Source organism: Chamaea fasciata, unplaced genomic scaffold (genome assembly GCF_029207755.1).
Source record: "Chamaea fasciata isolate MVZ Bird 193981 ecotype frontalis unplaced genomic scaffold, bChaFas1.0.hap1 SCAF_23, whole genome shotgun sequence".
NCBI lineage: Eukaryota > Metazoa > Chordata > Aves > Passeriformes > Sylviidae > Chamaea > Chamaea fasciata.
In genome coordinates this window covers 4,313,396-4,452,268 of record NW_027094108.1, presented here as the reverse complement: position 1 = coordinate 4,452,268, position 138,873 = coordinate 4,313,396, and the positions used below count along the sequence as shown (strand labels likewise).

At 50.4% G+C, this 138,873-nt stretch overlaps 2 protein-coding genes across 5 annotated transcripts; both read left to right on the top strand.

Annotated features, from left to right (window-relative positions):
* Positions 1-59,088: 59,088 nt before the first annotated feature.
* Positions 59,089-73,219, top strand: PDPN (podoplanin). Of its 2 annotated transcripts, none has more exons than XM_066203001.1 (6): positions 59,089-59,429; positions 70,102-70,187; positions 70,623-70,716; positions 70,946-70,981; positions 71,343-71,448; positions 72,019-73,219. In XM_066203001.1, the coding sequence occupies exons 1-6, from the start codon at positions 59,360-59,362 to the stop codon at positions 72,023-72,025; spliced, it is 399 nt and encodes a 132-aa protein (XP_066059098.1). In that variant the 5' UTR covers positions 59,089-59,359; the 3' UTR covers positions 72,026-73,219. The 2 variants fall into 2 exon arrangements, with proteins under 2 accessions (XP_066059098.1, XP_066059097.1); XM_066203000.1 differs by having other exon boundaries at positions 71,343-71,454.
* A 7,729-nt stretch (positions 73,220-80,948) lies between these two features.
* Positions 80,949-138,582, top strand: PRDM2 (PR/SET domain 2). 3 transcript variants are annotated; one of them, XM_066203260.1, is made up of 9 exons: positions 80,949-81,011; positions 85,650-85,723; positions 91,765-91,882; positions 92,136-92,239; positions 95,479-95,631; positions 100,797-100,923; positions 120,514-120,624; positions 121,493-125,861; positions 138,459-138,582. In XM_066203260.1, exons 2-9 carry the CDS (start codon positions 85,715-85,717, stop codon positions 138,565-138,567), a joined length of 5,100 nt encoding a protein of 1,699 aa, XP_066059357.1. In that variant the 5' UTR covers positions 80,949-81,011; positions 85,650-85,714; the 3' UTR covers positions 138,568-138,582. The 3 variants fall into 3 exon arrangements, with proteins under 3 accessions (XP_066059357.1, XP_066059355.1, XP_066059356.1); XM_066203258.1 differs by lacking the exon at positions 138,459-138,582 and adding an exon at positions 132,364-132,440; XM_066203259.1 differs by lacking the exon at positions 138,459-138,582 and adding an exon at positions 127,828-129,668.
* Positions 138,583-138,873: the final 291 nt, after the last annotated feature.

Sequence of the window (138,873 nt, the reverse complement as noted above, 5' to 3'; positions counted from 1 at the left end):
CCGTACGTGTCCCTGGGGGTGCCCGGGAGGTCCCCTTGGTGTCCCTGGGGGTGCACAGGGTGTCCCTGGGGTTCCCTGGCTGTCCCCTAGGTGTCCCTGGGGAGGCCCTGGCTGTCCCCTACGTGTCCCTGGGGGTGCCCTGGCTGTCCCTCTGGTGCCCTGGCTGTCCCCTCGGTGTCGTTGGGGGTGCCCTGCCTGTCCCTTAGGTGTCCTTGGGGGTGCCCTGGCTGTCCCTATGGTGCCCTGGCTGTCCCGTACGTGTCCCTGGGGGTGCCCTGCCTGTCCCCTAGGTGTCCCTGGGAGTGCCCTGGCTGTCCCTGGGGGTACCCAGGCTGTCCCCTAGGTGTCCCTGGGGGTGCCCTGGGTGTCCCTGGGGTGCCCTGACTGTCCCCTAGGTGTCCCTGGGGTGCCCTGGCTGTCTCGTCAGTGTCCCTGGGGGTGCCCTGGCTGTCCCCTAGGTGTCCCTGGGGGTGCCCTGGCTGTCCCTGGGGTGCTCAGGATGTCCCCTTGGTGTCCCTGGGGGTGCCCTTGCTATCCCCTAGGTGTCCCTGGGGGTGCCCTGGCTGTCCCTAGGGTGCCCTGGCTGTCACCTAGGTGTCCCTGGGGGTGCGCTGGTGTCCCTCGGGGTGCCCTGGCTGTCCCCTAGGTTTCCCTGGGGGTGCCCTGGCTGTCCCTGGAGTGCCCTGGCTGTCCCCTAGGTGTCCCTGGGGGTGCTCCGGCAGTCCCCTAGGTGTCCCTGGGGGTGCCCTGGCTGTTCCTGGGGGTGCCCCGGCTGTCCCCTGGCTGTCCCTGGGTGGGCCCTGGCTGTCCCTAGGGTGCCCTGGCTGTCCCCTAGGTGTCCCTGGGGTTGCCCTGGGTGTCCCTGGGGGTGCCCTGGGTGTCCCTGGGGGTGCCCAGGGTGTCCCTGGGGTTCCCTGGCTGTCCCGTACGTGTCCCTGGGGGTGCCCTGGAGGTCCCCTAGGTGTCCCTGGGGGTGCCATGGGTGTCGCTGGGGTGCCCTGGCTGTCCCCTAGGTGTCCCTGGGGTGGCCCTGACTGTCCCCTAGGTGTCCCTGGGCGTGCCCTGGGTGTCCCTGGGGGTGCACAGGGTGTCCCTGGGGTGCCCTGGCTGTCCCCTAGGTGTCCCTGGGGGGCCCTGGCTGTCTCCTAGGTGTCCCTGGAAGTGCCCTGGCTGCTCCTGTGGGTGCACTGGCTGTCCCCTAGGTGTCCCTGGGGTGCCCTGCCTGACCTCTAGGTGTCCCTGGGGGTGCCCTGGCTGTCCCCTAAGAGTCCCTGGGGGAGCCCTGGCTGTATCCTAGGTGTCCCTGGGGGTGCCCTGGCTGTCCCTGTGGGTACCCTGGCTGTCCCCTACGTGTCCCTGGGGTGCCCTGGGTGTCCCTGGGGTGCCCTAGAGGTGCCCTGCCTGTCCCCTACGTGTCCCTGGGAGTGCCCTCGCTGTCCCTGGGGTGCCCTGGCTGTCCCCTAGGTGTCCCTGGGGGCGCCCTGGCTGTCCTCTAGGTATCCCTGGGGGTGCCCTGCCTGTCCCCTACGTGTCCCTGGGGGTGCCCTGGGTGTCCTTGGGGTGCTCTGGCTGTCCACTTGGTGTCCCTGGGGGTGCCCTGGCTGTCCCTAGGGTGCCCTGGCTGTCCCCTAGGTGTCCCTGAGGGTGCCCTAGGTGTCCCTGAGGGTGCCCTGGCTGTCCCCTCGGTGTCCCTGGGGGTGCCCTGGCTGTCCCTAGGGTGCCCTGGCTGTCCCTTAGGTGTCACTGGGTGTGCCCTGGGTGTCCCTGGGGGTGCACAGGGTGTCCCTGGGGTTCCCTGGCTGTCCCCTAGGTGTCCCTGGGGGGGCCCTGGCTATCCCCTAGGTGTCCCTGGGGGTGCCCTGGCTGTCCCTGGGGGTGCACAGGGTGTCCCTGGGGTTTCCTGGCTGTCCCGTACGTGTCCCTGGGGGTGCCCTGGAGGTCCCCTAGGTGTCCCTGGGGGTGCCCTGGCTGTCCCTGGGGTGCTCTGGATGTCCCCTTGGTGTCCCTGGGGGTGCCCTTGCGATCCCCTAGGTGTCCCTGGGGGTGCCCTGGCTGTCCCTGGGGTGCTCTGGATGTCCCCTTGGTGTCCCTGGGGGTGCCCTGGCTGTCCCCTTGGTGTCGCTGAGGGTGCCCTGGCTGTCCCTAGGGTGCCCTGGCTGTCACCTAGGTGTCCCTGGGGGTGCGCTGGTGTCCCTCGGGGTGCCCTGGCTGTCCCCTAGGTTTCCCTGGGGGTGCCCTGGCTGTCCCTGGAGTGCCCTGGCTGTCCCCTAGGTGTCCCTGGGGGTGCCCTGGCTGTGCCCTCGCTGTCTCTGGGGGTGCCCTCGGTTTCCCTGGGGGTGCACAGGGTGTCCCTGGGGTTCCCTGGCTGTCCCCTAGGTGTCCCTGGGGGGGCCCTGGCTGTCCCCTAGGTGTCCCTGGGGGTGCCCTGGCTGTCCCTGGGGTTCCCTGGCTGTCCCCTAGGTGTCCCTGGGGTTCCCTGGCTGTCCCGTACGTGTCCCTGGGGGTGCCCTGGAGGTCCCCTAGGTGTCCCTGGGGGTGCCCTGGGTGTCGCTGGGGTGCCCTGGCTTTCCCCTAGGTGTCCCTGGGGGGGCCCTGGCTGTTTCCTAGGTATCCCTGGGGGTGCCCTGGGCGTCCCTGGGGTGCCCTGGGGTGCCCTGGCTGTCCCCTAGGTGTCCCTGGGGGAGCCCAGGGTGTCCTCTAGGTGTCCATGGAGGTGCCCTTCCTTTCCCCTACGTGTCCCTGGGGGTGCCCTGGCTGTCTCTGGGGTGCCCTGGCTGTCCCCTACGTGTCCCTGGGGGTGCCCTGGCTGTCCCTGGAGTGCCCTGGCTGTCCCCTACGTGTCCCTGGGGGTGCCCCGGCTGTCCCCTAGGTGTCCCTGGGGGTGCCCTGGGTGTCCCTTGAAGTGCCCTGGCTGCTCTTGTGGGTGCCCTGGCTGTCCCCTAGGTGTCCATGGGGTGCCCTGGCTGTCTCGACAGTGTCCCTGGGGGTGCCCTGGCTGTCCCTGGGAGTGCCCTGGCTGTCCTCTAGGTGTCCCTGGGGGTGCCCTGGCTGTCCCTAGGGTGCCCTGGCTTTGCCCTACGTGTCCCTGGGTGTGCCCTGGCTGTCCCCTACGTGTCCCTGTGGGTGCCCTCGCTGTCCCTGGGGTGCCCTGGCTGTCCTCTAGGTGTCCCTGGGGGTGCCCTGCCTTTCCCCTACGTGTCCCTGGGGGTGCACAGGGTGTCCCTGGGGTTCCCTGGCTGTCCCCTACGTGTCCCTGGGGGTGCCCTGGCTGTCCCTATGGTGCCCTGGCTGTCCCCTCGGTGTCGCTGGGGGTGCCCTGCCTGTCCCTTAGGTGTCCTTGGGGGTGCCCTGGCTGTCCCTATGGTGCCCTGGCTGTCCCGTACGTGTCCCTGGGGGTGCCCTGCCTGTCCCCTAGGTGTCCTTGGGGGTGCCCTGGCTGTCCCTGGGGGTACCCAGGCTGTCCCCTAGGTGTCCCTGGGGGTGCCCTGGGTGTCCCTGGGGTGCCCTGACTGTCCCCTAGGTGTCCCTGGGGTGCCCTGGCTGTCTCGTCAGTGTCCCTGGGGGTGCCCTGGCTGTCCCCTAGGTGTCCCTGGGGGTGCCCTGGCTGTCCCTGGGGTGCTCTGGATGTCCCCTTGGTGTCCCTGGGGGTGCCCTTGCGATCCCCTAGGTGTCCCTGGGGGTGCCCTGGCTGTCCCTGGGGTGCTCTGGATGTCCCCTTGGTGTCCCTGGGGGTGCCCTGGCTGTCCCCTTGGTGTCGCTGAGGGTGCCCTGGCTGTCACCTAGGTGTCCCTGGGGGTGCGCTGGTGTCCCTCGGGGTGCCCTGGCTGTCCCCTAGGTTTCCCTGGGGGTGGCCTGGCTGTCCCTGGAGTGCCCTGGCTGTCCCCTAGGTGTCCCTGGGGGTGCCCTGGCTGTCCCCTAGGTGTCCCTGGGGGTGCCCTGGCTGTGCCCTCGCTGTCTCTGGGGGTGCCCTGGGTGTCCCTGGGGGTGCACAGGGTGTCCCTGGGGTTCCCTGGCTGTCCCCTAGGTGTCCCTGGGGGGGCCCTGGCTGTCCCCTAGGTGTCCCTGGGGGTGCCCTGGCTGTCCCTGGGGTTCCCTGGCTGTCCCCTAGGTGTCCCTGGGGTTCCCTGGCTGTCCCCTAGGTGTCCCTGGGGTTCCCTGGCTGTCCCGTACGTGTCCCTGGGGGTGCCCTGGAGGTCCCCTAGGTGTCCCTGGGGGTGCCCTGGGTGTCGCTGGGGTGCCCTGGCTGTCCCCTAGGTGTCCCTGGGGGGGCCCTGGCTGTCTCCTAGGTGTCCCTGGGGGTGCCCTGGGTGTCCCTGGGGTGCCCTGGGGTGCCCTGGTTGTCCCCTAGGTGTCCCTGGGGGAGCCCAGGGTGTCCTCTAGGTGTCCATGGAGGTGCCCTGCCTTTCCCCTAGGTGTCCCTGGGGGTGCCCTGGCTGTCTCTGGGGTGCCCTGGCTGTCCCCTACGTGTCCCTGGGGGTGCCCTGGCTGTCCCTGGAGTGCCCTGGCTGTCCCCTACGTGTCCCTGGGGGTGCCCCGGCTGTCCCCTAGGTGTCCCTGGGGGTGCCCTGGGTGTCCCTGGAAGTGCCCTGGCTGCTCTTGTGGGTGCCCTGGCTGTCCCCTAGGTGTCCATGGGGTGCCCTGGCTGTCTCGACAGTGTCCCTGGGGGTGCCCTGGCTGTCCCTGGGAGTGCCCTGGCTGTCCTCTAGGTGTCCCTGGGGGTGCCCTGGCTGTCCCTAGGGTGCCCTGGCTTTGCCCTACGTGTCCCTGGGTGTGCCCTGGCTGTCCCCTAGGTGTCCCTGGGGGTGCCCTGGCTGTCCCTGGGGGTGCCCCGGCTGTCCCCTAGGTGTCCCTGGGGGGGCCCTGGCTGTCCCTAGGGTGCCCTGGCTGTCCCCTAGGTGTCCCTGGGGGTGCCCTGGGTGTCCCTGGGGGTGCCCTGGGTGTCCCTGGGGTTGCACAGGGTGTCCCTGGGGTTCCCTGGCTGTCCCGTACGTGTCCCTGGGGGTGCCCTGGAGGTCCCCTAGGTGTCCCTGGGGGTGCCATGGGTGTCGCTGGGGTGCCCTGGCTGTCCCCTAGGTGTCCCTGGGGTTCCCTGGCTGTCCCCTAGGTGTCCCTGGGGGGCCCTGGCTGTCCCCTAAGTGTCCCTGGGGGAGCCCTGGCTGTATCCTAGGTGTCCCTGGGGGTGCCCTGGCTGTCCCTGTGGGTACCCTGGCTGTCCCCTACGTGTCCCTGGGGTGCCCTGGGTGTCCCTGGGGTGCCCTGGAGGTGCCCTGCCTGTCCCCTACGTGTCCCTGGGAGTGCCCTCGCTGTCCCTGGGGTGCCCTGGCTGTCCCCTAGGTGTCCCTGGGGGCGCCCTGGCTGTCCTCTAGGTATCCCTGGGGGTGCCCTGCCTGTCCCCTACGTGTCCCTCGGGGTGCCCTGGCTGTCCTTGGGGTGCTCTGGCTGTCCACTTGGTGTCCCTGGGGGTGACCTGGCTGTCCCTAGGGTGCCCTGGCTGTCCCCTAGGTGTCCCTGAGGGTGCCCTGGCTGTCCCTATGGTGCCCTGGCTGTCCCCTCGGTGTCCCTGGGGGTGCCCTGGCTGTCCCTTAGGTGTCACTGGGTGTGCCCTGGGTGTCCCTGGGGGTGCACAGGGTGTCCCTGGGGTTCCCTGGCTGTCCCGTACGTGTCCCTGGGGGTGCCCTGGAGGTCCCCTAGGTGTCCCTGGGGGTGCCCTGGCTGTCCCCCAGGTATCCCTGGGGCGGCCCTGGCTGTCTCCTAGGTGTCCCTGGGGTGCCCTGGGTGTCCCTGGGGTGCCCTGGGGTGCCCTGGCTGTCCCCTAGGTGTCCCTGCGGGAGCCCAGGGTGTCCTCTCGGTGTCCCTGGGGTGCCCTGGCTGTCCCCTAGGTGTCCCTGGGGGCGCCTTGGCTGTCCTCTAGGTGTCCATGGGGATGCCCTGCCTGTCCCCTACGTGTCCCTTGGGTGCCCTGGCTGCCCCCTAGGTGTCCCTGGGAGTGCCTCGTCTGTCCCCTAGGTGTCCCTGGGGGTGCCCTGGGTATCCCTGGGGGTGCCCTGGCTGTCCCCTAGGTGTCCCTGGGGGTGCCCTGGCTGTCCATAGGGTGCCCTGGCTGTCCCCAAGGTGTCCCTTGGCTGCCCTGGCTGTCTTCTAGGGGTCCCTGGGGGTGCCCTGCCTGTCCCCTAAGTGTCCTAGGGGGTGCCCTGGCTGTCTCTAGGGTGCCCTGGCTGTGTCCTCGGTGTCTCTGGGAATGCCCTGGCTGTCCCTAGGGTGCCCTGGCTCTCCCTTAGGTGTCCCTGGGTGTGCTCTGGGTGTCTCTGAGGAGCCCTGGCTGTCCCCTAGGTGTCCCTGGGGGGGCCCTGGCTGTCCCCTACGTGTCCCTGGGGGTGCCCTGGCTGTCCCTGGAGTGCCCTGGCTGTCCCCTACGTGTCCCTGGGGGTGCCCCGGCTATCCCCTAGGTGTCCCTGGGGGTGCCCTGGGTGTCCCTGGGGGTGCCCTGACTGTCCCCTAGGTGACCCTGGGGGGGCCCTGGCTGTCTCCTAGGTGTCCCTGTAAGTGCCGAGGCTGCTCCTGAGGGTGCCCTGGCTGTCCCCTAGGTGTCCCTGGGGTGCCCTGGCTGTCTCGTCAGTGTCCGTGGGGGTGCCCTGGCTGTCCCTGGGGGTGCCCTGGCTGTCCCCTAGGTGTCCCTGGGGTGCCCTGCCTGTCCTCTAGGTGTCCCTGGGGGTGCCCCGGCTGTCCCCTCGGTGTCCCTGGGTGTGCCCTGCCTGTCCCCTAAGTGTCCTAGGGGGTGCCCTGGCTGTGCCCTCGTTGTCTCTGGGGGTTCCCTGGCTGTCCCTAGGGTGCCCTGGCTGTCCCTTAGGTGTCACTGGGTGTGCCCTGGGTGTCTCAGGCGTGCCCTGGCTGTCCCCTAGGTGTCCCTGGGGGTGCCCTGGGCGTCCCTGGGGGTGCACAGGGTGTCCCTGGGGTTCCCTGGCTATCCCCTAGGTGTCCCTGGGGGTGCCCTGGCTGTCCCTGGGGGTGCACAGGGTGTCCCTGGGGTTCCCTGGCTGTCCCGTACGTGTCCCTGGGGGTGCCCTGGAGGTTCCCTAGGTGTCCCTGGGGGTGCCCTGGCTGTCCCCTAGGTGTCCCTGGGGGGGCCCTGGCTGTCTCCTAGGTGTCCCTGGGGGTGCCCTGGCTGTCCCTGGGGGTGCACAGGGTGTCCCTGGGGTTCCCTGGCTGTCCCGTACGTGTCCCTGGGGGTGCCCTGGAGGTCCCCTTGGTGTCCCTGGGGGTGCACAGGGTGTCCCTGGGGTTCCCTGGCTGTCCCATAGGTGTCCTTGGGGGTGCCCTGGCTGTCCCTGGGGGTGCACAGGGTGTCCCTGGGGTTCCCTGGCTGTCCCGAACGTGTCCCTGGGGGTGCCCTGGAGGTCCCCTTGGTGTCCCTGGGGGTGCCAAGGGTGTCCCTGGGGTGCCCTGGCTGTCCCTATGGTGCCCTGGCTGTCCCCTCGGTGTCGCTGGGGGTGCCCTGGCTGTCCCTTAGGTGTCCTTGGGGGTGCCCTGGCTGTCCCCTAGGTGTCCCTGAGGGTGCCCTGGCTGTCCCTATGGTGCCCTGGCTGTCCCCTCGGTGTCGCTGGGGGTGTCCTGCCTGTCCCTTAGGTGTAGTTGGGGGTGCCCTGGCTGTCCCTATGGTGCCCTGGCTGTCCCGTACGTGTCCCTGGGGGTGCCCTGCCTGTCCCCTAGGTGTCCCTGGGGGTGCCCTGGCTGTCCCTGGGGGTACCCAGGCTGTCCCCTAGGTGTCCCTGGGGGTGCCCTGGGTGTCCCTGGGGTGCCCTGACTGTCCCCTAGGTGTCCCTGGGGTGCCCTGGCTGTCTCGTCAGTGTCCCTGGGGGTGCCCTGGCTGTCCCCTAGGTGTCCCTGGGGGTGCCCTGGCTGTCCCTGGGGTGCTCTGGATGTCCCCTTGGTGTCCCTGGGGGTGCCCTTGCTATCCCCTAGGTGTCCCTGGGGGTGCCCTGGCTGTCCCTAGGGTGCCCTGGCTGTCACCTAGGTGTCCCTGGGGGTGCGCTGGTGTCCCTCGGGGTGCCCTGTCTGTCCCCTAGGTTTCCCTGAGGGTGCCCTGGCTGTCCCTGGAGTGCCCTGGCTGTCCCCTAGGTGTCCCTGGGGGTGCTCCGGCAGTCCCCTAGGTGTCCCTGGGGGTGCCCTGGCTGTCCCTGGGGGTGCCCCGGCTGTCCCCTGGCTGTCCCTGGGTGGGCCCTGGCTGTCCCTAGGGTGCCCTGGCTGTTCCCTAGGTGTCCCTGGGCGTGCCCTGGGTGTCCCTGGGGGTGCCCTGGGTGTCCCTGGGGGTGCACAGGGTGTCCCTGGGGTTCCCTGGCTGTCCCGTACGTGTCCCTGGGGGTGCCCTGGAGGTCCCCTAGGTGTCCCTGGGGGTGCCATGGGTGTCGCTGGGGTGCCCTGGCTGTCCCCTAGGTGTCCCTGGGGGGGCCCTGACTGTCCCCTAGGTGTCCCTGGGCGTGCCCTGGGTGTCCCTGGGGGTGCACAGGGTGTCCCTGGGGTGCCCTGGCTGTCCCCTAGGTGTCCCTGGAAGTGCCCTGGCTGCTCCTGTGGGTGCACTGGCTGTCCCCTTGGTGTCCCTGGGGTGCCCTGCCTGACCTCTAGGTGTCCCTGGGGGTGCCCTGGCTGTCCCCTAAGTGTCCCTGGGGGAGCCCTGGCTGTATCCTAGGCTGTCCCTGTTGGTACCCTGGCTGTCCCCTACGTGTCCCTGGGGTGCCCTGGGTGTCCCTGGGGTGCCCTGGAGGTGCCCTGCCTGTCCCCTACGTGTCCCTGGGAGTGCCCTCGCTGTCCCTGGGGTGCCCTGGCTGTCCCCTAGGACTCCCTGGGGGCGCCCTGGCTGTCCTCTAGGTATCCCTGGGGGTGCCCTGCCTGTCCCCTACGTGTCCCTGGGGGTGCCCTGGGTGTCCTTGGGGTGCTCTGGCTGTCCACTTGGTGTCCCTGGGGGTGCCCTGGCTGTCCCTAGGGTGCCCTGGCTGTCCCCTAGGTGTCCCTGAGGGTGCCCTGGCTGTCCCTATGGTGCCCTGGCTGTCCCCTCGGTGTCCCTGGGGGTGCCCTGGCTGTCCCTAGGGTGCCCTGGCTGTCCCCTAGGTGTCCCTGGGGGGGCCCTGGCTATCCCCTAGGTGTCCCTGGGGGTGCCCTGGCTATCCCTGGGGGTGCACAGGGTGTCCCTGGGGTTTCCTGGCTGTCCCGTACGTGTCCCTGGGGGTGCCCTGGAGGTCCCCTAGGTGTCCCTGGGGGTGCCCTGGCTGTCCCCATGGTGTCCCTGGGGCGGCCCTGGCTGTCTCCTAGGTGTCCCTGGGGTGCCCTGGGTGTCCCTGGGGTGCCCTGGGGTGCCCTGGCTGTCCCCTAGGTGTCCCTGCGGGAGCCCAGGGTGTCCTCTCGGTGTCCCTGGGGTGCCCTGGCTGTCCCCTAGGTGTCCCTGGGGGCGCCTTGGCTGTCCTCTAGGTGTCCATGGGGATGCCCTGCCTGTCCCCTACGTGTCCCTTGGGTGCCCTGGCTGTCCCCTAGGTGTCCCTGGGGGTGCCCCGTCTGTCCCCTAGGTGTCCCTGGGGGTGCCCTGGGTATCCCTGGGGGCGCCCTGGCTGTCCCCTTGGTGTCCCTGGGGGTGCCCTGGCTGTCCATAGGGTGCCCTGGCTGTCCCCAAGGTGTGCCTTGGCTGCCCTGGATGTCCTCTAGGGGTCCCTGGGGGTGCCCTGCCTGTCCCCTAAGTGTCCTAGGGGGTGCCCTGGCTGTCCCTAGGGTGCCCTGGCTGTGCCCTCGGTATCTCTGGGAATGCCCTGGCTGTCCCTAGGGTGCCCTGGCTGTCCCTTAGGTGTCCCTGGGTGTGCCCTGGGTGTCTCTGAGGAGCCCTGGCTGTCCCCTAGGTGTCCCTGGGGGGGCCCTGGCTGTCCCCTACGTGTCCCTGGGGGTACCCTGGCTGTCCCTGGAGTGCCCTGGCTGTCCCCTACGTGTCCCTGGGGGTGCCCCGGCTGTCCCCTAGGTGTCCCTGGGGGTGCCCTGGGTGTCCCTGGGGGTGCCCTGACTGTCCCCTAGGTGACCCTGGGGGGGCCCTGGCTGTCTCCTAGGTGTCCCTGTAAGTGCCGAGGCTGCTCCTGTGGGTGCCCTGGCTGTCCCCTAGGTGTCCCTGGGGTGCCCTGGCTGTCTCGTCAGTGTCCGTGGGGGTGCCCTGGCTGTCCCTGGGGGTGCCCTGGCTGTCCCCTAGGTGTCCCTGGGGTGCCCTGCCTGTCCCCTACGTGTCCCTGGGGGTACCCTGGCTGTCCCTAGGGTGCCCTGGCTGTCCCCTAGGTGTCCCTGCGGGGGCCCTGGGTGTCCCTGGGGGTGCACAGGGTGTCCCTGGGGTTCCCTGGCTGTCCCGTACGTGTCCCTGGGGGTGCCCTGGAGGTCCCCTTGGTGTCCCTGGGCGTGCACAGGGTGTCCCTGGGGTTCCCTGGCTGTCCCCTAGGTTTCCCTGGGGGTGCCAAGGGTGTCCCTGGGGTGCCCTGGGGTGCCCTGGCTTTCCCCTAGGTGTCCCTGGGGGAGCCCAGGGTGTCCTCTAGGTGTCGCTGGCGGTGCCCTGCCTGTCCTTTACGTGTCCCTGTGGGTGCCCTCGCTGTCCCTGGGGTGCCCTGGCTGTCCTCTAGGTGTCCCTGGGGGTGCCCTGCCTTTCCCCTACGTGTCCCTGGGGGTGCACAGGGTGTCCCTGGGGTTCCCTGGCTGTCCCCTACGTGTCCCTGGGGGTGCCCTGGCTGTCCTTGGGGTGCTCTGGCTGTCCCCTAGGTGTCCCTGAGGGTGCCCTGGCTGTCCCTATGGTGCCCTGGCTGTCCCCTCGGTGTCGCTGGGGGTGCCCTGCCTGTCCCTTAGGTGTCCTTGGGGGTGCCCTGGCTGTCCCTATGGTGCCCTGGCTGTCCCGTTCGTGTCCCTGGGGGTGCCCTGCCTGTCCCCTAGGTGTCCTTGGGGGTGCCCTGGCTGTCCCTGTGGGTACCCAGGCTGTCCCCTAGGTGTCCCTGGGGGTGCCCTGGGTGTCCCTGGGGTGCCCTGACTGTCCCCTAGGTGTCCCTGGGGTGCCCTAGCTGTCTCGTCAGTGTCCCTGGGGGTGCCCTGGCTGTCCCCTAGGTGTCCCTGGGGGTGCCCTGGCTGTCCCTGGGGTGCTCTGGATGTCCCCTTGGTGTCCCTGGGGGTGCCCTTGCGATCCCCTAGGTGTCCCTGGGGGTGCCCTGGCTGTCCCTGGGGTGCTCTGGATGTCCCCTTGGTGTCGCTGGGGGTGCCCTGGCTGTCCCCTTGGTGTCGCTGAGGGTGCCCTGGCTGTCCCTAGGGTGCCCTGGCTGTCACCTAGGTGTCCCTGGGGGTGCGCTGGTTTCCCTCGGGGTGCCCTGGCTGTCCCCGAGGTTTTCCTGGGGGTGCCCTGGCTGTCCCTGGAGTGCCCTGGCTGTCCCCTAGGTGTCCCTGGGGGTGCCCTGGCTGTGCCCTCGCTGTCTCTGGGGGTGCCCTGGGTGTCCCTGGGGGTGCACAGGGTGTCCCTGGGGTTCCCTGGCTGTCCCCTAGGTGTCCCTGGGGGGGCCCTGGCTGTCCCCTAGGTGTCCCTGGGGGTGCCCTGGCTGTCCCTGGGGTTCCCTGGCTGTCCCCTAGGTGTCCCTGGGGTTCCCTGGCTGTCCCCTAGGTGTCCCTGGGGTTCCCTGGCTATCCCGTACGTGTCCCTGGGGGTGCCCTGGAGGTCCCCTAGGTGTCCCTGGGGGTGCCCTGGGTGTCGCTGGGGTGCCCTGGCTGTCCCCTAGGTGTCCCTGGGGGGGCCCTGGCTGTTTCCTAGGTGTCCCTGGGGGTGCCCTGGGTGTCCCTGGCGTGCCCTGGGGTGCCCTGGCTGTCCCCTAGGTGTCCCTGGGGGAGCCCAGGGTGTCCTCTAGGTGTCCATGGAGGTGCCCTGCCTTTCCCCTACGTGTCCCTGGGGGTGCCCTGGCTGTCTCTGGGGTGCCCTGGCTGTCCCCTTCGTATCCATGGGGGTGCCCTGGCTGTCCCTGGAGTGCCCTGGCTGTCCCCTACGTGTCCCTGGGGGTGCCCCGGCTGTCCCCTAGGTGTCCCTGGGGGTGCCCTGGGTGTCCCTTGAAGTGCCCTGGCTGCTCTTGTGGGTGCCCTGGCTGTCCCCTAGGTGTCCATGGGGTGCCCTGGCTGTCTCGACAGTGTCCCTGGGGGTGCCCTGGCTGTCCCTGGGAGTGCCCTGGCTGTCCTCTAGGTGTCCCTGGGGGTGCCCTGGCTGTCCCTAGGGTGCCCTGGCTTTGCCCTACGTGTCCCTGGGTGTGCCCTGGCTGTCCCCTACGTGTCCCTGTGGGTGCCCTCGCTGTCCCTGGGGTGCCCTGGCTGTCCTCTAGGTGTCCCTGGGGGTGCCCTGCCTTTCCCCTACGTGTCCCTGGGGGTGCACAGGGTGTCCCTGGGGTTCCCTGGCTGTCCCCTACGTGTCCCTGGGGGTGCCCTGGCTGTCCTTGGGGTGCTCTGGCTGTCCCCTAGGTGTCCCTGAGGGTGCCCTGGCTGTCCCTATGGTGCCCTGGCTGTCCCCTCGGTGTCGCTGGGGGTGCCCTGCCTGTCCCTTAGGTGTCCTTGGGGGTGCCCTGGCTGTCCCTATGGTGCCCTGGCTGTCCCGTACGTGTCCCTGGGGGTGCCCTGCCTGTCCCCTAGGTGTCCTTGGGGGTGCCCTGGCTGTCCCTGGGGGTACCCAGGCTGTCCCCTAGGTGTCCCTGGGGGTGCCCTGGGTGTCCCTGGGGTGCCCTGACTGTCCCCTAGGTGTCCCTGGGGTGCCCTGGCTGTCTCGTCAGTGTCCCTGGGGGTGCCCTGGCTGTCCCCTAGGTGTCCCTGGGGGTGCCCTGACTGTCCCTGGGGTGCTCTGGATGTCCCCTTGGTGTCCCTGGGGGTGCCCTTGCGATCCCCTAGGTGTCCCTGGGGGTGCCCTGGCTGTCCCTGGGGTGCTCTGGATGTCCCCTTGGTGTCCCTGGGGGTGCCCTGGCTGTCCCCTTGGTGTCGCTGAGGGTGCCCTGGCTGTCACCTAGGTGTCCCTGGGGGTGCGCTGGTGTCCCTCGGGGTGCCCTGGCTGTCCCCTAGGTTTCCCTGGGCGTGGCCTGGCTGTCCCTGGAGTGCCCTGGCTGTCCCCTAGGTGTCCCTGGGGGTGCCCTGGCTGTCCCCTAGGTGTCCCTGGGGGTGCCCTGGCTGTGCCCTCGCTGTCTCTGGGGGTGCCCTGGGTGTCCCTGGGGGTGCACAGGGTGTCCCTGGGGTTCCCTGGCTGTCCCCTAGGTGTCCCTGGGGGGGCCCTGGCTGTCCCCTAGGTGTCCCTGGGGGTGCCCTGGCTGTCCCTGGGGTTCCCTGGCTGTCCCCTAGGTGTCCCTGGGGTTCCCTGGCTGTCCCCTAGGTGTCCCTGGGGTTCCCTGGCTGTCCCGTACGTGTCCCTGGGGGTGCCCTGGGTGTCGCTGGGGTGCCCTGGCTGTCCCCTAGGTGTCCCTGGGGGGGCCCTTGCTGTCTCCTAGGTGTCCCTGGGGGTGCCGTGGGTGTCCCTGGGGTGCCCTGGGGTGCCCTGGCTGTCCCCTAGGTGTCCCTGGGGGAGCCCAGGGTGTCCTCTAGGTGTCCATGGAGGTGCGCTGCCTTTCCCCTACGTGTCCCTGGGGGTGCCCTGGCTGTCTCTGGGGTGCCCTGGCTGTCCCCTACTTGTCCCTGGGGGTGCCCCGGCTGTCCCCTAGGTGTCCCTGGGGGTGCCCTGGGTGTCCCTGGAAGTGCCCTGGCTGCTCTTGTGGGTGCCCTGGCTGTCCCCTAGGTGTCCCTGGGGGGGCCCTGGCTGTCCCCTACGTGTCCATGGAGGTGCCCTGGCTGTCCCTGGAGTGCCCTGACTGTCCCCTACGTGTCCCTGGGGGTGCCCCGGCTGTCCCCTAGGTGTCCCTGGGGGTGCCCTGGGTGTCCCTGGGGGTGCCCTGACTGTCCCCTAGGTGACCCTGGGGGGGCCCTGGCTGTCTCCTAGGTGTCCCTGTAAGTGCCGAGGCTGCTCCGTGGGTGCCCTGGCTGTCCCCTAGGTGTCCCTGGGGTGCCCTGGCTGTCTCGTCAGTGTCCGTGGGGGTGCCCTGGCTGTCCCTGGGGGTGCCCTGGCTGTCCCCTAGGTGTCCCTGGGGTGCCCTGCCTGTCCCCTATGTGTCCCTGGGGGTACCCTGGCTGTCCCCAGGGTGCCCTGGCTGTCCCCTAGGTGTCCCTGCGGGGGCCCTGGGTGTCCCTGGGGGTGCACAGGGTGTCCCTGGGGTTCCCTGGCTGTCCCGTACGTGTCCCTGGGGGTGCCCTGGAGGTCCCCTTGGTGTCCCTGGGGGTGCACAGGGTGTCCCTGGGGTTCCCTGGCTGTCCCCTAGGTGTCCTTGGGGGTGCCCTGGCTGTCCCTGGGGGTGCACAGGGTGTCCCTGGGGTTCCCTGGCTGTCCCGAACGTGTCCCTGGGGGTGCCCTGGAGGTCCCCTAGGTGTCCCTGGGGGTGCCAAGGGTGTCCCTGGGGTGCCCTGGGGTGCCCTGGCTTTCCCCTAGGTGTCCCTGGGGGAGCCCAGGGTGTCCTCTAGGTGTCGCTGGCGGTGCCCTGCCTGTCCTTTACGTGTCCCTGTGGGTGCCCTCGCTGTCCCTGGGGTGCCCTGGCTGTCCTCTAGGTGTCCCTGGGGCTGCCCTGCCTTTCCCCTACGTGTCCCTGGGGGTGCACAGGGTGTCCCTGGGGTTCCCTGGCTGTCCCCTACGTGTCCCTGGGGGTGCCCTGGCTGTCCTTGGGGTGCTCTGGCTGTCCCCTAGGTGTCCCTGAGGGTGCCCTGGCTGTCCCTGTGGTGCCCTGGCTGTCCCCTCGGTGTCGCTGGGGGTGCCCTGCCTGTCCCTTAGGCGTCCTTGGGGGTGCCCTGGCTGTCCCTATGGTGCCCTGGCTGTCCCGTACGTGTCCCTGGGGGTGCCCTGTCTGTCCCCTAGGTGTCCTTGGGGGTGCCCTGGCTGTCCCTGGGGGTACCCAGGCTGTCCCCTAGGTGTCCCTGGGGGTGCCCTGGGTGTCCCTGGGGTGCCCTGACTGTCCCCTCGGTGTCGCTGGGGGTGCCCTGCCTGTCCCTTAGGCGTCCTTGGGGGTGCCCTGGCTGTCCCTATGGTGCCCTGGCTGTCCCGTACGTGTCCCTGGGGGTGCCCTGTCTGTCCCCTAGGTGTCCTTGGGGGTGCCCTGGCTGTCCCTGGGGGTACCCAGGCTGTCCCCTAGGTGTCCCTGGGGGTGCCCTGGGTGTCCCTGGGGTGCCCTGGCTGTCTCGTCAGTGTCCCTGGGGGTGCCCTGGCTGTCCCCTAGGTGTCCCTGGGGGTGCCCTGGCTGTCCCTGGGGTGCTCTGGATGTCCCCTTGGTGTCCCTGGGGATGCCCTGGCTGTCCCATTGGTGTCGCTGAGGGTGCCCTGGCTGTCCCTAGGGTGCCCTGGCTGTCCCCTAGGTTTCCCTGGGGGTGCCCTGGCTGTCCCTGGAGTGCCCTGGCTGTCCCCTAGGTGTCCCTGGGGGTGCCCTGGCTGTGCCCTCGCTGTCTCTGGGGGTGCCCTGGGTGTCCCTGGGGGTGCACAGGGTGTCCCTGGGGTTCCCTGGCTGTCACCTAGGTGTCCCTGGGGGGGCCCTGGCTGTCCCCTAGGTGTCCCTGGGGGTGCCCTGGCTGTCCCTGGGGTTCCCTGGCTGTCCCCTAGGTGTCCCTGGGGTTCCCTTGCTGTCCCCTAGGTGTCCCTGGGGTTCCCTGGCTGTCCCGTACGTGTCCCTGGGGGTGCCCTGGAGGTCCCCTAGGTGTCCCTGGGGGTGCCCTGGGTGTCGCTGGGGTGCCCTGGCTGTCCCCTAGGTGTCCCTGGGGGGGCCCTGGCTGTTTCCTAGGTGTCCCTGGGGGTGCCCTGGGTGTCCCTGGGGTGCCCTGGGGTGCCCTGGCTGTCCCCTGGGTGTCCCTGGGGGAGCCCAGGGTGTCCTCTAGGTGTCCATGGAGGTGCCCTGCCTTTCCCCTACGTGTCCCTGGGGGTGCCCTGGCTGTCTCTGGGGTGCCCTGGCTGTCCCCTACGTGTCCCTGGGGGTGCCCTGGCTGTCCCTGGAGTGCCCTGGCTGTCCCCTACGTGTCCCTGGGGGTGCCCCGGCTGTCCCCTAGGTGTCCCTGGGGGTGCCCTGGGTGTCCCTTGAAGTGCCCTGGCTGCTCTTGTGGGTGCCCTGGCTGTCCCCTAGGTGTCCATGGGGTGCCCTGGCTGTCTCGACAGTGTCCCTGGGGGTGCCCTGGCTGTCCCTGGGAGTGCCCTGGCTGTCCTCTAGGTGTCCCTGGGGGTGCCCTGGCTGTCCCTAGGGTGCCCTGGCTTTGCCCTACGTGTCCCTGGGTGTGCCCTGGCTGTCCCCTACGTGTCCCTGTGGGTGCCCTCGCTGTCCCTGGGGTGCCCTGGCTGTCCTCTAGGTGTCCCTGGGGGTGCCCTGCCTTTCCCCTACGTGTCCCTGGGGGTGCACAGGGTGTCCCTGGGGTTCCCTGGCTGTCCCCTACGTGTCCCTGGGGGTGCCCTGGCTGTCCTTGGGGTGCTCTGGCTGTCCCCTAGGTGTCCCTGAGGCTGCCCTGGCTGTCCCTATGGTGCCCTGGCTGTCCCCTCGGTGTCGCTGGGGGTGCCCTGCCTGTCCCCTAGGTGTCCTTGGGGGTGCCCTGGCTGTCCCTTAGGTGTCCTTGGGGGTGCCCTGGCTGTCCCTATGGTGCCCTGGCTGTCCCGTACGTGTCCCTGGGGGTGCCCTGCCTGTCCCCTAGGTGTCCTTGGGGGTGCCCTGGCTGTCCCTGGGGGTACCCAGGCTGTCCCCTAGGTGTCCCTGGGGGTGCCCTGGGTGTCCCTGGGGTGCCCTGACTGTCCCCTAGGTGTCCCTGGGGTGCCCTGGCTGTCTCGTCAGTGTCCCTGGGGGTGCCCTGGCTGTCCCCTAGGTGTCCCTGGGGGTGCCCTGGCTGTCCCTGGGGTGCTCTGGATGTCCCCTTGGTGTCCCTGGGGGTGCCCTTGCGATCCCCTAGGTGTCCCTGGGGGTGCCCTGGCTGTCCCTGGGGTGCTCTGGATGTCCCCTTGGTGTCCCTGGGGGTGCCCTGGCTGTCCCCTTGGTGTCGCTGAGGGTGCCCTGGCTGTCACCTAGGTGTCCCTGGGGGTGCGCTGGTGTCCCTCGGGGTGCCCTGGCTGTCCCCTAGGTGTCCCTGTGGGTGCCCTGGCTGTCCCCTAGGTGTCCCTGCGGGTGCCCTGGCTGTGCCCTCGCTGTCTCTGGGGGTGCCCTGGGTGTCCCTGGGGGTGCACAGGGTGTCCCTGGGGTTCCCTGGCTCTCCCCTAGGTGTCCCTGGGGGGGCCCTGGCTGTCCCCTAGGTGTCCCTGGGGGTGCCCTGGCTGTCCCTGGGGTTCCCTGGCTGTCCCCTAGGTGTCCCTGGGGTTCCCTGGCTGTTTCCTAGGTGTCCCTGGGGTTCCCTGGCTGTCCCGTACGTGTCCCTGGGGGGGCCCTGGCTGTCTCCTAGGTGTCCTGGGCGTGCCCTGGGTGTCCCTGGGGGTGCACAGGGTGTCCCTGGGGTTCCCTGGCTGTCCCCTAGGTGTCCCTGGGGGGCCCTGGCTGTCCCCTAAGTGTCCCTGGGGGAGCCCTGGCTGTATCCTAGGTGTCCCTGGGGGTGCCCTGGCTGTCCCTGTGGGTACCCTGGCTGTCCCCTACGTGTCCCTGGGGTGCCCTGGGTGTCCCTGGGGTGCCCTGGAGGTGCCCTGCCTGTCCCCTACGTGTCCCTGGGAGTGCCCTCGCTGTCCCTGGGGTGCCCTGGCTGTCCACTTGGTGTCCCTGGGGGCGCCCTGGCTGTCCTCTAGGTATCCCTGGGGGTGCCCTGCCTGTCCCCTACGTGTCCCTGGGGGTGCCCTGGCAGTCCTTGGGGTGCTCTGGCTGTCCACTTGGTGTCCCTGGGGGTGACCTGGCTGTCCCTAGGGTGCCCTGGCTGTCCCCTAGGTGTCCCTGAGGGTGTCCTGGCTGTCCCTATGGTGCCCTGGCTGTCCCCTCGGTGTCCCTGGGGGTGCCCTGGCTGTCCCTAGGGTGCCCTGGCTGTCCCTTAGGTGTCACTGGGTGTGCCCTGGGTGTCCCTGGGGGTGCACAGGGTGTCCCTGGGGTTCCCTGGCTGTCCCGTACGTGTCCCTGGGGGTGCCCTGGAGGTCCCCTAGGTGTCCCTGGGGGTGCCCTGGCTGTCCCCCAGGTGTCCCTGTGGCGGCCCTGGCTGTCTCCTAGGTGTCCCTGGGGTGCCCTGGGTGTCCCTGGGGTGCCCTGGGGTGCCCTGGCTGTCCCGTAGGTGTCCCTGCGGGAGCCCAGGGTGTCCTCTCGGTGTCCCTGGGGTGCCCTGGCTGTCCCCTAGGTGTCCCTGGGGGCGCCTTGGCTGTCCTCTAGGTGTCCATGGGGATGCCCTGCCTGTCCCCTACGTGTCCCTTGGGTGCCCTGGCTGTCCCCTAGGTGTCCCTGGGGGTGCCCCGTCTGTCCCCTAGGTGTCCCTGGCGGTGCCCTGGGTATCCCTGGGGGTGCCCCGTCTGTCCCCTAGGTGTCCCTGGGGGTGCCCTGGCTGTCCATAGGGTGCCCTGGCTGTCCCCAAGGTGTCCCTTGGCTGCCCTGGCTGTCCTCTAGGGGTCCCTGGGGGTGCCCTGCCTGTCCCCTAAGTGTCCTAGGGGGTGCCCTGGCTGTCTCTAGGGTGCCCTGGCTGTGCCCTCGGTGTCTCTGGGAATGCCCTGGCTGTCCCTAGGGTGCCCTGGCTCTCCCTTAGGTGTCCCTGGGTGTGCCCTGGGTGTCTCTGAGGAGCCCTGGCTGTCCCCTACGTGTCCCTGGGGGTGCCCCGGCTATCCCCTAGGTGTCCCTGGGGGTGCCCTGGGTGTCCCTGGGGGTGCCCTGACTGTCCCCTAGGTGACCCTGGGGGGGCCCTGGCTGTCTCCTAGGTGTCCCTGTAAGTGCCGAGGCTACTCCTGTGGGTGCCCTGGCTGTCCCCTAGGTGTCCCTGGGGTGCCCTGGCTGTCTCGTCAGTGTCCGTGGGGGTGCCCTGCCTGTCCTCTAGGTGTCCCTGGGGGTGCCCCGGCTGTCCCCTCGGTGTCCCTGGGTGTGCCCTGCCTGTCCCCTAAGTGTCCTAGGGGGTGCCCTGGCTGTGCCCTCGTTGTCTCTGGGGGTGCCCTGGCTGTCCCTAGGGTGCCCTGGCTGTCCCTTAGGTGTCACTGGGTGTGCCCTGGGTGTCTCAGGCGTGCCCTGGCTGTCCCCTAGGTGTCCCTGGGGGTGCCCTGGGCGTCCCTGGGGGTGCACAGGGTGTCCCTGGGGTTCCCTGGCTGTCCCCTAGGTGTCCCTGGGGGTGCCCTGGCTGTCCCCTAGGTGTCCCTGGGGGGGCCCTGGCTGTCTCCTAGGTGTCCCTGGGGGGGCCCTGGGTGTCCCTGGGGGTGCACAGGGTGTCCCTGGGGTTCCCTGGCTGTCCCGTACGTGTCCCTGGGGGTGCCCTGGAGGTCCCCTTGGTGTCCCTGGGGGTGCACAGGGTGTCCCTGGGGTTCCCTGGCTGTCCCGAACGTGTCCCTGGGGGTGCCCTGGAGGTCCCCTAGGTGTCCCTGGGGGTGCCAACGGTGTCCCTGGGGTGCCCTGGGGTGCCCTGGCTTTCCCCTAGGTGTCCCTGGGGGAGCCCAGGGTGTCCTCTAGGTGTCGCTGGCGGTGCCCTGCCTGTCCTTTACGTGTCCCTGTGGGTGCCCTCGCTGTCCCTGGGGTGCCCTGGCTGTCCTCTAGGTGTCCCTGGGGGTGCCCTGCCTTTCCCCTACGTGTCCCTGGGGGTGCACAGGGTGTCCCTGGGGTTCCCTGGCTGTCCCCTACGTGTCCCTGGGGGTGCCCTGGCTGTCCTTGGGGTGCTCTGGCTGTCCCCTAGGTGTCCCTGAGGGTGCCCTGGCTGTCCCTATGGTGCCCTGGCTGTCCCCTCGGTGTCGCTGGGGGTGCCCTGCCTGTCCCTTAGGTGTCCTTGGGGGTGCCCTGGCTGTCCCTATGGTGCCCTGGCTGTCCCGTACGTGTCCCTGGGTGTGCCCTGCCTGTCCCCTAGGTGTCCTTGGGGGTGCCCTGGCTGTCCCTGGGGGTACCCAGGCTGTCCCCTAGGTGTCCCTGGGGGTGCCCTGGGTGTCCCTGGGGTGCCCTGACTGTCCCCTAGGTGTCCCTGGGGTGCCCTGGCTGTCTCGTCAGTGTCCCTGGGGGTGCCCTGGCTGTCCCCTAGGTGTCCCTGGGGGTGCCCTGGCTGTCCCTGGGGTGCTCTGGATGTCCCCTTGGTGTCCCTGGGGGTGCCCTTGCGATCCCCTAGGTGTCCCTGGGGGTGCCCTGGCTGTCCCTGGGTTGCTCTGGATGTCCCCTTGGTGTCCCTGGGGGTGCCCTGGCTGTCCCCTTGGTGTCGCTGAGGGTGCCCTGGCTGTCCCTAGGGTGCCCTGGCTGTCACCTAGGTGTCCCTGGGGGTGCGCTGGTGTCCCTCGGGGTGCCCTGGCTGTCCCCTAGGTTTCCCTGGGGGTGCCCTGGCTGTCCCTGGAGTGCCCTGGCTGTCCCCTAGGTGTCCCTGGGGGTGCCCTGGCTGTGCCCTCGCTGTCTCTGGGGGTGCCCTGGGTGTCCCTGGGGGTGCACAGGGTGTCCCTGGGGTTCCCTGGCTGTCCCCTAGGTGTCCCTGGGGGGGGCCTGGCTGTCCCCTAGGTGTCCCTGGGGGTGCCCTGGCTGTCCCTGGGGTTCCCTGGCTGTCCCCTAGGTGTCCCTGGGGTTCCCTGGCTGTCCCCTAGGTGTCCCTGGGGTTCCCTGGCTGTCCCGTACGTGTCCCTGGGGGTGCCCTGGAGGTCCCCTAGGTGTCCCTGGGTGTGCCCTGGGTGTCGCTGGGGTGCCCTGGCTGTCGCCTAGGTGTCTCTGGGGGGGCCCTGGCTGTTTCCTAGGTGTCCCTGGGGGTGCCCTGAATGTCCCTGGGGTGCCCTGGGGTGCCCTGGCTGTCCCCTAGGTGTCCCTGGGGGAGCCCAGGGTGTCCTCTAGGTGTCCATGGAGGTGCCCTGCCTTTCCCCTACGTGTCCCTGGGGGTGCCCTGGCTGTCTCTGGGGTGCCCTGGCTGTCCCCTACGTGTCCCTGGGGGTGCCCTGGCTGTCCCTGGAGTGCCCTGGCTGTCCCCTACGTGTCCCTGGGGGTGCCCCGGCTGTCCCCTAGGTGTCCCTGGGGGTGCCCTGGGTGTCCCTTGAAGTGCCCTGGCTGCTCTTGTGGGTGCCCTGGCTGTCCCCTAGGTGTCCATGGGGTGCCCTGGCTGTCTCGACAGTGTCCCTGGGGGTGCCCTGGCTGTCCCTGGGAGTGCCCTGGCTTTGCCCTACGTGTCCCTGGGTGTGCCCTGCCTGTCCCCTACGTGTCCCTGTGGGTGCCCTCGCTGTCCCTGGGGTGCCCTGGCTGTCCTCTAGGTGTCCCTGGGGGTGCCCTGCCTTTCCCCTACGTGTCCCTGGGGGTGCACAGGGTGTCCCTGGGTTTCCCTGGCTGTCCCCTACGTGTCCCTGGGGGTGCCCTGGCTGTCCTTGGGGTGCTCTGGCTGTCCCCTAGGTGTCCCTGAGGGTGCCCTGGCTGTCCCTATGGTGCCCTGGCTGTCCCCTCGGTGTCGCTGGGGGTGCCCTGCCTGTCCCTTAGGTGTCCTTGGGGGTGCCCTGGCTGTCCCTATGGTGCCCTGGCTGTCCCGTACGTGTCCCTGGGGGTGCCCTGCCTGTCCCCTAGGTGTCCTTGGGGGTGCCCTGGCTGTCCCTGGGGGTACCCAGGCTGTCCCCTAGGTGTCCCTGGGGGTGCCCTGGGTGTCCCTGGGGTGCCCTGACTGTCCCCTAGGTGTCCCTGGGGTGCCCTGGCTGTCTCGTCAGTGTCCCTGGGGGTGCCCTGGCTGTCCCCTAGGTGTCCCTGGGGGTGCCCTGGCTGTCCCTGGGGTGCTCTGTATGTCCCCTTGGTGTCCCTGGGGGTGCCCTTGCGATCCCCTAGGTGTCCCTGGGGGTGCCCTGGCTGTCCCTGGGGTACACTGAATGTCCCCTTGGTGTCCCTGGGGGTGCCCTGGCTGTCCCCTTGGTGTCGCTGAGGGTGCCCTGGCTGTAACCTAGGTGTCCCTGGGGGTGCGCTGGTGTCCCTCGGGGTGCCCTGGCTGTCCCCTAGGTTTCCCTGGGGGTGGCCTGGCTGTCCCTGGAGTGCCCTGGCTGTCCCCTAGGTGTCCCTGGGGGTGCCCTGGCTGTCCCCTAGGTGTCCCTGGGGGTGCCCTGGGTGTCCCTGGGGTGCCCTGGGGGTGCCCTCGCTGTCCCTGGGGGTGGCCTGACTGTCCCTGGAGTGCTCTGGCTGTCGCCTAGGTGTCCCTGGGGGTGCTCCGGCAGTCCCCTAGGTGTCCCTGGGGGTGCCCTGGCTGTCCCTGGGGGTGCCCCGGCTGTCCCCTAGGTGTCCCTGGGGGGGCCCTGGCTGTCCCTAGGGTGCCCTGGCTGTCCCCTAGGTGTCCCTGGGGGTGCCCTGGGTGTCCCTGGGGGTGCCCTGGGTGTCCCTGGGGGTGCACAGGGTGTCCCTGGGGTTCCCTGGCTGTCCCGTACGTGTCCCTGGGGGTGCCCTGGAGGTCCCCTAGGTGTCCCTGGGGGGGCCCTGGCTGTCTCCTAGGTGTCTTGGGCGTGCCCTGGGTGTCCCTGGGGGTGCACAGGGTGTCCCTGGGGTTCCCTGGCTGTCCCCTAGGTGTCCCTGGGGTGCCCTGGCTGTCCCCTAGGTGTCCCTGGGGGCGCCCTTGCTGTCCTCTAGGTATCCCTGGGGGTGCCCTGCCTGTCCCCTACGTGTCCCTGGGGGTGCCCTGGCTGTCCTTGGGGTGCTCTGGCTGTCCCCTAGGTGTCCCTGGGGTGCCCTGGCTGTCTCGTCAGTGTCCGTGGGGGTGCCCTGGCTGTCCCTGGGGGTGCCCTGGCTGTCCCCTAGGTGTCCCTGGGGTGCCCTGCCTGTCCTCTAGGTGTCCCTGGGGGTGCCCCGGCTGTCCCCTCGGTGTCCCTGGGTGTGCCCTGCCTGTCCCCTAAGTGTCCTAGGGGGTGCCCTGGCTGTGCCCTCGTTGTCTCTGCGGGTGCCCTGGCTGTCCCTAGGGTGCCCTGGCTGTCCCTTAGGTGTCACTGGGTGTGCCCTGGGTGTCTCAGGCGTGCCCTGGCTGTCCCCTAGGTGTCCCTGGGGGTGCCCTGGGCGTCCCTGGGGGTGCACAGGGTGTCCCTGGGGTTCCCTGGCTGTCCCCTAGGTGTCCCTGGGGGGGCCCTGGCTATCCCCTAGGTGTCCCTGGGGTTCCCTGGCTGTCCCGTACGTGTCCCTGGGGGTGCCCTGGAGGTTCCCTAGGTGTCCCTGGGGGTGCCCTGGCTGTCCCCTAGGTGTCCCTGGGGGGGCCCTGGCTGTCTCCTAGGTGTCCCTGGGGGTGCCCTGGCTGTCCCCTAGGTGTCCCTGCGGGAGCCCAGGGTGTCCTCTCGGTGTCCCTGGGGTACCCTGGCTGTCCCCAAGATGTCCCTGGGGGCGCCTTGGCTGTCCTCAAGGTGTCCATGGGGATGCCCTGCCTGTCCCCTACGTGTCCCTGGGGTGCCCTGGCTGTCCCCTAGGTGTCCCTGGGGGTGCCCTGGCTGTCCCCTAGGTGTCCCTGGGGGTGCTCCGGCTGTCCCCTACGTGTCCCTGGGGTGCCCTAGGTGTCCCTGGGGTGCCCTGGGGTGCCCTGGCTGTCCCCTAGGTGTCCCTGGGGACGCCCTGTCTGTCCTCTAGGTGTCCCTGGGGGTGCCCTGCCTGTCCCCTAGGTGTCCCTGGGGGTGACCTGGGTGTCCCTGAGGGAGCACAGTGTGTCCCTGGGGTTCCTTGGCTGTCCCATACGTGTCCCTGGGGGTGCCCTGGAGGTCCCCCAAGTGTCCCTGGGGGTGCTCTGGATGTCCCTGTGGCTGCCCCGGCTGTCCCCTAGGTGTCCCTGGGGGTGCCCTGGGTGTCCCTGGGGGTGCCCCTGGCTGTCCCCTAGGTGTCCCTGGGAGTGCCCTGGCTGTCCATAGGGTGCCCTGGCTGTCCCCTGGGTGTCCCTGGGGTGCCCTGGCTATCCTCTAGGTGTCCCTGGGTGTACCCTGGGTGTCTCTGGGGAGCCCTGGCTGTCCCCTAGGTGTCCCTGGGGGTGCCCTGGGTGTCCCTGGGGGTGCACAGGGTGTCCCTGGGGGTGCCCTGGGTGTCCCTGGGGGTGCACAGGGTGTCCCTGGGGTTCCCTGGCTGTCCCGTACGTGTCCCTGGGGGTGCCCTGGAGGTCCCCTAGGCGTCCCTAGGGGTGCCCTGGGTGTCCTTGGGGGTGCCCTGGCTGTCCCTAGGGTGCCCTGGCTGTGCCCTAGGTGTCGCTGGGTGTGCCCTGGGTGTCCCTGGGGGTGCACAGGGTGTCCCTGGGGTGCCCTGGCTGTCCCCTAGGTGTCCCTGGGGGTGCTCCGGCTGTCCCCTAGGTGTCCCTGGGGGTGCCCTGAGTGTCCCTGGGGGTGCCCTGGCTGTCCCCTAAGTGTCCTAGGGGGTACCCTGGCATTCCCTAGGGTGCCCTGGCTGTCCATTAGGTGTCCCTGGGTGTGCCCTGGGTGTCTCTGGGGAGCCCTGGCTGTCCCCTAGGTGTCCCTGGGGGGGCCCTTGCTGTCCCTGGGGGAGCCATGGCTGTCCCTGGGGGTGTCCTTCCTGTCCCCTAGGTGTCCCTGGGAGGGTCCTGGCTGTCTCTGGGGTTCCCTGGCTGTCCCCTAGGTGTCCCTGGGGGTGCCCTGGCTGTCTCTGGGGTGCTGTGGGGGTGCCCTGGGTGTCCCTGGAGGTGCACAGGGTGTTCCTGGGGTGCCCTGGAGGTCCCCTAGGTGTCCCTGGGGGTGCCCTGGGTGTCCCTGGGGTGCCCTGGCTGTCCCCTAGGTGTCCCTGGGGGTGCCCCGGTTGTCCCCTAGGTGTCCCTGGGGGTGCCCTGGCTGTCCCTGGGGGTGCCCAGGCTGTCCCCTAGGTGTCCCTGGGATGCCCTGGCTGTCCCGTAGGTGTCCCTGGGGGTGCCCTGGAGGTCCCCTCGGTGTCCCTGGGGCTACCCTGGGTGTCCCTGGGTGTGCCCTGGCTGTCCCCTAGGTGTCCCTGGGGGGGGCCCCTGTCTGTCCTCTACGTATCCCTGGGGGTGCCCTGGCTGTCCCCTAGGTTTCTCTGGCGGTGCCCTGGCTGTCCCTGGGGTACCCTGGCTGTCCCCTTGGTGTCCGTGGGTGTGCCCTGGCTGTCCCTAGAGTGCCCTCTCTGTCCCTGGGGCTGGCCTGGCAGTCCCTAGCGTGCCCTGGCTGTGCTCTCGGTGTCCCTAGGGTGCCCTGGCTGTCCCCTAGGTGTCCCTGGGTGTGCCCTGGGTGTCCCTGGGGGTGCACAGGGTGTCCCTGGGGTTCCCTGGCTGTCCCCTAGGTGTCCCTGGTGGTGCCCAGGGTGTTCCTGAAGGTGCCCTGGCTGTCTTGTCGGTGTCCCTGGGGGTGTCCATGCTGTCCCTGGGGTGCCCTGCCTGTCCCATACGTGTTCCTGGGGGTGCCTAGGGTGTCCCTGGGGTGCCCTGGGGGTGCCCTGGCTGTCCCTGGGGTGTCCTGGCTGTCCCCTTGGTGTCCCTGGGGGTGCCCAGGGTGTTCCTGGGAGTGCCCTGCTTGTCGCCTAGGTGTCCCTGGGGGGCCCTGGAGGTCCCCTAGATGTCCCTGGGGGTGCCCAGGGTATCCCTTGGGTACCCTGGCTGTCCCCTAGGTGTCGCTGGGGGTGCCCTGACTTTCCCTAGGGTGCCCTGGCTGTGCCCTAGGTGTCCCTGGGGTACCCTGGCTGTCCCTTAGGTGTCCCTGGGGGTGCCCTGGCTCTCCTTGGGTTGCCCTGGCTGTCCCCTAGGTGTCCCTGGGGGCGCCCTGGCCGTCCCTGGGGTGTCCTGGCTGTCCCCTAGGTGTCCCTGGGGGTGCCCATGATGTCCCTGGGGGTGCCCTGGCTGTCCCCTAGGTGTCCCTGGGGGTGCTCTGGCTGTCCCTGGGGCAGCCATGGCTGTCCCCTTCGTGTCCCTGGGGGTGCCCAGGCTGTCCCCTAGGTGTCCCTGGGGGTGCCCTGGGTGTCCCTGGGGGTGCCCTGGCTGTCCCTAGGGTGCCCTGGCTGTCCCCTCGGTGTCCCTGGGGGTGTCCTGCCTGTCCCCTAGGTGTCCTTGGGGGTGCCCTGACTGTCCCTAGGGTGCCCTGGCTGTGCCTTAGGTGTCGCTGGGTGTGCCCTGGGTGTCCCTGGGGGTGCACAGGGTGTCCCTGGGGTGCCCTGGCTGTCCCCTAGGTGTCCCTTGGGGTGCCCCGGCTGTCCCCTAGGTGTCCCTGGGGGTGCCCTGAGTGTCCCTGGGGATGCCCTGGCTGTCCCCTAACTGTCCTAGGGGGTACCCTGGCTGTCCCTAGGGTGCCCTGGCTGTCCATTAGGTGTCCCTGGGTGTGCCCTGGGTGTCTCTGGGGAGCCCTGGCTGTCCCCTAGGTGTCCCTGTGGGGGCCCTTGCTGTCCCTGGGGGAGCCATGGCTGTCCCTGGGGGTGCCCTGCCTGTCCCCTAGGTGTCCCTGGGTGTGCCCTGGGTGTCTCTGGGGAGCCCTGGCTGTCCCCTAGGTGTCCCTGTGGGGGCCCTTGCTGTCCCTGGGGGAGCCATGGCTGTCCCTGGGGGTGCCCTGCCTGTCCCCTAGGTGTCCCTGGGGGTGCCCTGGCTGTCTCTGGGGTGCCGTGGGGGTGCCCTGGGTGTCCCTGGGGTTCCCTGGCTGTCCACTAGGTGTTCCTGGGGGGGCCCTGGCTGTCCCCTAGGTGTCCCTGGGGGTGCCCTGGGTGTCCCTGGGGGTGCCCAGGGTGACCCTGGGGTTCCCTGTCTGTCCCCAAGGTGTCCCTGGGGGTGCGCTGGGTGTCCCTGGGGTTCCCTGGCTGTCCCCTAGGTGTCCCTGGGGTTCCCTGGCTGTCCCGTACGTGTCCCTGGGGTGCCCTGGCTGTCCCCTACGTGTCCCTGGGGGTGCCCCGGCTGTCCCCTAGGTGTCCCTGGGTGTGCCCTGGGTGTCCCTGGGTGTGCACAGGGTGTCCCTGGGGTTCCCTGGAGGTCCCCTAGGCGTCCCTGGGGGTGCCCTGGGTGTCCCTGGGGTGCCCTGGCTGTCCCCTAGCTGTCCCTGGGGGGGCCCTTGCTGTCCCCTACGTGTCCCTGGGGTGCCCTGGGTGTCCCTGGGGTGCCCTGGGGCGCCCTGGCTGTCCCCTAGGTGTCCATGGGGGGGGCCCTGGCTGTCCCCTAGGTGTCCCTGGGGGTGCTCTGGCTGTCCCTGGGTCAGTCATGGCTGTCCCCTTGGTGTCCCTGGGGGTGCCCAGGCTGTCCCCTAGGTGTCCCTGGGGGTGCCCTGGGTGTCCCTGGGGGTGCCCTGGCTGTCCCTAGGGTGCCCTGGCTGTCCCCTCGGTGTCCCTGGGAGTGTCCTGCCTGTCCCCTAGGTGTCCTTGGGGGTGCCCTGGCTGTCCCTAGGGTGCCCTGGCTGTGCCCTAGGTGTCGCTGGGTGTGCCCTGGGTGTCCCTGGGGGTGCACAGGGTGTCCCTGGGGTGCCCTGGCTGTCCCCTAGGTGTCCCTGGGGGTGCCCCGGCTGTCCCCTAGGTGTCCCTGTGGGTGCCCTGAGTGTCCCTGGGGGTGCCCTGGCTGTCCCCTAAGTGTCCTAGGGGGTACCCTGGCATTCCCTAGGGTGCCCTGGCTGTCCATTAGGTGTCCCTGGGTGTGCCCTGGGTGTCTCTGGGGAGCCCTGGCTGTCCCCTGGGTGTCCCTGGGGAGGCCCTTGCTGTCCCTGGGGGAGCCATGGCTGTCCCTGGGGGTGCCCTGCCTGTCCCCTAGGTGTCCCTGGGAGGGTCCTGGCTGTCTCTGGGGTTCCCTGGCTGTCCCCTAGGTGTCCCTGAGGGTGCCCTGGCTGTCTCTGGGGTGCCGTGGGGGTGCCCTGGGTGTCCCTGGGGTGCCCTGGCTGTCTCCTAGGTGTCCCTGGGGGGGCCCTGGCTGTCCCTTGGGGAGCCATGGCTGTCCCTGGGGGTGCCCTGCCTGTCCCCTAGCTGTACCTGGGGGGGTCATGGCTGTCTCTGGGGTTCCCTGACTGTCCCCTAGGTGTCCCTGAGGGGGCCCTGGCTGTCCCCTAGGTGTCCCTGGGGTGTCCCTGGGGTTCCCTGGCTGTCCCCTAGGTGTCCCTGGGGGGGCCCTGGCTGTCCCCTAGGTGTCCCTGGGGGTGCCCTGGGTGTCCCTGGGGGTGCCCAGGGTGACCCTGGGCTTCCCTGTCTGTCCCCAAGGTGTCCCTGGGGGTGCCCTGGGTGTCCCTGGGGTTCCCTGGCTGTCCCCTAGGTGTCCCTGGGGTTCCCTGGCTGTCCCGTACGTGTCCCTGGGGTGCCCTGGCTGTCCCCTACGTGTCCCTGGGGGTGCCCCGGCTGTCCCCTAGGTGTCCCTGGGTGTGCCCTGGGTGTCCCTGGGTGTGCACAGGGTGTCCCTGGGGTTCCCTGGCTGTCCCGTACGTGTCCCTGGGGGGGCCCTGGGTGTCCCTGGGGTGCCCTGCCTGTCCCCTAGCTGTCCCTGGGGGGGCCCTTGCTGTCTCCTAGGTGTCCCTGGGGGTGCCCTGGCTGTCCCTGTGGGTGCCCTGGCTGTCCCCTACGTGTCCCTGGGGTGCCCTGGGTGTCCCTGGGGTGCCCTGGGGCGCCCTGGCTGTCCCCTAGGTGTCCATGGGGGGGCCCTGGCTGTCCCCTAGGTGTCCCTGGGGGTGCTCTGGCTGTCCCTGGGGCAGCCATGGCTGTCCCCTTGGTGTCCCTGGGGGTGCCCAGGCTGTCCCCTAGGTGTCCCTGGGGGTGCCCTGGGTGTCCCTGGGGGTGCCCTGGCTGTCCCTAGGGTGCCCTGGCTGTCCCCTCGGTGTCCCTGGGGGTGTCCTGCCTGTCCCCTAGGTGTCCTTGGGGGTGCCCTGACTGTCCCTAGGGTGCCCTGGCTGTGCCCTAGGTGTCGCTGGGTGTGCCCTGGGTGTCCCTGGGGGTGCACAGGGTGTCCCTGGGGTGCCCTGGCTGTCCCCTAGGTGTCCCTGGGGGTGCCCCGGCTGTCCCCTAGGTGTCCCTGGGGGTGCCCTGAGTGTCCCTGGGGGTGCCCTGGCTGTCCCCTAAGTGTCCTAGGGGGTACCCTGGCTGTCCCTAGGGTGCCCTGGCTGTCCATTAGGTGTCCCTGGGTGTGCCCTGGGTGTCTCTGGGGAGCCCTGGCTGTCCCCTAGGTGTCCCTGTGGGGGCCCTTGCTGTCCCTGGGGGAGCCATGGCTGTCCCTGGGGGTGCCCTGCCTGTCCCCTAGGTGTCCCTGGGGGTGCCCTGGCTGTCTCTGGGGTGCCGTGGGGGTGCCCTGGGTGTCCCTGGAGGTGCACAGGGTGTTCCTGGGGTGCCCTGGAGGTCCCCTAGGTGTCCCTGGGGGTGCCCTGGGTGTCCCTGGGGTGCCCTGGCTGTCCTCTAGGTGTCCCTGGGGGTGCCCTGCCTGTCCCCTAAGTGTCCTAGGGGGTGCCCTGGCTGTCCCTAGGGTGCCCTGGCTGTGCCCTCGCTGTCCCTGGGGGTGGCCTGGCTGTCCCTGGAGTGCCCTGGCTGTCCCCTAGCTGTCCCTGGGGGTGCCCTGGCTGTCCCCTAGGTGTCCCTGGGGGTGCCCTGGAGGTCCCCTCGGTGTCCCTGGGGCTACCCTGGGTGTCCCTGGGCGTGCCCTGGCTGTCCCCTAGGTGTCCCTAGGGTGCCCTGGCTCTCCCCTACGTGTCCCTGGGAGTGCCCTGTCTGTCCCCTAGGTGTCCCTGGGGGTGCCCTGGCTGTCCCCTAGGTGTCCCTGGGGGTGTCCTGGCTGTCCTGTAGGTGTCCCTTGGGGTGCCGTGGGTGTCCCTGTGGGTGCCCTGGCTGTCCCCTCTGTGTCCCTGGGGGTGCCCTGGGTGTCCCTGGGGTGCCCTGGCTGTCCCCAGGGCGTCCCTGGGTGTGCTCTGGAGGTCCCCTTGGTGTCCCTGGGGGTGTCCTAGGTGTCCTTGGGGTGCCCTGGCTATCCTCTAGCTGTCCGTTGGGGTGCCCTAGGTGTCCCCGGGGATGCCCTGGCTCCCCCTGGGGGTGCCCAGGGGATCCCTGGGGTTCCCTGGCTGTCCCCTAGGTGTCCCTGGAGTGCCCTAGCTGTCCGCTTGGTGTCCCTGGGGTACCCTGGCTGTCCTTTAGGTGTCCCTGGGGGTGTCCAGGGTGTCCCTGGGAGTTCCCTGCCTGTCCCCTAGATGTCCCTGGAGGTGCTCAGGGTGTCCCTGGGGTTCCCTGGCTGTCCCCTAGGTGTCCCTGGAGGTGCCCTGGAGTTACCCTAGGTGTCCCTGGGGGTGCCCTGCCTGTCTCCTTGGTGTCCCTGGGGGTGCCCTGGCTGTCCCTGGAGTGCCCTGGCCGTCCCCTAGTTGTCAATGGGGGTGCCCTGCCTGTCCCCTAGGTGACCCTGGGTGTGCCCTGCCTGTCCATGGGGTTCCCTGGCTGTCCCCTAGGTGTTCCTGGGGTGCCCTGGCTGTCCCCTAGGTGTCCCTTGGGGTACACTGCTGTCCCCTTGGTGTCTCTGTGGGTACCCTGGGTGTCCCTGGGGGTGCCCTGCCTGTCCCCTAGGTGTCTCTGGGGGAGCCCTGGCTGTCCCTAGGATGCCCTGGCTGTCCCCTCGGTGTCCCTGGGAGTGCCGTGGCTGTCCCCTAGGTGTCCCTGGGGTTGCCCGGGCTGTCCCCTAGGTGTCCCTGGGGGTGTCCTGGCTGTCCCTGGGGTGCTCTGGCTGTCCGATTGGTGTCTCTGGGAGTGACCAGGGTGTCCCTGGGGGGGCCCTGGAGGTCCCCTAGGTGTCCCTGGGGGTGCCCAGGGTGTCCCTGAGAGTGCCCTGGCTGTCCCTTAGGTGTCCCTGGAGATGCTCAGAGTGTTTCTGGGGTTACCTGGCTGTCCCCTACGTGTCCTTGGGGGGCCCTGGAGGTCCCCTATGTGTCCCAGGGGGTGCCCTGAGTGTCCCTGGGGTGCCCTGGCTCTCCCCTAGGTGTCCCTGGGGTGCCCAGGCTGTCCCCTTGGTGTCCCTGGGGGTGCCCTGGCTGTCCCTGGGGTACCCTGGCTGTCACCTAAGTGTCCCTGGGGGTGCCCTGGCTATCCCTGGGGGTGCCCTGGCTGTCTCTGGGGAGCCCTGGCTGTCCCCTAGGTGTCCCTGGGGTTGCCCTGACTGTCCCTGGGGTGCCCTGGCTGTCCTTGGGGTACTCTGACTGTCGCCTAGCTGTCCCTGGGGGTGCCCTGGCTGTCCCCTAGGTATCCCTGGGGGTGCCCTGGTTGTCTCTGGGTGTGCCCTGGCTCTCCTTATGGTGCCCTGGCTGTCGCCTAGGTGTCCCTGGGGGTGCCCTTGCTGTCCCTTAGGTGTCCCTGGGTGTGCCCTGGTGTCCCTGAGGTGCCTTCCTGTCCCCTTGGTGTCCCTGGGAATGCCCTGGCTCTCCTTGGGGTGCTCTGGCTGTCCCGTAGGTGTCCCTAGGGGTGCCCTGCCTGTCCTCTAGGTGTCTCTGGGGGTGCCCTGGCTGTCCCCTAGGTGTCCCTTTGATGCCCTGCCTGTCCTCTAGTTGTCCCTGAAGGTGCCCTTGAGGTCACTTAGGTGTCTCTGGGGGTGCCCGGGGTGTCCCTGGGTTGCCGTGGCTGTCCCCTAGGTGGCCCTCGGGGTGCCCTGGCTGTCCCTGGGGGTGCCCTGGGTTTCCCTGGGGGTACCCTAGCTTTCCCTTAGGTGTCCCTGGGGGTGCCCTGGGTCTCCTTGGGGTACCCTGGCTGTCCCCGAGGAGTCCCTGGGGGTGCCCTGGCTGTCCTTAGTGGTGCCCTGGCTGTCCCCTACGTGTCCCTCGGGGTGCCCTGGGTGTCCCTGGAGTGCCTTGGGGGTTCCCTGGCGTTCCCTGGAGTGCCCTGGCTGTCCCCTAGGTGTCCCTGGGCGTGCCCTGGCTGTCCCCTAGGTGTCCCTGGGCGTGCCCTGGCCGTCCTGTAGGTGTCCCTGGGGGTGCCCTGGCTGTCCCTGGAGTGCCCTGGCTGTCCCTGGGGGTACACTAGCTGTCCCTTAGGTGTCCCTGGGGGTGCCCTGGGTCTCCTTGGGGTACCCTGGCTTTCCCCTAGGTGTCCGTGGGGGTACCCTGGCTGTCTTCTAGGTGTCCCTGGGGGTGCCCTGGCTGTCTCTGGAGTGCCCTGGCTGTCTCCTAGGTGTCCCTGGGGGCGCCCTGGCTGTCCCCTAGGTGTCCCTGGGCGTGCTCTGGCTGTCCCCTAGGTGTCCCTGGGGGTGCCCTGGCTGTCCCTGGAGTGCCCTGGCTGTCCCTGGGGGTATCCTTGGGTTCCCTTAGGTGTCCCTGGGGGTGCCCTGGGTCTCCTTGTGGTACCCTGGCTGTCCCCTAGGTGTCCCTGGGGGTGCCCTGGCTGTCCCTGGGGGTGCCCTGGCTGTCCCCTTCGTGTCCCTGGGGGTACCCTGGGTGTTCCTGGAGTGCCCTGGGGGTTCCCTGGCTTTCCCTGGAGTGCCCTGGCTGTCCCGAACGTGTCCCTGGGGGTGCCCTGGCTGTCCCCTAGGTGTCCCTGGGGGTGCCCAGGGTGTCCCTGGGGTGCCATGGCTGTCCCTGGGGGTGCCCTGCCTGTCCCCTAGGAGTCCCTGGGTGTGCCCTGGGTGTCCCTGAGGTGCCTTCCTGTCCTCTTGGTGTCTCTGGGAATGCCCTGGCTCTCCTTGGGGTTCTCTGGCTGTCCCCTAGGTGTCCCTGGGGGTGCCCTGGTGTCCCTGAGGTGCCTTCCTTTTTTCTTTGGTGTCCCTGGGGGTGCCCTGGCTCTCCTTGGGGTGCTCTGGCTGTCCCCTAGGTGTCCCTGGGAATGCCCTGGCTGTCCTCTAGGTGTCTCTGGGGATGCCCTGGCTGTTCCCTAGGTGTCCCTGTGATGCCCTGCCTGCCCCCTAGGTGTCCCTGAAGGTGCCCTTGAGGTCCCCTAGGTGTCTCTGGGGGTGCCCTGGGTGTCCCTGGGTTGCCCTGGCTGTCCCCTAGGTGTCCCTGGGGGTGCCCTGGCTGTCCCCTAGGTGTCCTTGGGGTGCCCTGGCTGTCTCCTAGGTGTCCCTGGCGGTGCCCTGGTTGTCCCTTAGGTGTCCCTGGGGGTGCCATGGCTGTCCCTGAGGTGCCTTCCTGTCCCCTTGGTGTCCCTGGGCGTGCCCTGGCGGTCCCCTAGGTGTCCCGGGGCGTACCCTGCCTGTCCCCTAGGTGTCCCTGGGGGTGCCCTGGCTGTCCCTGAGGTGCCTTCCTGTCCCCTTGGTTTCCCTGGGAGTGCCCTGGCTGTCCCTAGGTGTCCCTGGGGGTGTCCTGGCTGTCCCCTAGCTGTCCCAGGGGGTGCCCTGGCTGTCCCCTAGGTGTCCTTGGGTAGGCCTTGGCTGTCCCCTAGGTGTCCCTTGGGGTGCCCCGCCTGGCCCCTAAGTGTCTTTGGGGGTGCCCTGGGTGTCCCTGGGGTGCCCTGGCTGTCCCCTAGGTGTCCCTCTGGGTGCCCTGGCTGTCCCTGGGGGTGCCCTGGGTTTCCCTGGGAGTGCCCTGGCTGTCCCCTAGGTGTCCGTGGGGGTGCCCTGGCTGTCCTCTAGGTGTCCCTGGGGGTGCCCTGGCTGTCCCTGGAGTGCCATGGCTGTCCCCTAGGTGTCCCTGGGGGGGCCCTGGCTGTCCCCTAGGTGTCCCTGGGCGTGCCCTGGCTGTCCCCTAGGTGTCCCTGGGGGTGCCCTGGCTGTCCCTGGGGTGCCCTGGCTTTCCCCTAGGTGGCCCTGGGTGGGCCCTAGGTGTCCCTGGGGGTGCCCTGGCTGTCTCTAGGGTGCCCTGGCTGTCCCCTAGGTGTCCCTGGGTGTGCCCTGGCTGACCCCTAGGTGTCCCTGGGGGTGCCCTGGCTGTCCCCTAGGCGTCCCTGTGGGTGCCTTGGCTCTCTATAGGGTGCCCTGGCTGTCCCCTACGTGTCCCTGGGGTTGCCTTGGCTGTCCCCTAGGTGTCCCTGGGGGTGCCCTTGGTGTCTCTGGGGGTGCCCTGGCATTCCCCTAGGTGTCCCTGGGGGTGCCCTGGCTGTCCCTGGAGTGCCCTGGCTGTCTCCTAGGTGTCCCTGGGGGGGCCCTGGCTGTCCCCTAGGTGTCCCTGGGCGTGCACTGGCTGTCCCCTAGGTGTCCCTGGGGGTGCCCTGGCTGTCCCTGGAGTGCCCTGGCTGTCCCTGCGGGTGCCCTAGCTGTCCCTTAGGTGTCCCTGGGGGTGCCCTGGGTCTTCTTGGGGTACCCTAGCTGTCCCCTAGGTTTCCCTGGGGGTGCCCTAGCTGTCCCCTAGGTGTCCCTGGGGGTGCCCTGGCTGTCCCTGGAGTGCCCTGGCTGTCCCTGGGTGTAACCTAGCGTTCCCTTAGGTGTCCCTGGGGGTTCCCTGGGTCTCCTTGGGGTACCCTGGCTGTCCCCTAGGTGTCCCTGGGGGTGCCCTGGCTGTCCCTGGGGGTGCCCTGGCTGTCCCCTACGTGTCCCTGGGGGTGCCCAGGGTGTCCCTGGGGTGCCATGGCTGTCCCTGGGGGTGCCCTGCCTGTCCCCTAGGAGTCCCTGGGGGTGCCCTAAGTGTCCCTGAGGTGCCTTCCTATTCCCTTGGTGTCCCTGGGGGTGCCCTGGCTCTCCTTGGGGTGCTCTGGCTGTCCTCTAAGTGTCCCTGGGAATGCCCTGGCTGTCCTCTAGGTGTCTCTGGGGATGCCCTGGCTGTCCCCTAGGTGTCCCTGGGGGTGCCCTTGGTGTCCCTGGGGTGCCCTGGCTGTCCCCTAGGTGTCCCTGTGGGTGCCCTGGGTGTCCTTGGGGTGCCCTGGCTGTCCCCTAGGTGTCCCTTGGGGTGCCCTTGGTGTCCCTGGGGTGCCCTGGCTGTCCCCTAGGTGTCCCTGGGGGTGCCCTGGGTGTCCTTGGGGTGCCCTGGCTGTCCCCTAGGTGTCCCTTGGGGTGCCCTTGGTGTCCCTGGGGTGCCCTGGCTGTCCCTTAGGTGTCCTTGTGGGTGCCCTGGCTCTCCTTGGGGTGCCCTGGCTGTCCCTTATGTGTCCCTGGGGGTTCCCAGGCTGTCCCTGGAAGTGCCCTGGCTGTCCCCTAGGTGTCCCTGCGGGTGCCCTGGAGGTCCCCTAGGTGTCCCTGGGGTTGACGTGGCTGTCCCCTAGGTGTCCCTGGGGGTGCCCTGGCTGTCCTTGGGGTGCCCTGGCTGTCCCCTAGGTGTCCCTGTGGGTGCCCTGGCTGTCCCTGGAGTGCCCTGGCTGTCCCCTAGGTGTCCCTGGGGGTGCCCTTGCGGTCTCCTAGGTGTCCCTGAGGGTTCCCTGGCTGTCCCTGGGGGTGCCCTGGCTGTCTCCTACGTGTCCCTGGGGGTGCCCTGGCTTTCCCTAGGGTGCCCTGGCTGTCCCCTCGGTGTCCCTGGGGGTTCCCATGCTGTCCCTGGGGTGTCCTGGCTGTCCTCTAGGTGTCCCAGGGGGTGCCCTGGAGGTCCCCTAGGTGTCCCTGGGTGCCCTGCCTGTCCCATAGGTGTTCGTGGGGGTGCCCTGGCTGTCCCTGGGGTGCCCTGCCTGTCCCCTACATGTTCCTGGGGGTGCCCTGCCTGTCCCCTAGGTGTCCCTGGGGGTGCCCTGGCTGTCCCTGGAGTGCCCTGGCTGTCCCTGGGTGTAACCTAGCGTTCCCTTAGGTGTCCCTGGGGGTGCCCTGGCTGTCCCTAGGGTGCCCTGGCTGTGCCCTCGGTGTCCCTGGGGTGCTCTGGCTGTCCTCTAGGTGTCCTAGGGGGTGCCCTGGCTGTCCCTGGAGTGCCCTGGCTGTCCCCTAGCTGTCCCTGGGGGTGCCCCGGCTGTCCCCTAGGTGTCCCTGGGGGTGCCCTGGAGGTCCCCTCGGTGTCCCTGGGGCTACCCTGGGTGTCCCTGGGCGTGCCCTGGCTGTCCCCTAGGTGTCCCTAGGGTGCCCTGGCTCTCCCCTACGTGTCCCTGGGAGTGCCCTGTCTGTCCCCTAGGTGTCCCTGGGGGTTTCCTGGCTGTCCTGTAGGTGTCCCTTGGGGTGCCGTGGGTGTCCCTGTGGGTGCCCTGGCTGTCCCCTCTGTGTCCCTGGGGGTGCCCTGGGTGTCCCTGGGGTGCCCTGGCTGTCCCCAGGGCGTCCCTGGGTGTGCTCTGGAGGTCCCCTTGGTGTCCCTGGGGGTGTCCTGGGTGTCCTTGGGGTGCCCTGGCTATCCTCTAGCTGTCCGTTGGGGTGCCCTAGGTGTCCCCGGGGATGCCCTGGCTCCCCCGTGGCGGTGCCCAGCGGATCCCTGGGGTTCCCTGGCTGTCCCCTAGGTGTCCCTGGAGTGCCCTAGCTGTCCGCTTGGTGTCCCTGGGGTACCCTGGCTGTCCTTTAGGTGTCCCTGGGGGTGTCCAGGGTGTCCCTGGGAGTTCCCTGCCTGTCCCCTAGATGTCCCTGGAGGTGCTCAGGGTGTCCCTGGGGTTCCCTGGCTGTCCCCTAGGTGTCCCTGGAGGTGCCCTGGAGTTACCCTAGGTGTCCCTGGGGGTGCCCTGCCTGTCTCCTTGGTGTCCCTGGGGGTGCCCTGCCTGTCCCTGGAGTGCCCTGGCCGTCCCCTAGTTGTCAATGGGGGTGCCCTGCCTGTCCCCTAGGTGACCCTGGGCGTGCCCTGCCTGTCCATGGGGTTCCCTGGCTGTCCCCTAGGTGTTCCTGGGGTGCCCTGGCTGTCCCCTAGGTGTCCCTTGGGGTACACTGCTGTCCCCTTGGTGTCTCTGTGGGTACCCTGGGTGTCCCTGGGGGTGCCCTGCCTGTCCCCTAGGTGTCTCTGGGGGAGCCCTGGCTGTCCCTAGGATGCCCTGGCTGTCCCCTCGGTGTCCCTGGGAGTGCCGTGGCTGTCCCCTAGGTGTCCCTGGGGGTGCCCGGGCTGTCCCCTAGGTGTCCCTGGGGGTGTCCTGGCTGTCCCTGGGGTGCTCTGGCTGTCCGATTGGTGTCTCTGGGAGTGACCAGGGTGTCCCTGGGGGGGCCCTGGAGGTCCCCTAGGTGTCCCTGGGGGTGCCCAGGGTGTCCCTGAGAGTGCCCTGGCTGTCCCTTAGGTGTCCCTGGAGATGCTCAGAGTGTTTCTGGGGTTACCTGGCTGTCCCCTACGTGTCCTTGGGGGGCCCTGGAGGTCCCCTATGTGTCCCAGGGAGTGCCCTGAGTGTCCCTGGGGTGCCCTGGCTCTCCCCTAGGTGTCCCTGGGGTGCCCAGGCTGTCCCCTTGGTGTCCCTGGGGGTGCCCTGGCTGTCCCTGGGGTACCCTGGCTGTCACCTAAGTGTCCCTGGGGGTGCCCTGGCTGTCCCTGGGGGTGCCCTGGCTGTCTCTGGGGAGCCCTGGCTGTCCCCTAGGTGTCCCTGGGGTTGCCCTGACTGTCCCTGGGGTGCCCTGGCTGTCCTTGGGGTACTCTGACTGTCGCCTAGCTGTCCCTGGGGGTGCCCTGGCTGTCCCCTAGGTATCCCTGGGGGTGCCCTGGTTGTCTCTGGGTGTGCCCTGGCTCTCCTTATGGTGCCCTGGCTGTCGCCTAGGTGTCCCTGGGGGTGCCCTTGCTGTCCCTTAGGTGTCCCTGGGTGTGCCCTGGTGTCCCTGAGGTGCCTTCCTGTCCCCTTGGTGTCCCTGGGAATGCCCTGGCTCTCCTTGGGGTGCTCTGGCTGTCCCCTAGGTGTCCCTAGGGGTGCCCTGCCTGTCCTCTAGGTGTCTCTGGGGGTGCCCTGGCTGTCCCCTAGGTGTCCCTTTGATGCCCTGCCTGTCCTCTAGTTGTCCCTGAAGGTGCCCTTGAGGTCACTTAGGTGTCTCTGGGGGTGCCCGGGGTGTCCCTGGGTTGCCGTGGCTGTCCCCTAGGTGTCCCTCGGGGTGCCCTGGCTGTCCCTGGGGGTGCCCTGGGTTTCCCTGGGGGTACCCTAGCTTTCCCTTAGGTGTCCCTGGGGGTGCCCTGGGTCTCCTTGGGGTACCCTGGCTGTCCCCGAGGAGTCCCTGGGGGTGCCCTGGCTGTCCTTAGTGGTGCCCTGGCTGTCCCCTACGTGTCCCTCGGGGTGCCCTGGGTGTCCCTGGAGTGCCTTGGGGGTTCCCTGGCGTTCCCTGGAGTGCCCTGGCTGTCCCCTAGGTGTCCCTGGGCGTGCCCTGGCTGTCCCCTAGGTGTCCCTGGGCGTGCCCTGGCCGTCCTGTAGGTGTCCCTGGGGGTGCCCTGGCTGTCCCTGGAGTGCCCTGGCTGTCCCTGGGGGTACACTAGCTGTCCCTTAGGTGTCCCTGGGGGTGCCCTGGGTCTCCTTGGGGTACCCTGGCTTTCCCCTAGGTGTCCGTGGGGGTACCCTGGCTGTCTTCTAGGTGTCCCTGGGGGTGCCCTGGCTGTCTCTGGATTGCCCTGGCTGTCTCCTAGGTGTCCCTGGGGGCGCCCTGGCTGTCCCCTAGGTGTCCCTGGGCGTGCTCTGGCTGTCCCCTAGGTGTCCCTGGGGGTGCCCTGGCTGTCCCTGGGGGTATCCTAGGGTTCCCTTAGGTGTCCCTGGGGGTGCCCTGGGTCTCCTTGTGGTACCCTGGCTGTCCCCTAGGTGTCCCTGGGGGTGCCCTGGCTGTCCCTGGGGGTGCCCTGGCTGTCCCCTTCGTGTCCCTGGGGGTACCCTGGGTGTTCCTGGAGTGCCCTGGGGGTTCCCTGGCTTTCCCTGGAGTGCCCTGGCTGTCCCGAACGTGTCCCTGGGGGTGCCCTGGCTGTCCCCTAGGTGTCCCTGGGGGTGCCCAGGGTGTCCCTGGGGTGCCATGGCTGTCCCTGGGGGTGCCCTGCCTGTCCCCTAGGAGTCCCTGGGTGTGCCCTGGGTGTCCCTGAGGTGCCTTCCTGTCCTCTTGGTGTCCCTGGGAATGCCCTGGCTCTCCTTGGGGTTCTCTGGCTGTCCCCTAGGTGTCCCTGGGGGTGCCCTGGTGTCCCTGAGGTGCCTTCCTTTTTTCTTTGGTGTCCCTGGGGGTGCCCTGGCTCTCCTTGGGGTGCTCTGGCTGTCCCCTAGGTGTCCCTGGGAATGCCCTGGCTGTCCTCTAGGTGTCTCTGGGGATGCCCTGGCTGTTCCCTAGGTGTCCCTGTGATGCCCTGCCTGCCCCCTAGGTGTCCCTGAAGGTGCCCTTGAGGTCCCCTAGGTGTCTCTGGGGGTGCCCTGGGTGTCCCTGGGTTGCCCTGGCTGTCCCCTAGGTGTCCCTGGGGGTGCCCTGGCTGTCCCCTAGGTGTCCTTGGGGTGCCCTGGCTGTCTCCTAGGTGTCCCTGGCGGTGCCCTGGTTGTCCCTTAGGTGTCCCTGGGGGTGCCATGGCTGTCCCTGAGGTGCCTTCCTGTCCCCTTGGTGTCCCTGGGCGTGCCCTGGCGGTCCCCTAGGTGTCCCGGGGCGTACCCTGCCTGTCCCCTAGGTGTCCCTGGGGGTGCCCTGGCTGTCCCTGAGGTGCCTTCCTGTCCCCTTGGTTTCCCTGGGAGTGCCCTGGCTGTCCCTAGGTGTCCCTGGGGGTGTCCTGGCTGTCCCCTAGCTGTCCCAGGGGGTGCCCTGGCTGTCCCCTAGGTGTCCTTGGGTAGGCCTTGGCTGTCCCCTAGGTGTCCCTTGGGGTGCCCCGCCTGGCCCCTAAGTGTCTTTGGGGGTGCCCTGGGTGTCCCTGGGGTGCCCTGGCTGTCCCCTAGGTGTCCCTCTGGGTGCCCTGGCTGTCCCTGGGGGTGCCCTGGGTTTCCCTGGGAGTGCCCTGGCTGTCCCCTAGGTGTCCGTGGGGGTGCCCTGGCTGTCCTCTAGGTGTCCCTGGGGGTGCCCTGGCTGTCCCTGGAGTGCCATGGCTGTCCCCTAGGTGTCCCTGGGGGGGCCCTGGCTGTCCCCTAGGTGTCCCTGGGCGTGCCCTGGCTGTCCCCTAGGTGTCCCTGGGGGTGCCCTGGCTGTCCCTGGGGTGCCCTGGCTTTCCCCTAGGTGGCCCTGGGTGGGCCCTAGGTGTCCCTGGGGGTGCCCTGGCTGTCTCTAGGGTGCCCTGGCTGTCCCCTAGGTGTCCCTGGGTGTGCCCTGGCTGACCCCTAGGTGTCCCTGGGGGTGCCCTGGCTGTCCCCTAGGCGTCCCTGTGGGTGCCTTGGCTCTCTATAGGGTGCCCTGGCTGTCCCCTACGTGTCCCTGGGGTTGCCTTGGCTGTCCCCTAGGTGTCCCTGGGGGTGCCCTTGGTGTCTCTGGGGGTGCCCTGGCATTCCCCTAGGTGTCCCTGGGGGTGCCCTGGCTGTCCCTGGAGTGCCCTGGCTGTCTCCTAGGTGTCCCTGGGGGGGCCCTGGCTGTCCCCTAGGTGTCCCTGGGCGTGCACTGGCTGTCCCCTAGGTGTCCCTGGGGGTGCCCTGGCTGTCCCTGCGGGTGCCCTAGCTGTCCCTTAGGTGTCCCTGGGGGTGCCCTGGGTCTTCTTGGGGTACCCTAGCTGTCCCCTAGGTTTCCCTGGGGGTGCCCTGTCTGTCTCCTAGGTGTCCCTGGGGGTGTCCTGGCTGTCCCCTAGGTGTCCCTTGGGGTGCCCTGGGTGTCCCTGTGGGTGCCCTGGCTGTCCCCTAGCTGTCCCTGGTGGTGCCTTTGGTGTCCCTGGGGTGCCCTGGCTGGCCCCTAGGTGTCCCTGGGGGTGCCCTGGGTGTCCTTGGGGTGCCCTGGCTGTCCTCTTTGTGTCCCTGGGGTACCCTGGCTGTCCCTTAGGTGTCCCTGGGGGTGCCCTGGCTCTCCTTGGGGTGCCCTGGCTGTCCCTTATGTGTCCCTGGGGGTGCCCAGGGTGTCCCTGGAAGTGCCCTGGCTGTCCCCTAGGTGTCCCTGGGGGTGCTCAGGGTGTCCCTGGGGTTCCCTGGCTGTCCCCTAGGTGTCCCTGGGGGTGCCCTGGAGGTCCCCTAGGTGTCCCTGGGGGTGCCGTGGGTGTCCCTGGGGTGCCCTGGCTGTCCCCTAAATGTGCTTGGGGGGGCACTGCCTGTCGCCTAGGTGGCCCTGGGCGTGCCCTGGCTGTCCCTGGGGTGCTCTGGCTGTCCCCTAGGTGTTCCTGGCCTGCCCTGGCTGTCCCCTAGATGTCCCTGGGGGTGCCCTGCCTGTCCCCTAGGTGTCCCTCGGGGTGCCCTGGCTGTCCTCTAGGTGTCCCTGGGGGTGCCCTGGCTGTCCCTGGAGTGCCCTGGCTGTCCCCTAGGTGTCCCTGGGGGTGCCCTGGCTGTCCCCTAGGTGTCCCTGGGCGTGCCCTGGCTGTCCCCTAGGTGTCCCTGGGGGTGCCCTGGCTGTCTCTGGAGTGCCCTAGCTGTCCCCTAGGTGTCCCTGGGGGTGCCCTGGCTGTCCCTGGAGTGCCCTGGCTGTCCCTGGGTGTAACCTAGCGTTCCCTTAGGTGTCCCTGGGGGTTCCCTGGGTCTCCTTGTGGTACCCTGGCTGTCCCCTAGGTGTCCCTGGGGGTGCCCTGGCTGTCCCTGGGGGTGCCCTGGCTGTCCCCTACGTGTCCCTGGGGGTGCCCAGGGTGTCCCTGGGGTGCCATGGCTGTCCCCTAGGTGTCCCTGGGGTTGACGTGGCTGTCCCCTAGGTGTCCCTGGGGGTGCCCTGGCTGTCCTTGGGGTGCCCTGGCTGTCCCCTAGGTGTCCCTGTGGGTGCCCTGGCTGTCCCTGGAGTGCCCTGGCTGTCCCCTAGGTGTCCCTGGGGGTGCCCTTGCGGTCTCCTAGGTGTCCCTGAGGGTTCCCTGGCTGTCCCTGGGGGTGCCCTGGCTGTCTCCTACGTGTCCCTGGGGGTGCCCTGGCTTTCCCTAGGGTGCCCTGGCTGTCCCCTCGGTGTCCCTGGGGGTTCCCATGCTGTCCCTGGGGTGTCCTGGCTGTCCTCTAGGTGTCCCAGGGGGTGCCCTGGAGGTCCCCTAGGTGTCCCTGGGTGCCCTGCCTGTCCCATAGGTGTTCGTGGGGGTGCCCTGGCTGTCCCTGGGGTGCCCTGCCTGTCCCCTATATGTTCCTGGGGGTGCCCTGCCTGTCCCCTAGGTGTCCCTGGGGGTGCCCTGGCTGTCCCTAGGGTGCCCTGGCTGTGCCCTCGGTGTCCCTGGGGTGCTCTGGCTGTCCTCTAGGTGTCCCTGGGGGTGCCCTGGGTGTCCCTGGGGGCGCCCTGGCTGTCCCGTAGGTGTCCCTGGGGGTGCCCTGGAGGTCCCCTAGGTGTCCCTGGGGGTGCCCTGGCTGTCCCTGGGGTGCCCTGGCTGTCCCCTAGGTGTCCCTGGGGGGGCCATGGCTGTCCTCTAGGTGTCCCTGGGTGTGCCCTGGCTGACCCCTAGGTGTCCCTGGGGGTGCCCTGGCTGTCCCCTAGGCGTCCCTGTGGGTGCCTTGGCTCTCTATAGGGTGCCCTGGCTGTCCCCTACGTGTCCCTGGGGTTGCCTTGGCTGTCCCCTAGGTGTCCCTGGGGGTGCCCTTGGTGTCTCTGGGGGTGCCCTGGCATTCCCCTAGGTGTCCCTGGGGGTGCCCTGGCTGTCCCTGGAGTGCCCTGGCTGTCTCCTAGGTGTCCCTGGGGGGGCCCTGGCTGTCCCCTAGGTGTCCCTGGGCGTGCACTGGCTGTCCCCTAGGTGTCCCTGGGGGTGCCCTGGCTGTCCCTGCGGGTGCCCTAGCTGTCCCTTAGGTGTCCCTGGGGGTGCCCTGGGTCTTCTTGGGGTACCCTAGCTGTCCCCTAGGTTTCCCTGGGGGTGCCCTGTCTGTCTCCTAGGTGTCCCTGGGGGTGTCCTGGCTGTCCCCTAGGTGTCCCTTGGGGTGCCCTGGGTGTCCCTGTGGGTGCCCTGGCTGTCCCCTAGCTGTCCCTGGTGGTGCCTTTGGTGTCCCTGGGGTGCCCTGGCTGGCCCCTAGGTGTCCCTGGGGGTGCCCTGGGTGTCCTTGGGGTGCCCTGGCTGTCCTCTTTGTGTCCCTGGGGTACCCTGGCTGTCCCTTAGGTGTCCCTGGGGGTGCCCTGGCTCTCCTTGGGGTGCCCTGGCTGTCCCTTATGTGTCCCTGGGGGTGCCCAGGGTGTCCCTGGAAGTGCCCTGGCTGTCCCCTAGGTGTCCCTGGGGGTGCTCAGGGTGTCCCTGGGGTTCCCTGGCTGTCCCCTAGGTGTCCCTGGGGGTGCCCTGGAGGTCCCCTAGGTGTCCCTGGGGGTGCCGTGGGTGTCCCTGGGGTGCCCTGGCTGTCCCCTAAATGTGCTTGGGGGGGCACTGCCTGTCGCCTAGGTGGCCCTGGGCGTGCCCTGGCTGTCCCTGGGGTGCTCTGGCTGTCCCCTAGGTGTTCCTGGCCTGCCCTGGCTGTCCCCTAGATGTCCCTGGGGGTGCCCTGCCTGTCCCCTAGGTGTCCCTCGGGGTGCCCTGGCTGTCCTCTAGGTGTCCCTGGGGGTGCCCTGGCTGTCCCTGGAGTGCCCTGGCTGTCCCCTAGGTGTCCCTGGGGGTGCCCTGGCTGTCCCCTAGGTGTCCCTGGGCGTGCCCTGGCTGTCCCCTAGGTGTCCCTGGGGGTGCCCTGGCTGTCTCTGGAGTGCCCTAGCTGTCCCCTAGGTGTCCCTGGGGGTGCCCTGGCTGTCCCTGGAGTGCCCTGGCTGTCCCTGGGTGTAACCTAGCGTTCCCTTAGGTGTCCCTGGGGGTTCCCTGGGTCTCCTTGTGGTACCCTGGCTGTCCCCTAGGTGTCCCTGGGGGTGCCCTGGCTGTCCCTGGGGGTGCCCTGGCTGTCCCCTACGTGTCCCTGGGGGTGCCCAGGGTGTCCCTGGGGTGCCATGGCTGTCCCCTAGGTGTCCCTGGGGTTGACGTGGCTGTCCCCTAGGTGTCCCTGGGGGTGCCCTGGCTGTCCTTGGGGTGCCCTGGCTGTCCCCTAGGTGTCCCTGTGGGTGCCCTGGCTGTCCCTGGAGTGCCCTGGCTGTCCCCTAGGTGTCCCTGGGGGTGCCCTTGCGGTCTCCTAGGTGTCCCTGAGGGTTCCCTGGCTGTCCCTGGGGGTGCCCTGGCTGTCTCCTACGTGTCCCTGGGGGTGCCCTGGCTTTCCCTAGGGTGCCCTGGCTGTCCCCTCGGTGTCCCTGGGGGTTCCCATGCTGTCCCTGGGGTGTCCTGGCTGTCCTCTAGGTGTCCCAGGGGGTGCCCTGGAGGTCCCCTAGGTGTCCCTGGGTGCCCTGCCTGTCCCATAGGTGTTCGTGGGGGTGCCCTGGCTGTCCCTGGGGTGCCCTGCCTGTCCCCTACATGTTCCTGGGGGTGCCCTGCCTGTCCCCTAGGTGTCCCTGGGGGTGCCCTGGCTGTCCCTAGGGTGCCCTGGCTGTGCCCTCGGTGTCCCTGGGGTGCTCTGGCTGTCCTCTAGGTGTCCCTGGGGGTGCCCTGGGTGTCCCTGGGGGCGCCCTGGCTGTCCCGTAGGTGTCCCTGGGGGTGCCCTGGAGGTCCCCTAGGTGTCCCTGGGGGTGCCCTGGCTGTCCCTGGGGTGCCCTGGCTGTCCCCTAGGTGTCCCTGGGGGGGCCATGGCTGTCCTCTAGGTGTCCCTGGGTGTGCCTTGCCTGTCCCCTAGGTGTCCCTGGGGGTGCCCTGGCTGTCCCTAGGGTGCCCTGGCTGTGCCCTCGGTGTCCCTGGGGTGCCCTGGCTGTGCCCTAGGTTCCCATGGGGTTGCCCTTGCTGTCCCCCAGGTGTCCCTGAGGGTGCCCTGGCTGTCCCAGGGGTTCCCTGTCTGTCCCCTTGGTGTCCCTGCCGGTGCCCTGGCTGTCCCCTAGGTGTCCCTGGGGTTGCCTTGGCTGTCCCCTTGGTGTCCCTGGGGGTGCCCTGGCTGTCCCCTAGGTGTCCCTGGGGGTGCCCTGTCTGTCCCCTAGGTGTCCCTGGAAGTTCCCTGGTTGTCCCCTAGGTGTCCCTGGGGGTGTCCTGGCTGTCCCCTAGGTGTCCCTGGAAGTTCCCTGGTTGTCCCCTAGGTGTCCCTGGGGGTGCCCTGGCTGTCCCCTAGGTGTCCCTGGAAGTTCCCTGGTTGTCCCCTAGGTGTCCCTGGGGGTGCCCTGGCTGTCCCCTAGGTGTCCCTGGAAGTTCCCTGGTTGTCCCCTAGGTGTCCCTGGGGTTTCCCTGATTGTCCCTGAGGTGTCCCTGGGGATCTCCCATCTGTCCGTGGGGTGCTCTGGCTGTCCCTGGTGTGTCCCTGGGGGTGCCCTGGCTGTCCCATAGGTGTCCCTGGGTGCACTCTGGCTGTGCCTGGGGGTCCCAGGCAGTTTCCTAGGTGTGCCTAGGGGTGCCCTGGCTGTTCCCTAGGTGTCTCTTGGGTGCCCTGCCAGTCCCTGGGGGTGCTCTGGCTGTCCCCTATGTGTCCTCTCGGCGTCCCCCAGGTGTTCCTGGGGGTGTCATGGCTGTCCCTGGGGGGGCCCTGGCTGTCCCCTAGGTGTCCCTTGAGGTCCCCTGTCTCTCCATGGGGGTGCCCTGGCTGTCCCCTAGGTGTCCCTGGGGGTGCCCTGGCTGGCCCCTACGTGTCTCTTGGCAGCATTTCTTCCAGACGAAAGCTGCCAGAAGCTGGAAGCCTGGCTTCCCTTTGAAGGCCAAACGCCTCCTAGAAACTGACATCAGGCACCTGGGCAGGTGACTTTACTTACCCCTGGAAACAGGCCATCCTTTGTGCCCAGCTTCCTGTGCCGGGCACCTGGCATCTGCCACCTACAATCCCGAACGAGTCAGGATTTCTTCCAGATGCCAGCTGCCACAAGCTGGAAGGCTGGCTTCACTTTTGAGGGCCAATGGCCTGCTACAAACTGACATCAGGCACCTGGGCAGGTGATTTCAGTTTCCCTTTCTAAGGGCCATTCCTTTGTGCCCAACTCCCTGTGCCGGACACCTGGCCTCTGCCACCTACAATTCTGAACGAATCTGATCTGACATCTAAGAAGGACTGAAAAAGCAAAAGTCTTAAAATTTATGAGACGATAGGAACTGTGAGCTGAAGCTTTGTGTTACACCTTGCCCAGTCCTCCACTACTACTGCTGCTGCTGCTGTGCCACTGGTTGGGAAAATGCATCAAAATTCATGAACAGCAGCAGCAATGATTGAATTTGAAAACTTTAGACACTGCAGTTCAGCAGCCAAATGAGACCAGCCGAAACCCATTAAAAGTCTTCCATCATCTGCCCCAGACAGCGTGGCTCACACAGACGTGGTCACTCCCTTGTTGCAAAGCATTTAGCTTCACTTAATGCAGTCACAAGGGATTGAAGAGTGTGGATTATATTTGCTTTCCCCTTCAGGAATGGGTTTGTATCCAGCTTCTGCAGTGTAGTCTGCTTGCCCTCTACACATTTATGCCCTGTTTCAGAATTCCCAGAGCTTTAAGCAAATTAACTAAAAGTCCTCCTAAGATACTGACAGAGACGTGCTCCTGTTTATCCACTGCTACTGATGTGTGCAATGAAAGGAGGGGTGGTATCAGGCCTCCTCTCAAATCACAGAATCATCTCAGCTGGAAAAGACCTTTGAGATTATATTTCTTTGGTCAGATTTACCAATGGATCTGCTAAGGTCTGAAAATCCTCACGGAGATCAGAGATCCAGGGTTTTCTAAGAGCTCAAAAGCTTCTATAATAAAAATTATGTAAGAAATCCAACACAGGATTTCTTGAGGAAGATTTGTGAAAGTCAGAAACTTTAAAGCTGAAGCTGAACACAATGTTCATATTCGAAACTTGCTCCAACCTGCACCTTTTTCAAGCAGTGAAGCTGAAGAGAGAAGGAAGCTTGAACAAATTCTCAATGCCTCGAGGTACCAACTTAATCCAGCTCTGATATAAAGTTTAATAGACTGGATTTTTTAACCCATGATCACCATTATAAACATGATCTATTTGCTTCAAAAGACAGGAAACTATTAACCCTTGAGAACTGCTTTCTTTATGATCCTTATCTCCAACCCTGCTGGAGGGAACAACTGCTGAACACCCACCAGAGCATCACCAAGGAAAACGTTCCAGTGGAAAGGAGGCGAGTTCTGCTTTGCCGCAAGGAAGGAAAAACAGAAATTACCTTGAAATATCTGCAAGCCAAGTTTGTGTTCTCTCAGGAGGAAGTGTAGAGGTTTAATTTGTCCTCTGTTTCCCCTAGAAAACCTTTTGGGGAGTTTGCTCTCTTCTAAGGAACAGCAAATGGATTTACAGCAACTAAAGCTGTTGACTGATGTTTATTAAAATGCCACATGAAAATTGTCTGAGTATAAAGCCCCTCCAGATCATGAGGTCTGCATGGTACACCAGAGACTGCAAAACAACACAAAACCCCAAAAAAACACAAACAATCCCCTCAATTACTAAAAGAGCCCCAAAACAAACCAAAAAAGAAATCAAATCAATTTTTTTGATTAACACTGTAACATTGATGGGCTGCATTTCTGACCAAAAAAAGGATTTTATGCAAATTAACACCAAACATCCACCCAGCAAGAAAAGTTCCATTCACAAAGGTGCGGATTTAATTGGAGGTCAAGGTCTTTTGGTGACTCCTCAGTCTGCTTTGACAAGGGAATTTCACAAAGACATTCTGTGAAGTCTCTTCTGCGGCTGTGTTTATTTAAGTTATATGTGGTACAAGCTATTCACAACAGGAGTTATAAAACAGGCTGTATCTTCTAAATCTTTTCTGTAATCCAGAGAAAACAACCCCAAGACAGTCATTAGTACTTCCTTCCCTTCTCCTTTATTGATTGTTGCTTCTTGCACTCCGTGGATTTAAATATGCAGAAACCATGTTTGTGTCAGTGGGAATTCAAGCATCACCCTAGAGGTAGAAATAATGGAAATAATTATTACACCCCTCTCTGTTGCCCTTTACCATAAAAATTCTTCATGAAAAATATAATTAAGTTGTTAAAAGATCAGACTACTTTCAAACTAGGACTTGAAAACTGCCCTTCAATGTGCGTCTCACACTCATTAAATTACGTGCGCCATTCCCAGACGTGCACAATTCCATGTTTCACAGGTTAATTCTGGACAAGCGGATTTCTGCAAAATAATTACTGCACAAAAATGCATCCATCTCTGCACTGGAGCCATGGAGCACTCCAGAACACAGAGAGACAAGCAACAGTAGATCAGGACTTGAGGCAAGATGAGGAACATGAGATTTTGCAGCCTGTTCAAATGGCAATAAAGTGACAGGATGAGGGTGTGCAAATGTGTGTTTGTGTGTGTGTGGCCATGGGCCCTTACACTTGAACTTCAGAGCTCTTTCTGTGCAGCAGATTTGTCATCCTTTTCAATCCCACATTAAATAAACCAATTTCCCACTCTAAAGTCAAGAATTCCCAGGTTCTTTTATGCTACATGAAGAACAAACCCAAACAAAGCGGTGACAGAGATGCCTGAACCGATGGGATGAAATCCTGTGGTGCAAAGGACATGTTTCTACCTTTGAAGTATAAAGCACACATTGAAAACACCCCCTGCACTTTACTGTATGCAAAAGAAAGTCTTCAAGATGACAAAAACCCGTTATAGCTTTTATAGTTTATATATAAACTTCTCTATATAAACTTCTATAGTTTATATATAACTGAGGTGTCCACAGTCCTGTCCATGGCCGACGATCCCCGTTGTTCGCTTATCTTCACTCCAAAGGCATCTTCCCATCCTCTTAAAAGTTTCTCTGGCTGTGCATAAGTTGAGTGTCCCTCGGGGAAGGCAGCAGGCTTTGACTTGATGCCTTCTGACATCTCCCTGGCTCTGTTAATAAGCTGGGTGAGATGTCAGGTGCAATCTCGTCAGCGGGAGCAGCGCTGCCCCAAGGAGGAGCCCCCGCTCTGCTGCCTCTGGAGCTGCTCCCCACAGACAGGCGGAGAACCAACGCTAATTATTGCAATGAGCAGCTCTCCTAATTGCCTCAGGAACCACTCACCTCGCTGGCAATGGGTGACGCCTTAAGTTTGAGCTTTTGTGTTTTTCAGATTCCGTGCTGCCCAGGGGTGTGGCTCTGAGTCTCTCATGAAGTGCTGGTGAGCTCCCTTCACAGAGCAGGGAGACAAAACAAATCCTTCTCCTGCTGAAGATGAAGGACAATTTTCAGGCCCAAAAGCACAAAAAAAGGTGGGCTGGAAGGAGGAACAAGAAGGATGGGACCTCACAGCCTCAAGCTGTAATTGGACAATTAAACCCCAATATGCAAATGGACCAAAACTTACAAAAATGTAAGACTTTGTGACCAGTCAGTCATTTTGTGACCATTCTTAGTCCACCTTTAGGTGTACCCTGGTCAGGCCCTGTCCTGCCCAAGGTGTATCCCAGAGGCCTTTCAATAAATCCCTGCTTTATTCCAGTCTCTGTTCCAGGTCAGTCTTCCCAAGGCATCAAGGGGACTCCTCTGGTACTCAGCGATATAAAAAAATGACCTTCTGAATTTTATTGCAGTCCCACCTGGAGTGGTGCAAGCTGCTCTGACACAGGATTTTTCAGCCTGTGTGGTGGCACTACAGTGGCATGAAGTAGCTGGAATACTGGAAGTTCAGCAGGAGCCTTGGTGTGGGGAGGTGGAGGTGCCTTAGCACCCAGGAGCTGTCCCACACTAACCTGGTGCTCCTGGGCACAGGGGTAACTCAGTACCTGTTTTATATTTGTAATTTATGTCTGGATAAATCCTTCCTACATCTGCTTATACTGCCTTCTACAATTCTGGGGTCTGCCTCATTTCAAGGTCACTAAAGCTGAGAAACAGCACCAAAAAAAAAAAGGTGAACTCCAGAATTTCCTCCCTGGGGAATGTCAGTGAAGTTAGAGGGCACCGTGCAGTGTTGTTCTCAGGCATCACAACCTGAGATGGTTCTACTTATTTTTTTTTTCTTTTTTTTTCTTTAGTAGCATCAAAAATAAATCCATCTCACAAGAAAGGAATAAGTGAAGTCTCTTAAATCTCAAATCTGAAGGGAACACAGAAGAGAAAGTAAGTTTGCTTCAGGCTCTTGTAAATTTTTCAGAAAGTTAATGGCACAAAAAAGGAATATGGTAAAAATATTGTCCACGTGGTAACATGTGGAATGCACTGTCCATTTTCTCAGGCAGTGCAACAAGCAAAAAGACATTTTTAGGGATTGTGGAATGGCTGCAGAGTAAAAATAGAGAAACAAAAAATGTCTAACAAAACATGTTCTATAAAAAAGTAAAATTGAAAATTACTTTTTGTTGCATTGTTATGCTCGGGTGCCTAAAGGTAGGACCTTTCCTTTCACCAAAATGACAAAAGAAGTCACATATTATCCAGAACAATCCAACTTTCCCCTGGCTACCATCCCAGTCAGGTATTAGATGCTATTCCATGGGATGGTCAGAGGAACAGAGTTAAAAATTGTACCAATAAGAAGTGCTTGATGTCCAGTTTTTTGAGTAAAATGAGTCACTTTTGCTGCTAAAAAAGATTCCAGCCAATAGAGGAATAGCCAATGCAAATATTCAAGAAAGCCCTAATGATTTTTAGTTTGTTTTTAGACTTGTCACTTTTCAGAAAATCCAGTTTACTGCGATATTGTCACCGATAAGGTGGCACCAGGTGTCACTCAGAGCAGAACCCTTATTGTTCCTTTCCAGATCCCTAGCTGCTGCTGTGACACATCATTGTCATCATCATCATCATCATCATTGTCATCATCATTCCCTGCCCTGACAGGGGCACTACGGAGCCAAGAATTCCTGGGGAGCTCTTGGGAAGATTTATGTGCACACAGCTTCATGCAACATAAACCTTCTATACAGTAATGGAGTACAAAGTCAAACTCCATAGATACACATTCTGAGGTAAAAAAATCCATCTCAAATCCAGAGTTTTACCTTCACTTACACTTAGAGTCTAATACCTTGGGGACTCAGTTTCCCCCTTTTTTAAAAGGGAAGGGGTAAAATTGCTCTCAGACTTATGGGCTATAATGCAAGATACTTAGATCTAAGTCACCCATTTTAGGAGTAATTTTGGTTTATATGAAAAATACTGAATTATCTGTGGTGCTTGCAGGCGATTAAAACTGCTAATATTCTTTGTACTTGGTGTACAGCTGTCTACGCCTACAAATCCATGAATCATGGTCCTCTAATTCAGTTTCCTGCAATGAAAGCAAGATATTATTAACATTGCAATGAAGAAATACCTTCTTAATTCACTTCTTGTATTTAATGAACTGATTTATAGAATAGGGACAGTATTGGCACTGGAGAGAGAATCTGCAATTCTTATTTCCACTCCTATCTACTGTATAACCTTGGGAAAGTCACTAGAGTGCTCAGCACCTCAGTTTCCCCACCATTTCATATGGAAATAACTCGAGGCAGCAACAGGAAGGAGCTTTAAAGTTAAATGATATTCACTGCAAAAGCTTTCAGCATTTCCATGTTAAAACGCTCTGGCTTTTAAATATTTATTTTTTAACAACACAATAGTGCCTTGATCTGGAGATGTGTGTAGATGGCTTGGGGCTATTAAAGTGCTGAGCAGGCCTCCAAGAGTGCAGCTATCTCCTTCTCCTTTGTGTCCCAGGATTAGTTTATGCAAGACAGGTCTTGCAAATACAGAGCAAAACATAAAACATTCATTCCCTAATTTAAAGCATGAATTAACTCACCCCTTAGATAGGAAAATCCTGCATTTAAACTGCCTTCCCTTGTCTCCCTGGACTGAGAAGCTGCCGTCACACAGAGTGATCCCAGGCAGTGGTTTGAGTAATGCAAAGATAAAGTCCATCTTTGTGAACTCCTTTTAATCCCATTCCTCGAGGTCCACCTTCCCCTCACAGAGTGGCACTACCCACTCTCAAGTCATCATTTCATTTTATCCAGGCATAAATGATTTATGGTGTAGTCCAGACAAATTTCAAACTCTGAATCTGATCATTGTTTCAACTATGATGAAGATTCACTAAATGTTTTGGTGTCCTCTGTTGCTCTTGTTCCCATTGCCATGATACTTATTCACTTTATTTTTCAGAACAACAGTGCAATATTATAAGCATTTGGCAGAAATGTTTGTAAAGCCGTGCTCTTGGTCTAGTATTTCTCCTAGACAAAGCATTTGCAGTGGCAGCTGAGACCTTTTGTTAAACTCACTGGTCTAGAATTTCATTTTAAGAGATTGCAGAGCATGATTCAGCGACACGTCAGTGCAATAATAAGTGAATGGATCCAGATTTTGCCAAACAGCTGAAACACCCATGATCTCTGCCCTGATTTCAATGCTTGGATTCATTTTCAGTCGAGGTGTGCTTTGCTCCTTAATAAAATTCTCTGGATTGTTTCTCCCTGTTGACGTGGTTGCCAGTCAGAGGGTGAGTTGGGGTCACCACGACTGTCACTCGAGACAACCCCTGGTTTCACTGCCTTATTTCTCTCACCAAACCATGAATTTCCATCCCCATCTGGACATGCAGCTGGGGTGGAAAACCATGCTGCTTCTTGAAGGTGTGGCAAAAAAAAAGAAAAAATTCAGCTCAAACCTTACTTGTCTGGAGTGTATTTCTAGGCTCAGATTCCGACTGGGATTAGGGAAGCGGGGGAATCCAGCCCTGCAGTGCGGGAATGTCATCCCAAGCAGGACCTGTGAATATCTCACTCCCTCTCGTGGCCGCAGGTACGGTGGAAATGGGCTCTTTGTGTTGATTCACTTACATCGTTTGCAGATAAACCCCAGTTACAGTCAGGAAGGGCAACTGGAAAACATCACTCTGCACTCACTCCTTCCCCACATTCCTGAGCCTTCATCCCTACACGGACCTGCTTTTCTCTCCCTCCCCATTTGAAACATGACTGTTCTTTCCACCAGCCTTTGCTCATTTGTGCTTTTCCTCCACGAAACTGCTCATTCTTGGGAATGTGCTTTGTGTGCAGAAAGACAAAGAAACCACATTATTTTATCTGTGATTCCTCCCTAAAATCCGAGTTGAAATGGGAGTTTTTTAATGGATCTTCATGGGAGTAGTATTTGTTATTTATTCATCCATGTGCATTTCATTTCTTCTCAAAGACTCAGGAGTTCATTCAGAGAGACAATTAGTCATTTAATGAGGAACTGGCTGTGCTCTTATCCAGTGTGTGGCTTGGTCCCTCTCCCAGTAAAGCCAGGCAAGTCCTGCTACACCTTGAAGGTGCCCAGACAGCTCCTGGCTGGCTGTTAGGACAAAGTTTGGCTTCAAATTGCCCAGGGACTGCCCCAGGTTCTGCTGAAATTCCCCGCGGGTGTGATCTCAGTCACCTTGTCAGGATTTCAATGTCTTCTCCCACTAAATTTCCAGCACACCACCACGATGTGTATTTACAAAAATTAGGGCATGTAAATTCCTCCTGACAGGTATTTGCTTTATCTATATAAGCTCACTCTCCAAGCAGTGAAAGCCTCTGAACGTACTAACAAACTCTTAGGACCACTCTGCAATAAATGAGACTGAGTACACAGGCTGTTTTCTCCTTCTGGCTCCATTGCTGTATTGCTTTCCTTATATAACTGTTCCAGTTAAAAAACACTCCTGACCTAAGAAAACCTACGTCAACCTTGTAATTTTTTGTTAAATACATGGTGGTCAGTGACAGGTTTAAAAGTAGTAAAGAGTGGGCATTCCATATTTAACTCTGAGTCACTCCATTGTGTGTCACGTAGAGACAGATGCTGGCAGACTTTGAGAAGACTTTTTCAGGATAAAGTCCTCACTGACAGAAATCCCAACTCCAGGGTGTCCTGAGGGGCACGTCCATTCCCTACGATCAGCTCTTAACCTGTTGAACTCCATCCAACTTATGTTTCCAGGACCGTGTCCCCTGAGAATTTCTCTGTCTCTGGAGAAAGCCTCGTTGAGGAAGCAGCTGAAAGCTCTGCTCCAGGGTCCTTAGAAACAATCAACACTCATATCCTCTTGAGAAAGGCGCTGCAGAGCATCTACCAAATGTTTCCTCCTCCCTTCACACGTGTTTTCCTTCAGGTGGGCAATGGTGTTATTTTACATAAAGAATAGAATTCAGGCTTTTGTGTTAAATGGCCTGAATTCATCTGCTTCTATTGAAAAACCTTAAAATATGAACAAAATCCAGTTTCAACTTTGAAACTTCAACATCAAATGACAGACTTTGAAATATCGTAGAGAAATCTTGCCATTTTACATAAACCAACTTGCTTTACACAAAACTACTCTTTACCCCTCTGTGCCCTTTCCCTCTCCCAGCATATCTTAATCAGCTCTTTTCAGAACTGAAATGCCATCATGGAGAACAGCAACTTGCACAAAGAACATCTGCCCATAAATCTCAAATGAAACTATTTAAAGTTTAGAGACTTGCTTCTTTCTCTCTAAATGTATTTATTTTGAGAGTCAGTTGAATACATCTAGATTTCCTGGCCAGGATGGCACCTGGCTGCCCCAGAATTTCTCTCTCCATCCACCTCCTGTACTGCCTGGAGGAACTGACTTAGTGCATGTCCATTTCTCAGATCCTAAAATATTTTTGGTTTCCTCTGTGTTCCATAGATTAGAGGGCTGGATTGTGAACACTGGTACATATGGATTTTGGTGAAACTGATTTATATCAGCTGAAAATGCAGCCCCATCTCTAAAACTGACTGGCAAATATCATTGTATTTTAAGCACTTCAACCTCAAGCATTGTTGCAGTTTTCTCATTCACAGTCTCACTTCTCCACATCTGACAGCTTGGGCTGCTCACTGCTCTGTGCATTTATTACACTGTCAGGAGCACAGATGGTCAAGGAACAGGCTTTGATTTATAGCTGCTTATCTTTAAAAAGCTGCATGATATGCATATTTGAGTTTGTCAATACTGAGACCAAGCTCTTCCTACAGGACACATTTCACTTTTTATTCTCTATTACCAAGTCTGACTTCACATCACAAGTGGGGTCAGGAAAGGCTGCCTGAAACACAGAGAGGGTGAAAGCAGTACCTTCCATTCTCCCATCCCCTGACACCTGCCCGGTGAAAAACTCCAGGATTGTCATTTGAGCAGCCAGACGCTCCCTGGTGTTCTCATCTCCTGCATTCCAAAAATCAGAAACTAAACCCACCGTGACTCAAACCCAACCTTTAAGAGTCTTTAAAGCAAATCAGTGACAAGATGTGATGGATTTGAACTCCAACAGTTTGGGAATAAGGGAAGGTGAAAGCCATTCCTGAAAGCAAGGATCTGTAGTTCTGCAAAAGCCGTCTGCAATCCCACACAGCTTAATCTGCTGGCAGATCACCTCACTGTAAAACAAAATTCCCTCACGGAAAGCAGATAACAAAAATTGGAGCTGTCACCTGGGGGACTCCTCCTCTTCCAAGTAATTGAACTTTTTTTCAGACTGGATCAGTATTTCTGTATTTCAGTACCAAAAAGGGGCGGGTTTGGCTGCAAAGGGAAAACAGGAAATGGCTTGAAAATTAATAAAGCTTGCAGAAAGCAGCTTTTATGCTTCTGACCAAATATTGCAGGCCCCACAGCTGCCCCCAGGGTGCAGAAACAGGAAATTTGGCAACAGAAAGAGACAGGGTTTTTTTTTTTTTGTTACAGAGCAGATTTGTAAAGGATGTCATCACATGGAATGCTTAATTTACACTTTTCAAGTGTTTTTACTGAAAGAATAGGAAGAGAAAATATGGATTTGCTTTCTATGGGTTGGAGATGTTGTAAGCTAGGATTTCGCTTGTGATGATGGATGAGATGGTTCCATGGAAAGAGAAATTTTAGCAGCACTTGCAGTTGCACATTCAAGAAAAAATTTGTAAGAAATCAGGCAGAAGCCAGGACATTCAAATGTGTCCCCTTGCCACAGTCCCAGCCCACCTGTGAGACTGTGGGGCTGTGGAGGGGTAGCTGGGATATTCCTCTGTGGAGAGACACTTGTGTCCCTGCCTGTAGTGTTTTGTCTTCTTTTGCCAGAGTCGGGATTAAATGCTCAAGATGGTATTTCTTGTTTGGACTCCGATGTTTATTAATTCTTATCTATATTACAGTCTCACAAGCCATGTGTTCTACAGCACTTCGAGCTAATAAAGTAAAAATGGAGCCGTATCTCTCTCTCTCCAAGGCCTTTTAAGGATAAACTGTCCAATTAAGAAATGACACCTTGAAGTCCACCACCTTCCTCGTGTGTGTTTAGAGAGAATTCATCCTCGGGTGTAACTTTGTAACAGGGTGGACATTAAATGGAGTGTGGATGATTAAATTCTCATCTTCTGGGTTATTTTCATGAAGTCAAAGCCTTTTGTGATGGGGGGGATCTCCGACTGAGTTCAACCCCTGGGTTCATTCAGTGACACTAAGTCAGGGGAAAACATCCTCCCACACAGCTCTGCCTCTGAGGCAGAACACATTGCAGGTGACAGTCACCATTTCTCTACTCCCCCAGCTTTGGTTCATTCCTTGCTCTCACTGAACCAGAGACAGTCTAAGCCTCCCACAAGACTCTGCAAACCACTGATACAATGAGAAGGAAAGGACGGATTATGAAATGAAAACAGAAGTGCTGAGTGGACTCAAGACCCTTTCCACCTCCTCCCCTAAACTATGGGGATTAAAAACACAGACCTGCCTGGCAAAAAAAGGAGAAAGAGTGACCCATGCACTCATATCCTGGCAATTTGTGGGAATTGTCATAACACACCCAGACCAAATTACAACATCCCCGCGTAAACCTGCATTTCATGGCAGCATTTGAGCACGTGTGCAGATCCACTGCAGGCAGCACACACACACACCTGGGTACGTGCTCACTCCTCTTCTGACACAGGCACAGGACTAGGTGATGCTTTAAATGCAGATGAATTGTTGAATCAAGACCTGTGAATAACTCCTTTCTTGTCACAGAACTGACTGGCTTAACAGAATTTCAAACCAGTGAACCACAGCTTCATTAAACCCCCTTAACCTGGCACAGTTCAGAGGAAAACTCTCCCTCATCTCCCCAGATCCATCCCCTCTCCCAAGGGCATATTGGCTCCTCCGAAAGGATTTGGTTGATGTGTTCAGTCAGAGGGCTCAGCAGCGTCTGCCAGTCTTAATCTCCCTGCACAGCAGCATGCTGTTCTCATGAAGGGAACTTCTTGCCCCTGCTGTCCTTCAGGAACAATTCCATCCAGTGATGACAATTACTAAGACAATTCTAGATTTTGCCCTAACTTCTTTTGCTTCTGTGGGCACATTTCTTGCCCTTTGTTGCACTATGATATTATGATAGAAGGTGATTTTATTAAATTCTTCATAGCTCAATAAATTTATCTAAGGAGTTTCCCTTTCACGAACAGGCTGAAGCAGGAGAAACAGGCTTGTATAGAAGAAACTATTCCTTACTAGGAAGAATAACAAAAGCATTAAGTGTTGGAGTAGCTACTGGGACTTGGATATCTCCAGTTCCTGAAAGCTCAAGTGCTTCAACTCTACACCCAGAATACAGCACAATTTAAAGTGACAATTTATATAATTCAACAAAAAACGTCTCCTTTAGAAAGACTTATTCCTAAACATGAGACAAATTTGTTTATGTGAATAATCATAAAAGTAAAAGGTCTTCTCAATACTTTTGAAAATTGAATGGAATTCTAAAAATCCCTTCTTTTTACTCTCGTTGAGAATTTGTTAACATTTAAAAGTCACTGTTTGTTCTGGTTTATCTTTCATAGTGTACTGCATTAATTTTTTCTTCTGCAGATACATACAGAATTCCAAACATTCCATTCCGATAAGGTAAAAAAAGAATTTGTTTCAGTCTTTCAAAATAAGCTCCATTAAAACTGACATACTCCTCTAGCAAGCTTCAGTTTCCTCTGAGGAACATTGCCCCAACAAGCAAACATTTTTTAAAGAAATTTGAAGCAGGGTAATCAAGAAATAATTAATCCCAGATTCTAAGATGCTGAAACATGGCAGTATTTATTTTGCTGTTTTCCTGAAGACGATCAGCCAATATTGTCTGTTGTTTCTTTGCATTGGCACCAACTGTTCTCATCCTACACTCCCTTTCATCCCCAATAACACAATTATAGCACCATAATTGATAGCTAACAAATTCCTTTGACACCTATCACTTCCAGAAGGAACAAAAATCCCTATGGAAGGTGTTGCATTCCCCATCTGCAGCCCTTCTAACATCACTGCTTCTATTTAGACTTGTTTGGGGCCTTCATAGCACCAAGTGTTGTGGGGTCTTTAATGTCAGCTCTGACTCACATTCCCTGAGCAAAACAATCCAGCCCTGGTTTAGGGGTTTCTTTTTTGGTTTGTTTGGTTGAGGGGGGTGTTGTGTGTGTGTGCGTGCATTTAGAAAAAGACAAAACTTCTGCCACAAGTCCTCCCCACTCCCCTGGCAGAGGTTATTCTACAGCTGTGGGCAGAAAGGAAATAAATCTGGAGCCCGGTGTGCTGACACTGCAGGAGCTGAGGGAGAAGGTCCCAAATTTCCTCACCCTGTCACTGGGACACTGTGCTCACGCATGGGCCCTGGTTAAAACTCACTGCACTCCTAAACAGATGTAACTCAGCAGATTATCCCTTGCCCAAGGTGAGGCAAGGTTCAGAAAAGGATTGATATGAGCCATTGCTCCCCGAGCTCTGTTCAGCCCCTGTTCATGTCTCACAGCCATTCTCAGTCAGCAAAGTCTCTCTTACACAGGGTGGGGAATCCAACCTCACACTCCTGCCCTGCAAAGCCCAGAAGGAAAAAACAAGGAGCTTGCACAGACTGTTGTAGGGGCTGCACTCCTAACGCTGCACGTTAAAAGGAAAAATCCTCTCTCTGAAGGGTGGTATCAGCTCTCTGAGGCCAGCAAGCCTGCGGGCAGAGAGAAATGGTCAGGCACAGCCAGGATGTCACTTGAGGACACAAGCTGAGAGACACAGACACAGGAAAATTCAAACAGTATTTACTGCAGAATTAAATAGCGTGTCCTAAAAACTATTTCAGTACCCCTAAATGCACATTCAGTACCACAGCTGCTTAGATAAACATGGGGGCTCACTTTGAAATGAAAAAAACATAGTTCACTTCTGCAAATAACAAGAAAAGTGTCCTTAGTGTTGTTTCTGAAGGATTTTTTAAAGACAGTTTGCAGAAGGGAGGGAACACTTCTCTTTGCCTAAATTCCTTTTGCCCCTTTGCTAAATAAAAGTCTTCTGAAAGCCACAACAGGTCCTGTAACTTTAAACCTGAGCTGAGATCATAATTTAGGTCCTGACCAAACAGTGTGGGGAGGGCGGGCCTGGCTGCTAATTGAGGACCACTCCAGCCTGCTCCCATCCCTTGGCTAAAGAAAATAGTTCTGACTCCACTCGGTTTTCATTTACTGTTCAGTTATCATCTGAGAAAACCTCCCCTCCTTACGCTACAGCAGCTAAAGGAATATTCGGAATACCAAAGTATTTTCTTGCAGTGATTACTTTTATCATCTCAGTTCTCCACTGCCTCAAAAACGAAAAAAAAAAAAAAATCCGAATTTGGATCCGTCTGATTTCAGGATTGGAAAACGACCCTCCTAGCAGATCAAATATGTTTATGAAAGTTCCACTCTTCATCTTCCTCCTCGGGAGTGTGCCTTTTGTAGCACTTGCTCAAGAAGGTAAGGAGAAAGTTTGGTTACAATTATTTCCAGACATTTCCTGTAATTTAACAGTTTCTATGCTCTCTCGAGGGTTACATAGTTACTCTGACCAGTTCGTTAAAATTTGCTTCGAAGTTCTGCAACTGGGCACCTACTACAGCTGTGATCTGGAAAGAAACGCAGCAAAAAAGTTTTCGATGGACTGAGTTTGACTCTATTAGGAAAGAATTTTCTGTGTGTCTGTAAGGGAGGGAGAGGGGTCCAGGCAGGCAGGGGAGGAATTCCCTCCACAGCCCTTGGAAATGGCTCCAGAAACACTGGAACACTCACAGCGGGCTCCGCAAGCAGTGATTTAGCTTAACTGACATTTAAATGTTTAGTTTAACTGACATTTAGGGGTATAACTTTATGAAAGTAACTTGTAAGTTTGCTCATTCAGGAGTTCAACTTCTGTGCTTAGAGACTCTTCAGACTCTCAGAATTTGAGCCTTATTCAGGGCTTTGCTATGTTTGACTCAGACATAAGCAATATATATACAATACATGTATATATATATATGTACAATACATTACAATGAGGGAAACTTACCCAGCGGGAATTATTGCCAAAGACAGATATGAAAAGTGTTATGTACCAAAAAGATTAATTTGGAAAGTTTTGTATTTTGAATTTTATAAGAAAGATACAATATACACTTTTAGGTAAAACAGATGTTTCAGTCTTTCTACAGCTAAAGGAGTCTGATTTGTTAACAGCAGATCAGAATTACCCTTGACCAGTGCTTGATTCCAGGAATGTCATTTTGAAACTCAGTCTTTCTGAGAAGTTTTTGACTCATGCTGAATGAATTGGCCACGAGGCAGCGTGATTTACAGCTGCCATTGCCATGGAGCACGTTCCAAGCAGCAGCGCAGCAGTTTCAAAAACCAGTGCTCTGAATACAGTAAATTTAAACTCAGCCCACTGCTCTTCCAAGGCACAGATCTGTATCTAATCCCATTGCTACATAGATCTACTCATCAGGTTTAGATCTGGGGATCCAAACTGAAAAAAAAATTACCTGATTTTGGCCTGATAACAATCAATATCATCCTGCTGAAAAGAATGGAGCTATACTGATACACACTGCATGCGGATGTTGACTTGAAACTTCTAATGGTTCTGTGTGTCAGATTATGAAGCTGAAATTTGGAGATATGGTTCAAAATTTCACAGAAAAACTAAAATCAACAGATATTAGGCAAGTCACAAAAGCTGTTTTCTAGGCTCACCCAGCCACCTTGTTCTTAAAAAGCATCTATATTAAATGTACCAAAGTTTCAAGCCATTAGAAATGAAGCAAAATCACCACTATTTTAGAGAATTACCTTAAGCAATCCAAGATACCAGAATTACAGGTTAAAAGGTGTTTCAGCTGCAGGCTTTTGAGAAGTTTTAAACCATATTTTCTCTCAGCTCTGAGAGGAGTCCAGCAATGATCAGGCTGAAACCGCACTAGTGACAAAAAATTTATTTCTTGCTTCCAAAATCCTACCTCTGCTTGATTACCTGTACAGTTTGCATTGAGCTCCAGAGCTGGATCAATAATGTGATTTACACTGTTTAAGGTTTTCTGTGTCTGTTTAGAGTTTGTGACTTTTTTCTTCACATGGAGCCAGTCATTTAGGATAACTTCCAAAGGATACACAAGGAAAATAGACTCCAGATAAAATAAGTCTGGAGTATTTAGTGTCTATCACTGTTGTTTACTGATAACCATCAGCAATTACAAGTTAGAACAGACATGAAATGACAATGCCACCCTCAGCAATCTCTGCTGGTTGACAGGCAGGTGAGAGAAGCCTTGACTTGTACAGGGCTTGGTGGAGTGGCTTTACCCAGATACATGAACCTCTGGGGAACAGAGTGTGGCCTGAGGGTATCAGAGGAAAAAGGTCTCCTTCTGATGATACCTCTTAACCTGGAAAAGGCCATAAATAAATCTGCAGCTACTCTTTTCTTATGGCTGGACACTCAGGGTTATGGGTCGAGACCAAATCGAGAAAAGAGGCCTTGTTTCCATCAGGAAGCATATTTCCAATTTCCAAAAGGATTATTATTATTATTATTATTATTGTTGTTGTTGTTGTTGTTGTTGTTGTTGTTGTTATTCATGATCATATTGGCAGATACATTTTGGCCCTGCTGATCTCGTTCAGCATTTCAAAGCTCAGGCAAATCTTCACACACAGAATCAAACCAAAGAAGCTGAGGTGGAAGTTGGGCTGAACAAGCATCCAAACCTGTGTTTTGCAGAGGCAAAGCATTTCCTGATTCCAAACCTTTCCCATTGTGCTGGGCCGTTGCAAGGAAGGATATTACTCTGTTGGCTGTCACATAACATGAACAAAAATTAAGATGATTGTTTAACAAGATACCACATGTCCCTTGGGCTGTATCAACTGTCCATGTGCCTGATCTCACCTGGAGGCAAATATTAGATTATATTTCCTTATGCAAGGCAGGTTTATACTAGGTCATGTTACGTTTGGTTTGGACTGAAAGTAAGAACGTGGACAGGATAATTCAGATAAAATACTTACATCGTAAAAAAAGAAATTGAAGTTTGCAGTCAGATATGAAAGACTAAAAAGTTTTCTGTTTTTCAAAGCCACATGAAAAGATTGTTTCAAAAGAGTCCTGATTTACCCAAACTCAGTCACTATTTCAGTGGCAAAACGAAACAATAAAATCAGGCAACTCTAAAGCCTTTTGAAAACCAGAGTCTGTAACTGCCGGTTGTAAAAAAAATGTACAAACAAATGGAACAGTCACATTTGACTCAAAAAGGTCACAGTTTTTTACTAAATAAACACTGCACAACCTTTCACCCTGCATGAAGAATGATGAGTACTCTTACACACGTCTCATCTATGGCTCTTCATGATATGAATCTAACTCTACATGTCCAATACCCTAGACAATTATCACAGAAAGGAGAAAATCATCTTGCTGAATCTCAATTAGTAGGTCTGCACGTTAGTGTATCTGAATTTTTCAGCGCCTTTGTGGGAGCCCAGCAGAGAAAAATAAAATTTGATTTCTCCTCAGCTGGGTAAGCAGGGAAGTTTGGACATCTGTATCCCAACAGTTAGTTTTTGAATCTGTAACTTCACAAACAAGAAAAGAGTCATATTTAAGGGCTTACAAGTGGACCTTTCATTAACTTGGGCTGCACACTAAAACTGGAAACAGAGAGGGCAGATTCTCAACTCCTGCAACTCACCAGTTTCTACTGAATCTGTGCATTCACCTCAGACCAAGGACTTGTAAATCATCTGCAAAAAAGAAAAACAAAACCAAAGCAGCAAAGAACCTGGAGAGCATTTAGGTAGATAATGAGGCAGTGCAGGAAGGATTTCAGGCTGCGAGGCTCCAACAGGACCGTGTGGTGTTTCTCCATGTGTCACTTGAGGTGAGCCACACGAGGACCACAGAAATGCCCACTGCTGCTGCTGGCCCAGCTCAGGCACACGGGCTGGCCCAGTGGCACATTTATTTTGTTGGTTTGTTTGCTTTTTGTCTGGATGTGGTCAGGGACTACAGGATGGAGCCCAAATGCTGCCAGATCCTACCACTCACAGCCTCCCAGACCCTCTCAAAGGGCCCCTCTGATTTGTGTGTGCACAGACCATCCTCTCCATGGGGATTTAACCCACAGCAAAGCTCAGAGCTCTGCAGAGCACAATCTGTTACACAGAGTTTCAGAAAAAGATGTGGGGTTGGGAGCATAGGTATGCTGGGATATGCTAATGAGAAACAAATGAGGAAAAATACGAGACAAATGCACTATTGATTTCCAACTCTCCATCTCAGAAGCTTGGCCAAAAACTCTCAAAGGACGTAGAAGCTGATGCTGAGCACATTCTCATGTTGCTTTATGACTTCCTCATGTTTTTTCCATCCTTTTATTTGTTGATTACAAACACCATAACATCCAGCACAAATTGAATCAGAATAATCCCTCGTGAGGGTACAATTTGGCTGTTACACCATCACCATTTTCAGGCAAACATCTACTCTGTTAGGAGAGCTTGAGACTCCATTAAATCTGTAATGGGGACACACTTAACTCCAAACCCACGTTAAAATGTTTTTATGGCTATGAAACCCATCCAAACATTAGCCAGTCTATTGTTAGTGGAATATAAAAGTCAGACTAAACACATTTGAAGGGAACTTGCCTGCTGCATGGCAATATAAAGTAGGCAGCCAAAAATCACTGTATGAACAGAATTAACACCTAAGAGTTTCCACTTCAGTGTCTGGCATGAGTATTTCAAACAAATGAGTTGAGGGACCTGCAAAATGTTCTGCTTGCAGATACAAAGGGTTAGTAACCTACAAGTAATCTACAATCAACAAGGCAGCTGTGAAAGGGCACACAGCTGTAGCCTCAGAGTCCAGGGAAGGAAGTCATTTAGGGAAAAGATTTATTACTGTAATAGAGGTCATTTCTTAATTCCTTTTGTTTGCATTTACATATCCCAGTACTGTGCACTGTGTCTGCTCTGTGCTGCACATCTGCCCGGTTTGCTGATCCCTTACACCAAGTTTTGAACTCTTCCTGTCTTGGCTGCAGCTCTCCCTCCTAGTCAGCCATGCAGCAAAAGACTGAAAGTTCTGTGACTCTGCCACTTTATAGCAAGGTACAAGAGATATTTACACCTTGATCACAAGTCCAACATTTTTGTTCCACCCCTCTCTGTTCAGAGGAAACAATTAGACTCTTAGTGAAACGGCAAACAGGGAAACAGGGTCACGGGGGAGCAAACCTCAACAGGAAAGTAATTTTATCCCAAATTCATGGGGTAGCAAGTCTGAGATCAGTGCACTTAGTAGACAAGAAAGCAGAGGTTGACATAGCAACATTATTAAAAGCGTAATTTTGGAAAACTCATCTCTAGTTCTGCAAGGAATATTTTAAAGGAATATCCTGTGATGGAGTTCATCATTTCCCTCCTAATGCCCACAGCTCTGGGGCTGATTTTACCATGCAGAAGACAAAGATTAGGAAGTTTCCAGCTTTTCCTCTCCTGGTTTTCTTTCATGACTCTGGTTGGGGGTCATTACACACACCAGCACTTGAAGAGCAGTTGGTTCTCAGTATCAGCCCAGTTAAAGTGCATTTCGGTTTGCTTTTCTGTCAGTAGAATACTGCAACTTTCAGAAGACATGTGATCTGCTTGGGAAGAAGCCGAGTGGTTCTCTGCCACTTGGCACTGTCCGTTTAAACTCTGGCTTTGTTCCTTTGGCTAAGCCAGCACCAGCAATAAAACCCATCTGTGGCAGGGTGTGGTGACCAAAGGAAATGTTTCTGACAATTCAGCAAAGCATTGTCATCACGAGCTACACGGAATACCTGACCAAAGTCAGTCATACTCTAAATACGGCTGAGCTAAATCCTTCCTTGTGCTTCATGACCATTTTCCAACTGGCAGATCCTTTCCAAAGTTTCTGGTATTCTGTCATGCAGCTTCCTTCGTTATATATAGCAAAGCTGTCAGTCTTTGTCTAAGGAAGTGCAGAAAGCACTTCAGGATTTAGACAGTACATACTTTCTCCTGGACAACAGTCTAGACACTTAAATACACGCCAGGGGATTTTTAATGGCATGACAGATTACTCCAGCTTCCAGAAAGAATTAACAGAGGAAGAAAATGCCAATGTTGTGGCCCCAAGCAGACCAAGGACACAGAGATCTCTGGATATTGCAGACACGATTTTGCAGGAGCCCCAGGTACAAATGAGAATTTCAGTTCCCATTAACAAACTTCCCCATTTTTCTGGAGTCAGAAAATTTTACCTGCCCAAAAATTCAAGTTGCGAAATTCAAACCCCAGAATCCACTATATTATATTCTTCACACCCTTGTGTTTTCAAAGTACAAAAAAATCTTGTGGCTTGGATTTGGCAGGGCTGAACAATTTCACAACAAAAGAGACACCTGTATACTTTTAAAAAAACATCCAATAGTATAAAAAGAATGGAAAACTATTCTCACACAAAATAAAGCTAATGTTGTAGGTTTTGGACATGACTCTGGAATACACTGAAACTGAGGATGAAGCCAAATCACAGGCAAAACTGCTTTGAAAATTACAGAGCTGCTGTATTTAAAAGGCAGATCACTTGCAAATCATTCATTTTTGTTTAACCTCCACCACCATGAACAGAAGTTTTCACTGAACTACAACAGGACCAATTCCAATAATGAGATACTGACTAAGACTCGGTTTGCTCAGAATTAAATTAAGGTCTCTAAGTGAAGAATACTTCCACAGAAAGGGAATTCCTGTATCAGGACATAAATGCTGAATAAAATGCAGTCAAAACAGGATGGCCATTGCACACATCCAAACACAGCTCTTCAAACAACACCACTTGGTCTGTGACAATTCCGGAAGCAGACACTGAACAGTCAGCTCCAGATGTTTGCTCAGTTACATCTCCAAAAGAAAAGTGATAGGTCCCAAATGACCCATCCTACTAAACTTTCTGCTAATATTTTTAGCTGTTACAAATAACTGAAGCTCATTTTTAAATTTTTTAAATTTTTTTTCATGTAGAAGCAGAGGGCAATGAGGAAAGGATTATTGCAGTTCTTGCTAGAGGGAATCATTTAAGGTTTGCCATTTTTATCTCCTGGTCTCTTATCAGAAATGGAAACATTCTATTTTGAGGGCTTCCTATTTCAAGGACTAAGCTAAAATACAGGCTTACAACTGCCTTTACCCACTAGTGGTTGGGTTTATTCAGGTTTATGCAAGGAAAGAAACCAGATCCTACAACATTTTTCGTCCTCAGAAGTATCTTTGTTGGTTTTGGAGATACCTGAAAGAAATGCTAATGAACAACAGTTTTACAACTCCGTCTCCTTTCCAACACAACCACTGTGCTTTGAAAGCAGCCCTAAGAGGCTCCTCTAGTAAACTGTCACTCTGTGCACAGGAGTAGTGAGCTCAGCTTCCCCTACATGAGCCATGGGATGCTTAAGCATGAGAGGTTTTCAAAGCAGTATTAAACTTTTAAAGACATCAAATTTTGTCCTGGTGTGAGAGGCTGCAGCCTGAGAGCAGCTGGGACTTTGAACCGAGAGGCTCCCAGCTGGAACTTTGGCAGGAAGGGGTGCAATGATTAATTCACATCTGCAGCAACGTATAGCTGCAAACAGAGGAGGCTCCTTGGAGACACCCCCAGCACTGTGAGGTAATGTTTTTATTTACAACCTCCTCTAAGATAATATTAAGAACACATGCAGGAGCACCACTTAACCCTGACTCCTGCTGTATTTGGCCCACATCAGATGAAACCAAGAAATGACACCAGCACACACCCCTTAAATCCCATTTACATTCCCCCTGATGTCAGTGGTGCTTGGGTACAGTGAGAGAAGCTTAAAGTCCAGTAGTGTCCCTCAATTTCATTTCAATATTTAACTTCATGATGATGTTCTCTGACAAAGAGCTGTCTAGTGTCCAGTGTTCCTTCCTACAAATGCAGAACACTGATGATAAATTCCCTCCCAGTCTTTCTCTGGGTTATAATTTGGTAGTGTCTAATCACCACATCAGTCTAAAATGAACCTGGAAATAGAGTCCAGGGACTGTTCTGCATCAAATACAGAGCCTCAGCCTGGACAGGGCTGGGGCAAGATCTTCCGACTGACAGAAACCAGCTCAGCCTGAGCTTTGGGCAGTTCACATAGTCCAGTTTCCCTTTGCAGTTAAGGAAAGGCAGCACTACCAAGGATGACCCAAATCTCACGCGAGCTGAAGTATCTTCTAGAGGTATTTATTTTTCCCTACAGACTACAAAGGAAGATAATGGCAAGCAGACACTTTATTTAGGTGCCTTTATTAAGAACCTAAAATTAGGCAAGATTAATCTGGGCCACTTCCTTCTGTCAATCAGTACTGAGAGGGCAAAGGCACTGGAATGGTTTTTCTACATGCCACTCATGGCCAAGCCTCTGCAGAAAGTATCACACAAAGAAAAATTATTGTATGTTTCTTTGTGACATTCACAAACCCTAATTTTCTACACCTTGCTTTCCTTTCCTGCCTTCGCTATCAGCCAGTTTTCGGGGCTGAAAGCTACTGCCATGCCAGCAGCATAAGCAGCTTCTCCCAATAAGCTGCTTGCTGTTAACACACAAAATTTATTTCACCTTCTACTGGGGGATTTTCCTCTAGTAATTGGTTTTCTCCATCTGTGCTCATTTTCAACTAGTGAATAAAGGATGTTTCTTCAGTTCTGACTGGGATTACAAGGTGAACTGATCCATACACATTTGTGATGAGTTCTATCGCTATTTCTTTTTTTCACAGTTAACATTTCCATAGCCATGACTGTACATCACGATATTGTATTTTAATAATATTATTTTATAAGCAAAAAGTAAGGATTGTAAAATAGTGCTACATCTTAAATCACACTGATATTTAGAGAGTGTCTAAATACACAACAAAAACTCAGCCCCCTTTATGCTACTTCAGCAATACCTGGGCTATTTCAATCAAAAATGACCAAACCATTATTTTTACCATCTAATTGGGAACTTTGATTTACCCTGTTCTAGTCTCTCCATGGATTATACAGTGATTTCTGGGAGACTGGCTTAATTAGCTACTATATTGGGCCTCATGAATATAGTTTCTTCATCTACTACTGCCTAAAGTAATAACTGCACACACTTTTAGCTCCTTAATAGAAACTGTATCTGTATTCAGGTTTATAAGGATACAGAAATATAAAATTCTCTTCACTTCAGTACACATGGAATTAGAAATCTAAGTTTAGTTCAGTGTTTGGTCTCTTGGCAATGGGACAAAGCTCTCAGTCTTACATTAGTGGAGATGGATAAAAATTTTCTAGTTTGGTTCAGAAAACAGTTTCGAGAGCAAAGGAAAAATATTTGCAAGTTTCCGGTGGAATTCAAATGGGAGTTTTGAGCAAAACCAGGGGTTTTTTTCTCAATGGCAAATCATTCATCCTCTGCATGAAAAATTTCCTTTGAGCTGCCAGTACATTTTTTACCAATTTTAAAATGAAATATTGGCTTTTTTATTTGAAATAACATTTTTCTGTTAAAAGGGGCAGGTAAAAATGTACAAAATGTAGATGGAACTCACAACTAAAGAAAAACAATTTCTGAGTGGTACCTGCACAACTGATCCAAAGAGATTCTACCCTTTTTTTTTTTCATTTTTGACTGCTATCAAGTAAAATGCCCATCCTAATTTCAGTCACAGAACAAAAGTTGTTTATTTGCATATATATATATATATATATATACACACAAGTAGGGTGCATTTAAGAGTAGGAATATTTTCCATTAAAAATTTGGAACCAATCTAACAATTCAGAAATTGTCTAATTTAATATGAAGAGGAGATTAGAATGTTTTTAGGTCACTAAATAAAAAGTGTAATTAGTAGAAACAATGTTACAGTTTAACAAGCAAAGAGGTTGTGAATATTTATTATACCTAAGATACTCAAATGGTACAGTAATTTTTATTTTTTAAAAGAATTCCTGTGAAGAACTGTCCTTCTCCTGATCTGGTTGCTTTGATAAATAGTAGATGCAAAATCAGAGCCCAGGAAAAAAATTTTCAGAAGGTTTTGGTGCTTTTTTGGCCTGAAGTCCTTGCTTGGGACATCTGCTGTTCGCTCTTTGCTTAAGTTTCAGCGCTGGTATCTGGAATTAGCAGGACCTTGGTGCCCCAGGCAGCAGCAGGACAAGCAGCCTCACCGGGCTTTGTAATCACCAGGAATTAGAAACTCCCAGGAGCTCTCACACCACATTAACATCACACTCTGCCTGTCACAGGTTTATGAATCAGCACGAAATTGAATTAAACGATACTTGGGTTTTCAGCACATTCTTGGTACTGCCAGTGATCTCCACACAGCCGTGTCCTTCCTGTTCTACCTTGTTCCAGCTCATTTCCCTACTGGTGAATTCTGGCTGTATTTGTAAATCAGCAGCACTGCGTGGGCCAAAATCTAAATATCCATTTTATCAAAGAGCATGGAGGAACTAGGGGTCTAGAATTAAAAACAAAACAAAACCCTCACCTTACATCGTTATCTAAAACTTGAAATTATGGCAACTAAGGTTTGCAACTTTAGGAAAGCCTCAGGACTGATCTGTGTAGAAATATTTCCAAACTACCAAACTATAGCTGCACCCATAATCATTGATGGCAGCTCTAAAAATAAAGGTTGCAGCTGGGGCTGAGCTGATATGTGGGAGAAAGCTTTTATTATTTTAGAAAATGGAAGATGCTTGAAGTAATCTATCCCAATACATAAGCTAATGCTTAGCTTGAAATCTGGAATCATTACATCCACTTTGGAGAAATTTTTCTTAATAAAAAAGGAAATCTTTTCTGGGACAAAATGTTAGGAACCAGTATGGTTCAAGGTTGTACCAGAGTTTAGTGATGGGTGCTTCAGCTTTTTGTCCTACTGCTTGGACAAGAGTATAACAGAATTCAAGCTTATTCCAAGTAATTTCCCATTCCCCTGTGGGCAAGGTCAGGGAGACAGAACACTGCACAGAGGCCACATTTAACAAAGTTTTTGTGTCAGAGGAGCCAAAACGTGTGACTACTACTGACTCATTTTCCAAAATTTTATTCAGCGAGCTCAGTTCTAGAAGGAGAAGAAAGTGCAACAATTGATTTCAGAGACAGAAATGACACCGAATTTGAAGAATTACCAACAGTGGTGAGTATATAATGCTAAATAAAAGATCCTTTTGTGCTAACTTGTTCACTGCCACCTCCCACCTCTTCCAATTGAGTATCACTCACACAGTTTCAGTGAAACTAAACTCAAAAACTACTTTACAAAAACCCACTGAAAAAAAGGCAGGTCTGCAAAATTCTGCAGCCTCCTACACCTGTTGCAGTCCCACCAAGAGATCTGATGTAGAAAGCCTCTAGCTGGGAAGACAAATCAGCTTATCTTGGTCTGTTTTGGACACTGTACGCACGTCAAACATGAGAGGTGACAACTAAAGCATCCACGCCTGACAGACCAAGAAACTGAAATGCTACTTTGTACTTGTAGACTGAATGTACTGAGGTTTTCTTTTCCCTCTTTTCCCCTCAATGATTGTCATTGCCCACAAGACTACACAATGTTACAAATCTCTTGCAGTTTGGGGAGCTGAAGACCACAGAAAGTACCTTTGTCGTGGATGGAGAAAGTGAAAATGCTACCGTTTATGAACTTAACACAGAAAGTGTTGATGGTAAAAATCCCTTTCATTTCTATTTTAAAGTTCTACTGCCACCTGCTAAACCATGTCTGGAAATTTCAAATACTCACTCAAGCTTCATTGCTCCCTTTCTATCAAAAGAACAACCTCAAACCATTGTGACAAAATCAATGAAAATTTTCCTTGGATAAAGCCTTTCAATTTGGAAGGCAACGCTCCGTACAAAGCAGAGTGAGTAATTATTGTCTTTCTGGCTTTACAGGTGAACGGAGTGGGGAACCAGAGAAAACTGATGAAGGTATTAAAGTGAAGTTTTGCTTATAAAGACAAGGGGGAACATTACTGCCAGGCAATTCATCTTCCAGCTGCCCTTCCTGTGCCCATGCCATTCAGTAAAAGTTTCAGGGGAGGCACAGCCTGCTCCCTTGGCTGCCTTCCCTGGTTCACCTGATCCCTGTCTCCATATCCCCATCCCCATGGAGCCCTTCTGCCCAAAGGCATGCTTGCAGGCTGCTGGACATCCAGACCTCCTTCAGAATTCACAAGATAGTAAGAAATTTCCCCAAGGAGTGGGATGCAGCAGAACAGGACCAGGTCTATCTGGCCTTGTCAATGGTCTCCACGAAATACATGCTAACCTTCCCAATTTCTTCTTTCAGGTGGTCTGGGAACAATTGCACTGGTTGGAATAATTGTTGGAATCATTGTTGCAGTTGGAATCCTTGCAGGAATAATAATTGCAGTTGTAAGGAAGATGTCAGGCAGGTACTCGTAAGTAAATTGCTCATCAGGCTTTTTCTTCAAGCATCTTCCTCTGAGCAGGGTCACAGGAATTGCTTGGGAAATTTCCAGGGCTTCTATTTTGATGAAACAACATATTTTCCTGTTATCCAGTGCGTTAGAGAGACTCAGCAAGAGCTGCCAGTGTGGTGTGGGGTCTGCATGCCCTCATGTGCTTCGGAACAACTTCCCAGATAGTGTGCACATGCTGTTATAATATCAGGTGCTCGGGGCCGGAGTTACTCCAGTGAACTGAGTAATTCACTAGGAAGTCCTACAGGACTAAGTTCCAGGAGTAGTGGATAATATGTGAACATTGGAGAGCAATCTCTGTCTTATTTTTGGTGACATACAAATCTAAAGTTTTACTAACTCTGAAGGAGTAAAAGAACCCCAGAAAATTGAACAGATACTGTATATCAGGAGAAAGCAAAATAGGAACTAGGAAGAGAAATAAAGAGGTGATAGGAAAGACAAAGAGAAGGAGGAAAAAAGACCATGTAACTTCCATTTGGGTAATGATGAACAATAAAATGTCTACTTTTTGTTTTCCAGGCCCTAAACACAGTTGAAACAAGTAACCATGCCATTCCATGCTGGAAAATACAAGTGCTTCTCATTTTAAACAAACTAAAGACTATTCCTGTATTTGTGTGAGAAGATGATCCATGGAAAATACAGTCAAAGAATTTCAGATCTATGGGGATACCACACAACTCTAAGGACCACCCTCACACCCCCCCTTGCACAGAGCATGGAACATTTCATAGGATATTTTACTCACCAGAATTTTACTAGAAGAAAAAGATTTTGCAGTAAAACAAAACCAAACCCTGCAGCAGAGATGTACATCTGAAATGTGATTTGCAGGTATTATATGCTTGGGTTTTCAATGCTACTAAAGATTATTTCACATGACATTAGATGTATTCTTTTAAAACAAATAAACAAAAAAAGTGGGTTTGGCTGGTTAAGTGCTCCTGGCATGTTTATTTACCACATGATGTATCAAAAAGGAGCAACTGGTTCAGTGAGAACCAGTTATTTACAAAGTAGGAAAATACTGGTTATTGGAAGATAAAATCTTTCCACTACTGATACAGATTTTTCTGCTCTTGATAGTTATTTTATTTTGTGGCAAAATATGGTAGGTCTGGCTGGAACTGATCTACTGATTGAAGGCTTGCTCAGCTGACTATGGCATCAGGAATTTCCTGCCTTCTCTTGTTGCAGAGACACGCAGGAATTGAAATACACATCCTGAATTAAGGGGTGCTTGGCAAATACCCAGTTTTGTTGGGTCACTTTAGAGCTGACGTGTAGAAGCTTTTGGTTTTGCTTTACGCCTGTCCCATTTTCTAACTGTACAGTTGATTTGTTTGACAACGTGTGCAGCACCAGGTCAGAATGTGTCACTGAGGGGCGATGCAGCTTTGGAGTCTGCAGCTTTTCTGGGGCATGTTTAGAGCAGCACAACCTGGATGCACAGAGCTCAGAGGAAAGGCTTTGCATGGCAAGTGCCTGCAGTGCATTTGGAAATAAAAATTTTATGGCACTTCAGTGTTTGGTGTAAAAATCATGATAATCAGTATCGTCATCCGCTGCTAAATTTGTCAACTTATCTGTGTTGGCTTTTCTGTTTCTTTCATGTGCCTTGAATTATCATATCAATACAAGCTTTGGAAATAAAAATCATAATATAAACTGTATTATTTTACAGAATTCTTCTGGTTTTCTTTAAAAAAAAAATAAAATGTCTTGAACTTCTTCAGTTTTCCTGACTTATTTTGCACTTGTCTTATCAATGCGATGTCTACAACCAACTCATTTGACACCAATAAATGAAACTATAATTGAAAACTAAACACATGAGAGAAAACTAATATGGGGGAAAAATAATTCAGAAATCTTTAGTCAGTTCTGGAGCTGGTGTGATGAGGCCTTCAGTCTGTGACCAAAGAGTAAGCTTAATCTCTATCTTTGTGTAAATTCATGAGAAAGCAGGAAAATGACAGTTTTTCCTTCTTGCAGCAAAAGAATACTAATTCTGTTAGCTTCAATTTAACAATTTCTTATCTGTACTGGGAAATACCCCATAAGGTGCTCTGATGCCTGCTCAAATGCATGGCATATGGAATTATGAATTATTCACCCATTGGTGGGAATAGCACAGATGTCACCAGTTTCTTCTACATCAGCTCAGTCACTGCTAATTTGCAAATACCAAAATGAGGAAACCTTTCTTATGCCACCAACAGCAACAAGCCCCCCATTTGAAAAATGTACAGCAGAGAACCTTTCTGGGCAGTTCTGAGTTTCCTTGGATCATGGACAGAACAGTTGAACAAGCAGCTTTCTTCTCAAGGACACTGTGCTCTGTTCCTACTCCAGAAGCCATTTTAACTTCATATCACAACTACATAATTTTTCTGATCTTAACTGTGCCTTTATAGCCCACCCCCTTGTTTAAGGTAAGGGTTTTTTTTAATCTTAGGTTAAAAATCAACCCTTGACCAATTGGGCCATGCTCCACTGAAACCTTTAGCGGGCTTCCAGCACTGGAGACTCACTACTAAATATTGTGCTGTACTAAATCTGACCAAAAGAAACATTAAGACAATTTCCTTCGGATTATCAGTTGGAGTCCAAGATACTCAGTTATGGCTAAAGGAAGCAAGGACTCTGAGGAACCAGATGTCTCTTATTTTGAAAATCCAGCAACTGCGTCTGCACTGATACATTGAATATTCTGGTGATTCATACACCTTGCTGCCTAGAAATTTCAAGTGTAGAACATTCCAATCGACTTCAAGCGAACCTCAAGAAACAATTGAAAATTCATTAAAATCTTGCACATTTGTTACATATTTACACGTTACTGAATCCTGAATTTAATTATCTCTAATTTCATGATACAAACGTTTTGGAAATGCAGATTAAAGATGCACACAGAGTTTTGTATTTCACATGAATCTACAGTTCTGTGACTGAGCTGTCATTGCCTCGCATTTTCCAGCTTCCCGTTACTAGTTCAGGACCTCAAAGGTGGGTTGAACACAAGCTATGAGGGGTTTTGGTAGAATTTCTGTGAAAGATGGGACCTCTTCTGCTTTGTGAGAAGTCAAACAGCACATTGTCCTGGGGCATATCCTTCTGTGGCTGAAATGAGTGATCGGTACACGCCTGTCCAACCAAGGCCAAGGTCAGCAGGCTTCCTATGCATGAGAACACACGAGGAAACAACAGCTCCATACTTTCACCAGCTGGCCAAGCTTGACTTTTATTCACAGGGAACAACACTCAATAAATCAACACTTGCTTTTAACTTAAAGTCCTCACTCCTGATCATATTCATTCCTTTAGAGTTAGTAACAATAATGTTCCCTTTCGCAGCTTGGCTTTGAGTCATGAATGTGGCTCCCCCTAACAGACAAGCAGGCACCAGGCTTCCTGTGAGAATGCCAGATGTCACTAAAAAATATCATAAACATCGTTGTCCCCTTGCATTTGTGTCTGTGGGGAAGACACACAGCAGTAGTAACTATGAAAGCAGTGACTTGATACATCAATATTTATAATAGTTCTGGACATCAATACAGAAATTCTTACAGGAGTTCATTTAAGGCATGTTTTTCCTGAAAGAACAGAAAATGTCAGAAGAATTCATTCAATGAAACCAGCACTTAAAAAGTGTGCACCAGAAGAATTACAGAGATTGATTTACTCCTATAAATTTAAGAAGTACTCACTTATAGTTAAATATCAATGAAAACATGCAGCAATTGCTTATTATTTTAGGAGCACTGCAGTATGCCATTGCAATTATCTTAACCACATCTTATTTTATTAAAGATTAAGAACACCCTGCGCATTAACACCGCTGTAAAGTGTTCAAACTCAGAAGCACTGATGCATTGTTCACAGGAGGATGACAAGTACTGCCAGATGAAGTGACTTGCCAAACGTTATAACACAGGTGGGAAAAGCCACCAAGCCAGGAAACTTTAAAACATTAAAACATTAGTCCTGTCACAGCTTCATATTAGTCCCAATGAAGTGATGTTCAATTACATTTTACGGTAACACCATCCTTAATATTCTTTACTATAAGATAGGAACAAATTATACAAATAGAGCAAAAAAAGCACTTTATTGAACCTCCAAGACCACTCAGGTCAGAAGCATGCTGGGATTGCTTTTGATGAGCAACAGTCTAATATTAATTTCTCTGGCACCGGCTGAAGTTCTGCAGTGTGGATGCTGCTGAACCACTCTGATGCTTAAGTCTTATCTGGCCTGCACTGTGCCTGAAGACATTGTTACACCTGTTTGTGTACTCACCTACATCACCAGCTGAAATATCAGATTGGCCATACCCATCCCTCTGCAGATAGCTTTTTTTAAACTAAAGGATTAATCATACCGAAATTCCCAGCATTTCTTTTTGTTTGACTACTCCTGATGGCTGCAGAAGGTAACAGGGGATCTGTAACTTGACACCAGGTGCCATTATGAGAAGGCTGAATTAATGCCTTGTACACTTCACACAGCTGCAGCGTGGAGGTATTTACAGATAAATAAACCCAGCATCATACTGGCCACGTGTCTTTGTCCAGGCCTTGTGGATTTAGGCATCTGACCAAACCCACAGCTCCCCCTGCTCTGCAACAAACAGTTGGGCTGTGACACAAAGATCCCCATTCAATCATGGAGCTTGTTCAGCTCTTCAAGGCTTGAGAAGTCAGATTTCCAGACTCTGGTAAATGCTAAATGTCTTCACAGGCAAAGGAGAGCTGCACATTCCGTGCATTTCCAAAGCTGTCTCCAGAAGGCAGTTGGCAGGGATGAGTGATTATTGAGAACCAAAACTAAAGACTGACATGCACAAAAAAGAAAAATGCAAGGAGAGGGGAAAGTAGAGAACTGCAACACTTTGTCTTCATTAAAATTTAATTTTTGTTCACATTTCCAGCTTGAACTATGGACTTGCCAGCCTGTGGGACTACCTCAGGTATTAACCCACATCAGTACTCAGATAAACTTGCATCAGGGAAAAAAAAGAGAAACCAAACTTTAAAATGTTACAGCCTTATCTTCCAATAGGAAAGGCAGTAAGAGTGATACTGGTGGAACACAGCAATAAGTCCAGTAACAGCCATGTAAAAAAGCTGGGGTTTGAAGGGGAAGATGGTTTTATTGAAGGGGAATCTGTCCTATTTTTCAGACACCCCTGGGGCTTCTTTCTCCCATGCAGAACTGGAAGCTATCGATGTTCTAAGGACATGGATTTCACTGTACTACACAAGCTCTTTAATTTTTCTTACAATTACTGGCAATAACTTGAATGTAATACTGACCAGCAAATGAATTAGGTCATTGACTAGAAGTGGATCAACCTAAATCCTTATTGAAATACTCCCTTCTTCCCTCCAGAATGACCAAACATTTTCTAACACGGCAATTTGAAATGTACTGATGTTTGTCTTAGGAAATTAGTACTGTATGTCTCATTTGAACTGGGAATCAACTCCATTTCCTGCCTTTATGAACCATGTTATTCTCAAAAAACACATTCCTTTGAGTCCTGTGGTTATTTTGCCTCATGACATTTGATTCATCCTATGCAGGAAACAGGGACGGAATTAGCAGGTTCAGCAGGTGTGCTCAAGGGAAAAGAGATAGGAATGTCAGTTCTTCCTCATTTCCTATCCACCACAGGAATAAACCCCACAGGAGTTGAATAAGCAGCAATAACTGAGCACAGTGTAGTACATTCCAGCTTCCTTCTTGAAGGAATGTCCTCTCCTGTACATCAGGCACTGAGGAAATTTACTGAGAAATAAGGGACAGCCAGTGCTGTTTTCCTGCCTACACCACTAAGAAACTGTTTAGACAGAGAGAATTGAGGAAAGTCCACTTCTCACTATTTAGACAGAGCTTTACATATAGGTGGTACACAAGAGATTTTGACCTAAAAGCCAGCCCTTAAATGTAAGTTGTACATAAAAGCACAGTTCACTTTGAGAGTAAAGGCTGCCTGTTATAAAGTAGTGGTAGAATTCATTGCTGTAAGTTGCTGTCCAAAGTTCCCTCTGTGATCCAGACCTGGACTTAGCCTGAGAAAACTACTCCTGGAACTAAGATCTGAGTCTTTGTAATAGACAAAATATTAATGAGATCATGTAAGCATACATTACTATTAATCACCTTCCACAGTGAGGCAAAGCCTGCCACCTCTTCATTTAAACCTGGAAGGGCTGAAGTTAGGAAATGTTTAATCATCACTATGAAGCTTCTCCTTGAAAACAACTTTCCCGATGAATTCTTCTAGTTCATTTTATCTTGATTAATACTTAAATTACTAACGCAATAAGCATACTTGATTGAGGGGAAAGTAGCAATAGAATTATTGAGAAGGCAAACCATGCTCACCTTGCATGCAGAAAAGTGAGCAAGACCCACAAGAACGGCTTCAGATTTCATACACCTGACACAAAACAATGGGTAAAGAAATGCACGAGCAGAATATTAAAATTAAAGACTCCTCCCTTCAGGCTGATGTAGATGCACAATAACTGCACATTCAGTAAGCTGTACCTGAGCCCCAGCTAGTGGTGGGAATTACTGATGGCATTTTTACAGGAAAGATGAGCGTGTTCATAACAGAAAAGCCTCAAATTCTTATGTATTGCCTCCTACTCATCAAGCCTGGTTTTATTTTTAAAATGCTTCCAGCAAAACAAAAGCTACATATTGGTTACTCATGGTTTGCCTACCACCATTTTTACAGCACCTCAGTGATTCTGATCCAGCTGCTGGAAGTTGGAAGAAGCAGGAGTGCAGACAAAGAGATGCTTTCTCCATTCTCAGTGCTGTTTTCATCCTCTGAGCCAGCTTGTCACTACAGAAGTAGTGTGCAGCACAACCAAGAGTTGAAAAGAATTCTTATATGTTCTTCCTTCCATGGAGTATTGACAATATATTCTCTCAACATAAATAGTCTTTGATTAAGTAAGTTTAAGTGATTAATTCAGCTAAGAAACTCATGGTCATCAATATTCTGGACCCAATCCTGTAGGGTTCAAATAAGTTTATAGAGACAGTCCTAAAATATCTGCTCTAGTTTGCAACGAAGATTGTCCAATGACATTGGTAAATTTACATTTTAGTGAACTTTATCTTTAGCCCTGTGACACTGTCGGTGTAATTTATACAGAAGAATTTTAACCAGTCAGTGTGAGTAGTATGCAGGAAACAGCTACAAAAACGTTAAGTGTTCAGAACTTTAATCAAATAAAGATTTGTAGGCTTCCCTGACAACTGAAAGTGTAAATTGAAAGTGCAGATCCCCTGGAACACCACCAGATGGTAGATATTCTCAGTATAAATGCAGGGAAAATAAGGATGACTTGTACATACAGTTGGAAAAAAAAGTTATCATTTCTGTTATTTGTGATAATTTTGGGAAATCCTATAATTAACCTTGAAGGTGGAAAAGTTCATATTCTGTCTAGTTTGTTATGTAATTGGTTCTATGTTTTAAATTTTTCTGTTACTGGTATAGGGCTCTAACATGTTAAATGGGAACCTTGATTTTTCTTAAAATAACCTCCAAACTTACACAGGTGTAACTAGTCCAGCTTACTTATAAAACTAAATGGTAATACAGCTAAATTAGAATTAATTTAGTCAAATAAAAGTAATTTAAACATATTTGAGGTTTTCTTACTACTGAAATTAGAGGCTTCAAAACTGGTTATGGTGTACCTACACAACATTTTGTAATATAAATGCATCCTGAGTATTCCAGGTGGAAAAATCACTGTGTCCTGTTATTATTCAGTCTGCTGTTTCTTGCCAAAACTAAGTATCACTGCAGAGGTGTTCAAACTCCCTGGCAGTGTGTGTCTTCCAGATGTATGAAATGTTATGTTTGTAGCTATGGTACTTGGCAATATGGTGGATTGTTCTAAAAAAGCTTTGCTTTGCAAAGAGTGGGCAGACAGGTGATCTGCTTGGCTACTCCCTGAGGAAATCTTCCAGCTTCATGAAATGGAATGGGATTCCTCTGTCCTGATGCTATTTGAGTACTTTTTGTGTCTAGCCTTACTGACAGTTTTAATGTTACTTGTTGATGTACATATCAAATAAATGTAAAACATTTCTGAACTTACTCTTATCTGTAACTGTATTAATGTCCTACGGATTTAAGTTGGGGATTTTCCTCTGGGAAAATGGCAAATTCTTAGCAATTCTAGGTAAAATACAGTCCTAGCCTGGGAGGAATACATCTTTGACTGCATTATGAATAGAACATTCAGAAGAGAGAGAAATAAAGGGCAGAGACACTGTTATGTCCTGCAGTACAAATAAAGATATCTCCCAGCCGGTGATTTTGGAGGTTTTTTTTTTCCTCTGAGGTACTTGCTCAGAAATTGCAGTGAGAAAAACTTGATTTAGACAGAACAGTACAGTTTATGTGCAGCACAAATGGGTCCCAACCCGGCATCAGCCTGGGCCCCTCAGAGCTGTGAGGGTTAGTCCCCACACCACCTCAGTGACCCAAATAATTTTCCCTCAGCCACCTCATTGGCTTTTTTTTTTTTTTTTGTTTTCAGTCACAGGTGAGAACCCTGTGGAGCTGCTTTACTACAAAAAAGATGAAAAAGACACACACACACACACAAAAAAAAAAAAAAGGAAAGAGAGCTTGGAGAACCTGTTGATTGTCTGGCAGAGGGTGGTGGACGGAGGTGACTGGGCATCCATGTGATGTTATCTGAGGGGGGCTCAGGGGACGGAGGGGTAGAAAGGATAAAGGGGGTAAAGAGGGTGAAGGGTGTGAAAAGGGATGAAGGGGATGAAGGGTATGAATGGGAGGACAGCGACGAAGGGGGTGAAAGGGAACGAATGGAATGAAGGTGGTGAAGGGAACAAATGGAATGAAGGTGATGAAGGGGCTCTTGTGGATGTTGGGCATGAAGGCAACGTAGAGGTAAAAGCAAAAGGGGCTGGTGGGGATGAAGGCAAAGAAGGGCTCGAAGGGGCTGTTGGGGATGACAGCGATGGGGGTGATGAAGACGATGAGGGGCAGGAAGGAGGCATTAGGGATGAGGACAACAAGGGGGATGAGGATGACGAAGGGGATGAGGGGGATGAAGGGCAGGAAGGGGCTGTTGGGAACGAGGGCGATGAAGGGGATAAGGATGATGAAGGCAATGAGGGGGATGGAGGCAATCAAGGGCAGAAAGGTGGTGCTGGGGATGAGGGTGATGAAAGGCAGGAAAGGGCTGTCGGGGATAAGGGCGATGAGGACGATGAAGCTGATGGGGGGCACGAAGGCGACGAGGGGCAGGAAGGGACTGTCGGGGATGAGGATAATGAAGCCGACGGGGGGCACGAAGGCGACGAGGGGCAGGAAGGGGCTCCGGGGGTCCCGCGGAGGGCCCGGCCCGCGGCCTCCCCCCAACGTCACTTCCGAGGCTGGAGACAAGATGGCGCCCGGACGGTGCCGGCGCTGAGGCCGCTCGGCCGCCAGCGGGGCCCGGGTGAGCGGCGGGTGCGGGCCGGGCCGGGCCGGGCCGGGCCGGGCGGGCGCGGGGCAGAGGCGGCGGCGCGGGGAGGGCGGCCCGCGGGGGCTGCCGTGGGTGCGGAGCCGCCCCGGGCTCGGCGGGGAGGCGGCGGCCGGGGGCGTGAGGGCAGCGGCGGCAGGTGCGGGACCTGTGCCCGCCGGGACGTGCGAGCGCCTCGGGGAGGGGGAAGCGAGGGCGGGGGATGGCGAGCGAGGCCGTTTGGAGGAAGATGCTCCATCCCCTGGGCGGCTTTTTCAATTTTTTTTTTTTTTTTTTAATTTTGAAAATGCTGCCTCGGAAGCGTCGGCTGGCTCCTGCCGCTGCCAGCCCGATGCTGAGGGAACTCTGCTCTTTCAAACTGTCTGCAGAAGTTGTGGCGCTTCGCAGGCCCCAAGGCTCCTGCAGGTCACGTTCTGCCGAGCTCAGTCGGCAGGGCTTGAAGAAATTAACTCCAGAGTTGGTTCTTTCACTGGATATGTCCATCTGTGAATCATTCTTCTAAGTCGGAGAGTAATTCGTGGTGGTACTGTGGTACCGTGGGGGGAACAGTGTTTGGGGCGAGATGAAAAATATTCATGTAAGATATTTAGAACAGCTCAAGAGATGAATCTTAAGTGCATTTTTTATTTGAAGTCAGAGGAGCCTGCGGAGCATTGCTGATAACCATCTCATGGACAGGTAGCTGAAGTATTCAGTGAAGTTTCCAGTGGTTTCAAATTCATATGAAGCTGCAGAATTTCCATCCTGAAGCAGTAAAGAAAACTTTAAGTTGTTTTCCACCGTTGAGGAAGGAAGAGAAAGTGGTATGGCTGCACCTGCTAAATGATCATTCAGTGGCAAGGGAACTACTTTTCTTATTTCACATTTGAGTGAGCAGCAGTGGACAGCTCTAGAGAACAGCAGGGCTGCTTGTGCCTCTCATACTGCCCCAGTTTGTTGTTCCCAGTCTGTGCTCTGGACTTTGGGCATGTTATTTGGATGCAAAGTCTTTTCCAGCTTATTCAAATTTCCTAAATCGATTAGGGTGATTGGAGATGTACAGCAGCATGGCTTGTAATTATGTTCCTCACCAGGAGCTGTAGTGATGGTACAAGAAGTAATGGTTTCAAACTGAAAGAGGGGAAGTTTAGGTTGGATATATGGAAGAAATTGTTCCCCCTGAGGGTGGGGAGGCCCTGGCACAGGGAACCCACAAACTCTGTGGCTGCTCCATCCCTGGGAGTGTCCAAGGCTGGGTTGGACAAGGCAGGGATTATCCTGGGATAGTGAAAGCAGGATGAGCTTTAAGGTCTCTTTGAGCCCAAGCCTTTCCATGATTCTATACTGTTGCCTTCTGACACTTACAACGTTTCAATAAAAATGCTGGGCATGTTAAGAATTCAGGGCTGCTTTCCTTGGTGTAGAGATTTCCAGCTCTTCCAACTGCAGAAGAGCAGAGTGGTGAATCACTGAGAGCACTGGCACTTTTCAGATGGAGATCTGCATCACTGATAGATGAGGGAGTGACTTTTAAGAAACAAAAGAGCTTTTGGACTTGCAGAGACAGCAGTAAGAGCCATGTGGAGGTGCCTGTTGGTTTTCAAGGATATGGCTCCCGGGACCATAAAACTAAGTGGCACTTAGAGTGAAACCCTAGTTATGTTAATTAAAGGGCAGATCATCACTTTGGGTACAGTATCTTTGCTAGAAATGCCATAAGGATGGTGTTTGGAGATTCCTGAGTTGGTGCCTGTTTTATGAGAATCCAAAGAGCAGCTTTCTGCCAGCACTTCCATGCATTTGTGTAACACATCCATTTTTTACTATTGAAAATTTGCTTGAGAATGGAAGAGAAGTAAAGCAGAAAGTCTTTTTTATAAGAACTGAAGTGGGCTCTGGAAGTCCATCCTGCAGTGCAGTGATATCTCCATTTCACTGTTGCACATAAAAGCCTTGATCCTTAGGGATAAACAAATAATATAAAGTATATGAAAGGGAGATGCTGCTTACTGGGTGTCTCTCTGTTGGAAACAGAAAGTCAGAGATGTTTGGAGATGGCCAGTAATGTACTCCTGCCTTGGCAAACCTGTTTAAAGTACTGTAATATCTTTGCTGTTTGCATGGAAAGGGCAGATATGATCCTGATACTTGACCTCCCAAATGACAGAATTTCTTTAACCAATGTGTTTTTTCTCCACTGAGAATAAGCTGCAAAATATTTCTTCTCCACTTCTGTATAAAACATGCCGTAGTCAAAAGTGGGAGGATGAGTCCTGTGTTGTGAAAAGAAATGACTGAAATTGGCCTTTTCACATAGTGGTAAATCAGCAGTGTACTTACCTGAGAAAATTTTTGATGGGTTTTACTGCATTTGTGAGTCAAATGAAAGTGGACTCACATCTGAATATTACAATGGCATTTCTGCATATTTGCACTTGTTAGAGACTCGTTATTTTCTGTTGACTTCTCTTGACTAGTTGCTGTTTAATTACTAAACTCAGGGGTTGTGTTGTGTTGGTGATTTCTTGGCTCATTATCTTGGTTACCTAATAAACCTTCCTGAGGTGTAACAGTTTATTTGGTTATGTGGCAGTGAGCAAAGCCTTTTTTCTTACTGGCCAATAGGTAATAGATATTAGTGTCCAGAAAATCATTGCCCTTTTTTTTCTCTCTGTTCTTATTCAGGCAGCTTTGAGTAACTGAAAATATCTTTGCACTAAATGTGTCTCAGTAGAAGCAGGATGTCCTATCACATGCATATTTGAATCTTTTAGAGTTAACCTGAACTTTATGTTTTGAAATTGCCAAGCTTGATTTCACCCAACACAGGCAAAATTCACCTATGAGAATATTTCAGTATTGAATTGAAAAATATTGAAATTTTCAATATTTCGGTATTGAAAATTGAAAAATCTATATTGTAGATGTCCTGATGTTTAAAGCATGCCCATGTGCTGCAGTGAGAAAGTAAAACAAAGCCAGGAGCTGTGCAGTATCCCAGACTGAACCATGGTCATTAGGAAAACGGCCCGTGGAGACTTTCAGGTTGTTCCTGGTTCTCTAATGAACGTGTTTTTGCTGGAGCAGTGATGTAATGCATGTCCCATTTTCAGCTTCCAAAACAGGATTGATACTCTCATGCCTGGTTTTTCCTTCCTCTGGATTGGAAGCAATGTTCTCTTTCAAAATGCTTTTTGATTCTGGGATTCAAAAAAAAACCAAACCCACATACAGAAATTATAGATCTGGCTTATAAAAGCAGAAGATAGTAAAACCTAGAAATGCTTACTGGTCTGGTTCAGTGTGATTGAGTTGGAAAGGGATGATCTGCAATGCTGGTTTTCAGTAAAATGACTTGCTTTTGTTTGCAGACTTAATTCCTAACAAGTTATGGGTTTTCTAGGGGAATATTTATAATTCTGAACCAGAGATTCAGAAATGATGTCAAAATACTTTCTGCTTTAAGCATTTTGTTAGAGACCACAGTGTTTCCTTTAATACAAATGCCTTGTATATTGTTATGTGAATAAATGTAATTTGTTGCCTAAAACTGAGCCTTTCAGAAAAAGAAATTTTTCTGAAACTCTAAGGTAAGATGATGCAGTAGATCTTCTTTCTCTTCTTTGTTCACCAGATGCTTTAATGTCGTGAGTAAGTGTGTAGTATTTCTGTACTCATGAGACAGAGCAGCAAGTAGTAGTTTAAAATCAATATGACCTGGCAATGTTTTCTGAGAATTAATTTTGGAAATTCAGATTGCTGCTGTGTGTGGTTCACTTTTGGGATAGAACCTTCATTGTTCTTTTCTTAGGGCCGTCAGTGGATGGCTGAAGTTCACTGTGGTAAATGTTATTAACAATATTCAGAGCTTTAGTAGGTCGGGTTATGCTGCTGTTGAGTTTGGAGGAAAGGTTGGGTGAAAGTAGTTATTACCTGTATTTGGTGGAGCTGCTGAGTGACTTTTTCAAAGCACTAATGCAGTTGTTGACTATTGCTGACTTTAAAAGTGATTCAACAGAAGAAAATGGAAAGAAGCCAGATTCCCCTGGGGACAAAGCAGAGCAGCCTGGGGGGTTTTCTTTGGGGCTTCTCTGGAAATCCTGCGTGGGACCTGAACTGGGAATTCCCTCGTGTGTGGAGTCACAGCTTGTTCCTGCCTGCAGTGATGAGAGCAAAGACCTTGTTGGTACTCACTGAGTGTGCTGGGAACTCACCTTTGGGCAGCAGTTGTAGAACTCGTTTCATGCTTTCTGGAGTTTGTTGAACTTTGTGTAGCAAAAGTTAAACCCTGAGTTGACTGTTACAGTTACTTCTGTACTTAGAGTGTTTCATTTTAGGTAGAAAGGAAACTAGTGGCTGCACACAAGACTCTAAAAGAAATAATTTTAACTCTATGAGATAAATAATTTTATTTATTTTCCAGTGCAATTAATCTTGCTTTCCACATAGTTGAGTTCACTGTTAACAAAATAAGTAATGTGGGAGAGGGGGAAAGCAGATTTTTTCTAAAGCATTTTTTCTGAAGCAAAATCCTCCTTTTCTGCAGATGATTTAGGAAGAGAAACTGCAGCTCTGTGTGTATTTTCAGTTCGATGTAAATTTGTACATATTACAATTGTCTGTTTTTCTTTTTAGGGTTCATGTAATCAAAGGTGTTTCTTTGTTGTGTGTATCTTCCCAGAACACAGCAGGAATTCAAAATGAATCAGGTAAGTAGAAATGTAAGACTTTATCAAAATACTTAGAACAGTAAATTATTAATAAGAAAAGTAAATCATCCACTTAGAAATGTTCTTTAAAATCTTGGGTCTCATTAAATTTCATAATCATCTGTTCTACAGTGTGGATGCTTGTGAGATATCTGTTATTTCATGGATTCAAGGGTTTTGTGAATTCCCTTTAGCAGTGTGTGAGTTATTACTCCTGGCACCTCTTCTAAGAACACTTCTCCAGAAAATTCCCTTTCCTTCTGAAGCTCTGTGTAATAATTCAGTTCCTTATAAAAGCAGTTTGAAAATCGAAGGCTTCCATTTTTTCAAATCCTTTTATAACCACATTCCTTTTTAAAACGTGCAGTGAACAATCTGCCACCAATTGATTGATTGGGAAATGTCACACTTGTCTTGAATCTGAAGAGTTTCTCCTGGAACCAAGTGGAAGGACTGGGAGAGCACATTTCCTTTGTGGAGTCACGGGTGTCCTGACTGGAGGGGGTTGTTCTCATCAGCTGTGCAGCATTTTTTTCTGCATTTGTTTGTCCAAGTAGCAATTGTCCATCAGTTTGTCTGTCACACACAGTTGTGTTACTCAGAGATACAGGAAAAGTACATGTTGTCTCAGATTTTTCTCACGAGTCCTCCTCTCTGTCTGGCTGATCTTACCAGGCCCCTTTGGCATGGAGATGTGACCATGGGATGTCACACTGCAGGAAAGCCATTCTTGCTTTGCTGAAAAAATCAGCCATGAACAGAAGGTTTTTGAGGCAGAAGCAACCACAGTACACAGTTGTATAAAATGCTTTGTATCTTCAAAGCCTGTAGCTAATGTGTGCTTTTATTATCCTTATTTGATCGGCATTTGCTGAAGTGTTTTCTGTGAAGTCATAGAGGTATATGCATAACTAATTACGTCATGGGATGGGTTGGTGGGATGTTTCCTGTTGCTTTTTTTTCTCTGATTTAAAGTAAAAACTCTTCAATGTATTTGTACATATTAAAAAGGTAAAAAGCAAAATATATTCTCTATCAGAGCATTGAAATATGTGTTGTGAAAAAATATATTTGTATTATATCTGTAGACAAATATGTATTATATATATGAAATAGAAATGACATTTGTATTAGCACACTTTTAAGCATTAATAGTCTATTTTGGGGAGCAGGGTTAACTGCTGCTTCAGAATTGACAACTGAAATTTTTTTCAGCTGTAAGATTTGTTTTGATGCACTCAGTGGCACGAAGCCAGCAGCCTATTGCTCTGTCTGCTTGAGGAAAAATCCTTCCTTATTAGTCATTCCAATAAGCTTTGGGTTCTGCTAAAACTCTGAAAACTGTAGATCCTAATCTGTAATTGTTACTATTGACTGCTTCCTTCCCATATATGTGTGTCCATGTCCCTTTGTGTCCTGTCTGTTGTTGTGTTCCTACACCCCAATTTATTTCTAGAATTAAATTTGATTTCTGTGCTGTATCAAAAGTCCTCATCTTATGGGAATTCTGGTCTCATTTATGCTGTGATGTGTGTCATCTTACACTTAAAGGGTGAGGTGACCCTTCCTCAGGGAGTTCTTACAGCAGCTCAGGGTCCTCCTTGATGTTCCTGGCTTTCACCTTTGCTTCCCAAAGCACGTGGAGCCCATGTGGCTTTTTATTGTTCACTGACCATTCATATGAAGTGTGTATTTAGCATCAACCCTGTGGTGTTTTTTCTTGCAGTGCCCTTGTCATTTCATTCACTGTTGACAAGTTGTAGTGCCAGGTCTGTATAAGAAATGTTTTTGCTTGATGCCAAACATCTTTCAGGTGGTTTGTTCTCATATTTCTTTCATTCTGCTTGTCTGCTTTTGGTGTGACTTTGGTGACCATGATACTAACTGGGCTGGTGTTGATTTGGTTTATGTGAAAAGACTGTTTGTTTTGTGGTTTATCCCACAGAAATCTTGAAGTAGTGATGGAAAACCTTTTCTTCAATTCTTTGATATGGCCTTCTTGTTCCAAGGAGAAGAAGGATTATAAAAACCCCAGTTGTTGTTGGAGTTCACGTTTTTGGGTTTTTTGGAAGATTGCTGTCTCAGGATAGGCAATATGTGTCTCCTTTTAAAAGGAGATCGTCCTCTGATATGTAAATTAATTCATCAGAATAGCTGATTAATTTGTTTTAAAAACCTCAAGCAAACATGGGGTTTGATTGGTAGCATTATCTCAGACTGCAGTAAGACAATAGGAAGAATTTGGTTTCACTGAGAAAACAGCATGGGCAGTTACTTTAAAAAGTGCTGAGGAATAATGGAACAGAGGACACCTACACTCGTACTGAAACTTCCTCCCCCCATTCCTTCTGAATTTTTCAATGATTGTTTCAAATACTTTCAGTGCATCTTTAATTTTCAAGCATACAAATTGTGTGTAAAGGGGGGTAGCTGGGTCAGGTGCCTGCACAAGGAGAGACCTGTCTGCTTTCCTGTGCTAGCTGGCACAACTCCCCTTCCTCAACCACCTCCTCAACTTCTCTGCCTTCTTCTCCTTCCCTCCCTCCCTCTTCAGTGGCATCCTTTCCTTTATCTTCTCATTTATCCTAATCCTGTGTCCACCCTAACATGACTCTTAACTGGCTGACTGTCATTCATTGCACTGTTCAGGATGGTTTCTTTCCTTTTCATTCTTATCTTTTATCACCTGTAAAATATCCTGTTGCAGGTGCCTTTTCTACTCTGCTTAAATACCGTTTGTAACACTGTAGACTAATCTGTGATTGGTTCACGAGTACAATTATGTTGAAAGTGGTGTGTAAAGTTGCTTCATGTGTTAAAAGGGACTGTCAAGAGTGTCTGGGTTCTGGATTTGATGCAAATGGGAAAAGATTGTTTCAGTTAAGGCACCATTTCAGCCCTCAAATGATCCTTTGGCATTGTTCTGAAGTCACTTCATACTGCCTGATTTAAATGCTAGAATATAATTTTCTGATGAAACTTCAGAGTAAGAGGCTTAAAAACGAAATAAGTTTCAGGTGGTTTTGAATTCAAAATTGCAGCCTTGGAAGGAGTGAAAAATACTGTATTAAGGCTTGAGATAAATGCCCAAGTTGGCTGTAGGACATGCACAAGTGCACTGCCCTTAACAAGAGGCGAATTTTGTAAACAGAACAAGAAATTTAAATGTGATTGTTAAGTCTTGGTAGAAAAGTGATTAAAATACAGTATTTCTTTTGGTAAACAGACACTGCTTGGGGACAAGTTGTCTGTTGATCTGGAAGAAGTTTCGAGTAGCTACATCTAAATTGCAAATAAAAAGAGATTGCACTGATTTGACTGAACTAAACTGTTTATTTTACTGTTTTGAATTTGATTGCTTATTACCATTCATTTGAGGTGTGAAATGTTTCGTTGTGTAAAGGCCATACCCAATTTTCTAGTACTTGTAGAATCCATTAATATGACAAGTGTTGGATGAGTCTGAGTGTTGTGTTCCCTGAATGTCCTGCTAATCTCTGAGTTATGTAGGTAGATGCATAATAAAATTCTGATTGTATTCTTCTCCATACAAATACACTTCTTAAAGGGTAGAACAGTTTGGGGATATTCACAGTTAAAAGGTGTGACTGTTAAGGAATATACCAGGAAAATCAAAGGTGTATCACAGTGCTGTACACTTCTGTCTGAATCAGTTGAGTCTGTTTTGATAGGTTAAAATTTATTTGCAGGGTTGAGATTTGAGATTTTCAACTGCCCATCGAAACCCCAAACCAAACCCAACACTCTCCAAAGAAGCCAAACCCCCAAGTGAAATCCAGAGAAAAAACTATTCCACTTTTATCTTGAAACTGGAAGTGCACCATTCTGAGAGTTATCAGCCACCCTCTTCTATTTCTGTATATAACTTGTTGGAAACCACTGGGAAAAATAGGCTTGTTTTCCCCCTGGTGAAATCCTGGGGTAATGTTCTGGGAAGATGTTTAGGTTTCTTTGATATGCTGAGAAGAGCGTGTTTCTTTTTCAGCTGAGACATGGCTTCTTGCATATCAGTTCAAGGCAAACAGATGTCTGAAAATTAGGCTGCTTTCATCAGTATTTTTCCTTTTGGGTTGTTGGAAGAGCAAAATAAAACTTTGCTCTGCTTTGAATAGACTTCAGCCATTCTAACTAATGAACAAGTATTTATCCCTAGTGTCTACACTCTTGGATGGGAAGGGATTTCTGGCATTCTCTCCCTTCCATGGTTTCCAATCTGGGGGTCTTTCTCTCCTACAAATAGCTCTCTGGGAGCTCTCTGTGCAGCTGTTAAGGCTTATGAAGGCAGCACTAGAATAACCTTGCTCTGATTCCAGTTTTACAATTTTCCTCGTTGTTGCAATTAAAACTGGCAGAAGACTTGTTCTTTTAACTCCACTCAGCAATTTGGGTTTTCAAATGTAGGGATTGATTACCATAGCAGCCCCCTGACAAAGACTGGGTGCTGAAGAGCAAGGGCTGAGAAACTTTATTTGTTTTGCTTTAGAGAGAAAAAGAAATGAAGTTTGATAGCATATTGAGATGCATTTTAAAATATATTTCCAGTAACCTTTCAGTGTATTTCATAAGTACTCACTGAAAAGTGCTCTGAGTATTACTGAGTAGTTTATTATTCAGTATGTGAATACTACTATTGTACCTCTGCTGTATGGTTACAGATAAAAGCCAGAATAATTTTAAAAAAAAGTAAAGTTTATTTGGAAAAATTTCTCAGTTTAACCTCTTCCTAAAAATGGGTTCAGAGGTCAAGTGTAACATCCTTAATATTAGAGTTGTTCATGCCATTACCACCAGTGTTTGTTCCTGATGAGGATGATTAGAGTTCCATATCAGAAGGCAGGGAGTTATTTTAGGGCATGTGGTTCAATAAAGGCTCAGTTTTCTCTAAGCACAGTTCTTAGAGAATGTGGACTGGTTTTATAGGAAAGTTTGCATTCTTGTAACTTTGAAATTCTGATCATTTCTATCAGAAATACTGTTTTGTTAATTGTAAGTGGGTAATAGGGAGCAGGTTGCTTTATGACAAGTCTGAGTAGTAATAGTATGGATAAGATTATGAGCATAATATTGAACCTTGGAGGCTCCATAAAATGGAACTAATCACTTACTGGACAGTAAATAATTTATTAGCTCTATATTGCCTATCAAACTTTAATATAAAAATATCTTAAAACTTCTTGTATTAATTATAAGCTGCTGGCTGAAGTTCCGAGTTGTTACTTGATGTAGGAAATATGAGTAACATTTATGTTGTAACATTGAAATGTGAGTAACAATTACTATTAAAACCCTTTCATTCTCTTTAAAAGCTGCTTTTGGCTTAATCTCTTTGTTGCAGAGCAGTAAACTTGACATGCCCATACTTCAAGCCCTGAGAACTGCAGTGGCAGGACAAGGAGGAATGGGAGAGTAGGTTTAGGTTGGCTCTAGGGTAGGACTTGGCTGGTCAGCTCTGCCACATCTTCTCCTCACCCTCAGATGTTTAACTGTGGGATTGATGAGTCTGCCTGGTTTCCAAAAGCAGCATGACCCCACCCCCTCCATTCACCGATAGCTTTGCCAATAGGGCATTGTCTTACCCTGTTCCAGCAGAGAATCGTGCTGTGCTGTGGCAGAATGGATGGTATATCCCAAGTGCAAGTTCCCCTGGCTGCATTTGGAGTGGTTCATTTACCAGAACAAGTGACTTTCTGAATTTTTGAACTGTATGCACTTCCTGGAACTTTGAGTTTGGTTTTCTCCTGAAGTTACTTTTTAGACTTTCTCACAAGGAGCGCCTTGTCACATAAGTCAAGATAAGAAACTATTTTAGGTTAGTTTTGGGGGACTGTTTAGGTTGAGTATGCCAGGAAGTCACTCTTTGAGAAAGGTGATTGCTAATATATGTGAAATTATCCTCAGTGCAGTGAGTTTGGAAATTTTACTTTAATTGCAAGTTGGAAGGTTTTGAAGTTTGTGTAGGTTGATCACTTGTTGTGTAGCTGTTTTTGCCTGTTCATGGTGGTTGGCTTTTTGACTTGTAGGACACAAGTGACTCCCCTGTTGCTGTGGAGACCTTGGATGATGTTCCTGAGCACGTGCTCCGGGGCCTTCCTGAGGACGTGAGGCTCTTCCCATCTGCTGTTGACAAGACTCGGCTTGGTGAGTGCTACAGCTGTGAAAAGGAAGATTTTTACAGCAGCTCACATAAACTGGAGTTGCTGTGAAAGCCTGGTGCTCTCCTGTGCTGGGTAGAGATGATGTCTGGCGTATTTGTCTGAAATATTTCCTCTTGGGAAGAATGGACAACTTCCCAGTCCAAGACAGACACATATAACAATCTTAAGAATTTTGAGTAGAAGATTTGCTTGGAATAACTTAGATTGGATTTAACTCCTGGTATGTGTCTCCTCAGGTGTCTGGGCAACAAAGTCAATCTTGAAAGGCAAGAAGTTTGGACCATTTGTTGGTGACAAGAAAAAGAGATCTCAAGTTAAGAGCAATGTGTACATGTGGGAGGTAAGAAGCAGCTTGTAAATGGATACATGTGCCTGTCACCAGGTCAATATTTTCTATTTAGCCTTTCCTTTTTCCAGATATTTTAGGAGTAAACTTGATGTAAGGTAATTGCCATCTATTACTGCTATTACTAACAGTTTTTTATAGACACTTGGATGAAACAACTATTTTGAATTACAAAGCTTTATAAACCATTTGCATTGTTTGAAATTGCTGTATTTCTTACATGCTGTGTGTGGATCACAGCTGCCCTTAAGAGTTTGTTGCTGATCTTTGCTTTGTTGGATTGGATTCTTGAGTGCAACTGAGTGCTGTCAACTGCTTGTGAAATTAGGGAAATTAGGAGGATATGGAATCTCTTAAGGAGGCCACATCACTCCTCCTCATTTAGCTCTTTGAAAACCAGCTTTTGGAGTTTTTGTAGGGGTTCTCAAGTGTTGCAGTATTTCTTGTGCTGGGCTTACCTTGAAGCAAGTGCTGTCTGGGCAGCTGAACAGCTCTGGAAGCTCCACTCGTAGTCAGGAGACCTTGGATATTATGTAGATTTCAAAATGCGAATGTCATAATCTGGAGCTGAATCCTATCTACAGTGTCTTTAAGGCAGTTCATAACCACTTCCAAAGACTTCTTCAATCTTTCTGAAGACAAACACAGGACATGGTTTTAGTGAAGTGAACAGTCAAGGAGGGGAGGAGGAACTGTGGCATAGAATGTTCTGGAACATGGATTTTTAGGCTAAAAACACTGATAATGGTCATCCATCCTTCTCTCCCCTTGCTTGCAAGAATGGAACTCCCTAAAACACTAAAAACATGCACAGAGCTTAGAGTTAACCTCTATCAGAGGAATTGATCTAGGACATTCCCATAAATGTAAATTACCCTTTAGAAATGCAGTACAGTTTTCAAGTATAATGTTTGTTGCATTGAGCTCATGCTCTCACAAACTCCACTGCATAAGGTATCTCCAGTTTTGATCTGTTACAGGAACATTTGGTGAGATTGAATCAGTCGAGTAAATTATTGACTTCACAGTTGTGTTTCTCAGTGCTGGATGCTGAGTGTTCGTGGTGGATATTTTTTCAGTTTGTGTTGAGAAATGATAGTTGTGAGCCAGCTGTTTCAGTTTCCTGGTTTGCAATGCAGGTGATAATGGGAGCCCTTATTAGATTCCAGAGTAATTGTGTGTTGCTTTAATAGTGATTTTACAGTTAGGAAAAAAAGCAACTAAAATGAGACTGCAACAGTTGGTCCCATATGCTGATACCTGAAACCAGTCCAGAATCTCAACTGTTAGGAAAAATGGTTTGTGGAAGGATGGTGGTGTGTAGGAGCAGTTCAGTATATGGGCACTCAGCTTGGGGAACAACCTTTTCCACAAGTGTTCCATTTGCTTCTTCAGTCAAATTAATCTGAATAAAAAATAAGGCTTCTTCTAAAACTGGCATCTCCAGTCAATTTTAATGATTTTGAACTGGCATACCAGAGGCTCATTGTGAAAAAGATGAGTTGTGTGTGGCTGTATATGCCTCTGGTGTCTGAGGAGAGAACGTATTTTCCTTTTCTACTGGTGAAAAGCCACAGTTGGGAAAATGAGAACAAGTGTCTGAAAAGGGAGGGAAGTGCTGGTTCAGAATGACTGGCACAGCTGTGCTGAGTGGGATTTATTGTGGGTACAAAAATCACTGGGACTTACAGTCATAATGTTATGGAGAGGAGTTGGAGCTATTTTCTTTCTCACAGTGCACGAGGCCTTGAAACAATATTCTGTAAATTAGACTGTGACATTCTGTAAATTAGAGAAGCAATAAAGTATTTTGGTTTGTGGAAAAGCAATAATAAAGTAATATAAAAAACATAGTAGTGTAATATATATGTATATAAGAGTAACGAGTAATTACATTTAGACATATGTGTCATATCTGTTCAGCTCTCCCACAGCATTCTTTGGCTCTTCCCTTCCATTTTAACCAAAATAATTGCTTTGGCAGTCTCACCTGAGATGCTGTTTGTGCTTTCATATTGTGAGGGCTGGGTGTGCTGGTGAATTCTTTCAAAAGTCAGCTGATGAAATCCATGCTGGAATAGTTTAAGTAAGAGAGATGCTTTCTGTTTACTTGGAAAGAAACTAAGATGGTTGTAGATTTATTATAACTTCATTTTCATTGATAAAATTCTGTTTCATTAAATCAACAGTATTATCAGCACAAAATAATTGAATTTATTAAGTAGGGGTTTTTCTATGCTGTTGTAGAAGTGTTTATAAGATTGAAATTGGAGAACAGTTTGAGAAGCCTTGGAATTACTTGTAAAGTATCAGGAAATAAAAAGCTACAACACTCTAGATTTTTTGGACTTTTAGAAAAGCAAAAAAGGAAAAATACCCTCTGATAGCTCTTCTTACAGTCATCTAACTTGGATTATAAGAAGAGTGGGCATTGTTTATTATCTTGAAAGAGAAGCAGAGTCACCTGTCACCAGAAAATAGTGAAAAATGTCAGTCCCCTTCTTGCTTTACTGCAAGTTGTCTGGAAATGTAAACCAGTACATTTGTACGAGAGTATTTGTCAGCCTTTTCCCCAAGAACAGAAACCAAAGACTTTACACAGCATCTTGGAACATGCAGAATTGTATTGACATGGTCAGTTTTTTAAGGTGATCACAAGATTTCTGAAAGGTTAAACTGTTCTTTTATACCCTAAAAAAGATTAAATATAAAGTGTGCATTCCCTTTCTGAATATAGCAAATGCTTCTGGCTTCTATATTTACTTTTTCCAACTCATCGGATGGTGAAAATAAAGCTCTGTGGCCTTCATATCTGAAAATCAGTCAATTTACTAAATGCGAAATCTAGAGTGTCATTTCAGGCTTGCCAAACTGAAAAGAAAGCGTAAAGTGTTTTAAGGATTTTGGCTTTTGAGCCCAGAGCTTTCAGAGATGGGATTGCAGGCCACCAGTGGGGTTGTTTTTCCAATTGTACCAGTTTCTCTAAAACACTGCAGAAGAGCAGCAACTCTTTGCCCCAGCCCAGCCCTGGCTCTGCTGTGCCCTTTGTGTTGTCTCTGGCCTTGGGTGGTACTTGGAGAGCTTTGTGGAGCTGTGAAATCCAGTGTTTTGGTGCTGTGAGCAGTGTCCTTGTGTCTGCTGTCTCCCTCACAGGTGTATTACCCCAACCTGGGCTGTGAAATTCAGTGTTTTGGTGCTGTGATATGAGCAGTGTCCCTTTGTCTCCCTCCCAGGTGTATTACCCCAACCTGGGCTGGATGTGTGTGGATGCCACGGACCCAGAGAAGGGGAACTGGCTGCGCTACATAAACTGGGCCCGCTCTGGGAAGGAGCAGAACCTCTTTCCTCTGGAGATCAACAGGACCATTTACTACAAGAGTTTAAAGGTATCACTGGCTGAACAGCTGCTGCTTTGTTATCTTTTAGCATTAACACATTTTACTCTGCTTGATTAAAAAGCTTTTTTTTAACTATTTTTATTAAACAGAGCTTGAAACATTTTATGAAACATATTTAAAGCACTGCAAATGCTACACATGTTTGGTATAAATTCTTACCTGCCAGTACAGTTAACATTAACTTTACTGTTAAACTACAGGATGTTTAAACACCAAGTCTATCTTACTGGGTAATGATTTGCTGTAGCACCAAATTTGATACAAACTAGAGTGAAAAACTACAGAGTATATGAAATAAATGTTTTTCTATTTTTGTAGATACCAAGAATCTTTCTGCTGAGGATGTTTTTGTAGTAATCAGTTATTTTTATGGTCTGTGCTGTCAAGACACTTTTATGGGTAGCTCCATGAAACTATTTCTCATGGTTTTATACCATTTCAGTTTTGTTCAGGGAGTGAGGGGGAAACAGAGAAAAGGGTAATTCCTGGAGCATTTTATCTTCCAAATAAAGAAAAAAAAAATTATTTAACTATAATGGTGGAGCTTGTTAGGTTAAGAATATTGTGGCTTTAAAATATTTCTTGAATCCCTGATCAAGACCTCCTAGCAGTGAGTGTGTGTAGCTTGACTTAGTTTTTATTTGGAATACTTTTAGGTGTTTGGGGTATATGCAGTTTTTGTTTTTGTACTGTTGCTGTTCCTTCCATTTCTCTGTGAGGCCAACAATATCTGTCAGTAACTGGTGTTTGCTTAATAAAAGAGTCAGTTGATCCCATGCAGTTTGGAAGTTTATGGGGCAGTAAGGCAGTAGGTAAATGTTACATTTTAGGGCACTCAAGCTAGATTGGAGAATCATTCTAAACATTTTCTGAACTTTGTAATGGCATTTAGGTAGAGGTTCACTGTTGCCAGCCAGACTACTGACTTCTCTGCAGTGTTTATTTGCAGAAGCAGGCTCCCAATATGACTCTGTAGCCAGCCTTGATTTCCCTGGACACTGTATCTTGGATTTCTTCTGCATTTGCCCACAGTCTCACTAGCTCATTAATATAGGTGTGCTTTTGGAGTCATTCTGAGATTTTAAATTTCTCATTGAATCTTTTCTACAAAAGTTTCAGTCCTGACAGAGACAAGCATTCACAGGTTTAAAATTCATTATTTGATGGATGATACTGCGCTTTGGAAAAGAACTGTGCTGCTAAGAGGGGCTGAGCACTGCTGACAGAATAACAAATACCTTGTCTCAGCACTGGAATATCCTTTTGTTGCTCTGACTGTTGTCTCTTGCAACTTGATGAATTTTATCCCAGTCACACCTTACTGCTAATTGAGACAAAAGAAGGCATGAAGGCATGTAATAAAGAGCATCTTAAATGTCCTTATCTTTTGCATATAATGTTAGGATCTCTACACTGCCATTTCAAACCTGCGGAAGTATTCCAGCCCAGGTATGAACACATGGTTCTTTCCTGATCTTTATCATATTTCATAAATTTAGGGGAATTCCACTTGCTGACAAATAAACAGCACAGGTTTTATTTACCCCCAAAGGAGAATTCAGGTGTCTTGTGTGTAATTTTGTTCTGCTTTATCTTGAAGCATTCCAAGTATAGTCACGGGGTCTTATTTTTCCCAAAGGTTCCTTCAGCTTTTTGTAGGTTTTTAATTTGTGAGTTAAACAGGCTGATTTCCAAGCCTCGTTGCTGAGATAACCAAGTCCAAATTTGCTTGATGTAGAACCACCTCAGAACTGCAGAGTTTTCACTTCCCTGTTCTCTGATCTCAATGAATAGTTATAGACTAGAGTAGAACCTGTGAGTGAGCACAAGCAAATGTTTTTCTCTTCCATCTTCTCTTTATCTTTACTGAAGGGCTGAGGGTATTTGTGAGCTGCTTTGCATCTGCTTTCCCCAGCATGTCTGTGTGAGAGCTGTGATATTGCAAGGAAACAGCTTAAATTCATGGTGTAGTTTCAGCTCTTCCTGCCCTCTGCTCATGAGAGGAGCTCACTGTGTAGTGTTTTTCTGCACACAGGACAAAACTTGAATTATAGAAAAAGTAAAATACAGTGAAAACTCGGTTTCAAAAGCCTTCCAAAGAAGCTTGAGTATGAAACTGTCCCTGATTAAAATGAAATTAATTTGCTTGTGGAGGACTGTTTTGCCCAACAGGTTTATAATACCTCAAGATCCTCCCTGTCACACAGGAGAGAGCAACATAACTTTGGGTTATAGAGTGTGAAAGATTCACACCAGTAAATGTCAGACTGTTCACTTGGGTTATGTTTGCTGAGATGAGGCCACACCCAGGTGCAGAAGCACAATCTCACAGTGAAATGAAGTGTCTGGTGAAAAACAGCTACTCTGATGAGGTCAGGCAGGCAAATGCCTATCTCAGGCTGTACAGGACACATTAGAGTGCTTGGATGTGCACAATTAATTGATTTTTAGGCAATCTGTGCTAGGACCTTTTAGGTTACTTAGGTTAGGTTAATAACTTGTTAGGATATTACTCTTGAAAATAACAAATTTTGAACTTACTGTAAGCCGTTTGAACAGAAAATACTCAGATTAAGAACAGTTAAATGTTGCAGTTAAAACAAAAAGCACAAAAAAAGTGCGTGGGAATTATTAACCTAATGAGCCTTCCCAAAATTCATGCCTTTTTTAGCCAGGCTGTCCCAGCCTGATGCTGCTCCACCAAGGATCTGTAGGGAATAGTTTGGAGGAGGTTGGGTTTTGGAGTTGTTACTAGAGGGTGTCATGAGGAGGAGTGGTGCTACAAGTGGCACTTGCTCAGTGCAGTCCTTGTCTCATATTGGTGCTGAGGGAGCAGCTTTAATTGTCTGGTTTTGAAGCTGCTGCTGCATCTCATTTTAGAAGTACAAGGTTAGAGGGCTTAATTTAGATTCTAGAGCAGTCACAATAAAACCAAATTCATCAAGTTGAACGTTAGCTCCAGCCGTGCAGCCAACAGGTTACGTGCTCCTTCCCACCACGCGTTTGCATTGCCTGAAACCTCATGCACATCTTTGCTCTGGCTTTGAATATTTTTTTTAGATGATAAAGGGGTTTTTTGCATCAGACAACCCTGCTGCATTCCTTGCTGCTCACCAGCTCCAAGGCCATGCAGATAAATTTGCCACTATTTATCTGGAACTCAAGGAAGCCAAGCCATAGTCTTTGCTTATATTGTAACTTACTCTTCCCTTAGTTGTTGGGATCTTGCACCTCTTGTTGTTCCAGTGTCTGGGGTATGATGATAATTATCACCTTTATCCTGTGCTGTGAGACCCACTAAAAACTGGGCTGCAGAAGAAAGAAATCCTACTTCTCTTCTTGATACAAAATTCCCCTTTGGCTTCAGACTGGAAATAATAGTCTGAGGACACCCTTTGCTCAATGCAATGACTGAAAACAGGATCTGGTCTCCACCAGCCCCGTGTTTATTAAGTCTGAAAGAGAGGAATTAAAGCTAAGGCATTTAAATTTTTCTTGGTTTTGGGTAAAATGATTCAGGAAATGGAGAAACAATGAGGAAGATTTAAAAAGTAAGTTAAAATCTGAAATGAACTGGTCAATAGAGTTTCTTTTCTTGGCAGTGCTGGGAGTATGAGTAGCATTTGCAGTGATGCCCATTTGACTAATTTAGTCTGTGATTTTTTAAAAAATTTGATTAAAAAATAGAAATAATCAAGTTGGAACAGCAGGCAAACCTTTGATTTTTGTGATGAAGTGGATTTATTAAACAAGTTGTAATTCTCTGTATTCCTGTTAACCCACTGTGAAAATCTTTTCCTGGATCTTTGGATTTTGTTCCAGATCCCAGCTGTAGTGGCTGCCTGAGCAGTAACTTATATTATAATTAATTAATGTTATTTAATACTTTGTATAAGGTAGGTATGTTTGTCCCAACCTGGCTGCTCACTGAAAAGGATTAACAGTGAACATCCACAGAAGTGAACACTGGGATTTAAATCAGTGTCACTATTTGAGGCAAACCACAATTTGGGACGTTACAGCTGGAAGGTTCATGCCAATAATAATAATAATAATAATAATAATAATAATAATAGAGCTGTGTATGAATTATTAATACAAGGACTGTATTAAAAATTAACTATGTAACTATATTAACATTAACTGTATTAATATTATCTCTGTATTGTCAGGAACTGTAGTGATGGGCCAAGGAGCAATGGATATAAATAGAAAGAGGGGAAATTTAGGTTTGATGATAAAAGATTCTTCCCTGGGAGGGTGGGGAGGTCCTGGCACAGGGCGCCCGGAGCAGCTGTGGCTGCTCCATCCCTGGAGTGTCCAAGGCCAGGTTGGAGCAGCCTGGGACAGTGGAAGGTGTCCCTGCCCATGGCAGGGGATGGAACTGGATGGACTTTAAGGTCCCTTCCAACCCCTTAACATTCCATGATTTTTCTCATCTTTTTTTTTTTTTTTCTTTGGCTTTTGGGAGTTTTTTGGGATTTTTTATTTTTTTTGTGATTTAGTCTTTTTTTCTGATTTTGTCTTTTTTTGTGATTTTTTTTCTTGTTCTTTATTTTTGCCATTTTTAGGGGTTATCTTTTATTTTTGGTCGTCTTCTGATCTTTGGTCTTTTCTTGTCACTTTTCTGGGGTTTTTCTGTGTTTTCTTGTGAATTTTTGGGGTTTTTTTTTAATTTTTTTTTGTGGTTTGGGGGTTGTGTATGTGTGTTGCAATCCATGAGGAGATTTTGGGGTTGTTTTTGGGGTATTTCACTGCTGTTCTGTGTATGTGTCTCTGTGTGTGTTACAATCCGTGAGGAGGTTTTGGGGCTGTTTTGGGTTTTGGGGGGGTGTTTCCCTGCTGTTCTCTGTGTGTCTGTGTGTGTTAGAATGAGTGAGGAGGGTCTGGGGTTGTTTTCGGGGGTGGTTTTGGGTTTTTTGGGGGTGTTTTTGGGTTGTTTCGGGGCGTTTCGCTGCTGTTCTCTGTGCCCAGCGCGGTCCGGGGGCGGGGCGGGGCGCTCTGCGCTGCGCCCTCCGTCCGGCAGGGGGCGCGCGGGGCGGCGCCCTCGAGGCTCGGCGGGGGCAGCGCCGTGGGCGCCGCCGCGGCCGCTCCCCGCCCCGCCAACAACGCGCGCGCTGATTGGCCGCGCGCCCTGTGTTGTGTCCCGGCAGCCAATCGCGGCGGGCGAGGAGCTGTTGGTGTGGTACAATGGCGAGGACGACCCGGCGATAGCGGCCGCGATCGAGGAGGAGCGAGCGAGCGCCCGCAGCCGCCGGCACTCCCCGAAGGCCCGCAGAGGTACGGAGCGGACCGGCCCCGCCGCCGCCCGCGCGCCGGGCAGCCCGGCCTGCGGCCGCCGTGACCTTCCGCAGCCCGGCAGAGGAGGGAGGGCAGGGCCCGGCCCGGCCGGCGGCGCCGCGGGCGGAACGTGGAAGTTGTGGGTGGAAAAGTTGGGAGAGGCGGCGGGCGCGGCGCGGGAAGGGGGAATGTCCCGCTCCGCCGGCCGGACACGCGGGGCCGCGGCAGCCGCAGCGATCCCGCGTGGGGCGGGGGCCGAGCCCGCGGCAGCCGCGATCCCTCCCTGGGAAAGGGAGCTGAGCTCGGGCCGCCCGATCTCTCCCTGGAAAAGGGAGCTGAGTTCGGGCCGCCCCGATCCCTCCCTGGAAAAGGGAGCTGAGCTCGGGCCGCCCCAATCCCTCCCTGGAAAAGGGAGCTGAGCTCGGGCCGCCCCGATCCCACCCTGGAAAAGGGAGCTGAGCTCGGGCCGCCCGATCTCTCCCTGGAAAAGGGAGCTGAGCTCGGGCCGCCCCGATCCCTCCCTGGAAAAGGGAGCTGAGCTCGGGCCGCCCCAATCCCTCCCTGGAAAAGAGAGCTGAGCTCGGGCCGCCCCGATCCCACCCTGGAAAAGGGAGCTGAGCTCGGGCCGCCCGATCTCTCCCTGGAAAAGGGAGCTGAGCTCGGGCCGCCCGATCTCTCCCTGGAAAAGGGAGCTGAGCTCGGGCCGCCCCGATCCCACCCTGGAAAAGGGAGCTGAGCTCGGGCCGCCCCGATCCCACCCTGGGAAAGGGATCTCCGCTCGGCGCCGTCGCGATCCCTCCCTGGGCAGAGGAGGCTGCTGAGCCCGCGGCCGCCCCGATCTCTCCTTGGGAGCGGGAGCGGAGCCCGAGGCCGATCCCGCCGTGGGGAAGGGGGAGCCGAGCCCGGCTTCGCGGGATCCTTCGGGAAGGGGAGGCTGATCCTCTGGGGGTATGTCAGTCCGGCCAGATGAAGAATTCCGGTGCTGTTATTTCCCTGCGGTTTTTCATTTCTTGTTGTTTCTAGGCCGATCTGTTGGTTATGGAATTTCGCAGGCTGCTCCTGGCTGACTTGGGCCGGGGAGGGAAGCTGGGACAGTGTCGGGTGGTATAAACGCGTTATTCCCTCTGTGAATATGGATGTCACACCAGACATCCATTATTTTTTCCATGACTAATTCAGCAGGAGGGTTTTTTAGCGTGCGTGTGCCTCCACGCGTGGCCTTACATAACTGACATTTTCACTAACGTTTTAGGCCAAAATCACAAGAAAGCTTTGAGTTACAGGGAGTAGATAGAGAAAGGAAACATTCCGAGCTTTAGCACAGATGTATCAATTCCTCTTGCATGAGAACGTGTGCATTTTGGAATTCTCTGGAGGTTAAAAATGAACCGAAGAAATATAATATTTTAAGAAGCATCAATATAATTTTTTAAATGCAAAATGTAGGGCCTGATCTTACAGGTAGTACAGTTGGCTGGAACTCACATTGGAAACAAGGTCTGATATTGAAACATGAGTTATTGTGCAAGTTTTTTATTTGAGATTGAGGAGGGGGGACTGTAATGCAACACAATAAGTTATTTTGAATGTTATTTCATAGGTTGAGCAAATACAAACTGAAATTCAAGCACTGAGTTTTATTTTATACTGAAAAGCATGTTTAGCACATCTATAAGCAGCAGTTGGCAAATTACAGGCTGTATTATGTTTTTTTCCTAAATGTGCATTATCTTAGCACATGGAATTTGTGTGCCTATGATTTACCTGAAAGGCCAGAAAAACAACCTGCAGGAATTTGATTATATGATAAATCAGAAAAGCCAGACAGAATAATTTCTAAGGTAATTTTTCATGGCATAGGAGTTTGATTTGCATTCATGAAGTTATAGGTAAAAATACCAGTAAGCTAATTTGCTTTCTGGGTTTTGATTTTGTGCTCTTTTGTAGCTTTCATGTTTTAACTGTTATGAATTCTGCAGATTTCATAATTAGGAATCTTTTCCCCTTTTTTATAAACACAAGCTCTTTGTCAAGGCTCACAATTATTAAATAAGAAGCAACCCAGCAAAAACCAACTCCAAGCACAATATTGATGAAACATTTGAGAATAACCAAGAATAATATATTTATGCAGTTATACTCTTGTCTCATGAAGCAGAAAGACCAAATTCTTAGTGTTTAGTTGATTTGAATTGTTAAAGTTTCAGCTGTAAAATGGGAAGGCAATTCATTGGTTATTTTGAAATTTTATAGTTCTGTTTTTCACGGGTTTCACTGGAATTTTTTTTACTTTGCATTTACTCTCAGTTTCTTTAGTGTTTGTAGTAACATCTGCTAATATTTGCAATTCACGGAAATCTTTTTACAAGAAATACCCACTTTTCTCCTGGAGATGTGGTAGCAGTAGCTGCAGGGAGGATTCCAGAATGGTTTCTACTCATATCCCTGCTTTTCTCGATTCAGCTGTATCCTTGGATGGGGAATCTTCTTAACCCTAGACTTGAGGGGTTTGGGGAAACTAAGGAAATTATGATGAACATGATTGAAAAATAGTTAATTAAAAAAGAAATAGTTCTGATTATATGATACAAAGGAATGGGAGGAGAAAGATTTTTGTGCATTAACTTTGTGCATATGAAAAATCGGGACTCTGTATAAGGTAATACTTGAATTAAAAAGCAATTTAAGGAACTCCTCCAGAGGGTTGTGAAATTTGAATTCATTAATGACATAAACAGATCAGTAATTTTTTTAAATTTTATTTTGGCCTTTGTTGCACACTTTGTGTTGTCTTACACACTGAGAATAAGATATAACCAAGTAAGAATGGCTCAATTCCAACAGCTGTGAATGAGTGTGTCCTTTAGGAACACTTTTCCCAGAAAAGTAAAGTGACAGTTTAATAACTTAGGAATGACGAGACAAGATATATTATGATTTAGTGATACAGACCACGTGGTTATTAGGTAAAACTCATAATTATTCTATATTCAGTAAAACAGATATCCTTTGGAGTCTTTTATGCATCTTAGGTCTTATGCTTGAACAGGTAAGATGTTTATTATTTGACAAATAACCTTGTTCCTGCCATTGGTGTAATGAACTCTTGCCAGATCAGAAGAGGTGACCATTTCACAGGTAAAAAATGGGCTGTTCTGCCCAGTCAGTCAATCCACTGCTGTAAGCTGCTCATATTGCAGGAGGAGTCCTTTGGTGCTGTGAGGCAGACTGAGTTACCAGGAGAGGCAGAACAGGCTGAAGCTGGAGGTTTGGGTGAGCCAGGCCTGGGCAGACACAAAGTCCACACTGAGCTGCTTGCTCTGACCTTGAGCTGCCCTGTTTGCCACTGATCCCTGACACCAGGCCCATAATCTCCTTTGCAGTGGATCTAGGCTGGCACCTGGCAGTTCTTCCAGGTCCCCATCTCCCTCCTGATAATTCTGGTTTTGTGTTGTGCATTCAAACTGCTTTATAGTCCCCAGATGATCGTGTGTGGTGGCTTCTGCCTGGCTTGGCCATAGCTTTTCTTAGCTCTGCATCTTCCTTCTACCATGCACAGCAGCTCAGGAGTCCTGGAGGGAAAAGGCAGTTATTGTTCATTCATTTTCATACATTGGAACCCTATGTGGTGTTCTTAAGGTGCATTTCAGATTCAGAAAGAAATTTAGTGGGATAAGAAGGTATGGAGAGGGTTGGGTGGGAATGCAACGCCCCAGAAAGGAAAACCTGGTGAACTTGGGTCCCATCACAGATTTTTATCAGAGCCAAGCTGTTAGCCCTGCCTTAACTACACAGCTCACAGTCAGCAGCTACCAGTGCATGGCCAACAGTAGCTGAGATTAGTGGGGTTTTTGTTTCTTTTGCATTTTCTGAAATTTCTTTTTTGTTGTTGTTAAACATTTACCATTATTTCTCCCAGGTTGTAGTTAATGTGCTGCCTGCCAGGCTTGTAGGGAGATTTTCTCAATCGAATACATTAGCGCAAGATCTTTTATTAATTCTCCTTCTAAGGAAATTAAAAAGAGTACAGCTTGGATTCACTTTGCAAGTTGGGTTCATGTGTCCTTGAGAGAAGTAGTGTGGATTTTTTTTTTTTTTTTTTGGTCTCATCCCGACGTTTCTTCCTTTGCTTGTGACAGGAATAATTTGTAGCAGTGATCAGGAATAATTTGTAGCAGTCAGCAGTAATATCGACAGAGTTTCCTTCAGAAAGAACACATGAAACCTCTGGCTGCAGACTCAGTCTTTCTGGAAAAAAGTAACTTTGCTGTAGCTGAAGTGTTTTTTTAAAGAAAGGGTGGCCGTTCAATACATGACCATCCATAAAGATATCTAATGTTTTTTATCAGACTGTAATCTGCTTTAAGGTGCTGCACAGGCTCCAGAGTGTGATCAAACAAGGCTAAAATCTCACTTCTGTTAAGGATTATGTGTCAGATCAGAAGTCTGGTTTTGAAGGAAGAGAGATACTGATGTTACTCAGGATGAAAGCTTGCCCTGCTACATGCTTGGAAGTAATACCTCTAAAACAGCCTTTTTTGGGGAGAGGAGAATGTTTTCCCATGCTTGTTTCTGTCTCTGGAGGTGCTCTGGCCCTCACTGTGTTCCCCTCATTTCAGGCAGGCCCAGGGCTCCTCCCTGGGAGCTGCACTGGGGTCAGGCTCTCAACAGGGGGGAAAAGTCTTTGATTTCATTCTTCCAAAAGCATGTGCTACAAAATGCAGCTGGAGTGGATTGTGAAACCAAAGGATCTCTCAGCCACAGTTGTGTCAACTCCTAAAATATTTCTCTATTGTAGTGCAGGCAAAGCACCTGCATCAGGGTCACCTGTGCTGTGGACTGCCCCTGGTGATTGTTCAGTAAGGTTTTAAAGTCTCAAACCATTGCTAATAAATCTTTTAAAGCTTTGTTAACTTAAATGATTCTGTTTCTAATGTTGCTGCTTCCCATAGTTCTCACCCAGTTTCAGGCAGAACACGAACTGTAGGGATACTTGTAGTAGCTAACACTGGCCCAGAGATGGGTGAATTAAGAATCAGTTATTGGCTGTTACAAAGAATTATTGTGCCTTGGTTGATATCAGACTGAATGCAAAGTGCAACTTCAGGCTTCCCACATCTAAATAAACTCTGTCATCCTAAAAGTTACACTGTTTTTTCTCTTGTCTGAAAGGTGACTGTTGCTGAAACAGTGTCAAATTGCTGCTGGGGCACGGGAAAACATGGGGGGTGAAATAAGCAGGTTAAATTCTGTGATGGTAGAAATCCTTGCAGTTTTTCTCTTCTTGTTAATAATTTTAGGCATTCTCATGCAGTTCCAAATCATTAGCTGTGCTTGAGAGTGCTGTAAATATACATGTTTATAAAATTTAGACCTTGGATTGCCATCTGGATGTCAACCCAAATGGAAATCTTGGTCAAATGATGCCCTAATTGTCTGGGGTTTAAGTTACACAAATTTATTAGGTTTGCACTTGGACTAAGTTTAAAAGTTTGTTTCTAAACAGAAAAGTGCTTGTGAGAAAAATGATTGTGTACGAGTTGGAATGTAGCTTATAGAAGGATGTGCAAATTGTACATTTACAGCAAGGGTATCATGAAATAATATTGTTATCTAAGCTCTATTTCCAATAAATTTAATGAAAAACTCAGGTAGGAGCTCAAGGATTCAAAATTTTGTAACCAATGGCTGGGAAAAGATGAGGGAGGAAGAAAGAAGTCATCAAGATCATCTGGAACAACGTCTCAAAATGGAATTTACTTTGTTTTCCCCAAGTCACATTGGTTTCCAAGTTTATACAGTTCCAGTTCAGAAGCAGCATTTGGGATGTCAAGGGATCATCTCTCTCCTGGAAGCATCTGTCTGGAGAGTAACTCATACATCTGAGGTCTTCTAAGCAGTGCAAATTTTCTTTTAACCCCCATAAATGAGGGCCTTTGAAAGGGAGATTTGTATTACTTTAAATGCCCATCTTCACCTCTCCAGCAGTGCCCCCAGCTCCCAGGACAGCTGCTTTGTGCTTTCAGAACAGCCAAGGGAGATCTGTGTCACTCCTTCCAGCCTTGGATTAAAGAATGGGAGAAAAGAAACTTTCATTTCAGAAATTAAAAAAATAAATTACCTGTATTTAAGAAAATTTTAAAAATTCAGCACTGAGTTGCCTGTGTTGGCCCCTTAAACTCCGTGTTTCTAAGTATAAACTTCTGGAAGTACTACAGGCACCTTGCACACACTGTTACTTTATCTCTGTGGAGTTTTTGTGTTTGACTTAAAATAACAATCTGGCCTTCATGGTTGTTACAAGCTGTATTTCTAGCTACTGACTTAGTTCTGCTCAAAGCAGATGTAGTTACCTAACAGAATGAAAGGTTTTGGGTTCTTTGGTAACTCAGATTCTAAAACGTTCTGTATTTTTCTTCATCCTTTTGCATTTTTAGTCATACTTAGACTGCTTTTCCCAAGTTAAAAAAGTAAAATATATCTAGACCACAGTTGTGGCATTTCCCAGCAAATTTGCTAATGCTGTCTTCAGTTATGTAATCCACAGTGGGAAGTGAAATAAGGCACCAGGCAGAAGCTTTCTATTATTAATCAATTTTTATTTCAATTGATCAGGATTGGCTTTGAAACACGGAGTTGACCTGGAAGAAAAGCAGCTTGATATTTCACTGCTAATTTTTTAAAATAATCCACTGCATTTGGAAGTTATTCTCCTCCTTTTGTAGTAAATATTGTTTTGATTTTCCTGAAAATAAGTTAAAAGCTTCTAGGTTGCTATTGAAATACAGGTTTCCTTGTAGAAATATTTTATTGTATTGAGATTTCCTAAGACTTTCTTAGACCATTTTGTTCTGACTCAGAGAATTGTTTAAACCCTTCTGTGTAGAAGATGTGGAGAAAATTTGATGATTGCTCTTTTAGGGAAGAGCTTTGAGATAGATTTGAAGGATTTGTTCCAAAATAAGAGGGGGATGAATTCCTGCAGAGTAGAATAGGAACTGTTTTAGACACTGTTTTCCAGAGAGAAACAAGTACTTCTGGTTTTTATTCCTTCAAGTATTTTGTGATTTAGAGTTGTCTTGTTGCTTATAGACTCTAAGAGAACAAAATCAGTGATCTACTGACTGCCTTACATCTCACTAAATCTGGGTGACTTTTGCTCACATGAATAATCCTCTCTTGAATTGCTTTGTGTTCCCTCACATTAAGTCAAGGCTTTATGAGCCACTGTTGCTCTTTCTGTGGTTTCCTGACCCTCCTGTACAATCTCCCATTTAAGTGTTTGTTTCCCAGTTGAAGGCTCTGGGGTTTATGTTGGATGCAAGGTAAAGTCAGTTATTGACTTCCAGTGTATTCTTATTTGCCTCCTGCTTGAACCATCTTTTTATTTAGGGAAGGCTCTAAGTTCTTTTAATAAGAACTTCTGTACCTCTTAATCATTTCTACTGCTTTTCTCTAGATTTTCTTTAATGCCTCATCTTTTCAAAACCATTCAATCAGAATTAATATGAATAATGTTGTATCATTAACTATACTGAACTTTTTCATTGCAATTTACCATGATTTTGCCTTGACCATTTATTTGATTTGCATTATTTACAGGGAATGTCTTATACTGAGGGCTTATCTGCAGATGTCCTGTGTAATTTATTATGCAGTGGTGAACAGGCAGATTTAACTTAACTCCAGGAGTGTGCACACCAAGTTTTGTGCACACCAAGTTTTGATAGCTGGTTTCCTCATGGAAGACATGCAGACTCCATTTGAGTGTGCAGCTGAGAGCTCTTTTCTTTAATTGAGATCTTGTTCAGAAGGTAACTTGTGTTTGTCAACTCTCTGAAGATTCTCACTGCATTACAAACCTGCAAAATAGCAAAGAAATTTTATTTATTTACTGTTTTGTATATTTTTCAAATGAGCTAAAAGGAAAAACCGTTTGTGAGACTAGAGTGTATTTATTTTTTTCAATCTGTCAAACCTTCCAATTTATTTTGTCATTCCTTCCAAGAGCCTTTGACAGATTGACAGGAATGACTTTGTTCTGAAGAATTCTCACCAGCCTACACTTGCTGTGTTGAGTTCCTCAAGGAAATGTTACAGCAGACTGACTTTGTGCTTGAGTTTATTATCAGTTATTGAAACAAGACTCAGTGGTATTTCAGCATTTGTAGCTAAGAAATTAGGCAATGTCTGAGAATTTTCTAGAAGTATTTACTTGCCTTTTATACCCTTTTCCCCAGGTAAATCACAGAATTTATTTGGATCAACAGCGCCTGAGAGTTATTTAGGATGGAGCTTTCTGAGCACTTATGAGCTTACCAACTTTGAAGAGTTAATTCTGTTGTTACACTTTGTTATCAGAGTTCTGTGAGAGCTTTTGACTGACTCTGATGAATGCTGCAGAACTTCAGAGAGGCACTGTTATTAATATGCTGATTGACATCAAGTTATTCTGGTGAGACTATTATAATAGCTGAAAATCCATCATCTTGATTATTATTGCTGCAAAATGCCATGGAAATGAGTAGTCAGCTATACATTATTCTAACTCTTGTTGAGAGCCAGATGCCTCACTGGAGTCTCCTCAGATACAGATCTTGTTTTCTTTGGCAGTCCATCAGAAACAATTTGACTGTTGAATGGGAAAGGCCTGGTGTTTGTAAATGTGGCTTGATTCATAGAAATTTGGGCAAATTTTCTCACCCATCACCATTATTCAGGGCTGAGTCCAATGCAAACTTCCGTATGTTGCTGCCAGTGAAACTGCAGCCTGTGGAGATAGTGAGCTGTGGTGTAAAGCAGCTCAGTGCAGTGATAGCTGACCTGTCCAAAATCCGAACATTCAAACACCCACCTTTGCCATAGTTGGATCCTCAGCCAGGTCTTAGAGTTGTCTTGGGCTTTTCCCAAGGAATAGGTGTTTCCAAGTGGCAGTGAAGAAAAAGTGGACTTTCCTGCAAAGTGTTCCCTTTCAAGTTGCAGGTAAAGAGCAGCAAGTCCAGAGTTTCTGATCTTCCAGACCCTTGTCAGGGATTGCAAAAGCAGAGTGGACTTTGTGCTTTGAGCTCATAGCTCCCAAATCCTGAACTGTTGGGTGTCACCCTCCACTCTCCCCACTCACATACCAGAGCTGGTTTTATTTTCTGGTTCCTTACCTGCAAATTAAATTGTCCAAATTACGTTACAGTGACATTTTATTTCTGGAGTCTGTTTTAGTTGATGTTTTATACTATGGATAGGTGTGTGGAAAAAACTTCTGGTTTTAACCCGTTTAGATTGAATTAGACTTTCATCTTGCACGTAACAGTTAACTGAGCAGAAGTGCATTTGTGCTCTGAGATTCGTTTTCATTGTTTGAAAAATGGAAGAAGTTGCTGTTCCCTGTAATGACTTCATGAGCCTGTGTGACCTTTCTTGATGTCACAAATTAAGCACTTAACAATTTGCTCTTGTCTGGTTTGGGGCATATTATAAATTTAGAACTTCTGTTGTCGGTCTTGTTAACACAAGCACCAACTGTTGCCATTGTCCTGTAGCGCAGTCCTTTTGAGAAATGGACTGATTGGGCAACTGGAGGATTACAGCTCCTTTGGAAAGATAATTCAGCGTATCTCATGTTATCAGAGAAGGCTGACAAGAATTTCTCTAAGAAAGTATCAGCGGGCTGTGACTGAAATGAATGAAGCACTTTGTTTCACCAAGGAAGTGAAGCAAATCTTCCACAATTTCCCAGCAGATAAAAACTATTTGGTGACTGTATTGTGCATTAAAATGATGAGTTTACGTGGTGATATTTATCCTCATTTATCTACTTCTGTAAAGGACCTACTGTGATATTCTGCCATATGACTTTGTCACTCTGAAGCTGGAAGGAGATGAGTCTTTGCAAATTTAACGGATACAGAGAAGCAGAGTTTTCGTGCCGCATATGTTTTGACAGGAGCTGGATATTAACAATTAATATTCTCTGTTAGGTTGGAGCCCCAGCTGAGAAGATGCTGTAATATTTTTAATGGGGACTGATGGAAAAACACTGCTTACTTGCCAGTAGGTAGTTGGTTGTAATATTAAGGTTAAAGGGAAGAAATTTGGGAATGGATATCAAAGAGCAGGTGAAATACACTGTAAAACGCAGAGGGGTGATTTTACTGGGAATACTTGTTGGGGAAAAATCTCTGAGAAGTGACACTCTGCAGGTGTGGTAAACATAAATGACATGACAAATTTGAATAAAATGAAGAACAGGACAAAACTGAATGACTGTAAATGAGTGCGCCCTTGTGCAATTCTGAGGGGTTTAATTTTATCCAGGGGTGCTTTATTGTGGTGGTAGCACTGTCGAGATCCTGCCTCTGTGAGAGGCTTTGCTCTTGTTTCCTCAGCAGTGGGGACTCCTGTTACAGTAATCCCTGGGCTCCTGGTTGACACAAAGGCAGCCCTGTTTGCTGGCGATTGTAGCCTTTGTACAGCTGTGTTCTCCCGGCAGAGCCATCGCCCCTGGCTGGGCAAACGTTGGGATCACTGGTTCAGGTTTGGTTTTCCATGCAGTGACAGCTTTTCATGCCTGGCATAGAGAGGCAAAATTGCTCTGCATAGCAAGACACCACTTTGGTCAGCTGTGTGAGAAGGGCCTTTGGGTCTGCAGTGGACTCAAAAGTCCTTCTTTTCTATTCTTTTTTTTTTTGTAATGTCACTTATTTGTGTGAGTGCTGCTGAATTGGAAGATAGCTGGTTTGTCAAAGAGCAGAATAAAACGGCAGGAAAAGACCTGAGTAGCTACTGTTAAAGATAATTTAGCTAAAAGCCCAGATATTTTTGATGTAATCCTCTCAAATGTTCAGTGATCCAAACAGGGCCATGACAAATATTTGGGTTGTTTATTACGAATGAAGGCAGACCGATCTAATAGTGAGAATCTTAAACTTGCTGGTACAAATAGTTGTGTGAGGGCTTTCATTTGCATTACCTTTTAAATGCTGCTGTCAAAATAGATGGTGTTTCTAATTATCTGAGAGTAACTTCATTTCACAAACATTTTGGAGCAAGCTCTAGTGACTGGAAGCAACATTTTCTGGCCTTAGATAAAAGCTCTGATTGGTTTAAGCAGAGATTTAAATTTAGACATTTTCTGTATTAAATACACAATTTGGGTGCTCTATTTTTAACTGAATTTCATATAAAAACTGGCTAAATATAGAGAACAGTTATTTCTGGAAAGTGTGTGCGCCAGCTGACATTTCTTTTGCTGCTGCTTTTGTCTTAATACTCAGCAAAACAAAAACTCCTGGAATAGAAGCCCAGAGAAGAATGTTCATCATGTTTTCTGTCCTGGGCTGGCTGTGGGAGCTGTGGCAGCCATGGAGCAACTTGTTAGGAATTTGTAGTGAATGGGGGGAGGCAGGAATACACCAGCAGTTGGAGTGATTGAGAAAGTTTAGAGCAAGTCTGGTCACATATTTGTGTCCCCTTTTTACTGTTTTAGAAATATTGGCATAAGGGCAGAAATAACATTTTCAACTCCTGCTAGGAAAAAAGCTCTACATTTAATTATTTATACTTAATTGTTCCATCACAGCTCTCGTGTGGGTTAAAATTGCATGGAATTAAACCCTTGTTTGCCATGCCTTGTAATTGTTGGGTGACATTCTGTACTACTTAAGTCATTATAAGTAAGTCTTGTAGTCTATAAACTTAAGACTTCCTGGGATGTGCACTCAGCTTAGTCAGAAGGCAGAACATGTTGGGGATTGGAATGAGTTGCTGCAAGAGTGGATGGCATGCTGTGACAGACAGGTGATATAAACTGCTTTTGTCTGGTGCAGAGTTACGGTACAGAATTTAATTTACAAAATGTAACTCGGAAGAGGAAGACTGGGGATAGCTCATCGTTCAGCTTGTGGGGATTGGTGTAATACCACACATTTAACACAGGCTTCCCACTCGGAATTTTTCACCAGTATTTTGAAATTTGCGAGCAGTGTCGAATTTTCTAGTCTCACAAACTCCATAAAATGGCAATATATTCCCTTCTGCTTCTTGTGAACTGTTGGGTCATTTCTTTCTCTTGTATGGCACACCTGTGGTGCCATCCTCATTTCTTGTACTGACTACCATAATTCCAGAAGTTTGTGGTGAGACACAGTAACATGATCTTCAGTGCTATCATTAAAGTGGAGACTTAGCCAAACATTTGCAGAAATTGGTGTTTTAAATAGCCCAGCTCAGAATTTTCCTACGCTTTCCATGGCAACAAGTTGATCTGTTATGCAAATGTCATGTTAACAGTCTCTGTCAGTGCATGGCTCTGTTCCTTTCCTGCAAAGGGTGTATTTAGTGCTTGGCACAAAGAGTTTCTTGCACAATTTGGTGTTTGTACCTCTGTCTTCAGGTGTCCTGAAACACCTTCCCAAGGTGAGACTTCATTGCCCCTTTTCTGGTTGGAAAACGCAGTGATTAAAAAGTGCTCTTTGTGAGTGAAGTGATGGTTAATGGGTAGCAATAGGCTTATACAACAGGCAGTTTGGTATTAATAGAATTGCTGTGAAGTTTGGCTTTCTCTTTCTGCTGCTCCTACTGGGTGAGCTTGAAAGTGTCTTTTTATGGAAGAGGAGATGCAAGTTCTGCTGGAAAAAATTACAGAGAAACCTTTGCTCACTGCATTTGCCCATATCCTGTAGATAATTCACGAGACTCTTCAGTTTTTTCTGTGCTATATAGCTGTGTGTATTCTGCCTCTCCAGCTTTAATATTATTTGATATGTTAGGTCTGGGCCAATTGACAGTACAGAACCATGATCTTCTGCAGCTCTGAAATATTCCTGTGGTTCTCAGGAGTTGGAGGTTAAAATTCTGTTGTGATTGTTTTTGTACACTGTGAAACAATTCATGTCAATTTTAGTGTTTTATTTGCTCAACGACACCTGAAGTGATGATGCCTACACAAACTAGGTGTATCTGATAACTTTATAAAGGTGTTGCAAGAGGAACACTCCACCAAATACTTACAATGATGACAGATTGAATGAAACAGGGTAATAAAAGCATTTACATTTTGCCTTTTTCTGCAGGTTTTCATACCTGACAGCACTGTTGAAATGGACCTCTTAATGATACTGTGTGTGGAGCCATTCACATTTAATTGACATCCCTTTTAATGAGGTGCTTGTTTCAAAAATTGATCTGTGGCTTGAATTTCACCTTTAGACTTGCTGGAATATGATTAAAAATGTGCTGACTTTGTGTCTAAAATTTTCAGTTTTAGAAAGATACAGTGCTGAAAATGGAGGTTTTCATGTGTACGTGCCCACCACTGCTTGGGTTGATCTGTAGCCAAAGTGGGGAATGCTCCTAGTACAGCGTATCTGTCTTACACTGACAAAGAAAAAAAAATGAAAAGCTTTTTCTGGCTTGTGGGGAGAAAAAGGAATATCACCAGAGGTGTTCTGTGGCAGCATTGGAATTTCTGAGCCATGGGCTGACTGTGTTTGGGTTTTGTAGCCTGTTTTGTTGCCAGTACAAGGATGTTTTTCTCCAGAACTCTTGGTCGGCAGCGGTTTCATGTGTTGTTTCATTTTAAGTTGGGAGCTTTAGGGTTCCAAAGTTGTTCCCTCTCCAGGTAATGAGTGTGTCTGTTCAGAGGTACTTGCAGTTCCTCAGCTATGCTTGCTGGAAACCTTTCAAAGCAGGACTTATATGCAAGTACTTAAAAGGAACTTTGATCTATTGTTGTATTAACAGTAATATTGTGGAAGAAATATTGGAAGTCGATGTTACAACATTTAAGCACTGATTGTTTAAATAAGGCAGAATTGTTTAGGCTTTTTTTCTCTCAGGGTTGCAATCCTTTTATTCTTAGCCTAATATTAGGGGGGTTTTTACTATTTTTACCCTTGTTTCCCTTTTCTGCAGTAATTTACAGTGACATTTTGAACTTCAGCTATCCTAGATCACTTAAAACTTTGGACAGCAATTTAAAAAAAAAGATATAATTGGCACAATCTGTGAGCTGGTGGATGCTGTGAGTGAGACACTGAGCCAGGTGCTGGAGCTGTAAGGCTGTGGTGCTGCATGGGCAGCTGTGACCCTGTCTTGTCTCCTCTGAAATGTGGCTCTTGGCTTAGATATTGGAACAAAATATTTGCATAACTTTGTGGGTTTGAGGTCATGTTTTTGGCAAATTTCTGTAATCCCCCTGATTATGTGAGTAATCCTCATATACATTGATTTTTTTTTTAATATGTGTGTGTGTGTGTGTGTGTGTGTATCAGGCATGTTGTGCTTACCAGCTTTCCCTAAATGTTGGGAGTTCTTTGCTGTCTCAGTGGCTTAGAGCAGCCCTTAACACACAGCTATGTTCCCCTTTATTTAGCCAGGTGTGTTGTTTTTTTTTTCATTTGGCTTTACTGTGTGAGCAGGTGCTGGTGGACAATTAAACAGCTTTTTTTGGTGCCTAGTTATCTTACTAATTAATCAGTTCAACTTATTCAATATGTAAGGTCTTTAACACTCGTGTGCTGTGCCATTCACAGTTGGACAAGATTCTAAGAAGTCACTGCAATGTTCCTGCATTTTGACATGTTCCTCCAGCCAACACAACTTGGATTTAATTTTTTGAAGCAATTTGTGCTGTTCTTTTGGATATTGCATTCTGTGTGTGAAAAAGGCATTCATGTGTTCTGGCCTGTCTGCAGAACAAACAACCACTCAGATTTTTACTGAGGCTTAAGGAATTTATTTTGAAAAACATGACATCAACCAGCATTCTGGATAGAGGAACGGATGAATTCTGGTGCACAGCAAGCTGTTTCTCAAATTAAAATTCAACTTATATCAATATGTTAAAGTTCATTAATCAATATGGAAATGATCGTGCAGTTGTTTTCTGTGGAATTTTCCAAAATAATGTTTTAGCTTGAATATTCACTTCGTCTTTATTCCATTATTTATAATGCCAAAGTACTGATTATATTTTTTTAATAGGAGAAAATAATTAGAAGTTGTTTTATAGAATAGTAGCAGCTATTGGATGGGATTGATGCAGACTTTGATCTCAGCCAGTCCCAAAGGGCTAACTAGTGAGTTTATGTTATTACAGTGTGATTTGCTGCATGAAACTGTGTGTCACTGTCAGTGTAATGTGCCAGTTTGTCTTTCCCCTTCAGCCACAGCCTTGCCAAGTGCTGCCCTTGTCTGTGCCCTGCGTTTCAGGGGGTCTCTGAGGGAGCTTCTCCACTGTTTTCCAGGACACTTGAGATTGGGGCAGGTTTCTGTGGTACTTTTCACCAGAGCACTCATGGAGTAAGATTTGGGTGTGTTACTGGGCTGCAGCTAGTTGTTCTTTACAGATCTCAAAGAAGTAACAATAATTTCAGCTCATACCAATTATTCTTCTCCCTTACTAACCCAAGATTTATGGGGAGGCAAATACCCACATTCTGTATTTCTGTAAGAGACTGAAGCAGTGTTTGAGCTCAGGTGTGAGTGTCCTTCTCACTTCATGATCTTAACTGTGGACATGTTTGGTGCTGCAGTTAAAGGTTATTAAAGACAATGGCATCTTGTACAGTTGAGCAATATTTAATTATAGAGTTCAGCTCCAAGTGTATGGAAAGACTGTGTTAAGCATCTTCCCTCCCAGCTTCCAAGTATGCTTATTCCTTCCCACCAGAAATAACTCAGTGGTTTAATAGTCCCATTAGTAGTTTGGTTAACAACAGAAGTCTGAGCACAGCTAACTCTAGGTTCTTCTTTTGGTTTTATCAATAAAATGCAGTGTGGTCAGGTAAAGGTTTCTTCCCTCTTACGCTGTTACTCTGCTGTTATCTGAATGTCTCTAAAATTAGTGGGAGTACTGATGATCTGGACACTGGCAGTAGCATGAGTTCTCCTGTGCCTGTTCAGTGTTATAAAGGGATTGTAAAGGTGTGAAGGCTGAGCTATCTTAGAGCAGAAGTGGAGAGGAGAGAAAAAGGAACCCTATTGAAAGTTGCAAGACAAAATTGCAAATTGGTGAATTCCTCTTTTGATCTTCATCACTACAGTCAAGTTCCTACTTTCTATCTGTTTATTTCATTCATTTTCCTTTGCATCTTTCTTTTACAATTCTTCTAAAGCACATACACATATATTAAGTTCTGCCCTTCATTTATTCTTTTGTCATTGTTTCCATTTCACTTTCCCTGTGTTTCATTCCTGTATCTTTCTTGTTTAGACCAAGTGGAGGATCCAGCTGGCCGTAGCAGCCATGTAGGACCCTTCAGGAACCTGATGGTAAGTGCACGTGTGTACTTATACTCAGGCTTCCACCAGCTTCTATGTTCAGAGGCATTTCCCCCCTCCTGCAGGCTTCTGTTCTTCCTGACCTCTGAAACAATAGGAAAACTAAAGGACAGGCCTTGGACTACTCATTGATACCCTTTATATCAGTAGGTGATTGTGTTTTTATTGGGAATCTGCAGGAAGAAAAATATGCAAATCTTTCAGGTTTATGTGGATTTTAAAAGCACTTTAAGAACTAATGGGAGAAAGTCTATCAAACAGCAGTTAAATGTCTTCAAAACTTCCTGAACTCCAGACATATGAAAGCTGGGAGAGCATATCAGTGAAGTATCACCTATTACTCTGTTCTTAAATTCTCTTTCTGGGCACATGCTGTTGAATGGTCAGGACCATGAAATTGTGCATCTGGGACAGTCATTGTCATGTTTGAGTACAGTGAATTCTTTGAACCCTGTCAAAGAAAGCTGCCACCTAGAAGATGAACAAACTAAAGCTGGTAAAGGAGCTCATCTGCAGTGGTTTGGTGTCTCATCGATACGTGTCAGAAATTGATCTGACACGTCTGAAATGTTGTCCTTGCACAAGAAGTTTGTTCACTGTTCAGAGGAAGGGCAAGTCAGGTGCTGGGTGAATCCTCTCTTCAAATCCGTCCATGCTTAGAGGCCAAGAACTTGAAACATCTCCAGCTGTATCATGGAGCAGGTTACATCATGAGCAAGTTGCATCTGTTTTTAGGGCTGGCAAGAGAACTTGCAAATGATCTGCTTTCCATCACTAGCATAAGGTATGTGACATAAGTACCTTGATTTTGTGTGAAAATCCAGCTATTGTAGTGATTTCTCAGATTATAATTGGATTTGAGGTACCATAAATTTTATATTCTCTAACTGGATGACACTTTGAAACATATCTGCATGCTTTAGCATTTGTGATTTGTGTTGGTGCCTTTTCATACTTTTCCTCACCCTTGGAAGAGCATAGTATATTGCTGATATTACTAGAAAAAAGAATTAATTTGGTCTTGGTTTGAAGACTTTGACACTAACCTGTTGTTGTGCTGGAATTCAGGGCTGCTGTAGAGTTAGATGCAGAATTGCCCAGTGACTTCATCTGCAATACGCTGGTCACTGCACTGTGGGGGGAAACGTGTCTCCGAGCATGGGCCAGGTTTGGCAGGTGAGAGGGGCCTGTGCACCAATCTTTTCATTCTTGTTTCCTGTCTCACCTGTTAAAAGAGATGAATCAAGAATTTTGTTGGTTTTAGGTCAAGATACTGATAGTGGTCTTCAGATGGTAAGTGGTCTGCAAAAAGGCAGTTCTTACGGTTCTAGGAATTAGGTAGGATTTGTTATGTCACTCGTAAGGTGTATTGTGATGCATGTTTGATTGCTAGGAATGTGTTGAAATCTTACATTTCCACCCTTTCCCTACAAGTGGAACTGTTGGATTGTGTTACTGTACATTCTCAGAGCAATTTCTAGTGACTTGGGGGATACTTCTGGAAGCTTCTTTGATATCCTTCTTACTCAGATCTTGGTAGTGTTGGTTGTAATTACGAACATTAGAAGTGCTGATAAGAAAAAAAATTATGTTCAGATTGGACATTCAGTAGCCTGTCAGGTAAAGAAAGATGTACTTAAACTTTCTTATGCCTATGTGAACCCCCAAGTATGTGCTAAATCTTCTGACAGTTGCAGGTGTTTGGTATAAAAGCAAAATTGAATGTTGCATTGTTCAAACAATCCAGTATCAGTCTTTTATGGCAGGTTAGACGTGGGAATCATAACAATAATTGAGGGTATTCAGAGAAAATTGCTAGTTTACATTGGGAAGGATGTGTGTCTTTTCCAAAGGTGACAAAAACTCAGTCTGACTATTGTCAGGTTATAAGACTAAAATGTGTTAAATTAGATAAGAAATTTAAAAAGGCTTATTATATACATAATTCTGAAACACATTGGAATTTGAGGGCTGCCTATGAAATCTGAGCTCCTTGAGAGGAAATATAGATAATTATTTAGATAGAATGTTCAAATCAAAACAAGTGTTTCCTTTTAAAGCTCAGGCTGTCTGAGCGGTTCTCTTTGGGGGGTGTGTGTACTTGGAACTTCTCTGTTTGAACAGAGGAGCATTTTTTAAAAGACATTTCAGTTTCTTGGCTCAGGATGTGAAAAATATTTTCAAGGGGAAAAAAAGGAGGAATTTGTTGACAGGATTGTGATGTGAAAAATGTGCTTCTAACTAGGAAGTGGATTTAGGGCTGCAATGGACATTTCTGATCAGAGGGAACGGGCAGTGTGTTATGAATTAGCATTTCGTGTGTTAGAGGGGGTAAAGGAGGAATTTGGATTGCTGCTTCTGGACAGTTCTTCTCAAGAGTTGTGTTTAGAACTGTGGAGTTTCAGTAGTGTTTTCTGTATTCTGTGTGGAGAGTACAGTCTGCAGTGAAGTGAATCGGAAAACCATAAACTTTCATTTGTTATTACACACTCTTTCACTCCTTATCGTGATTTCTGTATGTTACAGGCCTGAATCTGTAAGATTAATGGCAAAAATTAGCAGTACTTCGTAGTGCAGTAGAAAATGAAATTCTCAGTGTGTTTATATCTTACTGTACTGGTCAGCTCTTTGCATATAATGCCCTTTTGTGTTCATCATCCTCTGCAACTAATACATGCTGCTTCGTTTTCCTAACAGAAAGTGATTATTTGAAAGTGGTGTTTGTGTCAGGACCCAACAAAGTACCTTCAATTGTTTGCTGTTACCCAGTTGTGTCTCATTTGGTTGTACTGCCTTTGCCATGTTGGTCAAGCTCATGCTGCTTTCCGTCTTCTTATCATGTTATTCATTGCTTTTTTCATAACTCTCCTCATCATTCAGAATGTTTATACAACTAGAATAAACCTCTGTGGCTTTCTACTTTGTAAGGTCTTCCAATTAACATTAAGGGTTAATAGTATATGAAAAGATTTTCTATTTTCCATATACTTGTGGAGATTTTCTGTCTTCCATATACTACAGGAATTTGGTGGCCATATTAAAGCGTTGGGTAACTGCACGATGTGAGCTGCTTAACCCTGAACAGGTAGTTTGTTCTTGCTTTGGAAGTGAGGAAAGTATTCCAGTGTCTGGAGTTTTTTACCTGAGTGCTGTGTTCTCCTAATCAGTCATTTGAATTCTTCAGGAAAGCAGAACCTCTATAGGAGTTTGTTATACTCCAAACAAAAAAACCAAAAAGGGTTGAAATCTGCTGCTCATATATGACAAATAAAAATTGTTGAGCAGGAATAATAAATGCTTTTTTCCCCCCAGGAAAGAAGAAGACTCAGGAAGGTAAAAACAAGGGAAAGAAGGCAGCAGATACAAAACAGAAAAAGACTGATTTGGATTCTACTTCTGCAGATATGAGGGATTCTAAGGAAGGTGAGTTCTGAAGTGTCTTATTTTTTCCTTCTGTTTATATTTTTGAATCAAAGGATTGTCATGTTCAGTACATTAGCAGCTTATCTTACTGTAGCAAAGTGTGAACATGTTCATATTGTTTACCCCAATTGTTTTACTAGTTAGGAACTTGACTTTTAGAAGCCTGTCATTAAATGTACAACTCTGACCACAGGAAAAACTAATGTGCTGCAAAATTTAGACATAAACCTAATCTCCTCAGAAAATATTAGCAGAGCAAAGTCCTTACTCTAGTGTCTTTGGAGCTTAATTGCTAATTAACAAAGTCAGTACCAAGGAGGAAAAGATACAGTATTAATTCTTTTGACCCATAACTCTTCCATCCCTTCCCTCTGTTGTCCCTTCTGCTTGCACAACACATGCACCACTGTTGAGGTGTCTTATGGCCCAGCTAAAGGATGGAGAAGGATTTTTTGCTCTGTAACGTACCCACTTAGGCAACATTGTGGAGATTGGCAGCAAAGGTGTTTTCCTAGAATCATCACAGAATCTCTGAACATTTTGGGTTGGAAGGGACCTTAAAGCTTATCTTCTTCCAACCCCCTGCCATGGGCAGGGACACCTTTCACTAGGTAAGGTTGTTCAGAGCCCCACCCATCCAGGCCTTATTTTCTTCAGCAATGGATATACCTGACAACAGATAGGTAGAACTTTGATGCAGAGGTGAAAACATCCCTCCACACGAGTAAATAAATGAGAATTGGTGGTATTGCATTGGGTCAGGAACATTGGATATGTTGTGCTAGAAGAAAAAGGAGAAGAAAGACGTATCCTGAAGTGTTTGGTAAAAATATCTCATGCATTTGTTTATTACACTCTTATGTTCCAGGTCATAAAGAGGAAGATGAAACGCCTTCTGTTTCTGCTGTGCTGTCTCTGGAACAAACAGCTGTGATTCAGGAAATGGTAAATCAAGATGTACTTCCAAAGCTGATGATCCCCAGTCCAACCAATGAACCACAAGTGGTAACTGAAGACAAGCAAGGAGAAGCAATAAACTGTGCATCAGATGATTTAGATGACGATGAAGAGGAGGATGAAGAAGAGGAAGATGAAGAGGAACTAGAAGACACCAATATGCCTAAAGAAAATGCTGAAATGCCTTTGATATGTGAAGAAAAGTTGGACTCCGTGGAAGAACAAAAGAGTACGTCAGAGGAATCTCCAGAAAGCTCTCCAAAGAAAAAACTTGTGGTGAAAATTCCAAAAGCACAGGGGGAATCCAATGGTGATGTTCAGGAAACATTCATGTTTCCCTGCCAGCACTGTGAGAGGAAATTCACAACAAAGCAAGGGCTCGAGCGCCACATGCATATCCATATCTCCACCCTGAGCCACGCGTTCAAGTGCCGGTATTGCGGGAAAGCCTTCGGCACTCAGATCAATAGGCGGAGGCACGAGCGACGCCACGAGGCCGGGCCCAAAAGGAAACCATTCCTCACACTGACGTCCTCACAACACTTGGATAACGTTGCTGATAACCAAGTGATTGTGGATGATGGTCTTAAAGACGACCTGAACGTTTCCAGTCTTGGGCAAGACTCTGTTGTCTTGGATTCTGAGAAAGTTTCCCAGGAAATGTCAAACTCCGGGTTTGCTGAGGAAAATAAAGAGCCCAAAGAATTGCATCCGTGCAAATACTGCAAAAAGGTTTTTGGTACTCACACCAACATGCGGAGGCATCAGCGTAGAGTTCACGAGCGCCATCTTATTCCCAAAGGTGTCAGAAGAAAAGGATTCTTGACTGAAGAGCCACCTCTCCCGACAGAGCCGGCCCCAGCAGTCCAGAGTGTGTACATTGCAAGCACAGAAATAGAAGAGGAAGGTGAAGGAGATGATGTCTATCTTATGGATATATCCAGCAATATCTCTGAGAATTTAAATTACTACATTGATGGTAAAATTCAGTCCAACAGCAGCACTAGCAATTGTGACGTGATTCAGATGGAGTCCAACTCTGCAGACTTGTATGGATTGAATTGTATAATCAGTCCGGTCACAGTGGAAATTTCCTCAAATTTAAAGGTTACACAAACACATGTGAATGAACCTCCTAAGGAACCCTCTAGCAGTGGGAGCAGTGAATCCAAAAAGAGAAGAACTGCCAGCCCTCCTCTTGTACCAAAAATAAAAACTGAAATAGACCCAGAACCTATAACTCCTACTAGTTCTTTAAATCTTCCTCTTAGCATTTCAACAGAAAGCTTACCTTTTCATAAAGAAAAAGGGGTTTATTTGTCATCAAAATTAAAGCAGCTTCTTCAGACACAGGACGATAAGAAGGTAACTCCATCAAGTGAAATCCCTAAAATAGGACCTTCTGTTGCATCATCACCAATTTTGCCTCCAGTATCCAGCAGATTTAAAAGAAGGACCAGCTCTCCTCCCAGTTCTCCACAGCACAGTCCAGTGCTTCGAGACTTTGTCAAATCAGGTGAGGGAAAAACTGTGTGGAATGATAATATTCGGAGTTCAAAAATGCCAAAGTTAGAAAGCCACAGCAACTCACCTGCTTGGAGCTTGACTGGAAGGGAGGACAAAGAGACTTTGAGCCCTCTTTGCTTTGAAGAATATAAAATATCAAAAGACTGGACAACAGCTCCGACTTTTGGCAGCGTGTGCAACCAGCAGCCACTGGATTTATCCAGTGGTATGAGACAAAGGTCTGATGTCAAAAGCAAGACTCAGGTTCCCTGGGAATCCGTTTTAGATCTAAGTGTGCATAAGAAGCCTTGCAACGATGCTGAAATCCGGGAATACAAAGAAAATTGCGCCCAGCCGACATGCAGCGGTGTTAAGAAGAAGAAACCCACCACCTGCATGTTGCAGAAGGTTCTGCTGAACGAGTACAACGGGACAGACGCAGCCCCAGACAGCGCCCTGGGCACGGACAGTGCCGCCAGCCCCGGCAAGGCCCCGGAGCCTCAGGCAGAGCCCGACGTGGATCCTGCTCTCTCTGTGGCATCTTCCACCGACGCTCAGCCCCTCAGCTCCGCCGCCTCCCCCGTGCCACAGGCGGCTGCTGCCCCTGCCGTGTGCCAGCTGCCTCCACTGCTAACGCCCACCAACCCCCCCTCCCCGCCGCCCTGCCCGCCCGTCTTAACTGTGGCCACCTCGCCTCCCCCCCTGCTCCCAACCATGCCCTTACCCATCCCAGATGTCTCTGCCAGTGCCACTAACACCTCCTCCTGTCCCTCGCCGCTCTCCAACACTACCACCCAGTCCCCACTACCAGTCCTCTCACCTACAGTTTCTCCTTCTCCATCCCCCGTCCCTTCTGTTGAACCTCTTATTTCTGCTGCTTCACCTGGCCCCCCTACACTGTCTTCCTCCTCTTCCTCCTCCTCTTCCTCCTCTTTCTCGTCCTCTTCCTCCTCATCGTCTCCATCTCCACCTCCTCTTTCTGTAGTTTCTTCTGTTGTTTCCTCTGCTGATAACCTTGAAAGTTCTCTCCCAATAATAAAGCAGGAAGAAGCTGAAAGTGAGCAGCAGAAAGCAAGAGAAGATCCTCATACTTCAAATGAATCAGGAGTAGTGCAGGAAACGTTCAACAAGAGCTTTGTGTGCAATGTCTGTGAATCACCTTTTCTTTCCATTAAAGACCTAACGAAGCATTTATCCATTCATGCTGAAGAATGGCCCTTCAAATGTGAATTCTGTGTGCAGCTTTTTAGGGATAAAACGGACTTGTCGGAACATCGCTTTCTGCTTCATGGAGTAGGGAATATCTTTGTTTGTTCAGTGTGTAAAAAGGAGTTTGCTTTTTTGTGCAATTTGCAACAGCATCAGCGGGATCTCCATCCAGACAAAGAGTGCACACATCATGAGTTTGAAAGTGGGACTTTGAGACCCCAGAATTTTACTGACCCCAGTAAGGCAAATGCGGAGCACATGCAGAGCCTGCCAGAAGATTCTTTGGAACCTTCGAAAGAGGAGGAGGATGAAGATCTAAATGATTCTTCTGAAGAGCTTTATACTACTATAAAAATAATGGCTTCTGGAGTGAAATCTAAAGATCCAGATGTTCGTATGGGCCTCAATCAACACTACCCAAGCTTTAAACCACCTCCGTTCCAGTATCACCATCGTAATCCTATGGGTATTGGAGTTACTGCAACGAACTTCACAACCCACAATATCCCACAGACTTTTACTACTGCCATTCGATGCACAAAATGTGGAAAAAGTGTCGATAACATGCCTGAGTTACACAAACACATACTGGCCTGTGCATCTGCTAGTGATAAAAAGAGATACACACCTAAAAAAAACCCAGTACCCCTCAAACAGACAGTGCAGCCTAAGAATGGCATGGTGGTTATTGCTGGGCCTGGGAAGAATGCCTTCAGACGAATGGGTCAGCCCAAAAGACTCAATTTCAATGTTGAGATTAGCAAAATGTCCTCCAATAAACTAAAAATTAGTGCATTGAAAAAGAAAAACCAGCTTGTCCAGAAAGCTATCCTGCAAAAAAAGAAATCTGCCCAGCAGAAGGCAGAACTGAAAAATAACCCATCTGAGACGGACTCTCACATCTGCCCCTACTGTAACAGAGAGTTCACTTACATTGGGAGTTTGAACAAACATGCATCCTACAGCTGCCCCAAAAAACCCATCTCTCCTTCCTCCAAAAAGAATTCTTCCAAAAAAAGTGCAGCTTCTTCACCTGCAAACAGTGACAAAGGCGGCAACCAGCGCAGGCGGACAGCAGATGCAGAAATCAAAATGCAGAGCACTCAGCCTCACCTGGGCAAAACGAGAGCACGAACCTCAGGACCTGCACAGCTCCAGCTCCCCTCTGCCTCCTTCAAGTCCAAACAAAACGTTAAATTTGTACCTTCCATGCGATCTAAAAAGCCAAATTCATCTTCATCATTGAGGAACTCTAGTCCTGTAAGAGTGTCTAAAATGTCCCATGTTGATGGGAAAAAAACTAAGGTGGTTTCTAAAAACAATTCCTCTGGAATCTCCAGCAAAGCGTCCCGGAAATTGCACGTCAGAATACAAAGGAATAACAAAGCTGTTTTGCCAAGTAAATCTGCTGTGGCGAGTAAGAAAAAGGCAGACAGGTTCAGTGTAAAATCTAGAGAGAGGATTGGAGGACCAATCACACGGAGCCTGCAGCAGGCAGCAAATGCAGAGGCAGCAGAAAACAAAAGAGATGAAAGCAGTACAAAGCAAGAACTTAAAGATTTCAGGTAAGCATTTGATTTGAAGTTGAAACAACCCAAGAAACATGTTGCTTGCTGTTTTGCCAATTTTCTTGGTCTATTTTTTTTTTCCTTTTTTTTTTTTTTTTTTTGGAGTTTCTCATGCTTAAATAAATAAAAAAAAAAACCCTTGCATTTCCTAAAACATGGATGAGCAGCTTACTGATGCTGAGGTATGATGTACATACTTGATGCATTTTGTCATGTCATGAAATAATACACGGTTTGTATAGAGAATGTCTTTAATTATAAACTGAATTGAAAACTCTGGAAAAATAATGTCAATACCTGAGTGCGAATAAAGTTAATGTCATTAAGCTCAATGTTATTGGAGACACTGACCTGGTATTTGGTATCTGACATTTGAGGTACCCCAGAATCGTTCTAGATTTATTTATGGCGGTTCACTAAGTTAAACATGACTGCATTCTTTACTTACTAAAATAACTTGCTTTGGTTTGTAATAAAAAGCATTCTCTGCATATATATATATATATATATATAAAAGAAACAAACCATGACCAAATACTTCAAAAATGTATGTGCATACAGACTGAGATCATTAAATACTTAATATAAGGGAAATAAACATGTAAGAAAAGTTACATGAACATGTAAATTTGTTAGAAGTATCATGCTTTTATGTTTCGCTATAAAATTTTATAATTAAAGTTCTATTTCTTTTTGAGAAGAAGCATTTTAATCACAAGAAAGGGTAATCCTTCAATAAATAAATAAAAATCTTAATCTACGTGCCTGAGTCCCGATTTACGTCTTCATGTAGTCTCTCAAATCAATAGTATATTTTGCACAGTGTTTATAACCTTTGTTACCTTGCTCCTGCCCTGTTTTTCTTGGAAACAGGCGTCTGATTTGCTGAGGAACTTTCACAAAGCTCACTGGTAATTAAGAGTTGTTTTGGGGTTGGTAATTGCAGCGCCTGGCTGTGATTAACACCAGATTTGGGGCCAAGGGTAGGGTTTTTAGTCGAAGTCATTGCTAGAGGAGGAGGGGGAGGAACTGGCAGCCTCTCTCAGAACAAGTAGAGCAGGATCTGTTCATTGTCAAAATCCAAACTGTTCACGGCTTATGTGTCTTACAGTGAAGATCTCCGAGGTGCAAATAGTGAGGAGATACTGCGTAAAGGTTCAATATAGCAGGATTATTCCCTAGTGCTAGAGGGGAATTTGACTTTAAATAGTCCATACCCAAATTAGGATATGCTGAAGGAGAAAAATGTTAATGGAATTTGGAGACTAATGGTGTAAAAATGCCTTTTAGGAATAAGAAATGTCTACCAGGCCTATTCCCTTGGGGACATAAACATCTTCATGCTAATTCTCATCAGCTGCTCTCTCAGTTATGTGTGAAACTGTATCTAAATGGTGCCAGAACAGATCAGTAGAATTAGAAGCCAAAACACCACATCTTTCCATCTAAATGAATCATTTGACCTTAGGCAAAATAACCAAGTACTTGGAAATGGGTGCATAGGGGAATTGTTTAGTAGTATTTGGGGAAATAACAATTGACCTGGGGTAAGGTTTCCTTGGCTGGCTCAAACACCATTGATTTACTTTGGCTGCTTGGAGTCTTTCTCAGTTTAACAAATAGTTACATTAGGGAATTATTTTTGTCTCTGAAGTAACTTTCATAACTCAAGTTTGTGTAGTCAACTTATTTTTATATCAGTTATATAGTATGAAGAATTTTCTTGCCTTCATACACTAATATCAGCACAGTTTAACTCTGATTCTACTCGATGTAGGCACTGTTGGGTTTTGATTTTTTTTCCAGGAAATCTTAATATTTTTTCAAGACTTGCTTTATGTGTATTTGTCTGCCAGTTTGTTTTTCACCCTTCAGTTTTTCTGTGTAAACATACTTGTTCACAAATTATTTTGTCATTTATCTTCAGTTTTTGTTTTGTTTTTTTTTAATTTCTATTTTCTAGGAATCTCCTGTAAAAACAAAACAAAATATCCCTTAATGCCATGGTAGAGCTGTTGCATGCTCATCTTAGGATAAGCACTACGCCAAGGGATGTGAAATCCAAGCTTGCGAAACCCCCAGAAGCTGAGTCACAACCATAAAATTGCCTGCAGGCTTCTTACTCATGCTCAGTGTCAGGCCCAGATTTTCTTACTTAGTGCTTCACACACGCAGGATGATTCAGGTGAGAGCGAAGGGTCCTGTTAAAGACAAATGGAACCCCACAGGAAATCATCAAAAGAAATAGTGCGATTCACTGAATCGAATCTTTTTCTCTCGATTTTGTCTGTACCTTCACGGATGGTGTTGGACAGTTCACTTTCTGTGCTTGGCAAAGCAGGTTCCTTCAGCCTCTCCAGAAATCAGTGTAGATTCGGGGCCAACAGTTGCTGCACTCCCAAGTATTTTTGTCATGTATTAGGTCTCTTAAAGCCTTCTGTCTAAATCAGTCAGTAGAGGCCAACCTAGCACGGCAGAATTCCCTTCTCACCTTCTCCTCACTTTCTGAGTCTTAGATGTCCAGTACACAATGGAAAAAAAGCCTGATTTGGATGTTTTATGGATTTTCCAAGTTCTTATTTACACATGCAAGAAAAACTTTATATAGCAGTGACGAATTTCTAAACACCAGATATATATAATGGATGCAGTGTATCTTTTTATGGATAGGAAGGCTAGAGCAGGGCTGCAGACCTGCATATTTTGAAAATGAAATATATAATTATTCTAAAAGGTTGTACACCTCTAATTTAAGACAATGAATTGGTCTATTGTTCATAACAGCTTTTTATGGAAATACTGTTTGTCACGTGTTCATAGAGCTTTCACAATTAATGACAGAATGGATGGAAAGTGACTAGTTTCTATATGCAGACACCCCTTTTATTTTTTGTTCTTAAAAAGTAATCTACCTCTTTAAAATTTGTAGTTTAATACTTGTTTGGTGAATTTGTGCCACTTTAACTTTCACTTTCACTATCATTCCCATTTTGTTACATTTCTGTTATGGGGACTTTATGTTGAAATATTGTATAAAAGCATTTGTAGCAAGTTTAAAAAAATAAAATATTTAAAATTATTTAAATTGTTTTGGACACTTCAATTGTACTATATGTGATTTACATTTTACATTAATTTCATTTTGTTTTCATTTTGGGTTGTTGATCTTGGAGCATGTTCCTGTATTAAAGTTTGCTGTTAGTTATATTGTTTCTTCTATTGGAGAGTGATATAAAGACTATTCTAATGAAAATATTAAAAATTGCAATTTGACATAAAAATGGGGTTGTCCTTGCTTTTGAACACTGTAGCCTTGCTGGAGGGCTGTAAATGCAGGTAAGCAATTGAAGAGGGAATTTCCTCCTCCACGTGCCGTCCATCCTGTGCTGGGAGTTCCAGTCATAGTTACGAGTAGTTACGAGTCCGTGGTGTTGCAAGGACTTAATGACCAGCTAGATGGAACCATCATGACACATTTTCTAAAACCAATGAAGTAAACCTTTTAAAAACTTTGGGGAAATATGCCTTTTATGTGGAAAGCAGATGTGCCAGGGAAAATGAAGCAGTGTACATCTAAGAGGAGTTAAATGTGCTTTTATCCTTCAGTTGTGTCCCCCTGGTTCAGTGACATGAATTTATATCAATGGACCACTTCTGACTTAGCTTGAGGATTTTGGGTTTTAATTGTGGACACAGCTAATTAATCTAAACTATTTAAATGAAATTGACATACAGTATTTCAACTTCTGATACTACAGTTTTCTGTTTTTCTGATATTATAGTTTTCTATTTTTATATACTTTAAACCTGTTAAATAGTTCAATAAAAAAAAAAAAACATGCAAAGATTTTTGTGGCTCTTGAGAATTTTGGAATGTTGTGTTCCACCCCCAAGATGTGTATTCTGCCTCTTGCTGTGGAGCTGGAAGCATCTGTGTCCATATTAGTGTGGCAGTGGGGTGGAATAATGAGACGTTGATAAGGCTAAACAGCATTACAGCAGTCAATTCCTTCACATGCTCCCTCCTAATCCAGTAGTAAGTTACTATTTTATGTAGTTGTCTGTTCAAATTAATGCTTCTGTCTGAGTAAGACTCTTTGGTAAGAACTCCTGGTTCATTTTTTCATGTGGGATGTCATGCCTTGGACGTGTTCTCTCCATGACAACATTTTCCATGAATTTTAACTGCTGGGGGAAGATCTGGTGGAATGATGCCGAGGTTCCAGCATTGTTCATGGGCTGTTTGTGCACTCACTGCACTTTGGGATTTGCACCACAATGGAAGAGGTGAATCCTTAGTCTACTTACAACAGCAGTTACACCAAGAGGTGGGAGAAAGCCACAGTGAAGGTTTTCAGTCTTCATTAGGTTTTACTATATTTACCCAAGGGAAGAAAACATTGTTTTACATACCCAGTGTTGTATTTGGATGTTTATAAGAAAAAGGAAACATGAAAAAAAGTGGAAATCATAGTTTTGAGATTGCTGAGGATGGGACATAAACTTGATTCATTGTTTCAAATCTTTTACTGACAAAGGAAATACCGGTTGGTGTTTGCTCTTGCTGCAGTCTGGATGTTTCAGTCACCTTGTAAGGATTTATTAGCCATGTCTAGCAGTGAGCTGATGGTGAGTAAACTCACGGCAGAAATCCTTTTGCCATTTTATGTGCAGTTTCTGTGCTGTCATGTTAAATCCTGTTGGGTCCTGAGGATGTGCCACACTGAGATGTTCACCTGTGTTTACCTGTTGATCGGGGAAGTGCTGGGTGATGGAGATCTCCAAATGAGAGAGGATCATCAAAGAGTTTCAGTCCTGAATAGGTGACTCATCACAAATAGAAATGTGCAGGTTTCATAGTTACTGTTGCTGCTGCATCTCATCTGCATAATTGAATTTCTCTGGCTTTTATAGCCGCCTCTGTATGATCTGAAGCAACAATGAAGCTGTAACGTTGCCCACAAAGTGCTGACACGTCTTGAAATGCATCCAGACAGGCAATGAAAACAATTAAACTTGTCCTGTTTACAGAGACCAAGTGACATGCTGGGCGAGATCAAATGAGTGTCAGTTTAATAAAAACAGCGATGCTGGAGTTGTTGTGGAGACAGGAGATCTGACAGGTTGCATTTACTTTTTTTTGTTTTCCATTTTCCAGCTTGCTGGAAGGCATGGGAACCAGCTTGTGGCAGCAACTGTGTGCGCTGTGTTCAGTCCTAGGTGTTAGTGCCAGTCCAGGGCATGCACCAGGCCCCTCCTGCTCTGCAAGCTCCTCAGCCCTGGTGGAACCTGCCCAAGGGGGTTAAGGCTGGGCTGTTTCTGGTTCTCTGGTTTGTCAGCATTTTGTATTGCAAGACTGTTATTTAAAATTCCAGTTTAGTTCCTGATGATTTTCTTTGGGGAGATGTCATAGAGTTTGATGTCTAAATGTTCCATATTGAATGCAAATAGGAATAGCATTCACCTCATTTACTGTGGTTTGTGACTTCATTTCCAAAATTACGGGCTCAGCTCCGGCTTTCTACTCGAGTTGGGTTTAGCCAAGGAGCTGAATTGCTAGAGACAGACAAATAGCTTGTGAATGACCTTAAAAAGAGAATTTAGAAGACCTTACATACTAATTCTGCCTTTTATTTACTGAATGTGTCACATGATGTTGTAGTTCTGCTCCTGATGAAAAGGAGCTAAACAATAGATTTTGAACAACAAGTCCATGCTGGTTTGGAGCTGAGATTTTGTGGTAAGTCTATGATGAGAGAGGGGTGAACTTCCACATCTATTTAATTAAACTGTAAAAAATAGCCGCTTTCTAATGGAAAAAAGGATGCACCTTCCAGTACTTTGCAAGAGCAGGATGGTGAGGAAAATAGATCTATTTCAGAGCAAGATGCTAATAAAACACTCTTAAGTAAAGCATGATGTAAGTGTACAGTTAATGGTCCATTGTCTACATCAAATGAGAGAGTGGGAATTGAATGTTATTAGAGGGATCTTTTTTCCATGTGTAAGAATGAGTTGCTGTTATTTCCTAAGCTTTGGTTGGGATCTCTTTTTTTAAAATTTAAGAATTGTCTTACGATGTTTTTTGAATGAAATAAACACTGAGCAGCAGGAGTTGGTGGCTCTTTGTCCCATCAGTTACAGTCAAGCAAGGGTTAGATTAGGTTCGTTTAAAATGCAAGTTGATTGTTAGAGTGGGGATGGGTGTAAAGCATCCAGTGTCTAAGCAAAGATAACAGAACACAGGACCAGGAGTCCTGTGCTGCCTCTGCACCAATCTCCAGGCACTAACTGCTTCTGACCCTCTTCCTTAGTAAAGAGAAAGCCATTGAGTCACCTGAGTGCTGCTTCCCACACATCCTTCATCACTCTCCATTCTCATTTTGCTGCACCTTTACTTCTCTTAGTAAGTCTTTTAAAATGGTTTTGGTAGATCATCCTTTTATAGAGCATTCCTTGGGAAAAGAGCACTGAAGTACTGCTTGCTGTTTTTTTTCAGATACAAGACAGTAAAACTGAAACTCGAAACTTGAGCAAGCATCAAGTTGGAGGGAGGCTTTTTCTTAAGAGATAGGTAGCTGCTTTATTTTCCTAATTTATTCAAAGCTGGAATGGTTAGTGAAACATAATGTTGTAATCAGCAATATGCACTTTGTTTGTGTATATATCTCTCTGTTTAATTTTTAAAGACTTTTATGTTTCATGAGCCAAATGGGGTCTCTGAGTCATATTTTGTATGACAGTACTCCCAGAAACTGCCAGAGGGTTGTGAGAAATGCCTTTGGTTATTCAGCAGGTGATGTTCCATTTCTCTGAAGTACAAGGCTCAGCATTCAGTCATTCAGGGTGGTCTGGCACACAGCAAGTGAGCAGCAAATCTGAAACTTGGCCCACTCAATGGCCTGTGTCAGTCAAAAAGTAAGAGTAATTATATCTGAGCCTGTTAGAGCAAAGCCTGCCTTGTTTCCAGCTGAGGGAGCTGGAGGGGGCTCAGCCTGGAGAAAAGGATGCTCAGGGGGGACAGTCTCCCTCTACAACTCCCAGACAGGAGGGTGTAGCCAGGTGGAGGGTGGGCTCTGCTCCCAGGGAATAGGGGACAGGACAAGAGGAAGTGGCCTCAGACTGTGCCAGAGGCTGCCCAGGTACGTGGTGGAGTCCCCATCCCGGTGGTGTCCAGGATGTGGCACTCGGTGGGCTGGGTGACAAGGTGGGGACTGGTCACAGCTTGCACTTGATGGCCTTGGAGGTCTTTTCCAACCTCAGTGAGTCTGTGTTCACTTTGCTGTGATCAGACAGTGCTGCTCAGCAAAGTTAAATGCCTGTGGTAAGGTAGATGCAGGGACTTGTTCAGGGCAGTGATTTTGTTGGGAAGGCAGAGGTTGCGCTCCCTGCTCAGGGCGTCTGAAGGCTCATTGCCACACGCAGACCGTGTGTGCAGAGCCCCCAGCCATGACTCAGTGGGAGAATTTATGTCGTGTTTCCTTTAAGTGTCGAGATCTCTGCTAAACATTGCAGTGTGGAAGGAGGTGGGAAGATGAGAAATACTGAATTCTTCCATCACTGAGCTGCTTTGAAGAGTTTCACACTCAAACTCCACTGTCACCGGAACTTAAAAGTTGTGTTCTCCATTCATTATGGCAAATTCAGTATGTCACTCATCTACCTTTTCAAATCAAAAGCACACTTCGTTCTGTGTTTTTTTATGTAATGAGATGTGCAGGACTGAGGGCCCATCCTTGTTCTGCTGCCCTCCAGCAATCCTTCTGAACTCTTTTGTTGTCACCATTTCTGTATCAAGCTAAATAAAATCAACTGCAGTGTTCCCTGTGTGTGATGAAAATTTTCTCATTCTGTTAGGGATGTGATTCAGTAAATACAAACTTTATCAAATCTCATTTCCTGACAGTATGGAAGATGAGTTTGAGTACTTCCGGTTTTAATCCAAACTTGTTCACCTTTAGGCTTGTGAAGTACTCTGTGCTGCTTCAAAAGGGCAGGAAGATACATCTACATTTATAGGTTTACACCAAGATTTCTTCAGTGACTAAGACTAATCTCTGAGCTCAACTTGAAGTACCTTCAAGGCAACTGATTTTCTGAAGGAGCCCAGAAGCTTTCTCAGTGCTGAATTCCTTTTCAAATGGCTGCTTTAGGTCACTGGTTGCTTTTGAAAAAATAGTTCTATTTAAGTAAAATGGTGTTGGTACATCAATGTTAGAGTCCCCCAGGTGAGCTGTAGGCATGGTGTGAGATTTTTTCCAGCTGTTGCTTTGGTGTTCATCACCATAGTTCCTTGTGATCCACGGGGAGTGGAACTGAGCCAGCAGTGAAGAAACTTAAACAGTAGAGCACGTGTGAAACAAAGCAATTTTTGAGTTCTTTCGGGGCAGCAATGCTGCTTTAAAGGATTAAGTTCTTTGAAGCACTGTGGCTGGAGAGTGCTGTTAGGTGTCTTCTTGGAAGTCAGGAATGCAAAGGATCTCATTAACAGGTTTTTCCAGTTTAGATCCATGAAAGGCCTGACCGTAATATTCATGTTCTGGCCATGTGAAGGAAAGATAAAATCCTGAAGTGCTCCAGCTCTTTCCCTGCTTTCATGAATAAACACACCTAAGTCTCCAAATATCCACAGTTCAGCACACTGAGATCCTTTTTGTTTTCTGCTGCTTCCCCATTTTCTATGAGTGAGGACTTTGCCATAGAAGAGAGACACTCCTTTCAACAAAATCCTATCCATAAACCTTTTTGTCTTGATGAATACTGTTTCACTGAAACAGACAAATGAAGGTCTTTCCCTTAGTGGTTGATGTTTTTAATGTTTTTCCCAGTCCTTGTTTTGTGTATTTACTTTCCCATTAAGCAATATACTGCTGCCAGAGAGTACATTTCAGTCAGGGTAGCAGCACTGTGGTTTAATCTCACTGAGAGCAGAAAGCCCAGAAATGGCATTTATCCACCTCCTGAACCCTCTTGCTTCCCTTCTGGCCTGTGAAAATCTCAGCCTAATTCTGCAAAAGCAAGAATTTGGGCTTAATTTTTTTTCCTAGGCAGTCAATGTTTTGTGTCAGCTTAGCTATTCCTTTACTTAAAAGTAAGAAACAGTTGATAGAATATGTTCCTGGCATGCTTATTGCTAAACATAATGTGGAATGTGTGTGTCTGAAATTTTGGAGCATATCCTTGGGGTTATTTTAGATTACAGAGTATAATCCTTGCAGGAAAAAAAAACTGCTTTAATTGAGGTAAAAATGTGAACCTAAATCACCTGAATTTTTATCATATACTGCCATGACTTTGTTCACTGAATTTCCCTGGTGAGCCTGACAGCCACCTCAGACCACTCCAGCCTTCATGCCCACAAATACCATGGCTTGTTTTTCTGAGACATTTCTAGAGAATTAAACTAGCAACCCAGGAGAATGTTAATTGCAGAAGTGTGGTAGAAGACAAGCTAATTTGAATAAAAAATACCAAATGTATTTTGGGAATGTCTGAGGGAAGGGAGTGTGCCAGGATTCAGCATTTTTCCTTTGAGTGTGTGTGCTGCTCATAGCAAGGCTCAGGGGGCTGGGAAGGTATATGGAAGTAGGAACTTGGTTTGGACAAATACTTAATTATTCAGGAGACAGTTTAACCTGCAGCAGTAACGTGGGTGGTGGGGGAACCTTTGCCTTTGGTCAGTCCTGTGCTTTAAGGCTGCAGGTTTTCTGAGTGACCTTGGCAAATCCCTTTCCACCTGACTTCGTTCTGGATCTGAAAAACTGGGATTATGGCACTGACTCTCACTGCAAAACACTTTCAGATTTGAGGATGGAAAACTTTAGGAGCTGGGATTTACTGTGTTTTTTATTGTAAAGAGTGTCACCAAATTGGGTTATTTATCTCTCCTAGTTTGGGTATGCTCTCAGTTGTGAGAGAGAGCTTTAGGCCCTTCTCCATGTACAAAACAGCCTCAGTTAACTTCTGGGTTGGCTTTAATTTATGGAATACCTGGTGCATCTACCAAACTGTTTAGTTTGATTTAAAAGTCCTTAGTTGACAGAGAAAACTTTGTACACACAAGTCCTTCCTGCTACTGCATTTGGGTTCTGGGCCAAGAACCTGCATTTGGGTTCTGGGCCTATTTTCCTTACAAGCAGAGTATGTTTTCTGATGTTATTCCTTTTTTAATTGATTTTTTTTCTGGCTTGGGCTGTTCCCTAGCAATGGTTCTGGCAGAGCTGGGGTAGCCTGGGCTGTGCACAGGGGTGTGAGGGGCTGGGAACAGCCCTTGGCCCTTCCCATGGGATCATCCCTCAGCAGCATGGCACAGGGGGGCTCAGAATTCCTTTTCTTTGCCTGTCTCCAGTTACCCAGCGCTGAGATGGTGAAAGCAGGTGCAAAGTGACAGCGCTAAAAATAACAATTCCAATCACTGCTCCTAATGCAGCAGGGGGATTTCAGCTCCCCTCCCCCTCGGCGACCAGCTCCCCTTGCACGCCCAGGAGTTTGTCAGAATCATCCCAACATTAAAAAAAAATCATCCCTCTCTTAAATGAGAGTTATCCATCCCCTCCAGGTGACTGTTGGGACAGAGGAGGGCCCTGATTCCTGACAGCTTTGGCAGAGCAGACATGGCTGTGATTTTGAAGCATGGTTCATTGGGAGCACTGTGGAAAGGCAGCAGTAAGAACTCCAAAAGGAACTCAATTTCATTTCCTATTTAGAAAAAAAAACCTTTTTTTATCTCATTCCTTTAATCCTCAGCTTCCGAATAACAAGCCACGACCTATTACCTTTAAAGCTTTAGGAAATTTGGGGTGAAAGATCATGGAATTCTGAAATAGTTTGGGTTGGAAGGGACCTTAAAACCCATCTCTTTCCACCCCCTGCCATGGGCAGGGACACCTTCCACCATCCCAGGTTGCTCCAAGCCTCCTCCAAACTGACCTTGGGCACTTCCAGGGGTGGGGTGGCCACAGTTCCTCTGGGCATCCTGTGCCACCCTCACAGGTAAGAATTTCTTCCTAATGTCTGATCAGGGTGTTCATTTGAAAATCTAGGTGAGATTTTCTCTGATATTTTGTCTGCTTGCATTTGAGCCTTTTAACATTTCTTTTCTTTAGGTTTCCCATAGGATCTAGACCCTGCCTCACTGCATGCAAGAGCACACAGATGTCATTGATTGTAAAAGAACCTGAAGAAGTCATAATGAATATTTTGACAGAAAGCATTACTTACATGGAGGCTTTCTGAACAGAAAGAAACTAAAATTTCCCTCTTCTCGTTATAGTAAAAATCTGAAGCCAAACAAACAACTTATTTTGGATATTCTGCTGTTTCCCTTGGTAACAGTTCTTATATGGAACAACAAAAATCTGGCATTTGTTGACCTCCCTGTTTCCACTTTCCGCTTCTTTCACATTGGCTGAAGGTTTCAGGATTGAATTCACAAAGGCTGGAATGGATGGTTTACATAGAACAATAGCAAAACTTTTGGCAGGCAGTTTTAACCACCAATTTTAATTTGAAAATAATTGATTTGCTTACTTTTTCAAATTTCTGTGGTTTGGGTTTTCTGTTGTAATGGAAAGTTTTGCACTTCTTTATGTCTAACTTGCAGTTACATTGTGTGTACAAACTGAAATCTCCTTTAAAGGGTGTGTATTGAACTCTATAAATATAACCCGGAGAGAAACCTGGCTTTTAACTTTATTTAGACGTGTTGCTGTGTAAGAAAGTGATATTTCAAAACATATTCCCTTGGAAGAACATAAGGGGTTGGGTTTGGTCAGAATTTTGAAGAATTTGCCTTGAGAAAGAAGGTATGTAATTACCCATGGGGGTGCACAGGTGTGAGGGAAAGTAGACAAGTTTGTGCATGATAGCAAAAGGTGCTGATTTTAAAAACAAATAGGGGATTTTTTTGAATCTTTTAGTGTCTGAGAGTTTAGCTTGGGTATACATTTGAACTGAGATTAGGGCAGAAGCAGCTGGAATAGGGCAGAAGCAGCTGGACTTCCCTTGCTTTGAGTCATGTTTTCAGGCTTTCTTCTTGAAATCACAATCAACTGAGGCATAAAATTAATATTTTACAGTAAAAATCTATGATTTTCACTTTCACTTTGGGACTCTCAGTTTAAAATTTGAAGTGCAATAAAGGCACTGTTGTGATCTGTACATGTCCTTGTTGAGTCTGTCAGTGCAATAGCGACAGGAGTGTTCTGCTGACTTTGACCTGGGAAGAAATGACCAGATATTCTGGTGAAGTAAAATTCCTTTTCCATAAACATGTATTTAAAAACCTGCTATGGACTGTCCTGAGAGAACAGAACATGACTCTTGTAGTTTTGATAACTGTATGTCCTGGCCGGAGGGTCTGAGACACGGGGTGGGAGTCTGGATGCTGCTTCCAGTTGACATTATCTGTTTCCTGCTTAAATAAACTCACAGGCTGAGTTCAGAACAAGGCAAAAATACCCGCTTGCCTTCAGAAGTGGCTCTTGGTACTTGCAGCGTGGGTGGAATGTCGTTTTCTTTTCTCATGGCTTACTAAAGCGCGTCTCTGGTTTTGTTTGTGCCCGGTCCCTGATGCTCTTCTGCCTCTTTGCACAGTTACAGGCTCCGCATGGCCTCTAGATGTCCCTCCTCCTCCTCGCATAACCCCGGCCCCAGGCAGTGCAAGAAATCCAGCTCCACCACATCCCACTTCTTCAAGGAATAGACCCTGGGCATGTCTGACCAAACCAGGTACAGCCACACAGCCACGGGAGGGTGCTCGGGGCTCCCTTCCCCTGGGCTCCCAAACCCTTCCGTGTTTCTGTGGGCGAGGAGTGCAGACTTTGGAGATAGAGCCACACCTCAGGAAACCCACAGTGTCATTGCTCTGGAAACTGGTGCAGTTGTGCTTTGGGGAAGGCTGAGATGCTGAGAACTGGATGAGCCATAAAGAAGCTACAGCCCCTTCCATGCTGGAGGTGATGCTCTCAGTCCAACACTGTGAGACCACTGAGATGCTCATGCCATTGCT

Bases quoted from the DNA above. Each gene is read 5' to 3' on its own strand.
- PDPN (XM_066203000.1), top strand. From the start codon at position 59,360: ATGTTTATGAAAGTTCCACTCTTCATCTTCCTCCTCGGGAGTGTGCCT. The intron at 70,717-70,945 runs GTAAAAATCCCT...CTGGCTTTACAG, and splicing joins TAACACAGAAAGTGTTGATG to GTGAACGGAGTGGGGAACCA. The intron at 70,982-71,342 runs GTATTAAAGTGA...TTCTTCTTTCAG, and splicing joins ACCAGAGAAAACTGATGAAG to GTGGTCTGGGAACAATTGCA.
- PRDM2 (XM_066203260.1), top strand. The intron at 92,240-95,478 runs GTAAGAAGCAGC...TCTCCCTCCCAG, and splicing joins GCAATGTGTACATGTGGGAG to GTGTATTACCCCAACCTGGG. The intron at 120,625-121,492 runs GTGAGTTCTGAA...CTTATGTTCCAG, and splicing joins TATGAGGGATTCTAAGGAAG to GTCATAAAGAGGAAGATGAA.